The 110,349-nt window shown below is 33.8% G+C and overlaps 9 protein-coding genes and 1 non-coding gene across 21 annotated transcripts; 7 read left to right on the forward strand and 3 right to left on the reverse strand.

The window, feature by feature from the left end:
* Positions 1-20,653: 20,653 nt before the first annotated feature.
* LOC142641203 (ras-related protein Rab11C-like) lies at positions 20,654-22,922 on the forward strand. Its single transcript, XM_075815607.1, has 2 exons — positions 20,654-20,818; positions 22,412-22,922. The coding sequence occupies exons 1-2, from the start codon at positions 20,654-20,656 to the stop codon at positions 22,895-22,897; spliced, it is 651 nt and encodes a 216-aa protein (XP_075671722.1). The 3' UTR covers positions 22,898-22,922.
* Positions 22,923-35,206: 12,284 nt separating this feature from the next.
* On the forward strand, positions 35,207-39,612 carry LOC142641399 (protein NRT1/ PTR FAMILY 5.6-like). 2 transcript variants are annotated; one of them, XM_075815826.1, is made up of 4 exons: positions 35,207-35,473; positions 36,414-36,631; positions 37,349-37,893; positions 38,614-39,612. In XM_075815826.1, the coding sequence occupies exons 1-4, from the start codon at positions 35,326-35,328 to the stop codon at positions 39,497-39,499; spliced, it is 1,797 nt and encodes a 598-aa protein (XP_075671941.1). In that variant the 5' UTR covers positions 35,207-35,325; the 3' UTR covers positions 39,500-39,612. The 2 variants fall into 2 exon arrangements, with proteins under 2 accessions (XP_075671941.1, XP_075671942.1); XM_075815827.1 differs by having other exon boundaries at positions 35,216-35,473; positions 37,430-37,893.
* A 5,186-nt stretch (positions 39,613-44,798) lies between these two features.
* Positions 44,799-50,211, forward strand: LOC142640840 (uncharacterized). 5 transcript variants are annotated; one of them, XR_012845266.1, is made up of 8 exons: positions 44,799-45,207; positions 45,437-45,613; positions 45,746-45,895; positions 47,032-47,133; positions 47,219-47,289; positions 47,408-47,475; positions 47,946-48,434; positions 49,603-49,741. XR_012845266.1 is itself a non-coding variant. In XM_075815138.1 (7 exons), exons 1-7 carry the CDS (start codon positions 44,998-45,000, stop codon positions 47,996-47,998), a joined length of 831 nt encoding a protein of 276 aa, XP_075671253.1. In that variant the 5' UTR covers positions 44,799-44,997; the 3' UTR covers positions 47,999-50,211. The 5 variants fall into 5 exon arrangements, 2 of the variants coding, with proteins under 2 accessions (XP_075671253.1, XP_075671252.1); XR_012845268.1 differs by having other exon boundaries at positions 47,946-48,056; XR_012845267.1 differs by having other exon boundaries at positions 47,946-48,268; positions 49,603-49,739.
* An 897-nt stretch (positions 50,212-51,108) lies between these two features.
* Positions 51,109-52,116, forward strand: LOC142640773 (ylmG homolog protein 1-2, chloroplastic-like). Its single transcript, XM_075815028.1, has one exon. The coding sequence runs from the start codon at positions 51,182-51,184 to the stop codon at positions 51,860-51,862; it is 681 nt and encodes a 226-aa protein (XP_075671143.1). The 5' UTR covers positions 51,109-51,181; the 3' UTR covers positions 51,863-52,116.
* Positions 52,117-52,820: 704 nt separating this feature from the next.
* On the reverse strand, positions 52,821-58,558 carry LOC142640770 (protein DA1-related 2). 2 transcript variants are annotated; one of them, XM_075815024.1, is made up of 12 exons: positions 58,366-58,558; positions 58,021-58,160; positions 57,186-57,273; positions 56,931-57,048; positions 55,994-56,114; positions 55,700-55,783; positions 54,984-55,103; positions 54,628-54,840; positions 54,466-54,528; positions 54,272-54,387; positions 53,508-53,566; positions 52,821-53,424 (listed from the first exon to the last, which is right to left on the reverse strand). In XM_075815024.1, exons 1-12 carry the CDS (start codon positions 58,409-58,411, stop codon positions 53,102-53,104), a joined length of 1,491 nt encoding a protein of 496 aa, XP_075671139.1. In that variant the 5' UTR covers positions 58,412-58,558; the 3' UTR covers positions 52,821-53,101. The 2 variants fall into 2 exon arrangements, with proteins under 2 accessions (XP_075671139.1, XP_075671138.1); XM_075815023.1 differs by having other exon boundaries at positions 58,021-58,184.
* An 8,817-nt stretch (positions 58,559-67,375) lies between these two features.
* On the forward strand, positions 67,376-72,288 carry LOC142640772 (serine/threonine-protein phosphatase PP1 isozyme 4). Of its 2 annotated transcripts, none has more exons than XM_075815026.1 (4): positions 67,376-67,810; positions 69,314-69,873; positions 69,990-70,214; positions 71,894-72,288. In XM_075815026.1, the coding sequence occupies exons 1-3, from the start codon at positions 67,609-67,611 to the stop codon at positions 70,176-70,178; spliced, it is 951 nt and encodes a 316-aa protein (XP_075671141.1). In that variant the 5' UTR covers positions 67,376-67,608; the 3' UTR covers positions 70,179-70,214; positions 71,894-72,288. The 2 variants fall into 2 exon arrangements, with proteins under 2 accessions (XP_075671141.1, XP_075671140.1); XM_075815025.1 differs by having other exon boundaries at positions 71,415-71,915.
* Positions 70,653-70,799, forward strand: LOC142641831 (small nucleolar RNA snoR135). Its single transcript, XR_012845508.1, has one exon. It is a non-coding gene; the product is annotated as a small nucleolar RNA snoR135 (small nucleolar RNA).
* Positions 72,289-73,965: 1,677 nt separating the features above from the next.
* On the forward strand, positions 73,966-82,223 carry LOC142641042 (protein NEDD1). The gene is made up of 10 exons (XM_075815399.1): positions 73,966-74,254; positions 74,459-74,571; positions 76,223-76,483; positions 76,584-76,688; positions 77,311-77,376; positions 77,526-77,747; positions 79,010-79,588; positions 80,579-81,205; positions 81,493-81,669; positions 81,746-82,223. The coding sequence occupies exons 1-10, from the start codon at positions 74,098-74,100 to the stop codon at positions 81,851-81,853; spliced, it is 2,415 nt and encodes an 804-aa protein (XP_075671514.1). The 5' UTR covers positions 73,966-74,097; the 3' UTR covers positions 81,854-82,223.
* A 1,042-nt stretch (positions 82,224-83,265) lies between these two features.
* Positions 83,266-91,659, reverse strand: LOC142639118 (folylpolyglutamate synthase). The gene is made up of 16 exons (XM_075813221.1): positions 91,471-91,659; positions 91,225-91,355; positions 91,059-91,124; positions 90,476-90,585; positions 89,800-89,860; positions 88,552-88,635; positions 88,365-88,421; positions 88,177-88,237; positions 87,327-87,373; positions 87,140-87,217; positions 86,077-86,241; positions 85,689-85,982; positions 85,413-85,491; positions 84,969-85,121; positions 84,510-84,670; positions 83,266-83,608 (listed from the first exon to the last, which is right to left on the reverse strand). Exons 1-16 carry the CDS (start codon positions 91,478-91,480, stop codon positions 83,549-83,551), a joined length of 1,617 nt encoding a protein of 538 aa, XP_075669336.1. The 5' UTR covers positions 91,481-91,659; the 3' UTR covers positions 83,266-83,548.
* A 5,586-nt stretch (positions 91,660-97,245) lies between these two features.
* Positions 97,246-106,301, reverse strand: LOC142639120 (folylpolyglutamate synthase-like). Of its 5 annotated transcripts, none has more exons than XM_075813223.1 (16): positions 106,001-106,301; positions 105,765-105,877; positions 105,624-105,689; positions 105,383-105,492; positions 104,778-104,838; positions 103,462-103,545; positions 103,286-103,342; positions 102,413-102,473; positions 101,608-101,654; positions 101,420-101,497; positions 100,227-100,391; positions 99,864-100,136; positions 99,222-99,300; positions 98,754-98,906; positions 98,148-98,308; positions 97,246-97,532 (listed from the first exon to the last, which is right to left on the reverse strand). In XM_075813223.1, exons 1-16 carry the CDS (start codon positions 106,008-106,010, stop codon positions 97,473-97,475), a joined length of 1,578 nt encoding a protein of 525 aa, XP_075669338.1. In that variant the 5' UTR covers positions 106,011-106,301; the 3' UTR covers positions 97,246-97,472. The 5 variants fall into 5 exon arrangements, with proteins under 5 accessions (XP_075669338.1, XP_075669339.1, XP_075669337.1 ...); XM_075813224.1 differs by having other exon boundaries at positions 98,148-98,311; positions 104,778-104,857; positions 106,001-106,208; XM_075813222.1 differs by having other exon boundaries at positions 98,148-98,311; positions 106,001-106,155.
* Positions 106,302-110,349: the final 4,048 nt, after the last annotated feature.

A 110,349-nucleotide genomic window follows, 5' to 3' on the forward strand; every position in this document is an offset into this window, starting at 1 on the left:
TATTCCCTTTAAATAATAATAATAATAATAATAACTTTCTTAGAGCATACACATCTGGTTTATTAAAAAATTTAGCATTTAGCATATCAAAAAATTACTTTATCAATTTTAGCATACTACTTAACAATACACCTTACATCCATGCTCTATTATTGTACCACTTCAATTAAATATTCTTTCTTTAATTTTTATTACTTCTTTATTCATGGAAAAAGAGAATTGAATATAAAAAATAAGAAATAAAACAATTTCTTGTGTTTATCTTGTTGCTAGCAGTTTACTGTAGTGACAAGTTTTTTTTTTTTTTTTTTAAATAGCTATCACATAGGATTTTGATCATTTTTTGGTATTTGGGCATTCAAATCGGAGCCAGAAAATTTTATTGAGATCGGTGAATACATTTTTGTGTAATTTTTAGATTTGTTATCAAATATAAAAAGAAGATTCATGGAAAATTTCAAAAACTAAGGATGTCATGGCCCCCTTGGCACCCCTTACCTCCGCCTATGATTCAAATACTTAATTTGCTCTAAGTTCGCAAAACTTGACTATAATTTTTTTTTTTTTTTTTTTTAGCAAGAACGATAGAAACTGTCAATTTTTTTTTATTTGCATAGAAAAATGAAAATCTATCTATTGGCATAGGAAGGCTCCGCGAAAGAGCCATGAGAAAATTGTCCTGATAAATTAGAATTTAGCTTCGGTTGGGGTAGGACTCTTTGAATCTTTGTGTTTGAAATAGACTAGTGCGTGTGGACTGGACTGTGAAGCTTTATGGTAGCCGACGATCCAACACGGCGTTGAAAATTTGAAATCTCTTTCATTTGGCCCACCCGTTGAATAAACTTCAAAACAAGGAACGTGCACATAAGAAAAAATCAAAGTGAAACATGCCATGCAAATCACGGATTGATGGTATTAGCTGACAACATAGGAAGATTTTTTACCATTACAACAAAGGTTCCGGATAATGTATATGTGGGGGGTAAAAAGATCCTGATGGGAACATGGGCCTTTTGGGCCGTGTTAATGAGGGCCGACCAGACCCTGGGTTTGGAAGTTGTTAATACTATGGGTCGGCCATGCAAGGTCCGAGGATCCTTGAGGGTGAACTTACCTCTGATACACCAAGAACCGGGATTTCATGGTACAGGTTAGGGAATGACACGGTCAAGACCAATGGTTAAAAGGGGTGAACCCTTGAATGCCCCAGAGGCACCAGTGTTGAAGAAATGTCAAAGACAAAGGCTGCTACCTCCACATTAAAGACCCTGCACCTACCACCCTGGCCGCATTAATGGGGAGGTGACACTTGAACAGTGGAAGGGAAACTTCTAGTTACTGTTCAAAGGCACTAAGAAAAGAAATATCTATACTAAGGGGGGAGTTGGGGGTAACACGTGTATAAAGTATTAAGAAGAAGAGTATTTAAGGGAGGACCTAGAACAGAAATGAGGTGGAACTTTTTGTAACCTAAAAAGAAAAAAAGACAAAGAGAGAGAGATAATATAAGAATAGCTCTCGGCTTACGTCCGAGGAGGCCCAATTACAATATTCCTTGTTGTTTTCAATTACTTGCAATCTTTAGTTTGTCATTTAATCTTCACTCACTTCTAACCTGGGTTTCAAGCCCACTCTCTACAAATTTTTATTGTTTAAGGCTCATTGGGCCTGAGCCCATAACTGTTCTTGGGTCCAGGTGCAATTGTGCACTTACAGTATATATGTTTTTTTTTTTTTTAGAATTAATGTATATATGCATTAACTATCCATTTTCAAAAATTGTTTAAGAAAATTTGAAAAAGTTATTAAAAAATTAAGGGCGCGGTTAATATATGTTTTAAGGTATATATTAATAGTCAATTTTGACAATCGAAATCCTATTCTTCCCGTTTCCTCAATTATTATTGTCTCTCTTAAATTTAATTCTTTTTTTTCTTTGTTTCTTTTTTCATAACTTTTGACAATCAAAATCCTATTCTTCCTACTGTTTCCTCAATTATTATTATCTTTCTTAAATTTAATTCAAGCTCATGTGAACATAGGAAAAAAAAAGAAAGATGCAATCAGGTTAATTTGGAATAAATTCAAAAAAAAAAAAAGAGGTTAATTTGGAATAAAAATTATAATAGTCCTTTGCCTTTTTTTTTTTTTTTTCATTTTTCATTTTTCATAACTTTTGACAATCAAAATCCTATTCTTCCTCTTGTTTCCCAAACCAAAGTTATATGATTATTATTAATTTTTTATTAGATTGATACGAATATTTTGGTTGATCCATGGCATTTTTTTTTCCATTCACATAATAAAAAAAAAAATTTTAAAAAAAAGCTTAGATATCTACCAAATTGACTTGACGTTGACTCCTATAAGCAAACATAGTCACTTGCGTGATTCCATGGGATTCCTTTCATTAGTCATCCATATGATTTGTTTGACTATTATAAATGTAATGTTGTTATGCCAAAACGTTTCTTTCCTGTAAGTGTCCCACAGAGGCTATGTTGCATTATTTCGTGTCAAAAGTGGTTTCCATGTGTTGTGCTCACTGGCAATTGTCTTTGAATCTGGATTGAATGAGAAACCATTCTTGTACGTTCCACTATTTATGCTTGCCAGTGTTAAAAGAAGGGAGAATGTAATCCATCAGTCACGGAGATGAGACCTTTTTTTTTTTTTTTTTTTTTTAAAGATTTGCTGCAAATTAAGTTGCAGTAATTTTAGCAAAAATGCATACATACTAATGTCTTAAATAGACATCTGTTCAAATTTATATTTAAATGAAAACTTCCTCCTTAAGATTGAATTTTTAACCAAATAGTCACTTAACATAGGTGTATTTTGCAAAAGTTATTACAATTTAGTTTGCAACAAATTCTTGCTCTTTTTTTATTTTTCTCTATTTTTTTGGGGACAAATAGGAAACTCGCTTCTTTTTTTTTTAATAATTCAATAATTATAATAAGAGAATTTGAGTGTTGGAGGTCTTTGGAAATACAAGGAGTATTAGCTGGGCTGCAAATTCTTAATAGGAGACTTTAATTGAGATGTAAACCCACTTTAAAGGGCATGGAAAGAAAGATTTAGGTTTGACACTTTTGGCCTCTTTGGAAGTTTAGAGAGGGATGAGAGTAGAAGAGAATGGTTATCCTCCACCTAATTTTGATGTTTTTAAAATTAGTAAGGGGAAAGGGAGTAATTAGCCCTTCCTCTTGTTTGGATGTTTTAAAAATTAGGATGGAAAGGAGAAGAAATGATTTAAATAGACAAATTTACCCCTATTTGAAAATGGACTTGCAACATTGGTCTATGATTAATTTGTTAAATTAAATAATTATGACTATAGCATGTAATATTTTTTTTTCTGATGTAAATTAAATAATCAACATTGGTCTATGATTAAATATTTTTTCTGCTTTTTTGTTATACTAAAAAAAACCATCCTTAATTGATAATAATTAAAATAAGAAAAAAAATGTTTGGATGCTGAGGAAAAAAAATCATGAAAAAAGACAATATAAATATTAAATGCTTTTTTTAATTAAAAAAAAAAAAAGATTGGAGTAAGATCAGATTTTATTTTCCTACCCTTTCTCAGTAGCCTTGGCGCTCCCTTTTTCTTCTTCATTCTTCAATGCCATTTCTTTCTCAGTAGAAAGACATTCTCACACTCCTTTTCTCTTCTTTCCTTTCCTTTCAAAGAGAAAATGCAGAGAGTGTGAGAGAAACTAATTCAATTCTTTAAACAATACCTTTCCTTATATTCACGTCTTTGCCATTCAAAATTACTTGGTTTTCGGAGGTGGGTGACGTGCCGGAGATTTGAGATTTGAGAGTGTAAGCTTGTAAGGTTTGTTTAATTATCAATTCTTTAAATTTAGGATTTGTTTGGTTGCTGAGAAAATGGACTAGAAAAATTTTAAAAAGCCAATTTTTTTTGTGGTTTTTACAAAGTGTGAGAGAAAAAAAGGAACCCCTGGCAACTTGGAAATATTGAATTATATGTGTGGGGGTAAAATGGTTAAAACACGCATTTGGACCTTGGGCCTGATTTGGTGGTGTGAGCCTGTCCGAGCAGAGCCTATGAGGCCCACAAGCCAACTCTTGCTAGAAAGGTTGATGAGGTTGTCCAAGGAGAGGCATCTTCTCGGCCAAGTCAAGTGAAGATCGTATGACACGTCATGGTGTTTGGGGAGAGAATTCTGTAAGGCTTGGTGGGTAAAGCTATTCCACAAAGTTATAGAGAGGAAGAGTGTATGAGAAATATCAAGGGAAAAGACTGTTACCACCGCATTAAAGACCCTGCACCTACCTCTCTGACCGCATTAATGGGGAAATGACCTCTAAACAGTAATATTTAGCCTTCTAGCTATTGTTTGAAGACTTCCAAAAGGGGTGGATGGGACAAGTATCTAATGGGGTAATTTGTGCGACACGTGGAATATGAAGGGAAGAAGAAGAGTGATATAAAGGAACAGAAAAGGCATTAGAGGGGGGGATCGCAAAGAAAAAAGGAAAGAGAAAGAGAGAAAGAAAGTACTGTACACCTCATCTTCAATTTTAATCTATTGTTTGAGGAAGGAAAGGCAATATAGGTCATCCTCGACTTATGTCTGAGGACAGTTTCTGTCATTTTTATCCATTGATTGTGTAGATAGTGGCGATCTAGCCCACCTATCTGTTGTCCAATATCCATAAAACCTAGGTTTCAAGCCCACGCTTTACAAATTTGATTGTATAAGACTTTTTGGGCCTAAACCCATCACGCAGTTGGGTCCGGGTACAAATTGTGCACTTACAATATGTTTTTTAGTTGCGTTGAGATTTTCGTAGAAACTCGAATTTTTCCTTTTATGTTTTCTCGTAGTCCATTTTCTCAGTAACCAAACAGCAGTTAGAGTTAGAAACTTGTATGGATCTCTATTCCTCGTCTATTTGTTTTTTTTTTTCCCTACTGAAAACTTTGGATTTCCATATTTCATGTGTGATAATTTGCTTGCTTGAATGGTTTCAGTTTTGAATTTCCTTCGAATGCATATAAGTTGGAGAAGATGAAGCAAAAGGCTGAGAGAGTTGAGGGAAATTTGAGACTAATGAGAGAAATATCGTGAATTTATTTTATATAATTGGTTTGTAATTTTGTTAATTTAGAAATGGTAAATTGGGGGAATTCATTTGGTCAATAATTTATCTACTCTACTCTCCTTCCAAATCTCTCCAATTTTAGGAAATTAAAAATGAGGGGTTAGAGGGAGTTGAAACCCCTCCAAACCCCTTTCCCTCCTTCCTTAAAAAACTTCCAAATAAGGTAATTGAATTACTCTCCCTCCCTTTACTCTACTTCCCCTCCTTTTTTAAACTTTCAAATAGGCCATTTGATATTGGAGTAAAAAGGTGAGAGGAAATAAAAAGTGAATTGATATTTCCTTTTTGACCGGAAAAAGGGTAACAAAATAAATTGACTAAGATTACTCTCTTATTTAGACCCACGGCCCACAGAATATTACCAGTACGTGTATAAAAGTGGGAAAAATATAATAGAAGCAATATGAGACAAATAAATCATATTTATCAATCGGAAAAGGATCTCCTCCTATTTCCTCATACTTTTAGCCAAATGTAAGATACATGGCTGTAAAAGAAAAGAAAATCACAGAAAGCTTGGAGAGAACTTTGGGAGAAAAGAAACTTGAAATTAATGATCAAGAAAATTGTTAAAGAATCAGTTACAAAATAATTAGCTTACAACTACTTATATACATGAAAAACAAAGACTCAAAAATGGCGCCTAAAATCCATAACTAACTCTCAAACTATCTACCAATGATACAATGGCATCTGACAAAATAAGTAACTAGCTCTCCACTAATTGAAACAGTGTGTTTAACTCTTTCTTTTCTTTTGCTTCTTTGCTGTTTTACACTTAAACTCTTTGTCACTGTTGTCATTCTTCTCCTTCACTGTTTGTCGTTTAACTGCCATGTCAGTTTCAACACTCCCCCTCAAGTCCAGTGTCTTAGACTCTGTGACTTGAACTGAACTAGCTTCCTTCAAAACTTTTGGTTGAAAAATATCTTTCAATCCCAACTTTCTTGACAACCTTGTAAAAGATGTTAAACCCAAAGCCTTAGTAAATATATCAGCTACCTGAGAATTAGTTGCTACATGAAAAGTCTTTATTTTCCCTTCCAACATTTTGTCCCTAACTAAATGACAATCAACTTCTATGTGTTTGGTTCGTTCATGAAAAACTGGGTTTGCAGCTATGTACAATCAATAATGCTGCTTGATTATCACAAAACAGCATTGCAGGCTTATGATGTTCAATCTTTAGATCTTTAAGTAGCTACATCACCCAAGTAATTTCACAAGCTAGCCATGGCCATGTACTCAACTTCTGTAGAAGACCAAGACACCACTCCTTGCTTCTTTGATCTCCACGATATCAAAGAATCCCCCAAATACACTGCATATCTTGTGAGAGACCTGCGAGTATTAGGGCATCCAGCCCCATATGCATCACAAAAGGACTTAATATGCAACTCTGTATTGCTAGGGAAGAAAATCCCTTTTTCCTGGTGAACCTTTGATAAATTGAAGAACCCTGTGTGCTGCCAACAAATGAGGTTCTTTAAGCAGTGACACAAATTGACTCAATCTATGCACAACATATGTTATATCAGGTCTTGTCAAAGTTAAGTATAACAATCTTCCAATAAGTCTTCTATACAACCTCGGTTCTACAAGAAGTTTACCTTCATACTTAGACAACCTTAAGTTTGTTCTATAGGACATTTCACAAGTTTGCAGCCAATAAAACCTGTATCTTTCAATATCTCAAAGGCATATTTCCTTTGGTTTAAACTAATGCTTGCATCAGTCCTTGCAACATCTAAACCCAAGAAGTGCCTTAATGAACCAAGGTCCTTTAAACCAAATTTGTCATCAAGCAACTTCTTCAAAGCAGTAACACAAGTGGGATTATTTCTTGTAAGCAATATATCATCAACATAAACTAAGAGAATAATGAAAGAAGCACCTTGTGAATGTGTGAATAAGGAATAGTCTGATTTGGACTTGAAAGCTTGAATATGTGCCGAGACATAAGAGCTATTTAGACCTCCAAATTAAAAATTACAGCTCGATTGATTTTACTATAACTTAATTAAGTGCGGAATAGAGTAAATGCAAGCAAACAAACTATAAAATTAAATGCCATATTCATCATATATCAACAATAAAATGAAAGCTAAAAGAGTAGGGAAGAAGGATGCAAACACAAGATAACACTGAGACGTATTATCAAAGAGAAAATCGAAGAACTCGGCGAAAAACCTTTTCACCGCCCTCCAAGCGGTAAATCGATCCACTAGAAAATAAGTTAGGATATACGAATAACAAGAGACCCTCCAAGCCTAACCTACCTAGTGCACCTAAACCCTCCAAGCTCCTACTCTAACAAGGCTTCTCTAAACCGTATCTTATCTAGCTTTCCGGATCCCACAATTCAGCCTGATTGCATCTGCCAACACTTGACCTCTTCCAATACTTCCCAGCAACACCAAAACCTCACTTAACACTCAAATTGGGTGTGGTAAGTGTTTAGGCTATTAACCTCTCAAGGATATAGATATGGAAAGGTAGGAGTTTGAGGAAAACCACAAATGATTGTGTAGATGATTGTGGGTATCACAATCTCTAACTCTCAAATGTGTATGCCAGGGTTTTCTCTCTGAAATCACACCTTACAATATGTGGGTAATGAGGGTATATATAGTGTAAGTGAAGATATGGTGTAGCAGATATGTCAAAATAGCAAAACATAACGTTTTGCGGGTATTTCACGGGAAGGCCTTACCCACGAATTACTCGCGAAAACTAGCTATCATGACTCTTAGCATTCCAGTCATGTGCTCTGCACGTGGCTCACTTCGCGGGAAGGCTTCTCGTGAAACTTCTCGCAAAATCCACTTGGTCTTCAATAAAAGCTTGAGTCTTCACACTCTCTCTCACACAACCCATACAATGAAATCTCACATGAAATACATGGTAAACATGATTGAACATAATTACAATCAAATTTGACATGGAATTAAAGCCCACTCAAAAATAGTTGTAAATAACAACTTTAAAATCTCTCCATTTGGCTATTCCGTGACAAAATCCCTAAAACAGACTCTAGATTTAAACTTGAGTTTGGGAACAGTGATAAAACTCACTCACACCTAATCTAAAAACTGTGAAGCACTTGCACGTATATATCTGTATCCTGAAACACTCGCATACAAACAAAACTTTCATTAAGCTTATGACAAGTTGAATACAAGGTAAGTATATGAACAAGTAAAATGCTATCAAGGAATTAAACAAGATATAAATTATGAAGCATAACTTAATCAAACATGAATAGTCATTAAAGAAAGACTACAATGAATATTTAACTAGTAAATGATCATCTGGACACGCAATGCAATTAAGAGTATTGCAAAAATCAATTGCATGTCCAACACACGACCAATGCAAAACACAAAAGGTATTTGCATTAAGGATACAAGATCCAACAATGGCACAAGTGTGTAGTACTAAAGATAATGTATGCATTAATCTAAAAGCACTTTAAAAGCTACAAAACAAGGATACAAAAACAAAGTACTAATAATAAACTGAAATGTTAAACTAGAGTACTTTAAAGCTTTAAAAGAAAGCAATGCAAATGTCCAAGAGTTATAAAAACTATAAGGTAAATGAAAGTAGACTATTAAAACAAAAGTAAACTACTAAACCACCACCAAAATAAACCAATATCTATGATATGCTATGCTAAGCTCCACCTCAAATTGTGCATCTCCCTCTCAAACTTTCTCCCCCTTTTTAACCGGAATGGCCAAAGAGGCTAGAACTGCTCAGATTCTTATTCGAAGCCCTTTTGGTGCTACCGTTGCTCCTCTATCATCATATCATCAATTTGAGATGAGATTGCAGTGATCTGGCCTTCGATGTAGGTAAATTGAGTTGAGGTGTTCTGCACATGAGATTCTAGCATACCATACATCTACTCAACCCGTGCAATGAGATGATCAAGGCGATCGGGTCCCCGTGCTTGTGCTTGGGAGGATGGATGTGCAGAGCCCTCCAAAGTTGATGTGAACCTGTCAATCTCCTCCTCCATGTCCCCACCTTCTTCCTCAACATTGTCCCTTGGGATTTGAGAAATGCCAGTTTTTGGTTTGGTGATGTGGGTTTTGCTTCGGGTCACTATTTGAGCACCAATCGGATAGTCCCTTTGCACCATGGTAGGACCACTCAGAAATTTCAGCCTTGTTCTTGTTATAAGAGCCATGATTAGACTTGGAAATGGCTAGACTATTCTCGAATTCTTCTTGGTGTGCATTCAGACAATGAAGAAGTTAAAGGTTCGGATGATGAGGATGTGTGCCTCAATAAAGGTGAGAAGAACCATCAAAAAGTCTATGATGCTTTGTTAGAAGATTGTGGCAAAGTGTGAAGTAGAAGGACTTAAGGGAGAATTGATGGAAGCCTATTCTAAAATTAAGTTTCTTGAACTTGAAATCATTCAAGCAAATGTCAAGGTTAAGCGCATTTTCACCAAGAAACTTGACAGTGTGCTATCTTCACAAAAATCTTCACATGATAAGACCGGTTTAGGCCATATCAGTGAAGGAAGCTTTAGCAGCGAACCCAAAAAGGAAGTGAGGTTCGTATCAGCCAAGAATGTAGAGAAACTCAAAGAAGTGAAGCCTAAGATTGAGATCCCTGTTGTTGCAAAGACAACCATTGGTGCAAAGCCAAAGGATAAAGGGAAGTCATTACCCAAAAATCAAAGGGGACCTCAAGTGAAGCATTTTTGTCATCTTTGTGGCATGCTTGGAACAGGCCAAATTGTTTCAAGCTTCATGCACTCAAGAATGTTGTTTCTATGCGTGGCCAAGAAAGTTCAAGAAGAATACCAAAGGGAGCACAAGCTAAGGGAGAAAGTGAGGGACAACTCATTGGAGATGTTTGAAAGCTCGAATATGTGCTAAAACACAAGAGCTATTTAGACCCCCAAATTAAAAAATTACGGCTTGGTTGATTTTACTTTAACTTGAACTAAATACGGAATAGAGTAAATGCGAGCAAACAAATAATAAAACTACTCTAAGCTATATTCATTAGATATCAACACTAAAAGAGTAGGGAAGAAATATGCAAACACAAGATAACACTGAGACGTGTTGTCGAAGAGGAAACCAAAGAACTCGATAAAGAACCTCTCCACCACCCTCCAAGCAGTAAATCGATCCATTAGACAATAAGTTGGGATGCACGAATAGCAAGAGACCCTCCAAGCCTAATCTACTCAATGCACCTAAGCCCTCCAAGCTCTTACTCCAACAAGGCTTCTCGGAACCGGTCGTGTCTTGTCTAGCTTTCCGGATCTTACAATTCAGTCTGATTGCATCCGCCAACGCTTGGCTTTTGTCAATACTTCCCAGCAGCACCAAAACCTCACTTTACACTCAGATTGGGTGTGGTAAAAGTTTGGGCTATCAACCTCTCAAGGATATGGATATGGAGACGTAGGAATTTGAGGAAAACCACAAAAGGATTGTGTAGAGGATTGTGGGTATAACAATCTCTAACTCTCAAGTGTGTATGCTAGGGTTTTCTCTCAAAAAAGCACACCTTACAATATGTGGGTAATGTGGGTATATATAATGTGGGTGAAGATATGGTGTAGCAGATATGCCAAAATAGTAAAATGGAATGTTTCGCAGGAAAGCCTTACCCGCGAATTGCTCGCGAAAACCAGCTGTCATGACTTTTCACATTCCAATCATGTGCTCTACATGTGGCTCTCTTCACCAGAAGGCTTCTCGGGAAATCCTCTTGGTCTTTAATAAAAGCTTGAGTCTTTACATTCTCTCTCTCACACAACCTATATAATGAAATCTCACATAAAATACAGGGTAAATATGATTGAATTTAATTACAATCAAATTTGGCACGGAATTAAAGTCAACACAAAATAGTTGTAAATAACAACTTTACAGGACTGTACAAAACCCATCTACAAATGGTAGCTGGAAACTTCTCAAACCATTGTTTTGAAGCTTGCTTAAGACCATAGAGACTTTTATTCAACTTGCAAACCAAACCCTCACTCTTGCTGTGAAAACCAAGTGGTAAGGACATATACACATCCTCAATCAAGTCACCATGTAAGAATGCATTATTTATATCCATTTGGTGCAAATACTACCTTTTCACAGCAGCCAGAGAGAGAACAATCCTAACAGAAACTGATTTAACAATTGGGGAAAAGGTCTCTGAATAATCCAAACCATATTTTTGAGTGAAACCCTTAGCAACTAAATGAGCCTTATACCTCTCAATTGATCCATCAGGCAAATACTTGATCCTATAAACTCACTTGCAGCCTATAGCAATTTTAACAGGTGGCAAAAGAGTCAAAGTCCATGTGTTGTTCACCTTCAATGCTTCAATCTCTTTGTCCATAAGTGCCCTCCATTCAGGATATTGAATAGCCCAATGAAAGGAGGCAAGTTCTGAAAGAGTAGCACTAACAGCTAGGAAAAAAGACTTAAAAGTAGAACCCAAGTGAGAATAACTCAAAAAATCTAAAATGGTATATGGCAAACCAGATTGAGGTTTAGTACTGACAGACTTACAAGAATAATCAAATAGATAAGAGGGAGGAATGTGAGGTCGTGGATCTTCTTAATTGTGGTTGTATAGGTGGATCAATAGGGACAATAGCAGAATCAGGATCTGATATAGAAGCAACAGGATTAAGGCATCTAATGAAACTGGTAGAGAATCATTAGGATTAGGAGCATCTAATGAAACAAGCATAGGAGTGTCATTGGATGACATGGAATTAGAAGGAGCTTGAGAAGTGGAATAAGGTAAAAGAGAAATAAAGTCAATAGAACAAGGAACAATTGAAGTAACATGTGGAAAAACAAAATCATCTAAGTAAGAAGTGGAAGGATGAGAATCAGATGCATAAGGAAAAATGGATTTATAGAAAAACAATGTCCCTAGATATGAAAACAGAATTAGAATCAAGATCTAATACTTTGTAACCTTTAATGCCATGAGGATAGCCCAAGAACACACACTTCCTGGCCCTAGGTGCAAATTTATGCCTATGATTAGGTGAGGTGGAGATAAAACACAAGCAGTCAAAACTCCTAAGGTGTGTATAAGAAGGTGGAGTTTTAAAAAGCATTTCATAAGGGCTTTTGTTTCCTAGAGATTTGGAAGGAACCTTATTGATCAAGTGGACTACAGTGAGGATGCAGTCACCCAAAAAATACAAGGGAACCTTAGATTGAAATCTCAATGCCATAGCCACATTCAGAATATGTTGATGCTTCCTTTCAACAATGGCATTTTGTTGAGGAGTACCAACACAAGATAGTTGGTGCAAAATACCATTGGAGTGAAGGAGGTCTTTAAGGTAAAATATCGTACCATTATCACTTCTAATGGTCTTAATGTTGCTATTAAATTGAGTTTTAACCATAATAGCAAAACTTGGAAGTAAAACTTGAGTATCTGATTTAGGTTTGAGAAGATAAACCCAAGTGCCACTTGAAAAATCATCCATAATAGTCAAAAAGTACTTATAACCTTCAACAGTACAAGTAGCAAAAGGACCTCAAAGGTCACAGTGTATCAATTCAAAAGGGGTAGAAGATACATGATTGCTAATGGAAAAAGGAAGCCTTTTCTATTTAGAGAAATGACAAACATCACAATATGAAGCTTTATTAGAAACATCGATGTTTACAACATTTTTCAACAATTGAAGTTTAGAAAATGAAAGATGGCCTAATCTAGTATGCCATATATATGTGCTTGAAAGAGGATTGGTAGTAGCAGTAAGAACAGAAGAGCTGTGCTAAATAGAAGAGTCCAGCAAATACAAGCCATTGCTTTCTCTACCCTGACCAATCATGCTCCATTGAGCAAGGTCCTGAATAAAGCAGCAATGACCAAGAAAAATGAGACAACAAAATAGGTTCTTGGTAAGTTTACTAATTGAAATCGAGTTAAAACCAAAGGATGGAACACACAAAACATCAATTAAAACAAAAGTAGAAGAAATATGCACAGTGCCCACATGTGTGACTAAGGCTTGTTCCCCATTTGGCAAATAGACACAAGTATTAACAATTGAAGTAATAGAGGTAAGTTGAGTCACTGAATGAACCATATGATTAGTGGCTTCAGTATTTATAATCCAGGAATCAGATTTATAAATAATCCTATCTACTACTTGAGCAAAAAAAACTGAATGAGAAAAGTTAGGCAGAATCCAAAAGGGATTACCTAAGAAATTAGATGAACAAGAAGCTGAATTAGAAGTAGAAGGCAAGGATGATTGAAGTGTGACAGGTACAGATGTCTGAAGTGATGTAGGAATGGAATTAAGTGCCATGACAGATGCAACTTGACTAGTCTGAGTACCAATTCCTGATCCAGCACCTATATACCCTTTCAGAAAAGTGAGTAATTGCTCACATTGAGCCTGAGAGATGGGGCACCTGAGAAGATTGTGAACTTGGCTACAAGAAAGAACCACCAAAAAGACTGCTAGATGCATTTTGTACAACACCAAAAGGTGCACTTGCAGTAGCATTTTGAAAACCAGGTTGAACACCAAGTGGAGTATTAACCAAATTTTAAAACATACTGTCAAATTGGACTCTAAAACTCGGCAATCCACTGGGCTAAACATTGGAATTAGTATCAAACCCAAATTTTCCTAAAACTTGGTTAGCCATTGGCTTGTTACCCCCTTTAGGCTTGTATCCAGGAGGATAGCCATGGAACTTATAACACTTATCTGCTATATGCCCAGTAAAGCCACAGTAAGTACAAACAGGTCATTCCTTCTTTCCTTTCCCACCACCTTTGTTATGACCTTGATTTCCTCGAAAAGATCTATTTTTATTCACATACATTGCCACAACATCCAACTGTTGAACCATATTAACAGTATTTCCTATACTCATTCTTTTCTCTTCTTGCAAAATCAAAGAACACACTTTGCTAAGAGAAGGAAAAGGATCAATGAGCAAGATTTTGCCTAATGAGGTTTCCATAACTATCATTTAAGCCCATTAAGAAGCGAAATACATGTTCTTTATGATGTGCATCTAACTAAGATGACTTAGAACCACAAACACATGCACAAGTGCTAATTGTGAAAGTTTGATAATTGACAAATTCATCCCACAAAGTCTTGAATTTGGTAAAAGAGTAACTCACCGAGAGTGAACCTTGAACCAAGTGTGAAATCTCCTTTTGAAGCTCAAACAATCTTGGTGTATTTTCCTGAGACAGCTTATCTTTAAGATCAATCCACAAGTCTTTTGCAAAATTGATGTACATCACACTTGCCTTGAGGTCAGGACTAAGTGAAATGGTCAACAATGAAAGGATTGTAGTATTGCATCTACTCCAAGAATTGAACAAAGGTGAGGTTGGATCTAGCTCTAGAATTTAACCATTCACGAATCCAAACTTGTTTCTTGCACTCAAGGCCAAAAACACAGATTTTGCCCAACTCGTGTAATTCTCAAGACCAGTGAGAGGTTGGGATGTGAGAATTAAACCAAGATTCTTGTTTGCTGGTAAAAAGAAAGGATTATTAGCAAATTCATCTGCCATTACTGCACTTGTAGGTGGTACAGTTGAAGAAGAAGGCACGCTTGATGAATCGGAAGCCATGAAAACTAAGAAAAGATCTAATTCAAAAAGAAAACTTTGTTTGGGAGGAAGGAAAATGAAAGAAAATATGCTCTGATACCATGTAAAAGAACAGAAAATCACAGAAAGCTTGGAGAGAACTTCGGGAGAAAAGAAACTTGCATTTACTGATCAAGAAAATTGTTACAGAATCAGTTACAAAATAATTAGCTTAGAACTACTTATATACATGAAAAACAGAGATTCAAAAATGGCGCCTAAAATCCATAACTAACTCTCAAACTATCTACCAATGATACAATGACATCTAGCAGAATAAGTAATTAACTCTCCACCAATTCAAACGTTGCGTTTAACCCTTTCCTTTCTTTTGCTTCTTTGCCGTTTTACACTTAAACTCTTTGTCACTGTTGTCCAACTGCTCCTTCATTGTTTGTCGTTTAACTGCCATTTCAGTTTCAAAAAAAAATGTTACTAAAAATCCGTACAAATCAAACAAGACTTGCACCTGGACAAAAAGACCCTATGAAATTTTACTGTTCATAAGTGCAGAATTTAAGATAAAGAGAATTTAATATAAAGTAGACCAAGAGTAAGCTAACTCAAGGATAAAAACTACTTAAAGATGTGCAGAAAAGTAAATTTGAGGCTAAGTTAAACTAAATAAGACTTAATTGTGGAAAGTTAAAAACATTGGAAGGAAACTTACTTTTATTAATTCAACAATCCAATTAACTACCATCAAGACTACAACACTAGAAGGAAAATACAATGATAAGCAAGAAGAATTTGGGTATCCTTGGTGGTAAAGATCCCTTCTTCTAAAATAAAAACCTTATTTATGTCTGAGACTCGACAGGTATTAATATTTATAATCCATTAAAAATGTGCCATTTCTATTTCCTTTTAATGCCTTAGCCATTTTAAGAATAATCAAATAAATAATAGTAAATAAATAAGACAGGAAAATAGCAGGCAAAAGGTTTAAGCAAATTGAAAAAAAAGTTTCTATTTGGCTTATTGGGCCACTCAATTCAATAGGTCTGGATTTTGTTGCTAAAATTATACAGAAATGAAATGTTTGCTGGTTGTTTTATCTGTACATATGAGCACAAACTCATAGTTATATAGCACTGGGATAAGCTCTATTTGCAGCTGACAATAGGTTCATTGTGCAGCATAAGTTGGTGCTTTGGCATATTCTATCAGCTATGGCTAACATTAGTCAAAACCTAGTTGGAAGCTTACAATGCGGGTATCTCTACTTTCACGGCGGTCACATCAATATGATTGTCCCCCAAGTAATTGATCCACATCTTTAAATCAAGATGTTGATATGATTAAATCACTTTGAATGATCTCTTAACTTCACACATCTAGGGGTGTGCATGGCTCAGGTTAGATCGGGTTAAGAAAATTTTTTAATCTAACCCACCATGATGGGTTAAAAAAAATTCAACTCATTACATAAGTCCAATTCAACCCACATGGGTCGGATTGGGCTAGGTTGAACCCATGGGTTTGATAATTTTTTTTTATTACTATTATTATTAAATTGAGCAGAAAAAAAAAATATCACACCTGCCACCTAAGTTGATAAACAAAATATACATTAATATATGAACTAATATACATTAATATTGGCTTTTATATAGGATAGGAGGAAGAACTACTTATTTAAAATTTTTTATTAATTATATAATATATTTTAATATATATTAAATATATGGGTGAGTTGGGTCGGATTTGGCGAGTTTGAAATTTTATAACCCAAACCCAACCTGATCCGCTATCAGAAAAAATTTTGTAACCCAACCTAACCATCAAGCCCTAAAAACCAACCCAACCCAACGGATTGGGTTGGGTCAGGTCGGTTTTGGTGGGTCTGCAGGTTGGCTGCACACCACTACATTTACTGAATTAAGTATTTCAAGAATCAAGTAATTGAAGTCTGAATTCTTGAGAAAATTCTAGTTGACATGCTGTAAAATTGTGCATTTGTATAGGGTTTAGCTAAGTCTAATGCATTAATACATTGAACATATTGGGATGCGAATACCAATGCACTAAACACATTGAGATACGAATATTTATCCAAATTAGACATGTGTCCATGTTCCAACATGCCAATTACATTGATGTGCGGAACATAAACGGTCTATTTGCCTATACAAACATGTCAGTGTCACTGAAATGAGCAAGTAACATGTTTGATGCTTTTTGCAATTGTTCTGTCTGTGGTACATGGCCATCGAGCAACCACTCATGCAGATGAAACAGAGAGATAAGAACAATGCACTACTTGTACATAGAACACGGCTTAATTAATGGCCAATGCTCTCTCATCCGCAAGTGGTCCAAAAGAAGTGCTCTTCTCTTCTTCTTCTACTTCTCTTTTTTGTCAGATTTTGTATGACATGAACCTTCTGCCTTTTCTTCCCAAGTTTAGCACCGTAGGGCGGCAAAAAGGCCACTGGATAACAGAAGCTAGTCTAAAACTATCAACATTGTGAACCTTATTCCATTAAAAAAAAAAAAAAATTGTGAACCTAATCAAGTACAGGATCATAACTTGTAAACCTACCAAAATAAAATTTATTTCTCAAAAATTGATGTTTTCTTGTCTGAGAACACTATTCTATATATCTCTTTAAAAAGAGGGTATACAAACTAGTGTGTGGGTTTGTTATACCCTTAGTCAGGAAATTTTTTTCTTTTTTAATGTTTTTATTTTCAAATTCTTTTAGATATAAAAGAATATTATATAAGTGTGTTTTTTTATTTTGAATTTTTTTTAGATGTAAAGGAATATTATATAGGGTTTTTTTTTTTTTTTTTTCCCATCGAATCACATGTTATGCACTCTATGACTTGTAAGGCACAAGAATAGAATATGAAACACTTTTGTCAAATAAGAGATCTAAGTTTTAAACTCATCTACATCCATCAATTGGTATTTTAGTCTAATGATTATTATATATATTTTACTCTCTCTTCTTTTTCTTTTTTTGGTTGGAAGTGACATATACCACCTCAATGCTAAGTTTTCACATGTTACTTTTGATATTGCATATAAATAATTACCACGTAGGCAAGCTTGTTGGATATTATAATAATTTGTTTTAATGATCTGATGGTTGGCGGTTGTGAGATTTAAACTTAAATTTCTTTGTAGAAAACATTAAAAAATGCTAGTTGAGGCGCAAGATTCCTAATAATGTTATAATCACAATTACTTCATGTTCATCTACAACTTGTAATTACTTTTTTTGAGATAAAAGATAGAAACTTGTAATGACTAATAAGCTGCTGAACCACAAAACTTAAGAAAAAATTCAGCTACTGTGTATAACATGCTACAAGCCCAAAAAAAAATTGCCTATTTGGACGTGGCCAATTAGCTCATGATAACTTGGGCTGCAATGCTGGTTAAGTAAGACCTAACTTTTGTGGGATAACAGATAAATTTCAGGAAGGCTTGGCCGCTTGGGTCATATCCACTCCCCGTCAGGCCCACAATCTTGGCCCAAAAATGAGCTGATTAGGAGGGAAGGAAAGACCATTTAAATAAGATTCACTGGAACAGAAGAAAAAACAAAGAGAATTTTCTATTTTTTTGGATAAATATTAATAATTTTTATTTATTAAAATTTAGAAACATTTTTTTATTTAAAAATAAATAAATAAAAATGATAAACTTTAGAGATAAAAATAAATAAAAATGCTAAATTTTAGGGAATAAAATTATGAACGCGAAGGAAAAAAAAAATCTTAAATTTTAAGAGTTCTCTTTTTAAATTCAAAATGAAATTCGTTATTTGATATTTATGACTCTATTTTTAAAAGAAATTACCCTTCATTAATAAGGGTATTTTAAACTACATAAAAATCCAGTTCAAAGAAGTGAATCTTCTTATAAATAGTATAGATAAGTCAATTAAATTAAACTCATCCAAACACACTATTTTATTATTATTAAAAGTCCAAAATTAGAAAAGTTGGAGTAAGGACATATTCTAGAGCAATTCCACTGTATCTAATTGAAGGAATTTTGTGGATGACTTTATAGCTGAATTAACACATTTTCATGCTCAAAAAAAAATTGTAAGAATTTAGAAATATATAAAACGCACATGCAATATTGAGCTAAAATAATACAGTTTTGTAATAACAATTTTTTTTAATATCTAAAATAGAAATTATACTCTAGTCTAATCTAAATATATATGTGTATGAAACTCCTTCCATAATATAGTTATGTAACAACAGTTAATTGGGGGTGTTTTTTTAAACTATTTTCCATCATTCAATATTGAAAAAGAATACTCCAAAAAAAAAAAAGTTTTCTTTTAAATCAATTTGGAGGAATCCCTACTAAACCATTATGTGACAATTTATAAAATCAGTTTTGAGTAACTATAATGATGTGTTTTCTTACATAAGAATTTAAGATTATTTTTTTAATATTTAAGAATTTATAAAAATTTAATTGGTAGTTTGAAAAAATCTGGAGAATTACAATTTTTATGAACATCTCTCAATAGATAATTTTCAAGAATTGCGAAAATTCTAAATCCAACATTTTAGGTGAAAAATGCCAATGCTCACTTATCTTATTGTTGTGAGAATTACTAATGCGACTCATAAAATCAAATTAATTTTCACTTTTTTCTTCAAAAGTAATCTTATAACAAAAAATAGTTTTTTTTCCAGAAGAAAATAAATAAAATGTATTTTTGGTATTTAAAAAATTATATATAATTATCAAGTTATCCATTATTTAGTTACTTAACGAGAAAGTATAAGATCATCTTGTTTCTAACTTTTTCTATAAATAAATTATTAAAAAAATCATCTTAAATATCATATATCAAACTAACATCACTATTAGTTTCTTTAAGACTTTCTCTCATCTCTCTATGTGTGTGTTAAAATACTTAGTATTCTAAAAAAAAAAAAAAGTATAGTATTTATAAAAAATAGTATGTACCATGGATTTTTTTCATCTTTTAAATATAATGCTAATCAAAATATGAGAAAACTTAAATACAGTATATTTGTTGCTGTTCATTAGATTCTCCTCTTAAAACTCAAAATTTGTAATTTTGGTGAATTTAAACTCTGAAGATTTAACTCAAGATTTAAAATTCTCAACAGCCACCCAAGACTGAAGAGAGTACAACATATGTCCTATCTCTATTTATTTACAGATCATGTAACACATCTCTGCAAATATACTTTATAATTTATTATATTAATAATAAATAAATTTCACTCTGCCTCAAGATTGGAACCGAAACAGACTCAGGACTGAAAATTTTCGGAAATAAAAAACAAAATTTTATAGTATTTTTCAAACTAAGAATAACGTGTATTTCTTCTTAAAGTTTCCAACTTTCGCTCATTCTTTCCCACATGAATGCCGGTTTAAGTGCCTTTTCGTCCGTTATTCTGTTTATTCTCATTGGCTTTGAAAAAATGTCCTCTCTCTCTCTCTCTCTTCTTGTCCCCTCTCTCTCTCATCCCTTCCCCTAAACTTTCCTGCAAATTTTCAACAATTAGAAAGATTCCAATCTAATAATATTTCTCATAATAAGCCAGTTCACCATCTTTTTATGGTTAGTACTTCTTTCTCCTTGTCTTTTCTTTGACCACACGTTTGTTTCTCAAGAAAAAAAAAGACATTGAGGCAAACAATGCATATTGAAAAGAAGACACATTTTGCAATTTTCTTTTTCCTTCTTGTCATACAAGTTGATAGTTAAGGTTTTGTATTTGGTACTGAGATTGGTAATATGTACTTATGTACATTCTAAGACATCTGATAAAATTGGAACGATACAGAGAGATTGATAATGTGTCTAAATTGTTGGCTGGCAGGTTTGAAGAGGTGTAGAAAGTAGACCACATGGCATTCAAAGGGGATCATGCATATGATTATCTCTTCAAGATTGTTTTGATTGGTGACTCGGGTGTTGGGAAATCGAACATTCTTTCAAGGTTTACTCGAAACGAGTTCTGCTTGGAGTCTAAGTCCACCATTGGTGTTGAATTTGCAACTAGAACATTGCAGGTTGTTTTGGATTATAAATACATTTGAAATGTGATTTATAATTTTTTTTATTACCCGTCCTTATGGTGGTTATTGATAACTCAGTAGAATGGTCCTGTAATATTGTTGGTTTTGTCTGTATTTTTGTTTTTGGTGAATGATTCTCTGTTTATTTCTTGGTAGAGTATTATTCGTTTACATTTACTTTGTTGCGTCACTGGTAATCTAGGGTTACAACCTTTTATAGTATAGGTGTGTGGATCATAAAAGTGTGTAGGAATTTTTTTTCTCTCGATAAATTTACTCACGAGTCACAAATCCTAGCCAACCTTCAGAGTCACTTCCCACCCCATATACTTATGAGTAAGAAAGAGCCATTTGTCCAAAGACAACCAGCAACATTCTTGCTTTTTATTTATTCTAACTGGCATGTATGTTTTTGGTGTTTTATTGACATTTGCTCTTCTCCTAGTAATTGAAACTTCAAAATCTTCAGCATGTATGTGTCAGACATGTAGGGGAAACCCCTACATTTGTTGTCTCAATGTGTTGGGTGAAAAAAGAAAAAGAATCATTTTATTGTAGATATGTTTTTAAAGATTTTGATGATTGTTGTTTATTTTGATTACTCAAAATGAACATAAATATGTCTGTAAATAAAATTTACCTAAAGATGTTAATTAATTAATTGTCATATTCACGTGTATTAATTTTTCAAGAATGTTCATGTCATTATATCTCATATTGTGTTGTGTCCATGTCCATCCTTCTTAGCTTGAATGAATTATTGGAGATTGGCCATTTTACTACTGTGATGGCTGTAAAATATGTTTGAATGAATTATTAGATGTAGGAACACACACTAAAGTGTAATTCTCTGCTCTTCTTTTTCTTTTTTTTTTGGGTTTTGAAAAGTTGTATTGGTTTTTATCTGTGTCATGTTTGAACTGGATGAACTTAGTGTGATGTTGCCTTTCTCTTTTTCAGTTAAGAAACTGATGCCATGACATTGACTATATCTAAAGATTGAATGAACATATTTTTTGGTCACATAGATATGCACTCACATTTTAATAGAGAATTAGATATTTACAGCCTATAAGCTGTTGGAGAAACTTGATGTTGGATGTGCAGAAAAATGATGGGAATAAATATTCCTTTTCTTCTGAATGCATCAAATGCAGTAGGGTGTAATGTATATTTGCAATTATGCCTTATTTTCTCACTAGTTGTCTTGTGCCCAAACAAGAGCAATGGGAAACAGGAATTAGTTACTGCTTGAGGCTGTTTTCTACTCTCTCATTGAACTATGACTAGCTAGTTTCTTCTTCCTTTGCAGGAGTGTTGTGTGCATGTGTGTCTTTTCAATCTGCATTATTAGCTGTCTGTATGGGACCAAACTTTCAATATATCTTTTCAATCTGCATTATTAGCTGTCTGTATGGGACCAAACTTTCAAAATATCTTTTCAATCTGCACTAGTAGTTACTTCAAGAATACAAGCAGCCAACTCTAATTAGTATCAATAGCCGACCCCAAAATTTTGTGATTAAATTTGGTGGTTGTTGTTGTAGTAGTAGTCACTTCAAGTTTATAATGTTCAGTTTGATGCAGATAGAGGGGAAGACAATTAAGGCACAAATATGGGACACAGCGGGTCAAGAGAGGTACCGAGCCATCACCAGTGCTTACTACAGAGGTGCTGTAGGTGCACTATTAGTCTATGACATAACCAAGAGGCAGACCTTTGAGAATGTGCAGAGGTGGCTCCGCGAACTGAGGGAACATGCAGACTCCAACATTGTCATCATGCTGGCTGGGAATAAGGCTGATTTGAATCATCTCAGAGCTGTCTCAGCAGCAGATGCTCAAGTCTTGGCTGAGAACGAAAGTCTATCTTTCCTAGAGACTTCAGCATTGGAGGCATTGAACGTTGAGAAGGCATTTCAGACCATTTTGTTTGATATTTACCATGTAATTAGCAAGAAGGCACTGGCAGCCCAAGAGGCAGCTTCCTCCACTGGACTTCCTCAGGGTACTACTATAAATGTTTCAAATCTTTCTGGTAATTTAACCAAAGGAACTTGTTGCACTAATTAACATGATATTTCTTCATAAAGAGGAAAAGGAGAAGCGCATGCATAGACAATTTGCTTCTTTTGTAACAAGACGTGAGGTATACTTTCTGCCTTCTGTCATATATATATATATATATATATATATATATATATATATATATATATATATATATATATATATATATTCTCTAGAGGTCGTGTGAGAAGCAGATTTCTAGTTTGTAAGAACCATAGTTGAAGGTGAACTTGGAATGTCAGCAGTCTATTCTCAAGAGAGAGAAATGGGAAATTAGAGTCTCAGTATAGGCAGGGGATAGATGAAAGCATTGTAAGAGTAGTCTACTAGTTTCTCATTCTTTTGTTTATCAAAAAAAAAAGTTTCTCATTCTTTTAACCTTTTTTTTAATGATTATTTTGACATTGTATGCTGGTTCTTATTCTTAATAAATCTCTCTTCCCCTGATTCTTCCATATGAATTCTGGAAAAAGTGATATGGTACTTGAGAATGCAATATGTTGTGAATGTTTTACTGCCCATGAATTGTTAATGGAACTTTCAAGAATGTGTGATGAATGTGGATTCTAATTAGTTCAATCGGCAAAATCTCTTATTGTTGAATAATTGATCTAAATTCAAATCTCACTTACACCAAATAGAAACCATTAATGTCAAACTAGAGGTTTCAAATCCTTTCATACCAAAGTACAAACAAGAATTTGTTATGAATATGTATGGTCTCCTTTCAAGCTTAAAAAAATAACAAACTCACTAAACTTCCTAACCAATCAGATAAGGCAGCTGGATTACAAAGCATGTGCAAAGCACATGTTGAAATTAACCGAAGTAACTAAAATAACACATCATCTATGACAAGTAGCTTGAGACTATAATTCTGTCTAAAAGACTATATATAGCAGGAGTTGATGAAACGTAATTCTGTCTAAACAACTGTAATTCTTGGTCTCCTTGAGATATTGTAATGCAAATTTGCATTGAGATCTTGTGCAATAACCTACCTCAAATTCCCTTATAAAAAAATTTCAACTTTTTTTGAAGTTTTTAACTTATAACTTTTTTATCTTTGTTAATTTTAATTTTAATTTTTTTTTTAAATTCAATGTTTTAACTTTTAACTTCAACAATGAAAAGTATAGCACTTTTTTTTTTTAAAGAATACTAAGTATTTTGACAAACACACGAGAGGAGAGAAGGTTATAAAGAAACTGACAGTGTTATGTTACACTTAGACACAGGATCTCAATCCCAAATCTTTGTCTCAATCCCTATTTTTTTTTCTTTCTTAAATATGTTTCTCTCTAGGCGCTAGCAATGTTGAAGGACGAGGTAAAGTTCGGTGATTGGTCAGATTTTGAATTGTCAACAATGGTTCAGTTAGTTTAACACTTTGTCCCCATTTTATTCTGTTCACTTTTTTCTAATTGAATTACACTAATGTTTCCTCAAAATTACAATCCGATATCATCATCATTGGCCTGAGGTTAAAGTTTTCTGTCCAACATGGCCTCCATAGTCAATGTAAGGCAATGATCATGGAAAAAAAAAAAAGGAGCAACACATGTCCTTCCTTTTAAAACCCAACTTTCTTGGGCCCTTTTCTTCGTTTCCTTTTATTAATACCTCCATGCTTCTTGGGCCCTTATCTTCATTTCCTTTGTTGTGATCTCAGTTCAACGTGTAAGAGCATTCTTAGCAAAGGTGTCAAATGCTATAAATACTATAATTTAACATCAAATTTTAAAAAAGCACCATCCATCAAAGGTGTTAGATGTTATTAATTTTGACATGTAGCCCACTGTAGCAAGATGTAAAAAAAAAAAAAAATTGTTTGTTTAATGAAACACTGTAGCAACAATACATGTAATTATTGATTTAAATGAATATTTAAATGAAGTGATAAAATAATATAATCTTTGATATTAGGTGGATTATAATGTGAATTATTAAAATGAATAAAATAACTTTTTGAAATGCTAAATACTATAGCATTCTTGACGAGAATGCACTCATTCTCAACGAAACATTCAGAAAAATATAATAATATTACTACATCTACACTACACGAATGCCTTGTTGTAATAGCGCCAGTGTGTTTGATAGTTTTAAGGACACTTTTTTGAAATCTATGAGCATGTTAAAGTAACCCTTTTCAAAAAAGAAACGAACGAAACCCAAACGCATGGACTTCAATATGTTTTACTGGGAACGTATGAGAGTTGTGCTTATAAAAGGGTATTTCAGAAACTTTTCTTTAGGTTCCATGAGTAGCCTTACAAATATACTTAGAATGCAAGTCCATCAGAGACCAGTGTTCCTTCTCATTCAAACCACTATCTATATTAGAAACATTATGATGTTTATCACCAAAAGCTCCCATGTTCATTTAACTTAAAAAATTGCAACACACATTCTCTTTATAATTCAAGAGGTCCAAGTGAGCTTCTTTTTCATTCAATTGTATTCTCCAAGTGCTATCTTTCTCTCCTCTTTTGCATCGCTAATGTGACAGGAGACCAAAACCAGCCTAATTAAAGCTGTTGTCAACCATCTTTTCTTGTATGAATCCTCCTTGGACTTGACTTCTAGCATGAGCTTCCCATTTATTCTGGCAAAGAGAGAACAATATAGGTTGTTCTATATTTTGTTAATGCATGTCGCATGGGACTAAGATAAATTTCTTTCTGTTTTTCATTTTATTGTTATCATTTATACTACTTTATAACTAGATAATTTTTACATAAAAAGTTAACAAATAATCTAAGGGCATTAATTTAAAAAATATTTTTACAAAATTTTTATGACAAAAAAAAAACTATTAATTTTTTAATAGTTTTTATATTTCTCATAAAAGTGATGTAAAAAAAATTTTAAAATAATTTATTAACACTTGCCCTTAAAATATTATTTCTAAATATATCTATTTGGATGTTGACTAATATAGGCATTTTTTTTACCTTTATATAAATGCTTGATAGCGTAAATTACTAACAAATGAGAAAAGACGCTATTTCTCTTCTTCTTTTAATTTTCCTTCACTCACTAATCACTATGTTGTTTTATTGTCTAAGAGAGTACAACGATAATGGTCAATGGGCGGCCCATTAGCTTGAGACTACCGAAAAAAACCCTAGATGTAGCCACTAACTTATCAAAATCCAATGCTTGACACAACAACAAAAAGACCCCCAAGGCCCCAACAACTGTATGAAGTGTTACTAGCTTAAGATGCTTTTTTTAAGTGCTCCAAAAAAATTCAGCATACCTAATATTGTGAAGTACATCCACTTAAATTATTATATCAAAGTATGGCATGAAAATTGGGTGAAGCATCGATCCCCACCACCCGAATCACCACTAAATTCTGTGTGTCTGACGGTATAAAGTGTTATTAGATACTCTTTTTAGTGCTAAGAAATTCAACGCCTCCAAAGTTCTGAACTCAAGCATCCCCTTAAATTACCATATCATAATAATATATATATATATATATATATGTTGAAAAGATGAAGCAAACCAACCACTCGAGTCACCACTAAAGCTAGTCCTTAAAGAACAAGTGCAATTATAAATGGAAAAGTTTTCAGTCAAGGAAGAGAATAAAACCACCGCCACACTTATCCATTTGTTAGAGAACATAATAATCTTAAGAGGACGAATTTTTTCTTCTAGTTGTTTATAGAAGAATCTTAGTATAAACTCTTTTAAATACATATAGCCAGCTAACTTTGTGTGGTTCTTGCAAAGCTTTTGAACACCACTTTGAATATATGCCACCAATGTGCAATTTTAGGTATTCAGAGCCGAAGATATATCTATCAGTCTTATTAAAAAAGAGTTATATCTATCAACAAGTTTATATGCTCCTAGCTGGAGTTGAGTGAGTATCTTTGCTTAATAGAAATTGAGTTGACAAGATATTGGCTGGTCCTGAATTGTAGCTGTCGCTCTGATCTTTTTTTGGTCCATTCATCAATTACCATTTATGAATTGTAACTTGCGACACGAGATGGTGGAGTATCATCAGTACTGTAATCATCAATTCAAATAATCCTAATACCCGCATGAGAGGAAACATGGTACCGATAATGATTGCAGTTTGGGGGCCAAGTGGTAACTGGCAAGGCCTATGCTATGTTGTTTCTTTCTTGTGTTCTTAGCACTACTCTTCTTCTCTTTTTCCCTTCATACAGAACAATTGGACCCACAGAAAAAGGTTAGGGTCCAAAGAAGTTTTTTAAACATGTCATTATTGGAGCGTGTAGTTTATAATTTTAATATTTAAGTGTTTTATGTTTATAACTAATAAAGTATTTTGTTTTTGAATAAGAGCTTTAGGATTCAATGTCTACCTATACCAAAACTAATTAATTCTTTGGTCTGATGATAAAGAGCAATCATCAAAATAAAATATCTGAGATTCAATTTTCACCCACACTAAAACCAATTAGTATAATAATAAAAAGCTAATCATCAGAAATCGACGACATAAATTAAAATTATCTCAAAAAAAGGTAATTAATAAATATAAAAAGACAGCACATTTGAATTAAATAATTGTTAGCTTGTTACGTTTGGTCATTCAACCTTGAAGTCCTAAGTTCAAATTATTTAAAGTTTTAGAACATCAAGTTCAAATTTTATTACTTAAGAGTTCAGACCAATCTGGGTATAATCCTCAGGATGCATACCACAAAGTCCGGTTAATCATAGTTGCATTAATTACGTCCAACTACACAAAACTTATATGATCAATGAATAAATTTTATTCCATTGCACAAGTCACATAAGGGTCTAAAGACTCTAAACTAGATTTTTCAGGTAATATCTTCACCCTTATTGGAGACTAATACTTACTTCATAATTAAACCAATAATTGGGTCAAGAGCTTTATACTAGCACTGTCTAATATTTTCAATAAAGATATTAAGAATTTAAATTTTCCTAGTAACTATCGAATTAAAAAACAAACCCAGTTGAAAGTATCATAGGATATGGGAATCTGATCATGACCCACTATTCCTTAGAGTGAATTGATATATCAGGTTGGACAAATGTCAAATCTGAGGGCCACGTGATAAAAGACAGTGCTTTATCAAAACAAAAAAAAAATACAAAGATTTCACATCTTGCACTATTATCATTATCAAGAAAAAAAAGTAATATTTTATATACCAAAGTGTTACGAAAGGTATCAGTTCTCCATTTTGGTGTGGAAAATTAATGCATCGAATCTCTGAACAACATATTTTCTCTTTTCCTCAAACTAATTCATCTCAACTTCTCAATCATAACAATAATGAGGTAGCATTCTAAGCGGAAAATGGGCATTTATCCTTCATTTACAAACTATGAAACAAAATATTCATGTTTTAAAACTATTTAGCAAAATGCTCATATCTTTTTTAAGAAAAATGCGCATTTCTCTCTAATTTACAAATTATGTAGTAAAATACTCTTCTTTTGAAACTATTTAGCAAAATTCTTCTGTTTTTTTAACTCAATTTAAACAAAATCGAGTTCCGTGTAAAAGTCGATATACTCAAATTCAAGTTATATGTATATTTTTAAGTGGAACTTGACATTGTTAATGTTGAGTTCCACTTAAATTTTCAAAAAAATTTAAGTAGTAAAATATGCATAGAACTCAACATTGTTGATGTTGAACTCCATTTGTAACTCAATTTTGTTAAAATCGAGTTTCAAAAACATGAACATTTTGCTAAATAATTTCAAAACATGAGAATTTTACTATATAATTTGTAAATTAGTAAGAAACCCATTTTCCCAGCACTCCTATCACACAAAAAAGTATTACATTAGATTCGACATCCTGTAAAGTGTGGGAAGAACATAGATACTATTTTTTTTTTTTATTATCAACATAGGAACTATATTTATATATATATATATATATATATATATATATATACTACTTATAAAATGTGAGTATACTGCAAATTTTAATATCCCTAAGTTTTTATTCCCAAAGAAGCGCGGCCTGTAGTTCTTTACTTTCAACTTTTATTTCAAAAAAATGCCAAGAGTTTTGTAATTTAATTGACACTTCTTTATGCGCAAAGTTGTTGGGTTAAGATAGCTTAACCTCGGTTAATTAATTCGATTACCCAAGTTGATTAATTAGGTTCAATTGCATGCAAATCGTGAAGGCACTAACAAATCACCAAAAACAATAAGTGCAGCAGAAAATAAATTAGACACAGTGATTTGTTGACAAATGAGAAAAATCTCGCAAGGCAAAAACTCCACCGAGTGGTTTTAAGATCACCACTCCCAAAAATTCACTAATCAACAATCAAACAGTTACAAGTATAACGAATCTTACCAACTACCCTATCCTATCCTGAAATACCAACCTACAGTTGAACCTTCACTCCAATACCCAATTGGACTTGATCTTATCGTAGCCTTCTTTCCCTTTGATGCACAAATCTCTAATTTGTAACTAACCATTTGCACAGATCCAAGTACGTGACTAACTCCAGGAACTTGAACAAACGTTGTTGACTGCAAAGTTCTTCACTTCATTAACAATGAAAATCATGAAGCACTTAGTTACAAAACTCTATAGCGTACAAACGCAGTAGCTTCACACAGAGAAAATAAGTCTCTTGGTCTCTGTATCCATGTGTGACAGCTCTTAAAATAAGTCTTATATATGTCTAGAGTTGTGAGAAGAGAAACCCTAAACAAATACAAAAGCATAGGCCGAATTTCAGATTTGAAAACTCTGAAATCGTAATTCTTGATAGATCGAACTGCTGTCGAGCTATCTATTAAGCTTCATATTAAGTCTCAATAGCAGGCATTTGTCGAGCTATCTGTCGAAACTTAATGAACAGCTTTTCTTCACTTATTTCTTGGACCAATTTTCATATCTTTAATACTTGACTTGAACAATATGTTTCTTGAAGTACTAAACTCATCTTAAATCTACCTAATTATAAGTAAAGTGCATTTTGTTAAAGGATTAGTCAATTACAATAAAACATGACCCTAACAAAAGTGTTTGGGGTTTAATGAAAGAAATTGTTCGACTTTTGAGATTAACAACATATTGAAACTATCTCAAAAAATATTCCAAAGAAGTGACCCGTGGTTCTTTACATCCAACCTTATTCTTAAATCATCTTTTTGCAGTATTCACGATTGATAGTACGGTGAATATTAGGATGCGCAAGTTGCAGTTAAACTGTTTCCTCTAAAATAATTTCAGCTTATCCCAAAAATATTCCCACTAAAATTATCAAGGCAAGATTCCAAATTATTAGGAAAATAATGCCAAAACAAAAAACAATTAAAACAAAAAAAAAAAAAAAAACCTTCAACTTAAAAGAAAAACTCAAAAACCACAAACCAACTCTGACCAAATCTATTATTTTAAACTCAGTTTGATAGGCCAAAAACGTATTAACTCCTTGTGATGGATTAATTGATTAATTAGCCAAGTTCAATTAATTAACCAGTTTAACATACAAAGCACATGGTAGCACAAACAAATCACCAAATAAACTAAGTATGCAACGGAAAATAAATAACACGGTGATTTGTTTACGAATGGAGAAAACCTACACCGCAAAAACCGAACCGGGTGAATTTAAGGTCACCACTTCCGAAACTCCACTATTATCACAACAAGCAGTTACAAGTAAAGGAATCTCAAGTACCTTACCAACCTACAGTTGAACCCTTACCCCAATATCCAATTGGACTTGTTCTGTAGTGACAATTTCTCCTTTCAATGCACGGCTCCCAAGTAGGTGACTAATCAAATTCGCAGATCCCAGTACGCGACTTCAATCACCAACTAGAGAAGATTGTTGGCTGCAAAATTCTTCAATTCATCCACACGATGAAAATCAAGAAGATGCTTGGTTACAAAACCCTACGGTGTAAAGACACAGCAACTTCTTCACAAAAGAGATGAACTCGGGCAAGAATTTCGTCTCAAGTTACAATTTGCATGAACAAGGATTTCTCAATGCTTATGCAACTTGCCACACTTCGACGACCCTTAGAATAATCCTTTTATATGTCTAGGGTTAGGAGAAAAGTAGGCCTAAAGACACATCCACGGATTTGAATTAAAACAGAACTAGGAATTTGTTTTTCTTAAATCTCGACAACTACAAGTGTCGAGGTGCTGTCGAGCAACTGTTGAGCCTTGAGGCTAGAACAACTTCTTAAAGCTCGATAGATGCAACTGTCGAGCTTTAATGAAGAGCACTTCTCAACTTGTTTCTTGGACAAACTTGCATGGTTTTAACACTTGATCTTGAAACATTGTTTCTTGAAGCATTAACCTCACCCTAAATCTACCTAATTACAAGTAAAGTGCGTTTTGACAAAGAATTAGCCAATTACATAAATAATAAATGACATATGTTCTACACAAGTGAAACACATATGTCCTAACAATCTCCCCCTTTGGCAATCCGTAACAAAACCACAACAAACAAATGAACATATGAGAGAAGTCATAAATCATTCAACTCATACTCACTTGTTGAATACAATAAAATCTATCCTAACACAAACTCTTGAAAAACTTTGCAAGAAGAGAGTTCATGGCATGGAAGACTTTGGCAGCCTGTATTTCTGAAACACTTTAAGTAAAACTCATCAAGGCATCTTAATGTGAGACAGAAATAATAAATTGCATACAAATAAAGAAATATGTGTATAAAGATAGAAAATGAACAACACATGTAGAGGTAGGTGAAGAAAACATATATCATATATATATATATATAACAAAAATAAGCACAATGTATGTAATAATGGTCATAAGGCCTAGGTACAAGAAAAAAATGTATCTAAAGTAGAAAAAAGAAAATAGCGCCTTTTCCTTTCTCACCTTTTTCTTTTCTCTTTCAACGCTCCACACGTTGTTTTAATGGAAGACCAAAGTCACCAAACTGCCTCATCACTTTTCTTTGTTGGAGTCACTGCCAAATATGATAATTTTCACTCTTGTTCACGTGGTATATTGTAATTGGTATTTGTAAAAGTGACATCAAAAAGATGAATCCATCTTAAAATTGTAATCACAATTTATCTACCATTATAAAATAATTGTAAAAATTGTTACGTGCCTAATAAGTTACATTACTAAAAAGAAAAGGAATATAATTCTCTGTCTTTGGCTCTTTGCCACTAATATTAACTCAATTTGTAATTCTAGGCACTCCACAAAAAGATGTTATTCTATGTTCCGGGTGTATGTGTCATCTTTCTCACAATAGGTGGGCCACCTACTATGAGAGAGATGGCATTTACACCTATAACGAGATATAATTTTCCCCAGTGTGGGCTGGACTAGGTGTGGTGCACCTCAACTACATGATCAAATCCCACAAGGACATGTTTTCCTTGGCTTAAAATTCATGATCAAAATCTTGTGTGATTAAAACCTCAAGGAGTACTTTCTTTTTTTCCTTTTCTTTTTCTTTTTGGATGGAATCAAAGGAGTACATTCAAACCAAGCCATTTTGCTCTTAAAGAGATGTAAGCTGGTAGGAGAGGATGATTGGCTTCAAGTGAAATGGAGAATGTCCATTTTAAGGCTATGATTTAAAGTTGAAAAAAATATATGGTCCAGATTTTACCACCTTATTAACTCTAGTTTAGTTTAACTATAGCTAAATTTTATATGAGGTGGCGTAATTTAAACCCTTAAAATTTTTAACTTTAAATCATGACCAAATTCAAGCTTCAAGAGTGGTTATAAATGAACCAAGTTTCAAATACACAGTTTGAACTTAACTCAATAAAAAGCATTCATGTTTGTTTGTTTATAAACAAGCTAAACTTAAGCATTCAAGCAAAATAAATTATTCATGAACAAGCTCATAAATAATAGGACTTGATAAAAAATAAAAAATAAAAACAAGTTGAGGATAGGCTTGTTTATGGGCTTATTAAGCCTTAATTAATTGCTAATTGGGGTTACTCGTTCATACCAAATGAGCTTGATAATAAGCTTAATATGGGCTTAATAATGTACTTGGGTTAGATTTCAAGCTCGAAAGCTTGATATAGAGTTAAAGGTTGAGCTTGAGCTTGGCTTGACTAATGAATCAAGTAGAACCAAGTCGAGCTCAAACTTTTTTTCTTAGATCTTTTGCAAGCTGAGCTTGAACATTGTTAGTAGACTTGGTTTGAGCTAGAGCCGAACTTGAACGTTTTACTTTCGTCGTCAAGCCAAGCTTGAACATTCACTACTCAACAAAACTCGACTCATTTACTGCCCTTGTTTCAAGCAATACCATTTGTTGTTTAGAGTCAATACTCAATAGGGTAAAATATTCAGGTCTTTCCATTTTACTCAAAGCTTCATCATCTTCCTAATTGTAGCATAGTTCCACGCTAGCTATTAATAACTGGCAACATGAATAAAATTCAAACTATACGTGCCAGTTGGAAAATGAAGTTCAGTCAGCATCCATTTCATGCGTTGTTTCCCCCTATTTTACCTGGAGATGTGGAGGGGTGGATGCCATAGAAGAAGGGTATGGATGCTATGGGAAATTTCACGCCAAATTTTGTGACAAGGGTCCGCACAAATATGCACAAATTCTTTGTTAAGGGTTTCCTAAGTTTTGGTGGGAGAGAATGGAGGATGCAGATGATTTGGGAAAAATAATAAAAAAGAAATTAATGAAGAAATAACATTTTAATGAAATAAAGTATTGAATAAATAATTGAATATGGGTATTTTGAAAAGTGGTTAGCTTAAAATACAAAATGTAATTTCTTATTATATAATAAAGAGTAAAATTTGGCTAAACCAATATGAATGCTCCACGGTTGATGGTTTTGACCGCACTATTAAATATGTCGTGTCCATTTCAAATTTTCAACTAATATAATCAACTATCCCAACATCAATATGATACAAATACGACTCACTAACCCATTTCTAAGACCAGGGTGTCATAAATCCTCAAATTTTTTTTTTTTTGAACTTTTAAACCTGATTGTTTAATGATATTCATTAGTCATTCACAGAAGAAAAAAAAAAAAAAAACACTTTATCCTTATAAAATGGCCTTCTGGCCTGAGGCAAATCATCCTCATTTGTGGCTTGTGGATCTTGAATATGTAAATTTTGTTAATGTTTTCTTAATAATTTTTTATTTGGATTAGCTTGAAAAATTCATTATTAAATCATCATGAAAAATATCAAGATGACCATATATTAAAATCTATCTATTATCTATCTATAAATTTTTTAGATATTTTAAACTTTTTTTACTTTACAATTATGTATAAAACTTGTTTATGGATTTGTTAATAAATACTATTTGATGAACTCAAAATTTGGTGTACATATTAAAAACAAAGAGAGCATATAATCTAACAATAAGCTTTTTGAAATATAAAATCAAATTAAAACTTAATAAGTAATATAACATTAATAAAGTTTTATACCATGTGTAACTTGACTTAAATTCCTGACCCATATTATATATTTATTATTTACACAAGGATTAAAAAAATCAATAGGTTATAAAATTAGCTAAAAGGTTTTTTTTTTTAACTGCAATCAATAAAATATTATCTTCTTTTAGACAACATGTAAGGAAAGGGATTTAAACTAAGTTCTCCCTTTAAAGAAACCAGAAAATGTCATTGAGGCATAAGACTCTTGAGAAATAAGATTTGAACTTATTTCTTCCTTTTAAGAAACTTGACAATGTTATTGAGCTATAACACTCTTGACTAAATATTATATTATTTTTTAAATTACACTATTTGAATATAATAAGAGATAGGCATACATATTACAGTATTGTTTTTTAATAATAATAAAAAAATTATATATATATATAACACAGTTCAATATGCTTTCTAAAACCAACAATAAATTATATTTTTCTTCTTCATGTGTAAGCGTACGTATAATTGAAGTCAATTCTACAAAAATTATAACACATAAGTAGTATATTTCAAATAAAATTATAGTGTACTTATTCATAGTGAAAAATGGGTTTTGCCCTTATTTTTTAAAATATTTAATATAATATTTCTGTTTTGAAACTATTAAGTACCGTATTTTTGTTTCAAAATTCAATTTTAAAAAAATCGAATTATAAGTAAAACTCAATATTAGCAATGTCAAATTCTATACATATTTTGTCACTTAATTTTTTCCCTAATTCATACCATTGTTAGTTTTATTGATAGTGGCATCATGTTAAACTAAGACATAAATTATTTTCATCAATGCCTCATTAAACAAAGTAAAGAATCCTCCAACTATATATAAAGGCAGCAAGCACACTTCTCATCAATGACACTCTCTTTCCTGTAGATTCTTCCTCTACAGCTAGTCTGTCGTATCTCTATTAATTTGACTCTTATTAGTTAGCTAGTGTCTGTGTCTCACATATTATCTTTCATTAGCAAAGATGGAGACAGAAATGGAGAAGCAAAGGAGAGATGGACAAGGAGAAAACAACGAAGAGAAATGGGTTCATGATCTATCTGTGGATCATAATGGACGAGTTCCTCTTCGTGCTTCAACTGGTGTATGGAAGGCAGCCTTCTTTATCATCAGTAAGTATATGCATGTGTATTTGATGCATATATACCTAGCTTTATATATATAAAAGTGATGCATATGTACTTAGCTAAAATTACTAATCAGAGTCTCCATGATTCTCCAATTTCAGCTTGGTTCTTTACTTGCAAATATATGATCATCATCAGTTCATAGCTAGGATTTTCCGAATTATGATTTTTTTTTCTTAATTTTTTCAAAGTTTGGGCATAATAAATTTCTGGGTTAAATTGCAATGTCAGACTGGGAGTTAGTAGCTTACCTAACTATCTTGGGACTTGGGAGTTACTATCAGTCAAGGTACTGCAATTATTGAGGCTAGCTACTACGCCATTAGTCTGCACTGTGCAATGAAAAATGGTTCACACACTCCCATGCATCAATACATATGAGATCAATCCCAGAATAATAGTGATTAATTACTGATATATAAAAAATAAAAATAAAAAGTTTTTCTCTTCCTTTTTTTTTAAATAAATAAATAATTAATTATATTGAATTCCGCCTTCCTTATTTGCGGTATGGTCAGAATCTTAGCAAGACATGAAACATATGCGTGGTCAGATGCTCACGGCATCAAGTAATACTGAAAGAATTGTTAACAGAAAATTCACTGAAACAAGTTGCAAAGCAAAAATTACTGATATAATAGAAGTTTAAGAACCAAAAAAGGAAAACAAAGAAATAATTCGTTTTGTTTTCTCTTTCCTATTCCAAAGCAGCCATGGGCTAGCTAGACACAAAGTCAAAGCTATATGTTGTTACTTTATAAGCATGGAGGGTCGTTAGTCGTTACTCTTGACCATATGTGCTCCCAAAGTGTAGGCTTTATATGTTCGTTAAAATTTGTATACTTCTTGCACTTTTTGCTGTTCTACACTTGTTCATGTTATTAATTAATGATGTCAAACATGATGTCTCTTATATTTGGTGTAGCAATTGAGTTCAGTGAGAGATTGACCTACTTTGGTTTAGCAACAAATCTGATCTCATACCTCACCAAATTGATGCATCAAGACCTCAAAACAGCTGCCAAGAATGTAAACTACTGGACAGGAGTAACAACATTGATGCCTCTACTTGGAGGGTTCCTGGCAGATGCCTACACTGGCAGATTCAACATGGTCATGTTTTCGTCCCTCATATATCTAATGGTAAAAATACCACATTCCTTTTTTCTCGAAATCTAAATTACACCATCTAAGTGACTATTCTTATTCTAGTCCTAATAATTTTTTATTTATTTTTGTCCTTCATGTCAAGTTGTCAAGTTGGTCCTTTTGCCCATTACTATCTAAGGAAATTGTTGTTAAGTCCAATAAAAACATGTAGTATCACATATATATTTTTCATTTATTGTTCAAATATGTGAAGAGTAATTACACAGTTTCATAAACAACAATGGGGATTTGGATCTAGGGTAGTGCACTGAGTGCAATTACCCCCCACTCCCTCTTACTCTCATGTAAATTTTTATCATTCTCATTTTTTTACTTTAATTGTTTAACATTTTTTTCAATTTTTTTATTCAATGGTTGAGATTGAAAGTTTTTTTTTTTCAACTGTTAATCTCAATCATCCATTGCTATTGTATCAAATGCAATACTCTAGATATTGCACCTTATCTCAATCCAACAATGGATAAAAAAAAATGAATTTAGTTGAAGTTTAATGACTAAAATGATGACATAAAATAAAATAAAATAAAAACGTTTAGAAACAAAAATGATAATTTATTCAAACTTATAGGATGTAATTTAAATTTTAACCTTATCTTTTTAACTAAAAAAGTAATTTATTTTCACTAGTCATAATCAAGGCACTGGAGCTATTGAAGACGTGTATTTAAAATTTGTAATTGCAAAAACTAGGGTTTGAGCCTCTTGACAATGTCTCAATTCATTCCAAGTCTAAAGCCATGCAATAAAATGATGTGTCTCCGGCCTAGGAAGATTCATGAGGTGGTATTTTTTCTTGCCTTGTATTGTATCTCTGTTGGAACCGGAGGAATCAAGCCATGTCTAGAAAGCTTTGGAGCGGATCAATTCGATGATGATCACTCAGGAGAAAGGAAGAAGAAGATGTCTTACTTTAACTGGTGGAACTTCGCACTTTGTTGTGGGCTAGTGCTTGGTGTAACAATAATTGCTTATGTTGAAGACAATGTGGACTGGGGTGTTGCTATTCTTATTCTCGCTATCGCCATGGCCATAACAATAGTAACCTTCTATTTGGGAAAGCCTTGGTACAGATACAGATTATCAAAAGGGAGCACTTTAACACCCTTGTTGCAGGTCTTGGTTGCAGCTATAAGAAAGAGAAATTTACCAGCTCCATCAAATCCTGCTCTATTGTATGAAGTTCCCATTACATACAAGTCTCAAGGAAGGCTTCTATGTCATACTAGTAGTCTCAGGTAAGATAAGCTTGCGGTACTATTTTATATCACCATGTTAAAACATTATTTTTTGAGGAAAAACTTAATTAGGACACAGGTGTGGTAACTTGGTTCCAAATTAAATTCGACCATGTAGCCTGTAGCCTGAAAGGGTAATTGTACAATGTTATGATATTCTAGAGCTCTTTGGGTAACTTCATTATAGAGTTCCTAAAATTTTATCCATCTATTTTAAAATTAGTATATTAGATTTTACTATCTTCAGTAATTTAAATAAATTCCAAAATGGTGATAGTCAATATGTTTTAAATGTTGATAATGTGGCAAAATTGAATTCATTCATTTTAAAATAAATAAATAAAATTTCATGAATTCTATGATGGAGAAACACAAGAATTTTAAAATTCCAATTATACACATGGAATGGCTTTGCTGCATTGGCGAAAAAATCACATGAATGAATTTAATTAAGAAACATATATATAGCACATATGTATTTGTACATAAGTTTTGTCCTTAGTTCATGTAGCACCTATAATTAAAGGACTTTAATAAGCCTTCCACATAGAAAAGACACATTACTCTGCTTGAAATCAATACAATTAGTAGTTGAAATCTTATTAAATCATAACAAATGTTGTAAGTTCATGTACTACTAAGATATATATGTACACGTGCATGTCTATTGATTCTAAACATTGTTTTTTTATGAGGATTCTAAACAATTTTGTTTGATAGGTTTCTCGACCAGGCAGCGATAATTGAAGAGAAGGACAATATATCAATTGAGCAGAACCCCTGGAGACTAGCAACTGTGACTAAGGTAGAGGAGACAAAGCTTCTTTTGAACATGATCCCCATATGGCTAACATCATTAACATTTGGAATATGCATCGCACAAGGCCCAACATTCTTCGTTAAACAAGCCGCTACATTGAACCTAAAGGTTACTGACAACTTCAAGATCCCACCAGCCTCCATCATTGCTCTTGGAGCTGCTGGAATGTTAGTCTCTGTCACCATCTATGAGAAAATTCTTGTTCCAACGTTAAGGAAAGTTAGAGGCAATGAAAGAGGCATTAATATCCTACAGAGAATTGGTATTGGCATGGCATTATCAGTTTTAGCAATGTCTGTTGCTGCCTTAGTTGAAATGAAGAGGCTAAGAGCTGTTGATAATGAATTAATTCGAAGAGGAAAAACTGGCCCTTTATCTCTGAGTGCTTTCTGGCTAGCTCCACAAACTATAATTCTTGGCATTGGAGACGGGTTTGCATTGGTCGGGTTGCAAGAGTATTTCTATGACCAAGTTCCAGACTCAATGAGAAGCTTAGGAATTGCTTTCTATCTTAGTGTGATTGGTGCTGGGAGCTTCTTAAGTAGCTTTCTGATTACTGTTGTGGATCATGTCACTGAAAAGGATGGGAAAAGTTGGTTTGCAAAGGATGTGAACTCGTGCCGTTTGGATAATTTCTATTGGTTATTGGCAGCAATGAGTGGGTTGAATTTTTGTATTTATGTGGTTTTGGCTATGAAGTATACTTACAAAAATGTGCAGCGAAGGCTGATTGTGACTGATGGTAGTGACTCATATAAGGGTGATGGGGTAGAGTTGTTGGCTTGAAATGTGATGGAAAATTGTGAAAAATGCATCTGAAGTTGCTTGCTTGTTAAAATACTTGTGTTAATATTGAACATAGTTTTTTTTTGCTGCGTATTAAGTTTTCCTTCAGAAAAGTTTCAGTTTCATTGAAGTTTTTTCACGTTAATTTATATTATTCTTTCATTATAAGAAATTAAGAATTGGTTAACGTATGCGGATAAGTTGGTGTGGAAACATTCAAGCTTAGGGGATTATAGGGTTAATCAGGCTTGTTCTTTAATCCAACAAGACCAATTTGAGTATGTCAATGAAGGGCTAAACAACATTGGGACTTCTGAAGGTGTTTGGAAACTAATATGGAGGTGAAACTGCCTATTAGGATTCTTATCTTCATTTGGAAAATTATGCATGACAGTATGCCTGTTTTTGCTACCCTCAACAGAAGAGGAATTCTAACCTCTACTAGATGTTTGCTTTGTGATGCAGATGAGGAGTCTAGCACTCATCTATTAATGAAATGTTCCTTTACTAGATGTGGCATGGTTTGAACCTTGGTATTAGAACTACTGATATGAACTGCTTCTCTTTAAGGCAATGGCTTTTGAGCTACATCACTACAAACTCTGTCACAGGTCAATCCAAGATGGAGTTGTTGCAAGCACTGTTCACTATCCTCTGGACGTTATGGAACCATAGAAATATTGTTCTCCACAAAGGGCAGGTGCCTAATCCACTTGAGGTAGTTCTAACTTCTCAAAATCTTATTTGCAGATACAGAGAGGCTTTCCACCAGAATCAGATCCATAAGGAAAGCAAGAAATCTAAGCCTAGAACACCTGTTCTCAATCAAGATTGGCAAACTCTTATCAAGGTGGCAGCTTTCAAAAACAGGAGGACTAGAAGATGTGGCTATGCATTTGAAGCAAGGATCATGGAGGGTACACTGTTATTCAGAGGAGGAGTTAGCAGTGGAAGACAAACAAAGCACCTTGCAATTCAGGATGCTCTGGTGGAAGCTTTGAACAAGGCAATCGAGCTGGATCTTCATAAAGTAGACATTATCAGCACTGATAAAAACCTGGTAGACATGTGCAACAACCTTAGAAGGCCTACATGGCAAGACCAAGCCTTAATAACAGATCTCCACGACTTTCACCAGTAGGGCATGATCACTCAATTTTTGTTTGTAACTAGAGTAGTGATAGCTCAAGTTTTATATATAGATGCTAATGCAGCCAGCTTCCCAGTGCACTGTATACAACACTCAATGCCTTACATAGACTAACTTTGTTTGTAGTACTTTCTTCTAACTTTTGTTAATGTTTAATGTTTGATCCTTTTATAAAAAAAATTAAAAAAAAAAAACTAGGACAATAAATAAGTCGTGTTTTGTTTAGTATTAAATTTTTAAACTTATAAGCTCAACAATAAATGTAACATGTTAAGCTTGAATTTGAACCAAGCTTACAAAACAATATTTGAGTTTAAGCTGGTCAAAAAGACCAAAAGCTTGAGTTCGGCTTAACTTGATTTGATTCGTAAGTCAAGCTGAGCTCAAGCTCAAACTTAATATCAAGTTTTTGAACTCAAGATCCAACATTCATATTAAGCATATTATCAACCCCTTTAGTTTGAACAAGTAGTCACAACTCTCAATTAATTAAAAGCCTGAGAAGAGATAAGGTTATTTTTCAAGCTCATATCAAACTTATTATGAAACCCATAAACCAACCTAATTAAGCTAGGCTTGTTTTTTATCCAACCCGATTGTTCAAGAGCTTTTTTTTTTTTTTTTATAAAGATTGTTCAAGAGCTTGTTCATGAACAATTGTTTTAACTTTGGCTTGGTTTGTTTATTAAAGAAGTCTAAAATCAAGAATCAAACTTAACTTGTTTATAAACAAACAAATATGAATGAACTTTTTATCGAGCCAAATCTGAGGTATTTATGAACAATTTGGCTCATTTATAATCCTAGTGTTGGGTTAAGATAGCTTGATCCAGTTAATTAATTCAATTACCTAAGTTGATTAATTAAGTCAAATTACATGCAAATCGTGGAGGCACCAGCAAATCACCAATTAATATGCAATTGAAAATAAATTGATACGATAATTTGTTGACAAATGGGAAAAACATCTCACTAGAAAAAAATGCAACTGGGTAAATTTAAGGTCACCACTCTTAAGAATCCACTAATCAATAATCAAACAACTACAACTACGAGGAATCTTACCACTACCCTAGCTTATCCCAAAATACCAACCTATAGTTGAACCTTCGCTTTAATACCCAATTAAACTTGATATTGTAGTAGCCTTATTTCCTTTGTTGTACAAATCTCCAATCTGTGACTAACTCCTTTATATGGATCCTAGTACGTAACTAACTCCACAGCAACCCTTTGTTTGTTGTAGTTGATTTGCAATAACTTCATATAGAAACACCAATAAGATTTTTAATGTTGGTGCTAGAGATTTTGCTTGGTTATAAAACCCAAAGGCAACCCAAAGGCGTACAAGAAATGCAGCAAAAAACTTTCTTTTGTAGAAGGACGCTAGAGCTTCAAAAAGAAAACCTTACGAAACTTTCAAGGGTCGGGGTTTTCTTACTCCACCTTCTTATTTAAATTGGAGTTTAATGAGCCTTTTAAATAGGCTCTCCTATTTCAATTATTTTTACACAAACTTTGAGTTTTCCTAATCTTATAAGGATTATGCATACTCATAAAACAAATAGCCTTTAGGAATCAAAACGTTGTAGGCTATATCAGACACGTAAGCTCGATAGATTAAGATGTACGGAGACAAGCTTTAATAAATCTCAATAGATCGACAAGTATCGAGGAGGTATCGGGACTTGTTGATTCAGTTTTTTTGAGCAGATCTTGAGTAATCTTCATGTCTTCAATGTAACCACTTGTAATGATCATTTTGAACCTACTTAGATTTACCCAAATACAAATAAAATGCGTTTTATCATAAGATATGTCAATTACATAAAAATATGAACCTAACACCTAGAATTAAGAAATAATTTAATTGATCTCATTGTATTAAGAAAAAACAAAAGCAAATAAATGAATATTTTTTTAACGAACTCATGTATAACTTTCCAATTAAATATAATATATAAAAGGGAAATGTTAGCGAGTACCGTATGTGTTAAGGATTAGTTATTATGAGGTCTAACTAATAAAAAAATGGCATAAATTGATAAGAGATGGTAAAAATACAGTTGAAATAATAAGTGGAATACAAAAACCTTTTAATAGCTCTACACCCTATAAAACAATTTCTTAATAACCAGTAACAAGACCCTATAAAAAAAATTTAATAAAACCTTTATTAGAACATTAGCATTTGTGGTGCCAAATTGTCAAATTGCTATTTTTTACAACTAATATAATAAAAATGATGTTGCATCAATGGAGTTATTGCTAAAATTTATGGCACTTGATATTAAACAAATGGTAAAATAAAGTATTAAAATAAATAAAATAATTTTTTAAATTACTAAAAAGTTAAAAAAAAAATATCTCCCTCAACGTGGATGCTATAAAGGAACTTCACCAATGTCTTCACTTCAGTCCCTCCTTACATATTTCCAAAAATATACACCACGTGTCAATCTTAAAGTGGAAAATGCAATAACCGCCTTTTAACACCAACTTTTTTTTTGTAATTTTATATTAATTTATTTTTATAGTCTTTTAATTTTTAAATTTTTTTTTTTTTAAGGAAGATAGAGAAATTTATAGGTTTTAAATGTTAATAACCCCAACGTCAATCTTTGCACAATTGCACATCTGTCAACACGCCAACTTGGACGAATATTCGCATCCAAACTAATCAGATATTCGGCAAACGGGTATTTATTGGCTGGAACTGATTCTATTTTATCACATTGACAACACTCGCGAGAATTGAGATGCTGTAAGCACGAGTTCTAGACATCAGACCAAAAAGTGATTCAATGCATTTGACAGTAAGGGTGGGTTTGGCCAGATTAAAAAGTTAGTATATTTTTATCATTATTTATTAGTTTTATTGTACTTTTTAGTATTATTTATAAGTTTTATTGTACTATTTTAGCTAATTTTTATATTTATTTATAGTATATTTAACAAAAAAAATTTAGTTTCAACAAAATAAGTGGATTCTAACTAAACAGATTTTAAATATGGACTTTTGTACTTTGAAATTTTGTTTAAATTTGTAATAAATCACCTGGCAGGCATCGAATTCTGCTTATCAAAAAGAAATTCGTTAATATCATAATTTAATAATAAAAATTATCCACAAGGAGAACTTTGATATAAAAATGGGCATATAGTGAGCACTTTGTCAAAATTGATCACCTTGCTCTCTACTAATTAGAAAAATAATAAGCTTCCCAAAATTTAACAAATTAGTGATTTCAAAATTCAATTCGTGGATTATGATTTTATATAAAATTATTAGATCAAATTCATTATGATTTTAAGAAAATCATAATGCATTTACTATAATAATTCTATTATGATATTCTTAAAATCTTATCCATATGTCTCTTAAATAAATGGATTAAACTTTATCACATTATCAACATTTAAACAAATGGTAACTATCATTTAATTTCAAAATGTTTATTATGTACATAATTATTATAAAATTGACTTAATGTAAATTTTTTTAATTTACTTTGATGGTCTAAAGAGAAAAATACTTAGGTACTTATAGAGTATAGCGATATGATACTCTTTTCTCTTATATTTATGGTGGACTTTATCATGAATTTAATGAGTAGACCCCATAATAAATGTGAGAAAAGTGAATATTCTGAAAGTACCTAAGAATTAATCGTCTAAACAATGCTAATATATATAATCAATCATTAATGTTATCCTTGCATAATTTTTTTTTTTTTTGAGAAACTATACTGTAAGCCGGGCTGGGCTTTTATCCTTGCATAAATAAATAAATCTTGAAGGTGGATAATTTCAAAATTTTCAGGAAAAAAATCCACCACAACATGTACAAAGAGACTAATTATTTAAATATCTATTTAAATTATTGATTCAATAAGAATATTAAATCATTCATTTTAATATTTAAGATTTGAATAACTTGATGTGATGAAAGGTAGAAAACCATGCTAAATCAGCCTAGAAAGTAGAACTGCCCGTACAGAAGCAAAAATAACCAAGGGGTCGGCAAACCCTGGGGCAAAACGCATTCCCACACAAGCTAAGCCCACTCCAAACGACGTCATTCTAAAAACAACGAAAACGACGTCGGATCCTTTCGCTTTCCCAATTCTCCCTGCCCGTTCAAATTAAGCAGAGAGAGGCTCAGACAGCTAAAAAGAAAGAACTAACTCAAAAAGAAAGTACCGTGCGCACTAAGCAGAAGACCCGAAAAGCACAACACAGAAACAAAGTCAGATAAAGAAGAGAGGAATCAAGTTGAAATTTCTTAAATTCCAAGGGCACACTCTGAGTTTATAGAGAGAGAGAGAGAGAGAGAGAGAGAGAGAAAATGCAAACTGAAGCGAGAGTAGGAGTGGTGGTAGAAGGAGGAGGAGGAGCACAGAGAGGTATGAATTCGAGCCACATCGATGGCGGAGCGAGGAAACTCGCTCACCAATCGCAGATCGGAACTTTGTCGCAGCTTCTCGCCGGAGGCGTCGCCGGCGCTCTCAGTAAAACCTGTACTGCACCGCTCGCTCGCCTTACTATACTCTTCCAGGTTCGCCCCTCGCTTTTCTTCGTTTTCACTGTTCGATTATTTCATAATCAGAAATTTAGGTTCTGAAATTGTATTGGTTAGGAAATGATGTGTAAATAATGAAATTTTGAATTACTTATTTTTGGTTTTAAGAATAAATTTCTGATTATGCTCATTGAAGTGGTTATGGTTTATTTGACTTTTTTCTTTTTCTTTTTCTTTTTTTTGAAATCGAAATTGAATTGTTTAGGTGCAAGGTATGCATTCTGATTTTGCAACGATGGAAAAACCTAGCATATGGCGCGAGGCGTCGCGGATTGTTGGTGAAGAAGGAGTTAGAGCTTTTTGGAAAGGGAATCTGGTTACAATTGCTCACCGTCTGCCTTACTCTTCTGTCAATTTTTATGCATATGAGCACTATAAAAAGGTTGGCAGAAATGTCTTTTTATTATATATGTGTAAATATCATTGTATGAAGTTAATTACTCGAGGAATTTGCTTTTAGATAGTCGTTGTTAGCTTGTACTACATTGATTAGACTGTATTTAATGCCATACAGTTACTAAAGATGATTCCGGGACTGGAAAACCATAGAGATAACATCGGTACAGATCTTTGTGTGCATTTTGTAGCCGGTGGTTCAGCTGGAATAACAGCTGCTTCGGCTACATATCCATTGGATCTTGTAAGGACACGCCTTGCAGCTCAGGTAAAGATCGTTTCGCTCAAAGGCAAAGTTGCGTTTTCTTTTACCAGTGCCAATCTTTTGCATTTGTTAGGTTTTTTAAGCATTGATTGAAACAGTTTTATTGTTTTTTTGTAATTCCTGGTGTAGTTGCTGTTGCAATCGTCGTTGTCTTTTTTTCTTTTCTTTTTTTGACATTTTAAGTTAATGTTTAGGTAGCTTACATTCAGCCAAAAAAAAAAAAGAGTTGCTTACAGTGTGTATCGCTTTTCATTTTTATTATGATTTTTTGAGGTTAAATACATTATGAGTAGGATCAGTACTCATTTTACTTTTCCATATTTCTGAAAATGTTTAGGTAGATGTATACATATTTTCCAATAATAATATGAGTTTTGTTCGGCCATTACACACAATTCATATATTATATAAATCTTCTCTACAATTGCTTTGAAGTTTTCATATTGTAATTTGAAACTATTAATTTAAATGACCCCTTCGCACAAGCCATTAGTTTCCAATTTTCACATCGTATGCCTCCTTGCTAGGTATTGATTAACCTTACTGAGAATGGGCTTCAGCACTTTTGGAGAGGCCATGTGAGATTAGGTTGTGTTATTTACTTAGATAGCAGTGATATGAATCATTTGAAGCTTTATCAATGGACCTTAAGTGACGGTCTTACAGCCCAAGCCTTGATTTGGCATGTATTGGGAGATGTGGGGCCAATATGGGACATTTTCGTCGAGTTTCCATAGGAATCAGTACTCCTAACCCCATCCCCTATATATAAGCTGTTGTTGAAGGCCATATACTTTTTCCCTTATTAGATAGTTTTAAGTTGGAGTTACGTATATAAATTTTGATATTGACGTATGACGTATCTATTCTTGAAATCCAAGTATAATAAAGAAAAAGGAGTCAAGAAATGTTTGCGCAACTTTTTTCCCTTACTAGAAAGTCTTGATTAGCAGTTTTTTAGTCTGATTTTCACTTTTGATATCTGCATATTTATCCTTCAAATCCAAGTATGATCAGAAAAAGGGAGTCAAGAAATGTTTTCCCAATATCTAGTTTCAAAATTTCATTTGTAGTTATGACTTGTTATTTTGCCTGTTCAATTTTCTTCCCTATTTACTCAATCAGTTGGAACTTTGCAGACAAATGTGATATACTACAGAGGTATTTGGCATACTTTACAAACCATTACCAAGGAGGAGGGTGTTTTGGGCCTCTATAAGGGACTTGGAGCAACACTCTTGGTATGCTTGTGATGTTAATTGTAAAAATATCTGCGCTGAGCCCCTTTTTGGTATGTAGTTGATTGCTGTTCTGTTGTTAATGCAGGGCGTCGGGCCAAGTATAGCAATCAGTTTTTCAGTGTATGAAACATTGAGATCTTTCTGGAAGTTGCACAGGTATTCACATCATAAATTGATTCTGTAATTTTATCTTTCTGACATGACATCTTACAATTACTATTGCATGTATCCTGTTATTAGGCCTAATACCTAATATTCATTATCTTTACATCAGGCCCGATGATTCTACTATCCTTGTCAGTCTGAGTTGTGGAAGTCTTTCAGGAATTGCATCATCAACAGGTGAGTTGTCTTAGACCTGATATATCCAAGTTTCTCACAGGTTTTGAGAGAGATCCTAGTGTTTCTTGTTATTTATATGAGGGTGTTTTTTTTTTTTTCATGCAAACTAAGACCAATTTTGTTGTTGGTAATTTGGTATTTTGTCTGGTAAATGGCTTACTATCTGTGTGCTAGTTGCATATTTTCACTGAATAATTGCCCTTTAGATAATATTTTTCTATCCTCTGTTGGTAACAGAAACAAAAGACTTTGCTGTATATAACTGTGTCTTTTGCATTTCTGTGAATGTGCTTTGGTTTTATGATTCTTAATGTACTACTTTCAACTAAACTTTTTTATCAAATGTTAATTGGCAGCATTGTTTCAGTTAATGAGCTTTTGGTTAAACTATTTCATATGTTCAATTAGCGATTGTCAATATTTAATAAAAGAAATTAATACATGCGGCTGTGGCTATGCTTTTGATGCAGAGAAACAGGGTGCGGTGCAGCCTCTGCACCAAGTATTTAACCAGACTGACTGACCCCTAGAGCCTGAGACCAGACTGGAGTTGTTTTTTTATCTGGCATTTGAGAATTTTAGTAAGGAAGTCAACAAAAAACTACCAGTTTTTGTCATTCATCTAACTTTATCTTTTATATAAAGATATTTCTTGGATTAACTTCATTTTTCAACACTTCCTCAATAACCTGTCTCCCCAAGCTTTGCAGTTGGTTCCATTATGGGGTGGCACTACTCTCAGGTGAACCTATTTTTTCCTCAGTTATCAATGTGAGAGCCGTCCTCTTTTGAGGTATGCTTCTCAGTCAGGCTTCCTTTGCCAATTGCTTAATGGGTGTTGGTAGCCTTCAAGCCTCTCCAATACGTGTGAGGATTCCATTCATTTGTTTCTTTCAGAAAATGAAGCAAGCAATGACTTCAGCAGGATTTAAAAACAAAGCGGCTATGCAAATCCGCAAGTAAAATCCAAATTAAAACTCTTATCTATTTTTTTGGAAGCAAAAATCAGTTGCTTCTGATTGAGTAGATCTGTTGCATTTGTCAAAACCATTGCTATAGCAAATAAAGACAATCATTCGTAATTTTAATGCTCTTCAAATTCTCATAGCCTGTCCATAAATTGTGTCAAAAAAATTCAGCTTCATTGGTTTGCCTGGAAGTGTCTGAGGTGAGTTTATGGTTCTGCCTTCACTTACGACCTTATCCATGGTAGCAGTAGGCCTATTCCTGTTTAAGCCATACCGGATCTGGTTATTCTTTAAATACTAGTATCTATCTTCTGCAGATGTTACAAAGTGAAGTGTCATTATCTATGATCTCATCATCAAGTATCTAACCTAAATTTTTTTTATTGGTAAGTTTCACATGCACCCAGTAGGACTCGAACCCACGACCTTACCTTCCAACCAATTATTATGGGAGAAGGAAGTGCCAGTTGAACTATAATTCATTGGCAAGAATCTAACCTAAATTACTGTGCAAATTTGAAAATCATTCAGAGAGTTATATTATTTGTCTTTATGGTGCAACAATAGTTTGGTAGAGCTTCAAAGTTTCTTAAAGAGTGCCATCTTGTTTAGCAGCCCAACCATCAATTACTTTTCTCCAATGACCATAATTTGCTTCTTCCTTATAGGAAGCTGCTCATGAGTTCACATTTTTCCTGATCATACTAATTGTATCTGATAGATTTGTTACCACATTTTCCATTGGCATGGCATGCTGTTTATAGTAATTTGTATATTCCCGCAGTTGAGAATTGATTGTGTACCACCTTTGTATTTGAGTTTCCCCTTTCTTTAGTAATATTCTTTTGTAATATTAAAAAAAAAATTAATTGATTTGGATGCTACATGTACCTGAAACATGATAATTCATATGTGAGGTCTTTTAGATATTTGTTTACTTCATAATATGGCTCTGTGGAATTATAATAGTGGTTTCTCATTTATGAACCTTCATGTTTGATGAGCTTCAATATTTTGTTTGCGTTGAGAAAATGAGATTGTCAACCATGAGACCTAAAGAGGTTTCATGACCTTGATAAGTATAACATACAAATTTCAGTTCAATGAGTACCCGATTACACAAGAGTGTCTATTCATTTTTCTCCACCACAATATGCAGCTACATTTCCAATTGATCTTGTGAGGCGCCGTAAGCAATTGGAAGGGGCAGGTGGCCGAGCTCGTGTCTATACAACAGGCCTTTTTGGTATATTTAGGCAAATAATCCGGAATGAAGGCTTCTGTGGATTGTATAGGGGGATTCTGCCAGAATACTACAAGGTGGTGCCTGGTGTAGGTATTTGTTTTATGACTTACGAGACACTGAAGAAGCTGTTGACTGATACTACCACCAGTTTGTAGTTGGCTCATGTCATTGTTGGTAGTCTGATATGCAACTGAAATGATGGGATGGGCATTGTTATGTAAGCTCATTTCTTTACTTGGGTCTTCTCACGGTGGTTGAATTGTAAATGCTGTTTTGAGAATTAATTTTTGCATGTATAGATACAGAACAGTTAATTCTATACCTAAGTGTACTGACAACATGGTTTGTCTTCAGAATTGTCGTAGATATCATTCATTATTCATCTCTTACAAATAGTGAGCTACAATACAGTACTTCTTTTAATTCATGATTCCTTTGTAAACCTGAAATTGTAGTGTGATCTAATGTCAGAACAAATTGGGTTCAATAAGCTATATTCCATTGTTGGTGGTCTTCTTTTCAGAGCTGCAAATATTGTTTCTGCACTGCAAGGTCCATGGGCATCAGTTGCAGAGTCTTTTGACTCTCGAGTTATTTTTTATATGTCCTTTGTTTTTGTCTATATACCTGAATAATTTTTTATCTTTCTAATTGGCTAGTATTATTTGAGTTAAACCTCGTAAGTGAATACAAGGAAAATATGTTCTTCCTTAGGAAATGTCGCAGCATTCTCTTGTTAGATTATTACATAGGTGATTTAGTATAGCTGATACAAAAGATGGGACTCCAAGTAGTTCTCACTTCATGGTGGAGAGGTGACTCCCAAAAGGAAAAAAGTTTTTTTTTTTTTTTTTGTATCAATTATATCATGTTATCTACGTAACAATCCAATAAGTAAATATACTATGTGATAAATTGGTAGGATCAATTTTGACAGTACTATAAATTGAATCACCCATGGATTGTTACGTACTTACATGGGGCTTGTTACAAGAGCTATTGAGAGTCTCATCACTATGAAGTTCGAACTACAACAGGCCTAAATTCTCAAAGCCACAAGTTACTTGGTTGCCTGCCTGATCCTATCCTCATCTTTTCCTCTACATTATGTTTAGGAGTTTATAAAAGAATAGAATGAATCAATTAAATGAACAGGCTGTAAAGAAATGGTATGGAAATTATGTATGGGATAAACTACACAAGGATCCATGTCTCTTCGGTTGAAAGAAGATGACTCCAATTCAAGCGAGACAAACGTACCACTCGAGCCCAAAGTATACTGGAGTATTCTAATTGGGCTTTTTATATCTTCTTTTCTTTCCTTCGTTTTTTTAATTTTTGGCCCAGAAGATTGAGGCCTCGTTTGATTCACATACGCCGATTAGAACTAATTTATTACTACTAGTTAAGACTAGACAGTTCAGCCAGAGGAATCGGGAGATAATCATTCATACAAAAAATCTATACTTCTCTGAGAAACCAAAGAGGAAAAATGGCTCCTCTATCTCTAATCACCTCCCAATCCAACCGCCTCCTCCTCCGAACCGCTCTCCTCCTCCCACCACCAAACCTCACACCCAATATTCATACTCACTCCTCTCCCCTCTACCTTTCCCTAAACCAAAACCCCAAACCCTTCTCTCTTCGCCTCACCACCAAACGCAACCCAACCACCCTTGCTGTTCTCGCTTCTACTACTTCTTCTCCTTCTTCTACTATCCCAACCCCACAAATCTCTCACTCATCACCACTCACCAAAACTCTCACCACCATAGCATCCATAGCCTTACTTGTCCTCCCCAAAATCATTATGGGCCCACAAACTCACTTGGGCCTAGTAAGCTCAGTTGGGCCACTGTTCTTTGCGGCTCTAAAGGACAGGCCTTCTGGGTACCTGAACACGCCGCTCACGGTGGTGGCTGCTGGTTTGGCTAAGTGGCTCGATATCTATAGTGGGGTTTTGATGGTGAGGGTTTTACTGAGTTGGTTTCCCAACATTCCTTGGGACAGACAGCCTTTGTCGGCAATTCGAGACCTATGTGATCCTTATCTCAATCTGTTTCGGAACATTATTCCGCCAATCTTTGATACTTTGGATGTTAGTCCACTTTTGGCTTTTGCTGTATTGGGCACACTTGGCTCCATTCTCAATAGTAGCAGAGGAATGTATTGATAATTGCTTGGGTATGGAATCAATTCGGTGATTTCTTTTCTTTTCTTTTCTTTTCTTTTCTTGTTTTGGGTTTTGCATTTTGTTATGTCTCAAATGTCATGTAAGTCATATATAAATAGATGAATTTCGTTACTTAAAAAAAAAAAAAATAGATGAATTTTGAGAGGTTTAGAACTTGTGGTTTGATTATGTATGTGTATCATTATGTTTTTTGTTTTCTAATCTTGATAGCTAACATTGGCCTTAGTTTCTGATGTTTATGTGTGTTGGAAATATTAGCAATATGTAGGGCATTTTTAGAATTCTGTGGAGCTATTGCCTATTGGTAACAATCTTTTAGATATTGACTTTAATTTGTACCTAGAAGTTCTATGTTACTTAGAAAGATCGTTCTCTTAGCAGAGAGGGGAACGGGAGGTTAACAGAGGGTAAGCAAGTCATAAAAGTTTAGGATCAGTTCATAAAGTTTTATTTTGAACTTGAGCCAAGTTCGAGCTTACCACCAAGTTGTACATGATTAGTACATTAATCCTAAGGTGATTTTCGGATGGCGTGGTCTGAGGACCACCATTATCTTTAGGAAAACTGCAGTTAATTTGAGCACTTACCAAAGCAAGTAAGCAACCTTAGAAATCATATAGCCTACAGATGGCTCAGCGTCTCTATTTGCTTATTTACACGTGTAACTGAGGTTGTGACTCTCCATTTGCTAATTCAAAAGTTGTGAATGGCATTTAGGAACCTGTCTTTTTTTCTCCCAAAATATTTCCATTAACAAAGCAGACTTAGTACCAAAATTTTATTTTTATTGTTGGTTATGAATCTCCAATAGACTAGTTTGGGATTGACTATATATATCACCATTTTATTCTATCCATTTTTCCTATACTATTCCGAACCAAGGAAATGTTGAAGCAATAACCTGCAGACCCGTGAGTCCACGACATGGAAGTTTTCCAAAAAAGAGTGTATCAAGCAATGTTACTCAATCTTGCAGGCAATTGTGATGCACATTGTCTATAGAGTATTGAAATACAAGATTTACTCATTTACTTTTACAAGTAAAAAAGGCATATTATTAGACGAAGTCTTATTTTGGACGTATGTCCCCCCAATGAAAATTGAAGGGGGGGTGTTTTCCGAGCTTCTGTTATCAGCTCAACTCTTTTGAGGAGCAATCAGTGTCTTTAACGGGCATAGGGAAGGAGGAGATACAACCATTGAGAACATTTATTTTCATTACAATGGGAAATTTCCGGTTAGACGAATGTGGTCCAGAGTACTACGTAAACCATAGTTATTAACAGCAACCTGAGCAGCCCTATATCCTCCTCCATATGCTAGGGAAGCATCGTGGGCAATTTGGTGCAAGAAGAATTCACCCAGTTTATTCTCAACATCAGACTTTACACCTTTTTTTGATGATGATGACGATGATGATGATGAAGCTGCTGATGTAGATGGCCTGCTTTTATCAACTGGCATCACTTCTGTCTCAAGCCACATGTGTGAAAGCACCTGACAGATACCTTCCTCTACCTCAGGGTTAAGATTGTGGTAGCCTGCATAAATCAAAGGTGAATGAAGATCCAATTCTGTATATCCAGAAGATGATCCAATGAGGGGATTCAGAGGGGCATACTACCTTTAAGGCGTAACCAGCCATGCATCAACTCATGAGCAAGAATAGCACCTGTGAGTAATCTGTATTCAACAAGGATATCAAACATTAAGATTTGAATGTGTATGTGAAGAAATGGATATTGTTAGTGTTAATGTGTTTGTGAGCCTGATTTACATTGTTGGTTCACTTCTTGACAACCCTAGACTAGATGGTTGCTAACATTATTGCCAGTGAGGTCCTCGATTCAAATCTTGATTAATAATACTTATTCTGTTACATGTAAGGCTCTCCGTTGTTTTAGTTTTGTTGGGTCACATGAGGGTGGTGTTTAAGGTTTTATGATAGATGGTGTCAATTTAAGAAGTACATGAAAACTTTAATAGAGAAAAGATTTGAAACAGAGCCGCTTTGTCTCTGTCAACACATGGGCCTTGCAACTCTATGCTCTATGTAGTTAATTTCTTACATTTAACATTGATTATCCTCATATCACCATGTATATGAGATGCCACATTATTGTTCAATGGGACTTTATACACTGAATAGATGACAGGAGCTTTATGTTCAGAAAGTATAATATGGAGGCACTCACCCAAGATCGGTGCTACTCCACTCTAATGTCATGCCATAAGTAAATTATAATTGGAGACTGGATAAAAATTTAGAAAGAAAAACACAAAATGCAAGAAGAATTTAGAGAAATTTACCAACCCCCCACCAAAAAAAAAAAAAAAAAAAAAAAAAAAAAGAAAGAAGAAGAGGAGGAAATTGCCATTGACAATCACCTTGGAAGACCATATAGAACAAGAATGGCAGTAACTTCACATCTTCGAATCAGCTTTTGGGGTTGGGTTCTCATTCCTACCAGTCGGTGACCGCCAATTCTCGGCCTTTTTCTAATCTGAATAACATGTCAATACCCTCGTTAACTATTTTCAAATTTAAGAGTAAAACCACGTACAAATTTCTGATTACATACACTGGTGACAGTCTGCTCTTCAGAAAGGCATAAACCCCTTGTCTCAGGCATGTGATGAAGGCCCTGAAAAGAACCACTTCAGAATCAAAGAAATTCCATGAAATATATATATACACATAGACACACACATACACAAACATAGACCAAGAGTTCATTTATTACATTCTTCTCTCCAACAATGGCTTCATTAAGTGCTTGTCTTTCAACCAGAAGCATGGGAATTTGCTGATCTAGTCTCATGTTCATTCCTTCGTAAAAATCTCTTATGGAATGGTAAAGGGGTTGACAATCACCGGTATCCATGATAGCAGATTCCATGCACTCTAAGCATAAACTCCGTCCATCTTCCAAAGAATAGAATCTTGCATTCCAGGACTTCAAGAGGGCGGAAAAGAAAGGGAACAAAGAGCAGTTACATGCAGATCAGAAATTTAATACTCATTCTGTTTCGTCTTATAAAAACAAATGGAAATAATGTAATAATATAGAAAACTCTACTCCACTGCTTATATCATTACCTCTAAACGTTCACAACTACAGCACCGAGCTGTGTTATCATGCTCATGTGATGGACAATATTTTTGAGTCCAAAATGGATGGCACCTATACTCGATCAAACCAGCAGCATTTGTTGGGATCTGGAAATTTTTTATATAGCAAAAGTAAGAATGTAAATAACTTAAATGAAACAAGATTTAATATGTATCAATTAAATAGAATATGATTATTTTTTTTCAATCTGGCCTACAAGCTTATAAAAGAGATTGACTAGCATTCCTGTTTTCTCCAATATTACTCACAGGAATTGATATATTTGTGATGTATATGACACAGATTTTCATACGTTGCAGAGTCATTATGAAAAATTATTCATTTGCAAGATATAAAATTTCAAACATCTCAAGGGTTCTTTCTTTAAACTAAGTCCATTTTGTGTTGCAGTACTCAAATGAGATGTTGAATTTGAATGTGAAAATTTTATTTCAAATTTAGTCCGGATCCCTGAGAACAATTACAAATCCCTGTCAGCATGCCCCAGTCAGGTAGAGGCAACCCAATTCTAAAATTACACATACTAGTATGATGCCAAAAAAAAAATCTTTTTTTTTTTGACAAGATAGTATGATGCAAATTTATTAAAGAGTACTTTTACTTATTTGAAAACTAACATTATGGTTTAAAAATAACAACAACAAAAAATGGAGATCAATCCGTCATGGTTTACTTCTCTTACAAATTGGTGGCAAACTTCACATTTGGGATGGTTCAGCTCTTTGAAACAAGACTTGTGATAAGGGTCCCTTCCTGACAAAGAAAACTTGGATCAACGGAAAAAACCGTAAGAGCTAGATGAAGGAGAAGTGTCATCATCATTACTTGTATGGTTATTTCACATCCTTCTAAAAACTTAAAAATCAATTGATACAGTACAAGTCAAATATGGAAAGAAAATACTAATTAACAACAAGAAAAGGTCGGGAGAAGGAAAGAGCATATTGAACGTAGGAAGGCAAGGAGAACTGATTACCTCATGCTCAGTAATTGGGTAACCACAAGCACGACAGCAAAAGCAGTCTGGATGGAAAAATGTTCCCATGCATCCCAGATAATTGCCATAGCCTATGTCACGTTTGCAACCACCACATATCCTGCAAGTTATCCACAAAAGCACACTTGACCAATCAGATTCAAGATTGTTAAGTTATGACTTTCAGAGTAGCAATTGGATTTTGTATATTGCTATTTAAACCATTACATGAAATCAGACAAGTCCAGTAGCAATCTTTTGGAGATAAACGTCAATCTGGGGTTCAAGCAAACCATGTACAGCCTAGACTATAATTATCAAAACTCTCAATAAAGAACTAAATCTTGTAAGCAACAATAGTAAGTTATCTTCTGAAATTAGTCCAAGGAAAACAAGAAAAATAATAGTCAAATGAATTTAAACATCTGATAGATTGCTTATGAAACCACAGGTAAAATGGTGTGGTCTTACAGGATTATATATATATATATATATATATATATATGCTAATTCTCATTACTGACATCCATGCGAAAAGGAAAGAAAAAAAAAATCTAAACAGAGCAATATACTCATAAACTACAATAATTTGGAAGTTTACACTACTATATAAAGAAAAAAGCATTCATCAGGATCAATTGGAAGAACACTACCAAGTTATTGCTTACTAGTGACACATGTCAGTCAATCAGTTATGTATTTATACTTCTTATAAAAAGGGAAGAATCAGAGAACTTTTCAGGCCAGAAGACATTAATTTCTAAAAGTTGGCAAAAAAGTGGCCCATCTTGGCAAACAGCAGCCACTCACAAACTTCAACTATGAATAAGAAATCTTGGTTATTTTTGTAAACATGAATAAGATATCTAACCAGAAACCCCTGATGTTTGACATGCACACACTGCACATAGTTACAACTACGACTAAGAAATCTAACCTGCCAGATCTACTGGGATAATATGGTGTAGGGGCAAAGGGGGGATATGGATTTGGATTTAGGGCATCCCGAATTGCACTAGAAATCTCATCGTCATCATCTGTCCGCCATCTATATCCTGGGGAAAAAGAGAGCAAAGAATTAAAAACTTGACATTAAATCATGACTTTTTGTGTGTGTCCGTGCAAGTGCATGAGAGAGAGCATAAGTGTAATAGGGGAGCAACATTTGTGATCTTAAATATTAATAACAGACCATTTGATCTCTTGGAATCTTCTGCCAGGGAGAGTGCAATTGCACGTTCCAAGTCCTCTTTATCCTTTTGAGACCTAGCGCGATCATCCTGATCACATTAGAAGAATTAGTTTTAAAATATTTTAAAGAAAAAATTCCTTACTAACAAAAGCAGTGAAAATGTAAAATTTTAGTCATTATGATATGAATGAAATCAAGTCCTTTATTTGCTAAATGAACATCATCACTGAAAGAAATGTTTTTTTTTTTTTTTATAGGTATCACTGAAGGAAATGTTAGATATGAACCTATTGCGGTATTCGTGAGGGATTCTTTCACAAAGCAGAAACAATCATATCATACAGGGTTTAGTGAAAAAAGAAATGGCAGAGTCTATCAGACATTTTTTTCATTCCAAGTACCAGCTTGATTCTGGTTATACGTAAACATAACTCCACAATATGTGGACCAAAATTTTTAAACATAACTACGCTACTTTAACAAAAGTTCATCCACAAAACCATGGTCCTCTAATCCAATTATGGATCACCACACCATCCCCAATAGTAAAAATGAGAAAAAGTGCAACCATTTATTTTAGACAATTTGAAAAAGTGTAAAGCATTTTGAAGACTCGTATACTAACAATTATCAGTACTATAAAGATAATTTTCTCTTTACACATGCACCCAATAGTTTATGAGAGAAGGACGAGTCATTTGAGCTAAAACTCATTGCCAACCATACATACATTCAAGCGAATATCTAAGATTGACTAACATAACAATAGAGAAAAAAAAAAACAACAATGATAATGGAAATTAGCAAGACAAGGAAAGCATAATGTATTGTTTACCAAGGATCTAAACGGTGCACGCCAAGCCATGTTTTCCTCACCAACGAGCTGAGGATGATGGCTACTACCACTACCAGCACCACGATTGGACCCACTATTGAAAAGCTTACACAGCCATCTCATAAAGCGAGACTTTCTCTCTGCATACGAAGAACCAACGTCCCCTGCTTACACAAATTAATTTCAACCAAAACAAAAAACAAAAACCAACCACCACCACCTCCAACCATTAACAAATAAATCAATCAATCATAAAATATCTCTATTGAACAAAATTAAACAATTAAACAAGTCTCAGAGGCATTTCATCGAACACGTACAAGGCAAGCGTAGAGTGGAGCGTACCGTAAATACAAGGCTGAGATAAGTGGTTGATACCAGAAGGAGCCATGAGGATCGAACTCTATGTATAGAGTTTCTCGGGAAGGTGAAAGGAGAGGGAAATGGAAAGGACGAAGAAGAGGAAGAGAGAGAGAGAGAGAGAAAGTGACAGCTTGGAGAGAAAGGAAAAGAGGGGGGAGAGAATGTAATAGACATCGTTAATAGTGGATGGAAGATTGAAAAAGGAAAGGAGGGAATCTCTGAGAGAGAAAGGAAAGAGTTTTACAGGGGAAGAGAGATTCTTGGCTTGGAAAGGAATTGAAGGGAAAAACTAAAAAAGTAAGAGAGTAGAGAGAGATAGCTGAAAGTTTAGGAACTAGGGAATCTGCTGAGGCGGAGAAACAATAAAGTAACGGTGGAGGGCTTCGCAGAATCCAACTCTCTTTTCCGGGATTTTGAAAAAAGGAAATTCTCAAATTCTCAAATTCTTGAGAAAAAGTTTTATGCTGTGTGCAGTAGCGTACACACGCATGGGGTTTAAGCTTGAAGGTTTTTTCTCTTTTCTACGGTTGTTTCTCTTTTTTTTTTGGGAATATGATCGAGTTTTGCCGGGAAAAAGAAGGGACAAGAATTTTTTAAATTTTATTACACACACTTTATTGTAGGAAAATTGGAAATCATGTTTTCAGTTATAAATTATTATCACCAAAATAATGAAGGATAAGGAATAAGGATAACGAGTGGCAAGTGTTAATAAGGGAAAAAGTTTTTCTTTTTTTAGCTTATAAAAAAATGGAGGAAAAAAAAAATTAAAATGATATATTTTAGAAATTTTTTATAGTAAAAAAAATTAAATAAATATTTTTAGTCATTTCAAAACTTTTTTAAAACGATTTGTTAATAAGAGATGGGTGTCGTTAAGATAATTTGTTAATGAATTATTTAAAAAAAATTGACATCATTTTTATTGAAAATATAAAAACCTTTCAAACAAATTAATTATTATTTTTTCATAAAAATATCTCTTAAAAGGCTTTATGACATCTATTAATATTTTTATGAAAAATTGTGTTTTTAGTTGACGTGGCGTTTTGTAAATAACTGTCACCACTCCAACAAGTTTAATACATATGTTTCCGTTGAACTATTGAGGGACATAGCTACATAAATGCAAAATTTGCTTAATAGTATTTTTTTTTTAAGGGAAATTTTTAAGAGAATATCATGTGACTAAAGTTATTTAGTTATGTAAACTCTTTTTGAAACTCAAGTTTGACAAACTCGAGTTCCAACCCAAAATCGAGTTTATATAAACTCAAGTTTCAATTAACTATACAACATTAAACTGCCATGCAACCTAAACTAATTGAAACTCAATTTTATATAAACTTGATTTTAGGTTGGAACTTGAGTTCCAAAAAGAGTCTACATAACTAAATAATTTCAATCATATATATGATATTCTCCTAAAATTTTCCTTCAAAAGTACTATTGAGCAAATTTTGCCCTACATAAGTGCCATAGCCATGGCCTTTATTTTATAGTCAACCCCTTTACTATCTCGGCCATGGTTTCAAATGGCCATTGCCCTTCTCTAGAAGGGATAAAATATAGAAAATGGAAATACTCTAAAAATGATAATGAAATCACTCTCAAAGTTTTATTTATTTTTATATTTTACATTCCCATCAGATGAATAAGATTGTAAATAATTTTCTTTTTGGTTAAAACTGGCCAAATATAAGCATAAATTAAAAATTAATAAGTTTGTTACAAAACATATCAATCTTATCAAAGGCCAATAGACTTTCCACCATGAGCGGTGGTTTCATAGCACTCAATCCCATTTTAGCCAACACATTAGCAAATTAGCTGGCTTCACGGTATATGTGTTTTATTCCCTTGTTGGAGATATGTTCTAAATAAGTTGAGTCAAGCCAAATATCAAGATGTTCACGTTTAATTTATTGATTTGAAATTGAATTTATCTCGTTATCAATCATGTATCTACTCCATGATGATAAGAAGTTTTGTTGATTTTTTTATTTTTCTTTTGGAGAAAAGTTTTGTTGATTGAAATAACTAAAACCAATCAATCTATACTCAATTAACTAATTTAATGCACTTTTAAATAAGAAATTTATGTTTTTATTAGAATAATAGTTAATTGATTATATTTACCATTTCTTGTTATTTAAAATTTTTTTGTCACAAATAAAGATTTAAAAAGATATTATAGAGCAGGTGCTCTTGAGTGGTAATTTAACTGTTTCTCTTTTCAACGTTGCATGTATTAATAATTAACTATAAAAAGTTTCATCTCTAACGTTCACAAACATATCAAACTAAGCCTTTATTCAAGTTTGATTATGTAAACTATTCGAATTTCAAATTTGATTTTTTTTTTTTTTTTTTGAAGTGGAGGCATCAAAATTTGCGTTTAAACTTGGTTGATTTAGTTCATGAGGGAGTTCCAACGAACATCTTAACAAGTCCAGATCAATTTATATACAACATTTTATTTATTTTGGTTTCTTTTCTTTATGAGTAAACAAATAAAGAGAAAGTTTTGCTTTCGTAGGTACAAAATTTTGGATCAGATTTTGGACTATATACCTTAATAAAGAGATAGGCTTTTTTTTTTTTTTTTTTAAAGTGCTAGAGGTATATATGACCTAGTTCTGTTAAGAACTATACTATTAAATCTAGTGCTAGACTATATACGATGGTTAGTTGTGGTCCATAAAGAACTGATTCCGCCAATTTCCCTTGTTTCGAATAATGCTAGTTTTTTCTGCCCCCTGTATTTTCCAATTCCATTTTTTCCGCAAAAAAGGACGATAAACACTCTTTACTTCATTTTCAACGAAGACTCATTGCTAATTTTAGTGTCAATATCTTCTTTTCCAGATTTTCCACTTCCCAGCTGTGACATTCTTTAAGCAAAAACAAAATTCCCCTCTCCAGATACAGTTCAAAGACAGGATCTACTTTTTTATCACTTTATCCCTTATTAGAACTTTTAGAGAAAGTTTCCTATCAATTTATCATGAAAACATCGCATTTTTTTCGACCTTTGAATATTTTAAAAGTAACTTCAAGAGGTTGGTTAAGTGTTTTCTAAAGCGTCATGATATCCATAAAATTTTGGATTCGAAACTTCTTATCAGTATCTTGGGTCACTTCCTAAGATGTTCCTCCCTATAATAACTTAAAATATGTAAAACGGGGGACTATATACACTTGAGAAAATAGTCAAATAGTCAAAAAGCTCTGAATACTCTCGTTTGTAAAAGAGAAAAAAAAAATGCAAACTTTTGAGAGATAAAAAAATAATAAAAAAAAAAATGTAGATTTGAGAGGCTGAGGAAAATCACCTATGTTTCAATTTATACTTTTGGTAACTTTTACCAGCCTACAAAGTGTATAACCCATATGTCATCTTACAATTTTGTTCAGCGCTACAATTTCAACTTAGATTCTTCCACTATAGTATAGCTGCAAGTCCAACTCCAAGATAGGGATGAAAAAGTCCATCTCTTTACTTGGAACAATCTTTTTGTGGTCAATGTTCGTGTTTGCCCTCTAACTTAATACAGAAAAATAATTTCTTTCTCGATTGACACTGAAATTATCTTTAAGGAGTGCATAAGAACTGATGTTCTCTATTTTCAACTCGACCAAGGTAGAGAACTTTTTGATGCAATCAACCTTGAATAGCTATGACCTAGATCAGCATTTGAAGTGGTATCATCTCAAGGCTCCAGGGATAGCGATGAGATAAAGATTTGCAACATTCAATTCAAATATTTCCGAGCAAAAAAGTTTTGAAATATAGTATACATATAAATCCAGGTGCTAGTACACAAATACCATTTAGCTTCAAATTACAAAAATGGTAAAACTCAGCCAAAAAAAAAAAAAAGTGGTATTAAAAAAAGGCTTCAAAGTTCAAATTAACAATCTCTGCCAAGCAAGCTTACAACTTCACAGTATTTTCTACTTTCTACCATGAAGCTTGCAATTTAAAATTTTAAAGTAATAGAACTTATATGGTTGTCAGTAGCAAAGGAAATAAAGAGATGGTGTGATATTCAAGAAAAAATTACAACATTTTTGGTGGACCACCTACAAGTTACAACTAGAATTTTTTAAAAGGAAAGAATAAAGGCTTTTACAACCATATTACGTCCCTTTTGAAGTTGTATAATACTATCTAATTATCTATAATCACGTAGACCTACCTTTTTTTTGAACAAGTAAACCTGCCTTTTAGGTTGTCATAGTTTATGAAAACTTCCATGTAAATTAAAATATAAAAAAAGAAGAAGAAGAAGAAAAAGGAATTGAAAATTTGTAACTTTTTTTTTGGAATATGATAATCAAAAGGTTATTATAAATTAAATTGTGTCTAAATGCTTTATTGCCAAAGGTCTGATAGAAGTTCCTTGTGAGTTGTCCGATCTATTTCTTAAATCCAACTGATTCTTCGTAAAAGAACAATTCCAGTTTCCTACTTTTTAATGTTCTTTTGACAGGGAAACAAAGTCTCTGCAGATTTATTAGTTATAATATAAGGGCCTGTTTCAAGAAAATAAAGCAAGTCTACGTGATCTTTTGCCTGTTGTATGAGGCTTTTAATTTGATGTGCCCCCTTCTGTTATGTATGCCAGACGCTTTTGCTTCGTCTAAAAAGCCATAGTGAATGGAATGGCCACTTTAAAACATAGATTTAGAAGTGAACCCTTTTAAAACTTATGTCAATCTTGGTCCAACTTTGTTTCTCTAAAATGCACAAATAAATAAAGTGGTCCTATTTAGTTCAACTGATAAAATTTTTGATAGTTAAATAAAAAATTTGGGGTTCAATTTTTGTCTACACTAAAAACTGATTGATGTTTTTGTCTAATAACAAAGAGCACATTCATCAAAAGTGAACATCATAAGTTGAAACTCTAAAAAAAAAATTCGTAAATATAAATATAAAATCTTTTTGCCAAGCTTGAGTACTTAATTTTAATCATAAATTGGGTTTATAATATTTAGGGTCTGTTTGGATAGAACTTATTGCTGAAAATTGAAAATACTGTAGCAAAATATTTTTTTAAATGTGTGAATAGTGCGGTGGGACCAATTTTTAATATAAAAATTGCTGAATATTGAAAATTGTGGATCCCGTGAACAGTGCATAGATGCACTGTTCACAGTAAAAAGTCAACAAGTGCTGCTTTAAAATTTAAAAAAAAAACTACAAAACGCGCTGCTTGAAAACGTAGACGCGAAAACGCTGTATCCAAACTCTCTATTATTGATATGAACACGTTATATGTCCATTTAGAAACAACTTATTTAGTTGAAACTGAAAACATTTTGCTTAAAGTATTTTAAATAAAGCTAAAAATTAATTAAAATAGTATAGTGTGAACCATGAATAATACTAAAAAGTGAAATTAAACTCATAAATAATAGCAAAAATAAGCAGAACAATAGCAAATATAAACTAAATAGAAGAAGAAAAAAAAAAAAAAAAACTGCATTTTTCAGCCCATAGCCCAATGCCAAACGCAACTTTATATAAAGAAAAAAAAATGATTTATCACATTTTTTATTCAGCCTTTATAGAACAAATTCTTGACTCCCTATCTTCCCCACTTTTTAAAGTTTAAACCTCATAAGATCGATCGATTGAAGTTTCTTGGAAGTTGGACTATAGGATTTCTAAAAATTCATATAATTCTTCAAAATAAAATGTTTTCCAATTCCTACCTCTTTTGATTAGGTATCAAGCGCCGACGCTTCAGTTCACATTGCCTGCAATAAGCAAAGGTTGTTTTTAATTAATAATGCATAGTGTCATGATTGTGTGTGTGTTTTTAATTAATAAGCAAAGGTTGTCACACACAAGAAAATGGAGCCCTCTATATATGATCTTTCCATTAAGGAACAAAACGATTCATGCAGTTTTGTCTGGTTCTCTAATTCTTTTTCACTTTGCCTCGTAAAAGGCAAGGTTTTTCCAAGTGTCCTTATTTTGTTACGTATTCAACACGTTCTTCCCATTTGTCACGTACGTAACTAGTTAGCATCAATGCTAAATCCTCACATGCATGTTATTCCTTTAATTTGATTCTTACCATTTTGAGTGACAAAATTGAAGCACTGTACGTTATGAGCTGAACCATTGTGTCTGCGTTTGGTTATGTAAAATCCAGGGATTGATGTGAACCCTATACCTAATTGACAGCTGCCTAGCAAGAAATTAACTTTCTGTGCTTGTGAAGAAAGTGTCAGGAACAATTTTATTCCCAGCTTTAGATTTCCCAACTTTTTCTGAAGGAAGATGGCGATGTAGAAGTGGTCGCGGTAGATGCCATGTTTCTGCTAAAAGGCAAGGCCTCTGACTCAGCCACATGTAACAGAGAGCACCGTGCAGATACCTTCCTCTACTATTCATACTACGATAGAAGTGAACTAATTAGAAATGAACAAGAAAATAAATTATGACATTTGATTGTGTTGTAAGTCTTCTTCTTCTTTTTTTCTAATTAGAAGTGAACTAAGTTTTCAAGCTTCTTTTTTTCTTTTTTGCTTGTATTGTAAGTCATTTCTTTCTTTCTATTATGTCTAAGAAATAATGCTTCACATTCTTCTGGCCCCACAAAAAAAGGCTCCTTGGTGATCCAAAACACACACACAATCATATATATATTTAGGAGGCAATATTATTACCTACCTACAATTCTTAGCGAATCCATTCAAATTTAGTGCCACATGATATATCTATAAATCTATCTTGATAGTATAAAATTCATCATATTGCTGCCACTTTAACTAACAAAAATCTTATAATTACATTATGGTTCTTATACCATATCAATTGTCTAGCTTGAAAATAGACTATAATTAGTATATTATAGCCACCTTACCCTTTATTCTCTTATTTTACCCCTACATGGCTCCATCTCCCTCCATCCAAAAATACTTTTTAGTTTAAATGAATTGTGTTATGATCAAATGTGTCTTGTGTTAGTAAACCCGTTTCCAAACTTTGGTTAAGGTTGTGTTTAGCTCAATGTAAAATAATTTTCGAGTATAAAATATTTTCAGGTGAAAATATTTTTAAAAAAGTAAAACGTTTTTCAGGTGTTTGGTTGCATTCCAAAAAATGCTTTGGAAAATATTTTCTGGTGTTTAGTTGTGTTCTTGAAAATGCTCTAAAAAACATATTTTTATCAAATTTCTCATATTTTCTCAGGATCCAAACAAATATTATTATAGAAAATCTCAATATATAAACACAAAAAGAAACAAAAATCAAAACAAAAGAATCAAAATCACATGAGAGAGAGAGAGAGAGAGAGAGAGAGATCGGTTCATGGCTGACATGGTGGTGGCGGCAATAGTGGCAACATGGACACGGCAGGTTGATCTAAAGATGACGGCTCGATCTAGGCGTGGGTTGCCCACAGTGGTTCGATCTAGGTTCTCACAATGGTCTAATTAGCTCAGGGGTGGGTCATATTAGAAGTGTAATTTATTCTACACCTCAAGGGTTGATATTTTATAGTCAACGGAAATTTTTTTCCATTTGACTGAGTTTTCCGGCCAACCCAAACACTCATTATGGTGTAAAACATTTTTCATATTCTTTTTACACTTGAAATAAACACAGCCTAAATGTAAATGAGTTGTTAGTTGTTAGTGTCTAGAATAGTGGTTAAATACTTACATCGAAGACACAAGAAACAACTCAATAAATAGCTCACAAAAAAGAGGTTATGCTGCCTCAAGGCCCTCGATTCTAGGCTCATATGCAGGGTCAACAAATTGGGCTTAATTAAGGCTTCACTCAAGTCAATTGATTGAGATTCGAGATTTTTATTTTCTTGAGTTGCATCCCAAGATGACCAAGAGGCTTAGGGATCCATGTACTAAGGGTATATTTAAAGTCATATTAGGCCGTTATTAACATATGGAGAACACCATGTGAAGTGGAGATATTGTTATAATGACTATGTGCCTAGAGTTTTGTACCAAACATTATCTTCAAGTTCCATTAAAGATTAATGAGTGTTCCATAGAAGACGTTGCATCATGACTACTGTAATTAAGTTGTTGTGGTGAGTTAGACATGGATTGGGTATTCATGCCTCAAAGAGATCCGTAAGACAAAAGAATCCAATTGGGTTGCTGCAACATATGGTCACATGAGTAAGTCCTATTTTAGGTAGCAATACTAAGACCGGGTTATATTATTATGTTGTTGTATTTCCATTTTTGTCTTAATGGATTTTTTAGTTGGTGGAGAGCTTCAAACCACCTATTGAATTTTTTGTGTCAAGGTTTTTCATCGGATATCACTGTATTCAAATTTATTTTCCATTTGCACTTTTATATTGGTTGTATCAATCACATGCTAAAACTGGACATTTGCATAATTAGTATAATTAATTAACTTAAAATCAGCCGAGTGATATAAAATAAATCCAAATCAAAACCGATTAGGTTTTACTATTTGACTATTTCAATATACTTCAAGTAAAACTAGGCTAGTTCTAAAATTGAACAAACATAAGTTATAACTATGCTTGAGATTTTTTTTTTTTTTTGTCTTTCTTGGGTCTAGTTGGACTTTTGCTAGGGCTCCTACTCAAATTGGGTTGGTTTACTATTATTTGGGCCCATGTAATGAAATCTACGACCCCATCCCATGCCCATTTCCACAGGTCCACAGCTCGATATGACTAATTTGACCTCAAAAAGGAAATTTTGCTAGACAGAACAGCGCTGTCCGTGAAATCCCAAAATTTAAAAAATTCCCACAACACGACACCGTTTCATGACCGCTCCCCCTTTCAGTCCACAGATAATCAAATGAATTATACACCGCACCATATGACTTTAGCAGCCGTCTCTATCTTCAATGTTTTTGAGTTTGACACTTCTATCTCTCTCCCTCTCAAAAGCATAAATAAATTAATAAAAAATAGAATCTGTCATTCACTTCTTTCCCGAGAAAACAAAAGACTTTTTTTTTTTTTTTTTTTTAACTCACCAAAATAGACCACAACACAAAAATAAATACAGTCTCAAACACTGAGAGGGAGAGAGAAAAAAAAAAAAAAAAAGAAGAAAAAAGTATCAAGTACCAACCAAACCAAACCCAACCCAACCCAACCCAACCCACCCCACCCCCTCTCTAGGGTTTCCTGAAATCGTAGCCGTTCAAAGGGGGGAGGGGGGAGGGGGAGGATCTGAAAGAATCCAATGGCGGCGCAAGGTCAGGTAACGATGGACCTTGCCGTAGTGGATGATATAATCAGACGGCTGACAGAGGTCCGATCAGCGAGACCCGGCAAGCAAGTTCAGCTTTCGGAGAATGAGATCAAGCAGCTTTGTGGTGCTTCCAGAGACATATTTCTTCAACAGCCTAATCTTCTTGAACTCTCTGCCCCTATCAAGATTTGCGGTACTGTCTTCTTCTACTACTACTGTCACTTTGTTTTTTTTTTTTTTTTAAATTAAATTTTATAATGCAGTCGATTAACTTTTTGCTATTTACCGACATAAGTGGGACCCTTTGAAGCCTTTTTAAGCCGAGTTAAAATAACACTAGTAGAAGTAGTTAAAAAAGACATGTATGAATGATAGAAAATCTTGGTTGTTGTAGGTAAATTAGCTGATAGGCTCTTGGATTTTTTTTTTTTTTAGGAGTAAAGAAATATATATTGTTAGTGAATAATTTATTTTTATAGGTTTTTGCCAATAAGCTCTAGTTCAAGTGGTAGTTTTTTCATTCTTCCAGAAGAGGAAGAATGGGTGGAGGGTGAGATCGTGAGCTCAAAATCTACCAAGTGTGAGTAACTTACCGATAAGAAAAAAAAAGAGGATTTTGAATGGGTTTTTTTGGCTTGTGTTGTGTTGTGTTGTGTTGTCATATGGTTTGAATTGGCAATGATCACTTTTGTGTGTGTTGACTGTTGATACTTGATACTGCCTTGCAACATGAATATGTATCTTACCTTATGCTCAAGGTAGTGCCATGTAAGAAGTAGAGCTTTAACTGAAAAGCTCTTTTTGTGTTTTGAGTGTTTGGTGAACTTCAGTGAATAGTACTTTAAAGTTCTGGACTTATAAAGCATGAATACTGAATTGGGGGTTTTTTCCCTAAAACTCGCTAACACACAACTAGACGGGTTCATAGAATGTTTTTGTTCCTCAAGTGGTTAAAGTCTCTTTTCGATTCGTTGAAATGCAGGATGTGTACTTTCTGTCTTTGTAAAAAATGGTGGTTTGTCTGCTACTCTACTTTCTTGTAGGAGATTATGATTATTTCCATGAGCTGAACAACCTTGATAATCTAACATCTTAATAAATATGTTGGAACTTGGGTGATGATGGACCATGGACCTTTGTCTTGTTGGCATTTTTTGGGGTAGGCGGTGCAAGGGCTTCATAAGTCATTAGAGTCCACGTCTATTGACACCTCATCTAATGTGGCCATGTTTGTTGATGAGTTTCTGATGGAACTTTGGTGAATGGGCATCGATGCTTAGGTAGTAAGCCATTGTGAAAGAGATCCTTGTTATGTTGTGGTTGTCAACATTAGAAGGATTAGGGCAAGCTGATTCCTTTATGTATTTAAACCTATTCTTTTACTTGTCAAAAAAAAAAAAAAATCCCTATTTAGCTTTTAGTGAGTAGAGCAGGGTTTGGGCTATATTTGACATTTTTAACAAATCCAAGAGGACTAAGGGTTAATTTGGCGCATATCTTCTCCTTGTAAGATCAAGGTATAGGATGAAGTTGTGGGTTCAAAACCCACTAGGGTGCCATTTTAAAAAAAGGGACTAATCTGTTCTAGAGCTCATGCTCAAGAGGCAATTATGATTATTCATTTTAATGACATAGCTGTCCTAATTTTGTGGATTTGAATCGCCTGACCTTGTGAATTTCTTCTTTCTATTTTCAGGTGACATTCATGGACAATACAGTGATTTATTAAGGCTTTTTGAATACGGAGGTTTTCCTCCTAATGCAAATTATCTATTTTTAGGGGACTATGTGGATCGTGGCAAGCAGAGTTTGGAAACAATATGCCTCTTGCTTGCCTATAAGATTAAATATCCAGAGAATTTCTTTCTTCTAAGAGGAAATCATGAATGTGCTTCTATTAATCGGATATATGGGTTTTATGATGAATGTAAGCGGCGATTCAATGTGAGACTTTGGAAAGCCTTTACAGACTGTTTTAACTGCCTTCCTGTAGCAGCTCTTATAGATGACAAAATATTGTGCATGCATGGTGGCCTTTCACCTGATCTGACAAACTTGGATCAAATTAGAAATTTAAGTCGTCCAACTGCTGTTCCAGACACTGGGTTGCTGTGTGATTTGCTCTGGTCAGATCCTGGTAGAGATGTTAAAGGATGGGGAATGAATGACAGAGGAGTCTCATACACCTTTGGGCCTGATAAGGTGGCAGAGTTTTTAACAAAGCATGATTTGGACCTTGTTTGTCGTGCCCATCAGGTCACTGACTTTGCTCTTCTTCTTCTCCCCCCCCCCCCCCTCCTTTTTAAATAATAATTTTCCTCCTGTTCTACTCATTTTGGAGTTTGGATACCTGAATAATTATTTTGGTATAGGTTGTGGAGGATGGGTATGAATTCTTTGCTGACAGGCAACTTGTTACGATATTTTCCGCCCCCAACTACTGTGGTGAATTTGATAATGCTGGTGCAATGATGATTGTAGATGAAGATTTGATGTGCTCTTTCCAGATTCTTAAGCCAGCAGAGAAAAAAACAAAGTTCATGATGTCAAACAAAATGTGATGGTAGCTATATGACTGCCCCTTCATCTTAACCAAGGTCAGTCGATTTTTATTGCTTCCTTCCCTTATTTACTAATAATGATGTGAGTTGCACACCTCCAGGCATAGGAGCATGAGGATGTGTGGGCGTGTGTCTGAATTGTATAAATTTTATTTTACTATTGTTATCTTGTTATTTTTCATTCAGAAGAGTTGGAGTCTTTTTTTCTTTTTTGTGGGTGGTGCAGTTGGGGGAATCAAGTTGCTTGGTTAACTTACAAATACTTTAGCATCCATCTAAGGCCCTGAAAATATCAAACATTGGGTACATAGTTGTTATTAAGAGAAGTGTCTTTTCTCAGTTTGATTTCTTATAAAGAGAGATTTTGAGAAAACATAGTTATCAAATATTATTTCTTTCTTGTGTTATTGTTTTTGTTTCAATGTCTGTTTAATCTTAATTTGTACATAAATAAACACAAAGGTTTTGTTAGTTAAAGCAGGGATTGTGTGTATCGGCGTTGTGCTACAATAAGTGCACTATGTTTCCGAAAGAGTTCCCTGCAACATTGATCTGGGGAAGGTGGGCAGTTGTGTTTCATCTTAACCATTGATATTATCAACAATCATCTTCCCCACATTGTTTTTTATTCTTTCTACAGTATTTATAAAAAAAATTACTATTTCTTTCTTTTTTCTGTTCAATTTCAACCTTTTTTATTGCAACTTTAAATTATAGAAGGTACAAATGTTTTTATTTCTTTGTTTGAAAGTAAAATTGTTTGGATGGGGCAAGACAAGTTGGGTGGCTCATTTTTGCTTGGAATGCCACATAATGTACTTTGTTTATGCTGTACTCATTATTGAGAAAACAATTAGTGTGCAGGACAAATAACTTTCTTGAACTTGGAAATTAATCTTACCTGACCCATACCTTTAATGAGTTTTGATGAACCCTTAGATGATTGACAACACTGGTACAATCATTAGCATCAATAATCTCATCTTTGAGTCTAAACACATAGGGGAAAGAGCCATTTGATATGATTATGTGTACTGTTGGTACTGGTTATGGTCTCTGAGATGTTGATCTGCATTCTAAATACATTATACATGTGACTTGTTTCTTATTGCTTGTTGTCTCTCTGCATTTAGTAAAGGAAAGGTTCTACAGTCAAACATTCAATAATCACATCAGCTCTGTTTCTCAACTATTGCCTCTTCTCCTTCATTTATCTGTTTATTCATTTTCATGCAGAGGTCTTCCTCTTTTTTCATGGGGAATTGGCTGAAAATGAAGATTTTCAGCCTTGTACGTTCCCTCTAACTCAAGGAGATGCAAGTGCCATGTGTTATGCTATAACAAGTCGTTGGGGAGGAGGAAGTTAGGTCTTGGGACTAGTGTGGAGGGCACAAGGCAGAAAATTTTTATTTTGCTGGTTTACCTTTCTCATTACCTCATCATCTGTGACTGTGACACAATGTGTACATATATTTGATTGGGTAATTCATAGTTGTGCTTTCCATTGTGGGCAACTGAAATTGCCTCATTTACATTTCTCATGGGGTTTGTTGAACTATTTGTGAGCTGTTTTTCTCAAATATTTTAGGTTTTTTTTCTTGTTTAAAAATATTTTAGGCCTATTTTGATGTTGAAGAGGTAGTAATATGTGAGTGGTGGCTGTTTATTATTGTATTCCAAAGTTTGATTTTATATTTATGGATGTGGTCTTGTAGGCCATCTATGATTATTGCCGCTTGGATGTGAGTGCCACTTGGTTAATTTCTCTCATGACGGCATCTTGATTTTGCTGCAGCAGGAATGTTGTGATTCTTGTGAATCCACTGCCATTTTGGTCTGGCTGAGCATTGCCAAAGGCAGCTCCTATACACAATATTCTAGTGCTGTCAATCATCTAATTTCAAAGCAGCTTTTCTGCTTTGCTATGCTTCAACCAGATCAGCTATGACTGTCCAGGTCTAGCGAGTGTTATAGAGCTGGTATTTTTGTATTATGATCCGACATGAGTGACAGTATTGTTAGCTTAAAGCACATTTTGTCTTAGGGTTTGGGGTTATTTTTTAAGAATTGATGGTTAAATGAAATAAATGATCTCTATTACGACACTTCACTCATATAATATGATTTTATTTCTTTTAAATTTTTTTTTTTGTTGAAAATACTAAGTATTTTTAACACACGGGGTGTGGGGACAATGTTTTAAAGAAATCGACAATAGTGTATATCCAAAATGGTTTAATTTTTAGATACACAGCACAAACTTTAGACATTTTTTAACTCGCTCATTTTTCAATGTGGAATAATCCACAATTTTTTCTTTTGAGAATACTAAGTATTTTTAACACATATATACAGGGAGAGGGGATAAGGTCTTAAAGAAACTGTAATGTATATCCAAAAAGGTCAAACTTTTGGATACATAGTACAAGTTTTAGACTTTTTTTAACTCACACTCATTTTTCAATGTGGGATTAATTTACAGTTTTTTCTTTTGAAAATATTAAGTATTTTTAAGATACACACGGGGAGAATGGAGAAAGTCTTAAAGAAACTGACAGTGATGTATATCCAAAATAGTTTAACTTTTGGATACATAGTATATGCTTTAGGCTTTTTTTAACTCAAACTTATTTTTCAACGTGAAATTAACTCACAGTTTTTTCTTTTGAGAATACTAAGTATTTTTAACACACACATGGGGGAGAGAGAATCTTAAAGAAACTAACAGTTGTGTATATCAAAAAGGGCTTAACTCTTGAATAATTTGACTATTAACAAATAAGTGTTGGCCATTAAAACATGTTTTCCATAATATCAAGTACCATTAGATTTTTTTAATATTTTTTTTGTCAAATATCATTAGATTATAAATGAAAATGGACAACATTTGCAAGAAAATAAATTCAAATATAAAGCGTTAAAATAAAAAATTTTGTAATGTTATGAACCAAAATATTAATAATAAAAAATTCCTTCTCAAAAAAAAAATCCTTTGTAAAGGTTATCTATTAAGGAAAGTATTGGGCAAATGATGCCAAAAAGACATGACAAGACGTCTCTATTCAGAAGAGAATGGTCCAGGGCTATTGCTTAGAGAGGAAAAAACATAGAATAGTTCCCAATAATATCTATGATTTTTTTTACACTATTTATTTACCAATTTTCTTTCAGGAAGATTATATATTTTCAATAAAGTCACCTGTGTAATTTTAAAATTTAGTGGGAAAATATTATATTTCCAATTTTTTTAATGAAAACATTATTATTATCAATTTCAATTAACGAAATGAGATCCACAAAGATTAGATTTGGCAATGAATCCCATCATAGTTAAATACCAATTTCATAAATCCAATTCCAAAAAACACACTTTTTACTTTTTTTTTCGTAGATAGTAATTTTTACTAAAGTAGATTGAAAGGAAATGCATTTTAAGGCAAATATTATTAACACGCAAAAGTGGTAAATTAAAGCAAAATATCATTCTATTGTTTGCAACCGACTAGGGCCAAGTTTGTTGTGAACATTATGATTACAATTTCCCTTTTCAAAAAACTAAAAATAAAAAAAGAAGATAAAAGGAAAGCTGGGCTATTTGCCTATTTGGACATAAAGGCGCTCTCTCATTTTAAATTTTCGTCCCAACGGCCCAACCTCTCTCTCTTTCTCTCTCATGTAGGGTTTCTCAGGGAAAAACCAAATCCCAAAAAAATTGAAAAAATGTTTGAAAAAACGAAACGAAGGAAATTCCATTTCCATTGAATTTGAATTATATCATCAAAACAGAATGTGTTGATTTACTATTTCTATTGCAGAATTGATTTTCCTGGGAAAATTATAGAGTTAGGTGGTGCTTTATATTTTAGTAAAGTTCGCAGAGAAAGAGTAAAAGAGAGAAAAAGAAAAAAAAAAGGAAACGATGAATTTATCGGATCCAGCAATGGCGTTATTGGCGGCAAGCGGAGGAGACACTGTGAAGCTCTTCGATGTTTCGGTGAAGGCCGGCGATCCTTGCGCTTTAACCTACACTCCCTCTCCTGGTTGCTTAGTCAATTCAGTCAAGTGGAACCACACCAGTCAGTCTCTCTTTCTCTCTCTTTTGAAATTGCATTTCATCGATGTTTGATTTGTTAGGGTTTGTTTGGTGGCTGAGAAAATGGACGGAAGTGTTTTTTGAGTTTTGAGAATTTTTGTTTCTAGGTTACTAATAAGCGATGGTGGAGAGAAAATTAGAGCTGTGAGTTGTTTGATCCATTTTGGTGGTATGTGATTGTTTGCAGATTTGGTTGTGGCGAGTGCTGGAGATGATAAGAAGATCTCGTTGTGGCGTAAGAATGGGCAGAGCATGGGGACGATTCCGGTGGCCGGAGCCGATAGTGGAGACAACATTGAGGTAATTCTAGTGTTTTCGGTGAAGTAGTAGACTCTTGCAGTGTTAAAATGCTGAAGATATTATTAGGTTAAGAATTGCTGTTCCATTCAGTTTGATTTCTGCTTGGGATTGGGATATATAGGAATAGAACTAGTATTCAAATGCACATTGTGTGTATTAGGAGATATGTGTATGTGTATGCGTATATGTTTGTGTTTGAATAAGTTGAATTATGCTTGATAATAAAAAGTAATAGCTGTTCAATTGTCGATGTAAAAATTCTGAAGTAAAATACTGTAGATATTATTAGGTTAAGAATTAGAGGTCCATTCAGTTTGATTTGTGCTTGGGATATATAGGATTAGGATTCAAGTGCATGTGCAAGTAGATATGTGGATGTGTATATGTTTGTGTTTGAATAAGTTGAATTATGCCTGAGAATGAAATGTAGTAGCTGTTCAATTGTCAATGTAAATTTTATGACATAAGATAAATAATTAAGCTTTGAAAACCAGACATGAAGGATATTTTTTCAAGGAATAGTGTGGAGTGATTGGATACCTTGCATAGCGTTGGTGTTATTAAGGGTTCAAGGTTCATATAACCGATGAGGTCTCTTGGAACAGCAATCAAGAATGTTTTTATCTCCCATGTGTGTGTATTTTAAATGAGAATGTTAAGATGGTTAAATGGAGATACAGGGAAAGATAGGATTTGAAATGAGGAAATTTGCTTTAAAATAGGGAGGTCCCTATTGATGAAAAGATGAAAGAGAGTCACTTGAGATAGTCTGGTCATGTTCAGAGGATAGCAATTAGTGCACCACTGCGAAAGAGTGAGTTGATTAAAGTTAGGGGAGCAAAAAAAGGTAGAGGAAGACCTACAATAAGATGATTAGAAGTAGTAAAAAGGACATGTCAATTAAGAATAGAATAAATTTCAATTAAAATAACATAGAGTATGACTTAAGATAGAATAGAATGGCAGAAAAGAATGCATGTAGCCGACCCTGACTAGTATGTTAAAGATTTTAGCTAATGTCAACATTTTGGGACTAAGGCTTGGTTGTTGTTGTGATGTGTGTGCATACAAGGTCTAGAAGCTGAAAAATTAAATCCTCAACAAAACTTCTAAACATTTCATTCAGGAAATGAAACAAAAGGAATTTATAGAAACTCCATCAATCCTTTATTCAATTACCAAAAATGTAAGCAAATTATGTTATACTTGTGGGTGGGGATCTCCATGCTTTCAGGAATTAAAGTAGACACGTGGAGCTTTTGTATATGTAAGACTGCCGTGTATAATTTCTAGGATGAGTGATCCAACCTTGTAAGGGTTACAAGATGGGTTGATGGATGAATCAACTAATGTAGCACCTGGTGGAGAGAAGTTAGGGTGCTGAACTCTTGTATCATAATAGAAGATGATCTATTGATTGTGATCTGTGTGTGTTTATGTGTGTCTATGTGTATGTTTCCTTTTGTATTTGCTTGTATGTGGTGAAAATCTTTATTGATTTGCACCCATACAAGAATCATTCACTGTGGTGAGTCCTTGATGGTCATCATTGAAACTTAATCTGCACACCCAAGAGAATGAATTTTCTTGGTTTAGCTTTGTGGTTGTGGTTGATTATTATTATTAATTTAAAAATAAAATAATTTTACAGGAGTCTATAACTGCTATCAGCTTCAGCAATAAGGTATCCAGATACATATGTTCTGGTGGAAGTGGTCAAGTTGTAAGAATATGGGATTTGCAGAGGAAACGATGTATTAAATGGCTGAGAGGTCATACCAATACAATAACGGGTGCAATATACAACTGCAAGGATGAGCACTTGGCTTCTATAAGTCTTAGTGGGGATCTCATACTTCACAACCTTGCATCAGGTGCCAGGGCTGCTGAACTCAAGGATCCCAATGAACAGGTTCTTTGATTTGTTACATCTTGGTGCTGTTGTTCAGGTGTTTATGGTTTTGAGTTCTGGTTTTCAAGCTAATTGTTTGTGTTTGGGATTGTAAGATCAGGTATTGAGAGTGCTTGATTATTCCCGGATTAGCCGACACCTTTTGGTTACTGCTGGTGATGATGGGACCGTACATTTATGGGATACAACAGGTCGCAATCCAAAGGTTTGCAGTATGTTACTGATTCATGTTTAAAACAACAAAAACTCTGTATCACTGAGCAAGTTGTATGCTTCTTTAAAATTTTTAATTCAATAAACTGAATAAAGTCATAGTTATGCTGCTGCTTTGATTCCAGAAAATCCCTTTTTTAACTGTTATTGCACTGCATTTTCTGTGCCTTTTTTAGATGAATGGCATTATGGTTTGCTGTGCCACATATTTGCAGAGCAACATCCAGATATATAAAGAAATTACTAGCTTCCTTGGCAGATATTTTTAAACTATTGTTTCTAGCACTTAAAAACAAAACCTGTGGAGCCCACAGAAAAAAATAGGCTCACTGTTTTGAAAATTCATCTTAAAATCATGTCCCAGAAACAGTGTGCGGATGAGTTTTTCGAGAACCTTTTCTTAACGATGAGAAACAATCTGAACCAATCAGAAAAGAAAACAAAAGGTTGGAAGAGGTGAATGATTCCATCATCGTGGAATGATGTTGCTACGTCATTTAAAAGAGAGAATATTTTATAACTTTTTTCTTCTTTCCATTAGTTTTGTGATTAAATTTGGTTTGCAAATGATGCTGTAGCCATTAATTGGACCCTCTTTCTTTATCTTTTTGCAGGTTTCTTGGTTGAAGCAGCACTCGGCGCCAACAGCTGGTGTTAGCTTTTCACCGTCCAATGATAAGGTCTCATTTTTATGGCCCTGTTATGTTTATATATATATATATGAATGTAGTTTTGTTTTATGCCATGAAATTGTGAAGATTTTTTCAGGGTCAGAATATGTGTGTATATAGTTAAGCATTCTGCCATACCAAATTTTTTCTCATGACAGATAATTGCTAGTGTTGGTCTGGATAAAAAGTTATACACGTATGACTCAGGGTCTAGAAGGCCCTCATCTTGCATTCCCTATGAGGCGCCTTTCTCGTCATTGGCTTTTAGAGATGATGGCTGGACTCTTGCAGCTGGAACAAGTAATGGTCGGGTGGTGTTCTATGATGTCCGTGGAAAACCACAGCCCTTTGTAGTTCTCCATGCTTATAGTAGTTCAGAGGTACATTTCCTTTCCTCATTTATTGTGTCTTCATTTCTGGTTTTCACAAGTTGTCATGTTCTTGCAATTTTTTCTATATAAGAACATTATGTTGCTTTCTTCTGACAAGTTTCTTTTCTGTTCAGCGTAGCTTTTGTCCAACATTGGCTTAGTGTACTAAAGTTCTTCTTTTCTCTGTAACGCTGTTTTTAGGAAGTTTATATCTAGTCTTGTAAATGTTTGAAAAGTTTTTGCAAGGCCCTTCCAAGTTCCCAATCACCTATTGTGCCTGTCATTATCATGACAGAGTCAGGTGATAAACGGGAGATAAACGTCCAATAAACTGCTTCTATTAAAGAGGCATGATTCATGCACAATTACCATTTCAAGATTTTCCACCAATGTTATGTCATTTGTAGTTGTAAAGAAAATAAATAGAACTCATGATTTTGATAATTTAAAAGATTGAAATTGAAACTTTATGGTAAATTATACTGCTTAATTGAGTTACATTTTCATCTCATACGGCTCCTTTAGAGCCATAAATACATCATGGGACTGTACCATTTTTCAGCTTCACAACTCCCTTAGCTTTGCTTTGTAAATTTTGTGTTCATCATCATGAAAATGAATTGTTTTTAATTTCAATATATAAGGACCAAGTCTGTATTATTTATTTTGATTTGTAGGAGTGATTGTGTTCTTACTTTTAGACCATGGTGATGCTTTACACCTTTTATCTTCACATTCATAGTTGATCTCCTAAAGCTCAATGCATACAAATAATTTGTTTAAATCATTAAATGTCAGAAATGGAGATCCAGCATGCTGCTCTATTTTAAATCCAATTGAACAATACCTTCAGTCCTGACATTGGTAGTTCATGAATTACAATAGACTGCCTTTTTATATTCATAAATTTATTTGATGCCGTGCTTAGGCTTTTGGGAGGTAGGGAATGGTGCACATCCTACTTATGCTGTACTTCATAATCATAAGTAGATGTCTAATGCCTTTTAATTCAAAGTAAACTAATTGGAAGCTAATGTTAGGTAAAACTATTATAGTTTATGATAGGAATGCATTTCCCAGGAAAATTGTATCCTGGTCGGTGGCCATTCAAGAGTTTTGCCTCTAAGAAACAAGAAAAGGGGTGTTTTCCTTTTTAAATAGTTCACATCAATGACATAGTATTATTCAGTTCAGAGATTTGTGCTTCATAAACCTTAAATGTTCCTAATCTTCATTTATAGTTTATACTAATCATTTCAAGTGTTTTTCAGGCTGTTACAAGTTTATGCTGGCAGAGATCAAAACCTGTTATCGTAAATGAAAGTAATTGCACTACTGAGACTGCTCTTGTAGGAAATGCTGTTGAAGACTCAATTCTTATGCCTGACCCACTTCCTTCTGTGACTTCATCGAGCCTTTCTCTATCTACAGTAGTATCCAGTTCTCGAAATTTGGGCCGATTGGGTGCCTCCATGGAAGCATCTTCACTTATAGCAACCAGCAGTGCATTTGCATCTAGCACACTCCATACGTCTACTGCAGAGGAAACACCACATCGAAGCCATTTAAGGGCAGGTGGTACATTGGCAAGATTACAAGCTCCTCGTTCTAGTTATAACTTCAAGGATGATATGGAAGTGTTTTCCCCTCTTGTGGATGTTCAGCCAATAACACCCTCACTTGACAAGTTGTGGGATGACCATGAAGGAACCAAGAAGGATCATCTACTTGTAGATAAGAGGCCTCCATCACTGTTGTTTCCTTCATCCACCAGGAGATTCCCTATTGCAGATGATAGTGGCAATGACCATCCAATATTTGATTGGAAATCCAGCTCAACTTCCAAACAGGTCTGATAGTCCTTTTAGCTTAGTTCCATTGGATGACAGCACTGCACGAACACCTATAGAAAAACTGGCACTTCCTCCATCCCATAATAATGGGCTGGAGGGTGATGTCATGGGTTCAAGACCCCCCATTAGGTCTGTAGCTTACTAATAAAAATCCTCCGCACTGCACAAGATAATAAAAATATATTGAACTTTTGAATTTCAATGTAGAGTTTGAAGTATGAATCTCGACGTGCATGCTCATGCCCTTTAATTTTATGCTGTCTCAGCGCTTGTCATCACAAACTTGTGTGAAGTAAAGAAATTATTTTTGTTAAAAAAAGCTTTAGGCTTTGGACTGTGAATTAAATTCACTAATATCACTTTGTTCAGTTGTCTCTTATTTTGCAATGCCCTAAAACTTAAAAGCCTTTCAGAGGAGAGTTGTAAGATTTAGTCTGCATTTTTAAGTAACTGGTTTTGGTTTCTACTTTCTTGCTTTTGAGTGAACAGTTGAAATTCCTATAAGTATGATTTTTGGACAATAATCTCATTTGACAAATGTTGAACCATGAAACTGTAAAGTGATACTTAATTAAATATAGAGGCTATCTATTTTTTCTTTTCATTTCCAGGATTTTTCATATATTGTTTTGCTGAGTTTTATTTCCCCAATAAACTTGTTTTGTTATAGGTATTGCCGTATTGCCTCAATAAACTTGTGTTATGAGCACATCCTGTTTTTTGAGTGGTTCCAAATTATATGCACTGTTGATTTGAATTCTGTTATAGACTTTATTGTTTTTGTCTCTTTTTGTATGTTGTGATTAGAGCTTGTAATCTTTTAGGATTATTTTGTGTATACATCCTGTGTGCATTGAGTATCTCCTCTTTCTCAATCAAATTTGGTTACTTATGAAAAAAATGAAGGACCTTGGTCTGTGCAAATCCTCTCTGCATCTGTAAATTGAATATTCTTAATGGTGATTTTTCTTTTATCACTTTGTGCAGGATGACACCCGATCTTCCTTTACAATTTTGGGTTCAACTCCTAGTCCATCTTCAAAAAGTGAAGACTCCTCTATCACTCCTCCAGAAGCTTGGGGTGGTGAGAGATTGTCTGATAAATATACTCACCTACGTCAACCAGTTCCTTTGCCATCTCGTTTTGGGACCTTGGCCTCTGGTGGCCAGTCATCAGGAGGGTCAATGTTTAGTGGATTACAAGATCTTTCCTCATCAACAAGTCAGACGAGTATTAGCTCCTTGACAAACTCAAACTTTGGTTATGCAAATTTTCGCGCCAAAGATGTCTCTTCAAATCAGGAGACATCATTTGGATTTCCAGAACACTTAACCTCTAGTTCTACATCTCTGTCCCTTGGTACAAAAGGCATCACCGGACAGACTAACCTTGATTTGCCAGGGCCAGCATCTTCGACCCTGCCTCGAAGATTTTCTACTTACGCAGAGAGAATAAGCACAGCATCTTCCTTCAGTGATGGCACATCTCTTTCAGTAGGTTCTCCAAAATTGAAGAAAACAGGAGCTGAAACCAGGGAAGAACTTTTGAATAACTTGTTGGCAAAATCCGATACAGTGGCTGCTTTGGAACCAGGAATTCTTCCATCAATGAATGTATGAATTTCATATGCATTAGATTAATGTTTGTTTATGCTTTTATAGAAGAGTGCAAGCATCGACTGATTGTCTATATGCTTTTGTTTTCCTAATATCTTCACCATTGTGCTTTGCATAAAGAAACTGTGACCAGTGGGTCTCAGTTGATATGGGTGGTGTTGATTGTGTGCTGTCATTAAAAGTGCAAAATGGTGCTGACAAACATCACAAACATTTACGGAAGTAGTTTTGTTTCGGCTTTTATTAGATTATGGTGGTTCATTGATTTGCAATTTGTGTGATAGGGAGTAATCTCACAGCCCCAAAAGGCCCAGCAACCAGACGCACAGCAGGGATCCTCCTTTACACTTCAGCTTTTTCAACGCACTCTTGATGAAACTCTTGATTCCTTTCAGAAATCCATACACGAAGATATGAGGAACCTTCATATCGAAATTCTAAGACAATTCCATATGCAGGAGGTAAACATGGTATTAACTTCGTTGTTTCCTTTGCTTTTGTTCTTTCCTCAAATTAATTTCTGGAATTATTGGGCAGATGGAAATGTCAAGCGTAATGAGCTCAATTTTGGAAAACCAAGCAGAATTAATGAAAGAAGTTAAATCACTCCGGAAAGAAAACCAGCAGCTCCGGCAATTGCTGTAAGCATGGGCGAAGATCGCATTATTTGTGGTTTTTATTTACCCTTAATTCTTTTGGAAGTATTTGGGGTCTGTCTGTTGTTTATCTCCATAATTCACACTCCAGTTGTGGCCTTTTGTTTTAGTGGTGTACTAGGATTGCTATTCTTAGCAATAGTAGTGAAGTGGAGTTGTGGCCTCAGTAAAAAAGAAAAAGGAAGTGGAAAAAAAAAATCAAAAGAAAATAGGGAAAATTTGCTTGCATTTTTGGGCTAGGGTTTCTGAAAATGTACAGAGATGTATATTTAAGCTAATGAATAGAAGCACTTGAATGGCTTCTATCAAGATTATGTGATATTAGTCTTAGTTGGTATGAAGATTTTTGTTCTTTTTTAGTGGAAGATATGAAAGCTTTGAATAGAAATAGTGAGCTCTCATTTGGTTCTGTCAAATTTGATTGTTGAATTAAATCAAACTCTTAATATAATCGAGCCTCTTAATTAAAATCACATTTTGATTGGTGTTCGAACAAATTTTAAGTAGATGGTGTTGGCTGTTGCAAGTTAAAAAATAAATGAAGCTACTCATTTGCTTATTGTGTCTATACTCTGCCTAACATGATTTAGCTCAAAAGGAAATATGATTCTCCTAGAGAAAGAGGGGTGATATCAGGAAAAGAAATTGGTAGTTGCTTCAGAATGTGAGGCTTTGTTTCCAGTTTCCACGAGTAGCTTATACACACAAAAAATGATCATTCGGAAATTTTTATTTCTTCATTTAACTGTTGGCTGATATTGCAAAGTGGCAAGTTGGCAACTAGTGCCCTTATTTTGAAAATTGAGGCATTGAAGGTATGTGCCTCACTTTATAATAATCCTTCCCTTCAGTTCCGTCTATGATTGAAGCCTGTTTTTAAATGTCCTACTGACCCCAATTTTGACAAAATGCTGTTCTTTGGAGGAGTTCCCAGCTGTGCAGGTGTGAATAGAGGAGGTTCTAGTGGGATCAAAATGCATTGTTACCCCTTACGTAAACTTTACAAATAGTATCTGAACCATCTAAAAGTTGCTATTAAAAGGCAAATTTGATCCCGTAAATTTTCACTATTGTTATCCCGTTTACGAGCGAATTTATTTTTAAGAACGCCGGAAATAAGCTAAATTTCTTTTTAATCTGCCACAAACAGATGGATGAAATGCCCCCTAATCTATTACCAGATGGATGAGGCATGCTTATTTCTTCCCTTTTTTTCTTTTTCTTTTTTTCTTTTTTTTTACTTTTTATTAATACTGGATGAGTTACCTCTAGCAATTTTAATTTGGACGAGGTTCGTAGAATTCTACAGACCCAATATCTGGAATTTCCATTTTCTCTAGCACAGCGTAATCAGCTGATTTTCTGGAGGTAGTGAAAGAACGTGTGCATTGCTCTCGTAAGTTTCTTTATTTTTTAAAAAGGAAAATTTACTTTATTTTTTAAAACTACAAGATGTTTCCATTAGCTAGTAGCAACCAAAAGAGGAGGGGCATCATCTCTCATGCCCAAAGAATGCTGACATAAAGAGCTAGCAGTTCCAAGTTACAACAACACAGCATGCAGTAGAAGCACAGTAACAGGCACTAGAAATCACAGAGGCCATTAAAGTAAAGATGACCTGACTCTTCCGCCCACGCATCGTGAAATGCCAGAACATTTGCAGACTTCAAGTGGTGCCTGCTATTCACTTCTTGGCTAATTTCAGCACATCGCCCACAAGATGTATAGAACCAGTCACAAGGACCTGATGAATCAATTAAACGAAAATCAAAAGACAGTCAAACAAATGGAGTAAGATAATTCCAATTTACAAGGATGTTATATTACCATAACAAGTTGCAAACTCATGGATTTCCAATGATACACAAGTCAAGTGGCTATGGATAGAACAGCACACTTATGGTTTAATTCATTGATGTAAGCCATCGCAAGTGTAGCAAAGTGTAGAAATTACCCATCACAAGTGTAGCAACTAGCAAGTTGATGTAAGCCAGTCTTGAGATCAGATTACTAAGAGGCTCGATCATATTAAGAGTTTGATTTAATTCAACAATCAAATTTGACAGAACCAAATGAGAGCTCACTATTTCTATTCAAAGCTATCATATCTTCCACTAAAAAAGAATAAAAATCTTCATACCAACTAAGACTAATATCACATAATCTTGATAGAAATGTGGGGTTCCAAGTCTTAGAAATTACCCATCGCAATTGTAGCAACTAGCAAGTTGATGTAAGCCAGTCTTGAGATCAGATTACTAATGCTCTAGGTCAAGGACATAATTTAAATTGGGTAACCATGGTTTTCAACTGGGCACTGCATACATAGCCCATTCAAGTAACATTCTTAAAATTGCACAAGCACTATCAATAATTCAGTTAAAACTTTTTTTTTTTAATTTTTTTTTTAAATTAGTCAAATGGAGATAGCTGGAAATTTATATATATATATATCTATCAAGAATTGTCTGAAAAGTTATGTTTGGTGACAGGCTTATAGGAGCATAGAAAGCATTCCACAATTGATATGCATATGTATATTCCAGAATTGCAACAATAGAGAGGAACCAACTATGACCATGTGTGTCCAAACAGGTTATATAGTATTAAACATGCAGTTTTCTCCAACAAGAAAAAAGCACTACCTGAAAACGAATAGATTGGTTCTGTTGGACGTAGTCTCTGAGCCATTTAATAGCTATTGGGAGAGAAGAAAATACTGCACTGTTCGCACAATTTTTAACGCACAGTTCTGTATCATCTTTTACTTCTTCACAAACAGCGTCCATGCTCTGGGCATCAACTCCTATTAAAGCCAAACCAAGTTATTGAAGCTGTCTTTCATGTATGCTGGTATATACAATGTATTCAAAGACAAATAAAATTGGATAGAGATTGCCTCATATCTATAGATGTATTAAGTTTTGCAGAGCTTCATATTATGCAATCCAATAATAAATATTTCAATCCATTTCTAAAAATGAGTTAGTTCACCAAAAGTTAACATATTAATTCATTAAAAGACAAAAAAGAACCTTTAAAAAAAAAGGGAGCTATAAAACCTGTAATATAATAAGAATATGTACAATGTATTCGGTCGATACCTTTGTTACCCTGCACGAGGTTTTCCCATACTCTTTGAATAGTAAACTGCCATGACAAATCAACTTGAGAATCAGTGGATGATAAAGCATGGGATCCAACTTTATGATAAACTGATATATTTGGTACAAGAAGCGCCTTCTTGAAGTGGACACCTAAAATTTCAAGCAAATATTTGTTAATATTCCAAGATATCAAACAGATTTCTCTAAAAAAAAAAAATTCCTCGATATATCCCATCAACATTCAAGGAAATATTTTTCTTATTCTGGTTTTTGAGCATTCATTATTCGGCAGAAATTGCATGGTTCAAACTCTTATGTATTTACTTTACAATCACCTGGGTAAATGCCTTAGCACTTTATCCAAGTCATACTATTCCATTACTAGGTCATTATGTTCTACATATTGTTATATCTAAAGATGGTTCTTGATTGAGTACTCACCATGACTGGCACATGTTTTCAACAGGCGCGGAAGAAGTAGCTGAGGATCTCGCACTGACATACAATTAAACAAGAGTATCTGCATGCATTTCTCAACAACTTTAGCTCAACACCACCAAAACATATATTAGGTAGCAAATTTAAATCAACTACATAGCCAGTGCCTGGTGGCATTTTACCTCAACCTGATTTAAGTTCTACTTTTCCACATATGTTTTCCCAAGTGAATATTTAAATAATAGGGACTTGACAGGGTTCATTAGTTCTGTGATCTACCTGTGTAGAGTTCTTCCTGGATCTTCCCCCAGAGTCCCTCTGTATCAATTCGTTTGAAGTTCTAGCATCATCCTGTGGCTGATAGTTCAAGGTCTGTTGCTGGCTGTCTTCTTTAATGGCAAGAGAAAACCACCTTGCACATACTTCCATGCTTTCAGGACTATGGGCTCCATCCAAGTAGAACACCAGATCTCCTGAACGTTCAATGTCAATATGTCGATCAGGGACAATTTGAGCCCGTCCTTGCAAACTGGCTGTTGATAGCCCTTTGATGAATTGCTCTGGCAAAGAGCTCTGCCCCATGAAGATTTAAAAATAAATAAATAAAATAACAATTTGATATAACAATTTACAGGCTGAATATGAGAATTCTCATGTTAATTCTTACATTTTGTTGTAGATTGGTCACTTCAAGATGACCAGTTCTCTGAAGCCAAGTGGAGCATAGTACCACAGCGAGACCTGCATTTAGATATTGATGCTCACCTTCAAGCCCAAGTTTTGTACCATTTAGTAAGTTGGCATCTAGCGGTGGCACCACCTGAAGATGTACCTGTAAGTAGTGCAATATTCTCAGCTCGTTGAGGGATACAACCTTTTCTATCTTTCCCTTTTGGTAATAACTTGATTTATTGGGACCCATCAGGATGCAACCTAGTGGTTGGAGGCTTGGGATGAGCTGTAGTCTTAGACATCCTGAATTTGGTTCTCACTAGGAGTTCCCCTGGATTAACTGATGCAAGATTCTGGAGGGTGGGTTTGTGTAGCTGTGGATTTCTCCCCAGGGGTAGGTCCAAAGGGCCCTGCCTTGGTGAGGTTCCACGTCATCGAAAAATTTATTGGGGCAACCAAGACACTGGATTCATAAATGGTATAATGCACTTATTCACCTCATAAAGAATATCACACACATTGAGATGCTCTTGAATAAATGAATGTTGGGGCAGGTGGAAGGGATTTCTCTCAATAAAAGACAGCTCTCAAGTTCTGATCAACTGTTTATCAGTTACCAATTTTTGACAGTCCATAATAGATCTACTTTAAGAATATCAAGACTTCGACACAATATAAACCATGGCTGAGAAACAAAGAATCCCAACAAAAGTTTTAACAATTTTTCAGCAATGTCAGTACTTTATCTTCTTCTTCTTTTTTTGGTGGAATATACGTAGTAGGAAATGCCATTACTTCATCAAGCTTAGAAAAATTAAAAAGGAGAAAAAATGTTCAGAAAATTTGTTGCAACACTTCAACCCGATTGTTTGACAACTCATAAGAATCTCATTCATAGACCAATTTTACATTTTTTTTTTTAAAGACCCAATATATTTCATTAAACTTATGGCTTCACTAGTACATCAATCATTATAGTCTTGAGCCTAGTTCATAGTCATGCACATTCCAACTGTATGGGAAACAAAACTAACTGATGAAATAACTATGCAACTTACATCCAACTGAGAAGCCTTCTCTTCAAGTACACGCATTGCTTCATCAGGTTGAGAGACAGTAAAGGCTGGAACACCATGCTGCAAGAGGACAGACAAGTATAAAAAAGACTAATGGATGTGATTGAAAGTGTGTCACACACAAAAAGCAGCTCCATTAGGCACATGCTCTTCAAATACTAAAGAACACCTTGAAGATGCCAGCCTTCTCCCCAGCAATTTCTCCAATTGTATTTCCTGTGTAAGGTGCCCAGCATAGAAAATAAAGCACTTATGCATATTAGAGCTAAGAACTCTTGAAGCGCCAGTTTTAAGCGTACGTTTACAATTAGTTTTTGTACAACCATGAATCCTACCACAAACATATTATTAACTATGTTCTGCATAAGCACCTCAAAGACTAAAATAAAACATAAAAAATAAAAAGAGGGAAGAAGAAAACTCTGGCGCAAGACAAGTTTTGTCATTACTATGCCATTGTTTAAGTTTATCAGCCTCCAAGGGCCTACAAATTGACATTCTTGCCAGTACCATCCCTGCAAAATGTTATAGCTCACAGATTGCACACAGGGTTCTGACCCAAAAACTCATTCAAATAAAACTAAAATAAAACCTTACATAAACAAATAGCATCTTATTTTTGAAAGATATGCCAGAGTTTTTATGCGAACAATTACATTCACTAGTTGGGACCACAGTATATGTAACAATGAAGGAATATAATGGAGTATCAGTATATTTTGCCAATTACTACAAAGATATTAACCAGTACCGAAGGAAAATATATAAATATATTGCAAATCAACTAGCAGTGCACATATTGCAAATCACAGCTCAACACAAAAAAGTTAGCTTTCGTTGTTTTTTTTTTTTGTATATAAATTGTTACTCCAAAAAGTTAGCCTTGTGTAATAAATTTTTTCTTACTTATCAAATATATAGATATATAAATATATATACTCATACATTTACATTTGTTGCCACAGCTCCACATTAAATAGTACAAGCAATTACCTAGGTTACAGAATTAGAACACTAACCAAGAATCTCCATGTGGTCATAGCCAAGGGAAGATATACCACATACGATAGGTGCCTGAACCTGAAATGTTATAGCATCAATTCTCAGGTTATCCTTGATGTTAGCTTTAAAGCAAATGTCAACAAGTAACCATGTTCAAGGTGAATTTAATGCATAGACATCTTACTCAATCAACATTTCCACGTACCACATTTGTTGAGTCAAACCTTCCACCTAATCCAACCTCCAAGATAGCAACATCTACCTGCATAGATAATTACACTAAAGGGGATGTTTCTATTTCCAGTTCTCTAATAGTAACAAAGTCCATGAATCGGAAAATCCATGCATAAAAAGCACTGTACAGCGAAATTGGAAGATAATTCAAATCAAACCTGCTCCGCTGTAAATATCTTGAAGGCAAGTAAGGTAATAAAGCGGAAGAAAGTAGGCATTGGTACATCATCATTAGTATTTTCCTACATACCAACAAACAGAGAAGCCACCAGAATTAAGAATTTTAGGCAAACTTATCATACAAACAATGTTAAACAAACAAAATCACAAACATTTTTTGCTCAGTTATACAAAATTGCAACAAATAAATAAATAAATAAAATTAAGATACTCTTTTCTCCATCAGAACTTAAATTTGTGACAGTGACATGACAGCAAGGAATGGAAGCTGAGATTAAGCTCACAATGGAGAATACAAATCCTCTATCCCACTTTTTGTGATCTCCACTAATCACAACTTGCCATCAATTCTTTTACTTTCCTTATAAAATTACTAAATTGAAAAAAAAAAAATCAGACACATGGCATACCATAATTGATGGAGCATGAAGTGGAACTATTCCACAATGGATAGGTTCAGCCATCCTAAGGCAATATGTACGTATGTATGTACTTACACACACACACAAAAGTAAACCCAATCGCCAACCAAAACAGCCTATTCAGCTCACATTGGTCAGAGAACTGCTACTTCACTTAATTCAACAGACTTATTGGAGCAGGCTTTACAAGTCTGCTTTTACTTTATCTCTATCTAGCCATGTACTACATCCTTCAATTGATTTTGACATCAAAATATCCACCAAAATTATATATCTGGTGCTTTGCAGTACCACTAATACTTATGACATTCCATGCCAACAATCTTCATTTTGTTTATGTTAGACACTTATACCAGCCTGCCACTTGGAATCATCTCACAGGATTTTATCTGCAATTATTCATTGATCTGCCACAAAAAGAAGCTGCAGGAGTGTCCAAATTGCATTGAGTAGCCAAACAATCATTAAGAAGCCAAAAATTATTATTTGTGATCTCTGATCGGCAGTTTGTATGTTTTATTAAATTCCAGCTTCAACAACATCTCACTGAAATAGACAGCTTGCATGATCAAGCATTTACTTATCGTATACAAGAATTTGAATTAGTGGTGCAGCTAAAATGACTGTGTAATGTTTCTTAGTTAAAAGAATATAGAGAGAAAATGAAAATCCTTAATTTATCACTAGCAAATATCCTGTATATTACTCCCGTCAGTAACTACTCAAATAATTTACAGTACACCATGTCCAAAGATAGAGATTAAGGTAGAATTAAATGGGGGGCGTATATGGGCACAAACATACCTTTAGTCTATCATAACACCACCAGAAATATGCTAAAAACTTCTCTTCACATATGTCCACACTGCGGCAGCCAACCAGAACAAGAAATATTAGCTAGGAGTAGACAACAAAAACTAGTATACTTAGGGTCTGTTTGGGAACAACTTATTTAGATGAAACTAAAAACTTTTTACTGAAAGTACCGTAGATAAAAATAAAAACTAGTTGAAATAGTATAGTAGGACCCACGAATAGTACCAAGAACTATAGTGGAACCTATAAATAGTAGTAAAAATAAGCTAAATAGTAAAATAAGCTGGCTTTATAATCTGTTCCCATATGCAGCCTTAGTGATTCAGGAGACACAAGGCTCTAGGACATCTAGGAGGTCCAAAATATGCAGAAGGAGAATGAAAGCAAAACAACTTGGAAGAACGCATGACTAAAGAACATGAATGAACCATCAGTTTTGTTTAAGATAAAACAAGGCATGGAATGAGTCCATTGTTTCATGAGAACCCGAAATCATATAATTTACTAATATAAACACACAGTTAAGATATTAGACAGGTAATAACAGTGCTTCAAACAGAAACCTGATTCTAAGAAAGAGAAGAAACCGAATTATCAAACTTCACCAGTTAACTTATGTATATAAGAGGTCACACATCTATTTAGGAATTTAAAAAAAACTCACCCATCCAAACGAAATCTTTCTCGAATATCAATGAGGTGAGGAGACGTGAAAAGCCCAGTGTGGAAGCCACAATTACGTAATATGGCTTCTGTGAAGGTGCACGTGGATCCCTTTCAAGCCCCAAAGAACAAAGATTAATCGGTGTGATAGCATATGCAAGCAAACTTGACTAGTAGAATTAATCTCTACATAAATTTCTGCTACAAATTCAGTTTAATCCATAAGCGTTAAGCAGGAGGTAAATGCAACAATAAATTAAAATAAATTAGGGTGTTGGCTATGAATTCTTAACAGACTAATCAGAATCGGCCACAAATATCAAAGAGATTCATTGCAATATTGGTGCCAAACCCTAATTTGATCTCTTTAAATATGAAAAGCTAGTACCTATTCTAAAACAATGCAAACTTCGTTCACACATTTCAAATTCGCAATGCGAAAGTAGCTAAAGGTTAATTATCACAATTCTCTAACCACAATAATTACTGAGAAACACACAGCAATAATGCTAAATCGAAATTAGAACAAAGAAAAAATATATATATATACAGAGAAATCAGAAAAACACACTTTGGTAGAGTACCTTTCCCTTAGTTCCAGCCACGTGAATAATCTTCAACTTTGAAATCGGCTCCTCCAAATCCAGAATCTACAAAATTTCATCCAATTATTACCAAAAATTAAGAACAGAACGAATTTGAAATTAAAAAAAAAAAATCGAAAAACCAAAAGAAGATTGAAGAAATTGCCTTAATGTAATCGAAGAGGAGGTCAAAGCGATCGCCCTTGATGCTGGGATCTGCACGACTGCGTTTCGTAATCAAAGAGGACAAAGCATCCAATACCTCTTCGTACGGAGTCACTGACGCTTTCTGAGAGCCTTTTGCCAAATAAAAAAAAAAAAAAAAAAAAGGCATGGATTTCAAATCCTCTTCTTATATAAAGCAATCTACTATGTGTGTGTATCAGATAGAGATAGAGAGTGTGGTCAATACCTTGGTCCATTGGTTTTATTAGCTAAAACCTGAATTCAACAGAGAGTGAGTGAGTTATGAGTTAAGAGCTGAATTCAACGTAGAGAGTGGGTTATATATAGAGTGAGCTGAAGATTCATATGAGAATGAGATTGGGTTCGGAGGGTCGAAAAGGCTTTCAAGGGAGTGAGTGAAATGAACATGTACAACGGCATTGGTTGGAAACTTGGACGTATTTGAAACACAACAGTAGTACGACGTCGTTTAAATTCCTCCCTTAATTTTTTTACACTTTTATCCCTTTCTTACCAACAGTAGTACGACGTCGTTTAAATTCCTTTGAAACTCAACTTTGGTATTTTTCTTTTGTTGTTATTAGGTCGGTGTTTTGCTTATTGAGTCTAGAATTTTTGACACTATAGACAAGCTTGGGCTTGCAATTTTTGCCTGATTATCGGGCCCAATTATCATTCTAATATATTTTTAAATTTTGGTTTCTAGAGGTATAAATAGTACTAAAATATGTTCATTTAAATATCATTAAAAAAAAATCTTGATTAAATATTGTGGGATGTCTGAGGATCGTGGGGGTACCATACACAACACCACCTATAAGAGCGTGTCTGACTCTAGGACCCTATATAATTTTCTTCAAAAACGATGGTCACAAGTCCATTTAATTGTCATTTGGAATGGACCGGTTCACAACCAAAAATAAAAGAGAGTTAAGGTCATGTTTGGTAGCAATTTTTTACCTCAATTTTCTGTTTTCAAGAATAGTTTTCTATTTTCAAGAACAAAAAACTTGTTTGGTTACTCACAAAAAGCAGGAAACAAAAACTATTTTTACTGCTCTGTTTGTTTCAACAATGATATTTTCTAAAAAAATGAGTCATTTTTCAATAAGCATTTTCTATAAAACTATCTCATTTTTCAAACTTTAAATGAATTGAAAAACAACCTCCTAACTTCCCTTACTTAGCTTGCTGTGAGATAAAGTTGTTTACAAAAAAAATTTAATGGAGAACAATCTCTAAAAATAAGTCATACTTTTTATGTTGACCAAATATAGTATTTTTTTTTTACTCATTTTTTTTAATGTTATCAAGCACTAAAAAAATATGAAAAACTATTTTTACATAAGGCTTTCCGTTAAAACAAACACCTTACATCTTAAATTAGGAAGGAAATAGAAAACAGCCAAAGTTCCTTTATTTAGCTTGTTGTGAGATAAAGTTGTTTTCAAAAAAAATTTAATGGAGAACAATCTCTAAAAATAAGTTATACTTTTTATGTTGATCAAATATAATTTTTTTTTACTCATTTTTTTTTTTATGTTATCAAGCACTAAAAAATATGAAAAACTATTTTTACATAAAACTTTCCGTTAAAACAAACACCTTACCTCTCAAATTAGGAAGGAAATAGAAAACAGCCAAAGGGAAATTTCCAATTTTCTGTTTTTTAAGGCTTAAAAAAACACGAAGGAAACATCTCTATTGCTCTTTTAATGAAATGGGGCAGTAATTCGAATTGTGACGTGATACCAAAAATGTATTTTTATCTAAAATATTTTTTCTCCTTATGTGTACCTAATATAATTCTTCCCTCTCTTTCCCATGCACAAATCTCATTTATGCGCCTCCATTCCCTCACAAATCACAATCCTATTAATATTTGATTTTTTTATTGCAATTTTAACTTCACGATCAAACACAACAATATATCTATTACTTATAAGGAAAAAGTTTCTCTACAATCTAAATTGGAGGAACTCTCTCCAAACTATGATGTGTCAACATCAAAAATTGACACCTGTCCAATTCAACTAAGGCTGAAATTCAAAAATTAACTCTGGTTAACTCACTTTTCCATATCTTTTTTTATTTAAAAAAAAAAATTATTTCTCACCATCATCACTTGGTAAACGCTCAGTCCTCTCTCTCTCTCTCTCTCCTTCAACGTAAATCCTTCTCCATCTCTCTCATTTGTTCAGCCACCACACCCAACAACCAATAGCCACCTCACCCGATAGCCAACAACCACCACGCAACCAATAGCTTTAATACCCAAAACTCAACCACTACCAACAGCCACCACAAACCATCACAGCACAGCCATAGCCACCATCACCAGCGACACCCACAACCTCTGCAAATCGGGACCCCCACCACCCAAAACCAAATCACAAACTCAACAAACCACCAATCAAACCCACAAGCACCACAACTCACAAACCCACATTAGAAATCAGAGACCCAAAAAGAGCATATTGTTTTTGACATTTTTCACCCAAAATCAAATCACAAAACCTAGCCAAACCTGTCGAAACCCAGCCACACTCGCCGAACCATCGCAACCCAGACCCACGAACCACAAACTCGACCTCATCTTCTTCACTGGTTTCGCCGAACCACTATCCACACCGGTTGCTGGAGTCAAACCATAGCTCAGTGAGAGAGGGAGATGGAGAGAGACCGAAGTCAGATTCTAGCTCTGTGAGAAAAAGGGAGACGGAGAGGAAGAGAGGCGGAGAGAAAAGATAGAGAGAGTGAGAGATATTAGAAAGAAAGAAAGAGAAACAGAAAATAATATAAAAACATAGCACTTTGCTATAGTGAGCTGCCATGTTTAGCATTATTATAGTTAAGGATGAGAAGGGATTTACGTTGAAGGAGAGAGAGAGAGAGGTCTGAGCGTTTACAGGTGATGATGGTGAGAAATAATTTTTTTTTTAAATAAAAAAAAGATATGGAAAAGTGAGTTAACCAAAGTTAATTCTTGATTTTCAGCCTTAGTTGAGTTGAACAGGTGTCAATTTTTGGTATTGACACATCATAGTTTGGTGAGCGTTCCTCCAATTTAGATGGTAGAGAAACTTTTTCCTTCTAAATAATAGATATATTGTTGTGTTTGATCGTGAAGTTAAAATTGCAATAAAAAAATCAAATATTAATAGAATTGTGATTTGTGAGGGAATGGAGGCGCATAAATGAGATTTGTGTATGGGAAAGAGAGGGAAGAATTATATTAGGTACACGTAAGGAGAAAAAATATATTAGATAAAAATACATTTTTGGTATCACGTCACAGTTCGAACTGCTGCCCCATTTCATTAAAAGAGCAATAAAGACGTTTCCTCCGTGTTTTTTTAAGCCTTAAAAAACAGAAAATTGGAAACTGCCCTTTGGCTGTTTTCTATTTCCTTTCTAATTTGAGAGGTAAGGTGTTTGTTTTATCCTAGCGAAACAAAAGTGGTGCTATTGCTATCTGTTAATTTCAGGTTAATACAAATAGTTTCTTTTGAATAAAAAAATCTCCTTCATTTTGGTCTTAGTCTCTCCCACTTAAACTACTTTTTAAGTTTTATACAATCACCTCTTCTACGCTACCATATTATGGCAGACCATTTTTTTTTTTTTTGGGATAGATATGGCAGACCATTGATTTGAAACATATACACTAATATAAATACTAAATAAGATTAAGAATAGGAGTGAATAATGAATAAACAAAGATTAGTATTCTATTGCGGACCATTGATTTGAAACAAATCAACAATTACGCTTCTCAAAAAAAAAAATCAAATATTAAATAAGATTAAAGATCAGAATGAGTAGATAAAGAGTAGTGCTACAAATATTAAAAAATTTACTATATTAAACTTAGATATGCCAACATTCATAGAAAGATAATTCAAATATTCAATTATAAAGTAATTAAAGTCTACAAATCATATTCAATGCCACATCAGTGTATACTTGTAGTACTTTTAATATTTTTCATAGATAATTGTTGCAAATATTTACCAAAAAAAAAATTGAACTTTTTTAAAAAGTAGTTACCAAATAAAATTTTCTGTTTTTGTTTTTGGAAATTGTTTTTCCTTTTCAACTAACCAAACATGTTTTTCACTTTGAAAACATTAACGCTCTGTTTGTTTCAACAATGATGTTTTCTAGAAAATGAGTTATTTTCTAAAAAACATTTTCTATAAAACTATCTCATTTTCCAATGTTTGGTAACAACTTTAAATGAGTTGAAAAACAACTTCCTAACTTCCCTTATTTAGCTTGCTGTGAAATAGAGTTGTTTTCCAAAAAAATTTAATGGAAAACAATCTCTAAAAATAAACCATACTTTTTATGTTGACTAAAGATAGTTTTCCTTCGACTCATCTTTTTTTAAGCTACCAAACACTGGAAAACAAGGAAAACTATCTTTACACAAATTTTTCCATTGAAACAAACGGAGCGTAAATATTTGTTTTTTCCTTTTTTTTAAAAACAGGTTTTTAAAATAGAAAACAAAAACAGTTACCAAACATTACCTTAAATTTTTTAGTGAAAAGAGAAATTATAATTTCTTATCTATTAGAAGGGAATTTCTAAATATGTTTGGGCATTTTTAGAATTTCATAACTCTTGGAAAGGAAATTCAAGCATGTATTAAGCTGTTTTGGAATTTGTTAATTGTCAAAGAGAAATTTTGGGAGCATGTACCACCAAAATGGGAGGTGGGAAAATTTTGGAAACAATGAGAACCTTTTTCCCATGTTATTAGAGAGGGTTTTAGAAACATGTTAAGAAAATTTGTGGAATTTTGTAACTGTTTAAAGAAAAATGCAAATTGATTTTTTTAGCCAAGAGACCTTCTTGATGAAAGATTTTTGTTTTGGGGCTTGATCTTTTGATCATGAGGACTTTATTAATGAAAATTTTTTAGTTTGAACTTGGATTTTCTACTATGGCAAGATTTTGGAAGGCAAAAATCCTACCCAAGTTGGTATGTACATGCAGAATTTTTCTTGACATGCATGTGGAATTCTTTTCATTCTTTTCCTTAAGGATGAATGCTAAGCACATGCAGAACAATTTTTTATTTTCTTGTGACATCCTATAGATGATTGAGTCGTGTTCCTTGAAAGATTCAACCCATGAACATGCAGGAATTTTTTTGGACACATGTAGGATTATTTTTCTGGAAAGATATTTTTGATCTACAATTTTTCTGGAGAGATATATGTCATACACATGAGGAATTTGAATATAATTATCATAACATACATGATACAACTAAGGCCGATGAATTTTTAGGCCACCTCTGTGTTTTGCTTGGGCTTGCAATTTTTGCCTGATTTTCAAGCCCAAGTATCACTCTAATATATATAGAGTACTGTATTAATTTGGTTTATATAGAGTTACTACGCAAAAAAAATATGTTCATTTAGATTTAGATTCTAAGTAAAACTCACCATTAGTTTGGATAGAACAACCCAACACCAATCAAATCTTGAATAAATATCTTTAAACAGAATCTAAGTATTTGTAGCTTATTGTCGAATTTGAGTTCTGATTGGTGTACCAATAGCTTAGCCTCTCTTTTGGGCTGGAATACAAATTTTCACTAGAATTGTGGCTAGGCATCAATTATTATAGTCAAGCCAATTTGTGCCGTAAACATGTGAAATTGTGGGTTCAAGATGCACCAAATATCTTTGTAACTTATTAATTAAGAATTTTTGGAGTAACTTTCAATAGCACGGCCTATTTAATCAGTTAATTTTTTGGAGGGATTGAAACATGTCCCTTATAAGTTAACTATACTTTATTCTTTAAAAAAAAATACAGAAGTTTCCATTGGAAACAGAAAAATATAGGCATCATAAAACGGAGACATTATATGATCTCTCATGCCCAAAGAACACCGACATTAATAATTAGCAGTTTTAACAATATATCAAGCAGCAATGACACATCAACAGTCACTAAATATCAGAGAGAACTCACTAGAAAGTTTTTTTTTTTTTTAATTTATGAAAAGCCTAGTAACTTTATTAAGATGAAGATAAATTCAATATCCTCTTCACATCATTAAACACCAGCATATGTAACTATAGGACCATTTTTTTTTCCCTTGGAGTGAGTACAACCATGGGGCTTCAATTGACCACAATATATGTGCTTGTGTGTGTGTGTGTGTGTGTGTGTGTGTGTGTATGGGACTTCAAGAGGCCCTGCAGCTCATTTCTTTATGAATTTCAAAATGTCGCCCATAAGATGTAAAGAACCAGTTACAAGGACCTGATGAATCAATTTAAACAATATTAGAAGACAGGTAATTGGATGGAGTGAGATCATTCTTTACAAAGATGCTATACGAACATAAAGAACAAAATGCAGAGACAAGCAAGGAACTCGTAGATGAAACAGAACAGCATTACAACAGTCATACTTTTACTCATTTAAAGGTGGGCTTGCAAGTTTTAGCAATTTACTCAATGCAGGTGTTGCAAATTGATGCAAGTTGGTCCCATGATTAAATTAATCAGGTTGTAGGTCGAGTAAATAATTAAATTTGTCTAATCATGGTTTTCAACTGGGCATTGAATACACTGCCCATTCAAGTAACCTTTTAAATTTCACAAGCACTCAAAAAAATTTTGTCAAACTCGTTGGTATCAGGTTGCAGGAAATATATATATTTCCAATTTTGCAAGTATAATTTGAAAAGTTGTTTGGTGTACAAGCTCTTACCAGCATAAATAGCAATCTGCACTAGTTATACATATGACCCATCCATAACTGTGACAATAGTAAGGAACTGACTTCGACCATGTTTTCAAATGAGGAAAAATGTGTGTCAACAGGTAATACAACATCGGATATGCAATATTCTCCAACAAGATAAGGTATTACCTGAAAACGAATAGATTGATTTTGTTTTGCACTGTCCCTAAGCCATTTGATAGCTAAAGGGAGAGAAGAAAACACCATACTATTCTCACAACTTTTAGTGCTCAGTTCTAAATCATCTTTTACTTCTTCACAAACACCATCTGTGCTTTTGGCATCTCCTCCTACTAAGTCAAAAACAAAGCAAACTAAGCAAATGAAGATGTCTTAATTATGCTCTATGTATGATATACACATGCCAAAATGGGCAAGGAACTTCATCCCCAAAAAATCTAACTGTAATTCTCAAAATAAGCTGGGAGTTGTTAACCAAGTCTACCAGATAGAAGATGATAGAGGGCATGTGTGAAAGTGTGTGTGTGGGAAAAAACAATAAAAATAAATAGTGATTGCCTCACATCAAAGACATGCAGCAAGTTTTTGAGAACTTCATATTAGGCAATCCAATAATGACAACTTCCATACATTGCTGAGGATGAGTTAATCCAAACATTTGAGGTGATATATTAATTGATTAATTTTTCTTTAAAAAAAAAAGTAACTTGAAAGAAAGTGCTGAGGCTACACGATCAGTAATATAAGAATATTTAATATGTATTAAGTCAATACCTTTGTTACCCTGCATGAGGCTCTCCCATTCTCTTTGAAGAGTGAACTGCCATGATAATTCAACTTGAGAATCAGTGGGTGGCAAAGCATGGGAACCAAACTTAAAAAATGCCGTCATATTTGGTACAAAGAGTGCCTTCTTGAAACGGACACCTAAAATTTCAACCAAATATTCATTATTACCAGGAATATCAAAATGAAATTGTATTACAATAAAAAAATTCTTGATAAATCAAATTGACATCTAAAGAAAATTTTTATTTTCAGCACATTTATCCTTGTTTGTGGTTTCCGAGCATTCAATATTCTGCAGAAATTGGATCGTTCTGATCATTATTGTTCACTTTAAGATCACCTGGGAATATTTTACAGCTGATTTTACATCCATGCACTTTAACCCTTGATCATTATGTTCTATAATAATCTTATATCTACAGATGGTTCTAAGCTTCTTGCTCTAGTACTCACCATGACTAGCACATGTTTTTATTAGGCGCAGAAGAAGCAGCTGAGGATCTCGCACTGACATACAATTAAACAAGAGTATCTGCAAGTATATGTCAACACGTTTAGCTATACACCTTACTTTCAGGGAGGCAAGGAAAAAGGAAGTTTACGTCAACATTAATTAGAAGGAATAAGGCAACAGAGCATCAAAGGTCAAAACATTGACAAATTTATTACTCTTAGCTTAAAATAAAAAGGACAAATATAGAAAAAATATTACTAATCTTCTATAGACATTTGATTCTACCATGGAATTGCTTATCTGGGCTTGATTTCTGGAAATTAAATTCAAATTCAAACACATACTGAGAATTGGAAATGAGGCTCCTGTCCAAGCAACCAAATACAGTACAATTGCTTTTCAAGTGCAAAAAATCAATTCTGAAATTTAGACACTCAATAAGTACTAATGTTTGGAAAACCACACCGCTCAAAGAACCAAAAAAGTGAGAGGTTCAGGGGGTAGAGGTCAACCACCTGCTTAGCTGGATTTTGAACTCAACCTGATTTTAAGTTCTACTCTCCCACCTTCTTTTTTTTTTTTTTTTTTTTTGAGTACCAAATAATAGGGACTCAAAAGGGTTTAGAGGTTCAGTGCTTTACTTGTATAGAGTTCTTTCTGGATCTTTCATCAGGGGGCATCTGTACCAGTTCATGTGAAGCTCTAAAATTATCCCGTGGCTGGCTGTCTTCTTTAATGGCAATAGAAAACCATCTTGCACATATTTCCATGCTTTCAGAAGTATGGGCTCCATCCAAGTAGAACACTAGATCTCCAGGGCACTCAATGTCAATATGTTGGTCAGAGACTATTTGAGCCCGCCCTTGCAAATTGGCTGTTGTTAGACCTTTGATGAACGACTCTGGCAAAGAGCTCTATTCCATGAATTTTAAAAAATAAGAATGTATCAATTGGTATAACAAATCATGGCATAAAGGAGAGCTCTTATTATGTGCAGAACTTACAGTTTGTTCCAGGTTAGTGATTTCAAGATGGCCAGTCCTATGAAGCCAAGTATAGCACAGTGCAACTGCAAGGCCCGCATTTTGATACTGATGCTCACCTTCAAGCCCAAGTTTTAGACCATTCAGCAAGTTAGCATCCAATGGTGGAACCACTTCAAGATGTACCTGTAATCAACTTGATTTTTTTCATAACATAAAGATATAGCCTTTTATGTTCTTCCTGTTTGACACAGTACAGGTTAAATAACCTGCTTATTAAGGCAACAAAAACAGCTAGATTTGAATTGGTATAATGCACTTCAACTTGTTAAGACTCCTACGAGACATTGAAGATGTTCTTTGAACAATGGTCAGATAACCTGATATGTTGGGACGAAGCCCGGCCTTTTTAGATGGGCTTGGGCTTGCAATTTCTGGCTGATTTTCAGGCCCAACCATCATTCTAATATATATTTAAATTTGGTTTGTAGAGTTACAGATAGTGCTAAACTATGTTAATTTAAACTAATTAAAATCACCATCATTTTGGATAGAACAATCAAACACAAGTCAAATCCTAATTGAATTTCTTTAAACAAATTATAATTAAATTAGGCATGTTCTTTCTATAAATTTTCTAATTTGAATTTTTATTTATTAATACTTACAAATATCTATCATATATCTTCTTCTTCTTCTTCTTTTATAACTATCCTAAGCATTGCACGGGTTAGCAACCTAGAGAAATTAATAAGGCCAGACTAAGGCTAGGTGAACTGAAAAGCCCATCCTAGATGGAAGTAACAAAGACCCCACCAATAGCCCTAATCATTCTCAACTTCTAATCAGCCACACACACACACTCTCTCTCTCTCTCTCATGGTTTTAAAAGGGTGAGTACTTAATTTTATTTGGTACTGGATGTGACAGACAGAGGTGATGTGCAGTCATGACCAGGCCAATTAAGTATTGAAGTATTGCAGCCATAGAGTTAGTATCGGATTTGAGTTCTGATTGGCTTACCAACATCTCGGGTTACAATCAATTGTCATGTCTTTTGGTTGGAATGCAAGGGAATTTCACTCGTGTTTTATGTTCCAAAAACAAATACCCATAATTTTCATTATTATTGTGGCTAATCAATTGTTATAGTCAAGCCAGGTTCAGAGTCTTGCATATTCCAAATAATATGGGAAGAGAACTATGCAACTTACACCCAATTGAGAAGCCTTTTCTTGAAGAACACTCATTGCTTCATCAGGTTGAGACACAGTAAAAGCTGGAACCCCATGCTGCACCCAGAAAGGATAGACAAGTATAAAAAAGACCAGTAAAAGTGACTGAAATTGTGTTACAATTCCCATTGGCATTTGCTTTAAGGAATTGTGGTTCAACAGAAAACCTTGAAGATGCCAGCCTTGTCCCCAGCAATTTGTCCAAGAGTATGTCCTGGTTAAAGAATCCAACAAAGAGAAGGAATCACTTATTCATATTAGACTGAATTACTCTTGAAGCACCGTAGTAGTTGACTATGATCTAAGAATTTTACCTATATAAATTTACAAATAATTTTTGTACAATCGTGACATATATAACAAGCATTTATTTGTTAAATTTTGACATAATCACCGATAAGGCCTAATCCATAAAATTCAGGTGCAAAATCTTTTTCATCATTTACCATGCCATTGTTCAAGGTAAACAGCCTTTAAAGGCATTAGTTTGACATGCTTCCCAGTATCCTATTCTCACAAAACATGACAGCACATACAAATGCAGACACAAGGTTCTGGGCCTCTGGCCATTAAAGTCATTGGAAGAAAAGTTAATAAAATCTTATACAAACAGATCATGTGTCATGTTTAAGGATATTTGTCATAGTTTTTACACCATGTCAAAGCAACCCTCACTAGCTGGACCACAGTAAATATACCACTGAAGGAGCATGATAGAGAATCAGCAAATTTATATAAATCTACATATTTCACAAATTGCTACATGAACATAAACGAGAAATGCAGCAAAAGGTCAAATTGTTTCCTAAATTTCAACTAGTAGTGCACGTATTGCACATTAAAAGTCAATACAAAATGATAGCTCTATCTTAGAAAACTATATAAATATATCAGCTCACTCACTTTCATTTACAATAGCTATGCATCAATTATTTACATGAATTACCGAGGTTATGGAATTAGAACACTAACCAAGAATCTCCACGTGATCATACCCAAGGGAACATATACCACACACAATAGGTGCCTGAACCTGAAATGTTAGAGCATTAATACTCAGGTTATTCCTGGGCATCAGCTTTATAGAAAACTAATACTAAGCCCAATGCAAAGGATTAATAAAAATTATATGTAACCTAAATAAAATCTTTCAATAATCTAATAAAAATTGAACAATGTAATAAATAACAATAATAAAAAGAACAATAAGTACTTTAGGTTATATAGTGAAAGCATCTCATGTAATACCAAGTTGTTATCAAAACCAAAAATTACAATAGATTATTAGAATAATTTAAAATAAAAAAACGGAAATCCATTTAAATATCTTTAAATTTTGGTACTTGACAGATTTCGAACTGCAGCTACCCCATTCCTCACCGTACTTCGCAGCTACTACACGCACCCACAAACATGTTTATTCCATCCCAAATATCCAAAACCATTTTCCCAAAATAACTTGGATAAAGGTTTCTAACTTTTATTTTTAATACAAAAATTATAGTATTATTCAAATAATTTAAAAATAAATAATGAAACTTTTTTCAAATTCTAGAAAGTAGAAACTGTTGGTAATAGAATTTTAATTGTAGAAGTGTTTTTAAACACCAAAGGCTCTTTTGTTGATTGGGATAAAAAGTATGTAAAATAAAGAGGCAAAAGGATTGTCATGTGGCATTAGGAGGGGAAAATAATAATAATAATAACAATAATAGAAGGAGATGGCATCCATTTGGCACAACCCCAGCTTGTAAGACACAACTTTTCTTGTATAGAATATGATGTCAACATTAGACCATGAACAAGCTGAATTTAATCAATAGATACCACAACAATTACACGTACCAAATTTGTTGAATCTAATCTTCCACCTATCCCAACCTCCAAGATAACAACATCTACCTGAAAAGAAAATTATATTTAAGAGGATGTTTCTGATTCCACTTCTTTAATAGCAACAAAGTTCATGAACAGGAAAGATCTATGTGGGGAAAAGCCTGTGCAGAAAAGTTGGATCAAACCTGCTCTGCTGTAAAAATCTTGAGTGCAAGTAAGGTAAAGAAGCAGAACAAAAAGGGCATTGGTAAATCCTCATTCGTATTTTCCTACACACAAACAAATATATAAACCATCAGGATTATTTCATTATGCTAGCTCATTTTTCAAAAACAAAAATAAAAAATATCCTTTACTCAGAGATCAACAATGATATTTAAGCAAATAACATAGTTAACTTAAAATCAGAGTTAAGCTACTACTTCCCTCCTTCAAAACAGAAATTTATAACAACGGTATGAGAACATGGAGTGGGTGAGGTTACTCTCACAATGGGTAGGTTCAACACATTTGGCCCTAATGCATGTAATATATGTACATGCATACATTCTTACATGTATATATAGGTACATATACATATATACATATCAGTACATGATATGTAGTGATATTTCTCATATAAATAATTATAGTGACAGTCAATCTGGTTTCAAGTTGATAAGAACAGATAACCTAAGCAAACCCAACAGGCACTCAAAACTAACTATTCTTTTCAAGTTGGTTACAGATTCTAATTAATTAAACAAGACCTTAACTCCTTGACTCCAATTGCTTGAATCAGGCTTCACAGGTCCCCCCTTCTACCATTAAACTCTATTTAGCCCTACACTACACTCTAAAATTTCATTTTAACACCAAGAGAACCCCCAGAGTCATATATATCACTCTGGAGTATACGGTTGGTTTACTAGTGCTATTATTATATGAACAGAGTGCACTAAAAAAAAAAGAGTTATGATATTCTATTCCTGTAACTTGTTTTGTATATGTTAGAAACTTATATGCATATCCCACATTGAATCATCTCAAAGCATTTTCTCATTACTCTGCCACAAAAACACTGCTGCAAGAATTTTTTAATTGCATGGCTAAACCAAAAGGTCATATTAACAAACCAAAATTTAATGATTTTTAATTTATGGCTGGCCAGTTAGTGTTCTTATAAATTTCAGCAGCATCAACATCTGCTGAGATAGACTATTTGCATGACTCCATGATTTTGTGCCGCAAAAAAATCTCTAAATTTATAAAATCATTTATCAAATGCTTCCTTGCATATTTAAGAATTTCGATGATTAAGTCCTGCCACTATTATTATTCTGTATATATTTCTACTCAAAAGAATCGGGAAAAGAAAGAGAATGAACATCTTTAATTTTAGATACATCACTGCCAAAGATCCACTCCATCTACACGTAGGTATTACCCAAATTACATGTCCAAAAGCTATCAGAATTCAGGGAAGAATTAAAAATAAAATAAAATATGGGCACAAGCATACCTTTAGTATATCATAACACCACCAGAAATGTGCTGAAAATTTCTCTTCACAGATGTCTACACTGAAGCGGCCAACCAGAACTGATTATTAACCATAGCACCTATAGTTATGATGCAAATGATTTTACAAAATTGAAAATGAGAAAAGACACAAGGAGAAGAAAAACAAAAAAAAAAAGTAATTTTTGTATTGGTAAATCACATACGCACCCAATGACTTTTAACTTAAGGCTCAATGCCAAGAGATCACAATAATCAGGAAGAACAAATAACAGAAGTAAGTGCACTTGGCGCTTCAGAAGACAAAACGCGCTAGGATTTGCCCAAAAGATTTGCTGAAGGCATGAAAGTGTAACAATAGAGCAGAACCTATGACTAAGGAACAGAAAAGGATGAATCATTTTTTTATTTTTTATTTAAGTTTAAACTTTAAACAGTTCATTGGATTTCTTTTCGCCAAAATAACAGGAAATCATGTAATACACAAAGCAAAGAGAAACCAATGCTGTGTTCTATTAAGAGAATAAGAAATCAAAACACCAAACACCATCCGTTTTACTTATAGTAAAAACTAAAAAACACCTGTTTATGGATTAAAAATCTCACCCATCTACACGAAACCTTTCTCGGACATCAATGAGGTGTGGAGACGTGAAAAGTCCAGTGCGGAAGCCGCAATTACGCAATATTGATTCTACAAAAGTGCATGTGGATCCCTTTTCAAGCCCCAAATAAAAAGATCAATTAGTGTCTTACTACATATACAAACAAGTTTATTGAGTGTACATTTATTCTTCACATAAATTTCTGTTAAAAATTAGTACTGATTCTTCACATAATTTAGTACCTTCCCTTTGGTGCCAGCTACGTGGATAATCTTCATCTTTGAAATAGGCTCCTCCAAGTCCAGAATCTACAATAAAGTCATAACATATACAATTTGGACCAGGAAAAAAAAAATGTCATATTTGCCAAATTCAGAAATTACCTTAATATAATCGAAGACGAACTCGAAGCGAGAACACTTGCTGCCCTTATCAGCAGGACTACGCAGCGTAATAAAAGAGGACAAGACATCCAAAGCCTTTTCATGAGAACTCACTGAACATCAACAGCCACATACAAAAAAAAGAAGAAGTAATGGGTATGTTTTTCATATATTAACACACACACATAATTTATTCAGATAAAAGACACAGAGAGACGATGGCAACTGGAAATTACCTTCCTCCATTGTGGCTCGACTATAAGACGAATTCAACGGAGAGCGTTAACGGGTTATATATAGAGTGAGACGGAGCTGAGTTTTGATGGGATTGGGTTTTGGAATTTTGGAGGGAGTGGAGAAGCAAAAGTCGTTGGAATTGCGTTCGATCTTCTGTTAGCGTGAACATTAATTAGAGTCTAGTATTCTTGTGGATACTGATATGATCGAAATTGATTGATTCTATAAAATAAAAAAATTAAAAATTAAAAATAACAAAAACTATTGCCGGGAGGACTTATTGCCCAATCAGGTCAGCCCTTCTTGGTTCAACAACCAAAATTAACATATTATTAATTTCTGTTTGTTGTCGCATATAAAGAAAAAAAAAATTATTAGTACAGTAATATTAAAAAAACCAAAATAATAATTTGATATTATCAATATTAGTGGAGTATTAAAAATGTTAAAATAATAAACTGGTACATATAGGCAGCCGCCTCTAGTGTCATGAATAAGTGACCATGTTACTAATACCATGTTATGTAGTCCACATTTACATAAAAATTGTCATCCCCAACTATATTTTGAGCTCGCTGGTTCCAAAATCGGTAGTATTGTGCGTGTTTTGTACGCCAATCAACACCAAATTTTCCTGTCAACTTTACACAATACGCGGATTTATCAAAATTGTCAGTAGGCTACTTTGGACATCTTTGCAACAATTCAAATTGTCGCATGACTCTCTCTGAATGGCAATACTCAACAATTTGGAAGCATAGCAATGACGTTATTGTAAGCCATATATGTTTTTCTGCAAGACACCATGGATGCAAATAATCATCGTACGGTGTCCAAACAACTTGCGATTCCAATTACAATAACTATGTTATAATCGATCAAGACAATAATATAATTAGTAAATTAACCATTGATGCATTGTGACAACATATATTACCTGATCATTATTATGTGTGTTGTGATTAGAACGGTACGCATGTAGAACATGCGTTGATGTGTGAGTAAACGTTCTCCTGGTATCCCACCTATACACAATTAATGATTGCCACTGATTTTAGGGTATGGAAGTATCAAGGATAAACACTACAGTATACAATATTGTATAGAAATAGAAAGTAAATATTATACTTGCAACCGTATGAGTCGTCACCATTTAAATTTATTGGAATTTGGGTCAGATATGGAAGATGCTCCCACGCCCATAATTGTAATATGAAAATAGGACTTGCAACCTCCGTGTTTTTTTTAATAGCAGCAGTACACAACTCTTTATAAAAGAAAGCAAGTGTGACACTACCCCAGCTATATTCCCCAGCTACACCAAAGTCCTCTAATAGCTTGAGAAAGTACCAACGCAATTTATTTTGGCTCTTATTTCCAAATAGTAAAGCCAAAACCTAGAACAAGTATGCCCTAGCATACTGTTGGGTTGTTACAGCATTGACACTCTCTGGTAGGTTTGAGAATGCATTCCTTACCCATGTTATTTTAAGGCCAGCATATGCCAATGCATTTTCGGGTGGTGTCACTCCAAGTAAATTCTGACAAACTGGTCCCCATTCCAAATTAGTGGGCCCGCACACTGCATTGCCATCAATAGGCAATCCTGTAATGATTGCTATATCCTATAGAGTGATCGACATTTCACAATTAGGTAGGTGAAATGTATGGGTTTCAGATCGCCACCACTCCACCAAAGAAGTGATAAAACTCTAGTCAATATCTATGTGGGTAACACGGTACAGTTTACATTGATGCAAATATGGGGTGATACGCTCGCCTAACTGTGTGGGGAGGGGGGGTGCAAACGGTTGGGGTCGCACCCGTAAGGTGGAAACCTGAATTCTTTTAAAAAATGTATAATGTTATATTGCTAATGTTGAAATTATTTTCATGTAAATTGAATAATTGTAGATATTATTAGGATATTAATAAATTTTGATCTCGCAACGTACATTGTCTTCCATTGCATTATTAGAGATGTGATATTGTTGTTGGGTTAGCAGAGAATGATCGAATGACCCAGGCTCCATTTCTAATATATCCTACATTAAATGCTACAATGAGTTAAACCATATCTGAAGATGCGTTTTCACAGTATCTTTAATATATAAACACTAAGATTAAAAAATTACAATATCTGAAGGTACATTTTTTACAAACCATCTATATAAAAAATTACAAACTAAGCAAATAATTTCCAATTAAATTAGGTGGCTGAGAAGCTTACTACAATTGCGATACGAAGTGAAGGAATGTAGGAATTATAGAATGATACTTGCAAGAAAAGAAAGAAAGAATTTAAAAAAAAAAACATAATCAGATAATCATAAATATTTTCTAAAAACAAAAGAACAATAATAAAAAATAATAACATTAATATAACCATATATAAAGCATATAATTAATTTTTACACCAACTAAACTTTAAAGAAAAAGAAACACAAATGTATGATTTATTGTACTAAATAAAAATAAAAATAATACACATACATATCTTTATTATAAACCAACAAACATATTATGCAATATATTTTTTCCAAGTAATAGATGTAATAATTGATAATAACAAAGTAAAATTGATTATAAAAATATCACAATGATTTTATTACAATTTTTGTGGTCATATACTAATAATAACAATAAATAATATTAAATAATTTCAAAATTAACAAAACACATATGTAAATTTAATTAGAGAGTTGAGATGCTTACCACAATTGTGATACCAACTAAAAGAGTGAGAATTATAGAGTGATACTTGCAAGAAAAAAAACACAATTAGATAATAAAAAATAAATACAAAATAACAACAATACTAAAAATGTTTGTAGTTCTAACCATAAAAATTCATTAATCTAAAATTTGAATAAAAACAACAACAACAACAATAATTATAATCGCTGAAGCAAAAAGTAAAAAAACATACATTAATCCAAAACTTACAATCCTTAATTGTGCACGCTGAAGCAAAACTGAAAAATAACTAAACAATCAGAAGAGATGCAAAGTAGAAGTGTAAGTTTGTGAGGAGACTTCAGGAAGGACACTTGCCTTTTATTAGAAAAGATGCAAAGTAGAAGTGTAAGTTTGTGAGGAAACTTCAGGAATTACACTTGCCTTTTATTAGAAAGAGGTGAAATAAAAAGACAAAACAATCACTTGTCACGGGAAGGCTATAAAAAGTAAAAAATCTCTAAGATGGTTTTATTGGGGAGGTCATAAAAAGTAAAAAGAATCTCTAAAGATGGTTTTATTGGGAAGGATGAATGAAATCTTTTTAGGCAAAAAATAAGAATAGGAGAAAGAGGTGAATTGATTGATTGATTGACTCCTCACAAATAATTTTACAATATGAAATGAAAGAACATGACATATACACAAACCAGGTCAAGAAAACTACTGAAAGATAAGAATATGTTTACTATATATATTTTTTATTTGGACAATATTTTCGCAACAAATTATAAGTGGCAAGTTGTTACTAGTTGTTATTGTTGGGGCAAAAAAATATCTTAGCATTAGGTTCAAATTTGAACTAGCAACAACTAACTACCTATGATTTGTTGTAAAAATATTGTAAAAAAAAAAATGTTGTGGACATACTTTTTTTTTCCTTCTATTTCGGCAATGCCACAGCAAAGAATCTCTACAAAAATCTGAGGTTTTTTTTTTTTTTTCTTCTATTTACAGTACACATCAATCATTTTTTTCTTCTATAACTTTCTTTCATGTACTTTTTAGAATCTATATACTTTTTTAGAATCTATGTACTTTTTTAGAATAAGAATCAAGCACTCAGTGTACTTGAATTTGTTTCAAACGGTATCTTAGTTTTCCCCCTCTATTTCAGCAATGTCATTGCCACAATTGGTTTTCCTTTTTTTTATTACTTTTTTTCCCCCATTTTTGGCAATGGCATTGCCACAATTTTTTTTTCTTTTTCTTTTTCCCCCTATTTCAGCAATACCATTGCCATAATTCTTTTTTTTTTCCTCTTCATTTTCGGCAATACCATTGCCACAAATTTTTTTTCCTTTTCCCCCTATTTCGGCAATACCATTTACAATTCTTTAAAAAAAAAAAAAAAAAACTTATTCCCTCCATTTTTGGCAATACCATTGTCACAATTTTTTTAAAAAACTTTTTCCCTCCATTTTTGGCAATGGAATTGTCACAAAACAATTTTTTTTTTTGTTGCTTCGGGCACTCGCGCACTTTGGACTCACTCACTCAGGCAGGGGCTGGGGCAGAAGGCATTTTGGTAATGCCATTACCGAAATTCAAAAATTTCTCTCTCCTACTTTTTATTTTTCTCTCTCATACTTTTGTTAGAATTTCGGCAACG

The sequence above is a fragment of the Castanea sativa genome, chromosome 6 (genome assembly GCF_040712315.1).
Source record: "Castanea sativa cultivar Marrone di Chiusa Pesio chromosome 6, ASM4071231v1".
Classification (NCBI taxonomy): domain Eukaryota; kingdom Viridiplantae; phylum Streptophyta; class Magnoliopsida; order Fagales; family Fagaceae; genus Castanea; species Castanea sativa.

Excerpts from the sequence above, each read along its gene's own strand:
- LOC142641203 (XM_075815607.1), top strand. The coding sequence starts at position 20,654 with ATGGCATTCAAAGGGGATCATGCATATGATTATCTCTTCAAGATTGTT. Across the intron at positions 20,819-22,411 it reads TTGCAACTAGAACATTGCAG|ATAGAGGGGAAGACAATTAA; the intron begins GTTGTTTTGGAT and ends AGTTTGATGCAG.
- LOC142641399 (XM_075815826.1), top strand. The coding sequence starts at position 35,326 with ATGGAGACAGAAATGGAGAAGCAAAGGAGAGATGGACAAGGAGAAAAC. Across the intron at positions 35,474-36,413 it reads GGCAGCCTTCTTTATCATCA|CAATTGAGTTCAGTGAGAGA; the intron begins GTAAGTATATGC and ends TATTTGGTGTAG. Across the intron at positions 37,894-38,613 it reads TGTCATACTAGTAGTCTCAG|GTTTCTCGACCAGGCAGCGA; the intron begins GTAAGATAAGCT and ends TTTGTTTGATAG.
- LOC142640840 (XM_075815137.1), top strand. The coding sequence starts at position 44,998 with ATGCAAACTGAAGCGAGAGTAGGAGTGGTGGTAGAAGGAGGAGGAGGA. Across the intron at positions 45,208-45,436 it reads GCCTTACTATACTCTTCCAG|GTGCAAGGTATGCATTCTGA; the intron begins GTTCGCCCCTCG and ends TGAATTGTTTAG. Across the intron at positions 45,614-45,745 it reads CATATGAGCACTATAAAAAG|TTACTAAAGATGATTCCGGG; the intron begins GTTGGCAGAAAT and ends AATGCCATACAG.
- LOC142640773 (XM_075815028.1), top strand. The coding sequence starts at position 51,182 with ATGGCTCCTCTATCTCTAATCACCTCCCAATCCAACCGCCTCCTCCTC.
- LOC142640770 (XM_075815023.1), bottom strand. The coding sequence starts at position 58,411 with ATGGCTCCTTCTGGTATCAACCACTTATCTCAGCCTTGTATTTACG. Across the intron at positions 56,115-56,930 it reads TATCCCAGTAGATCTGGCAG|GATATGTGGTGGTTGCAAAC; the intron begins GTTAGATTTCTT and ends GATAACTTGCAG. Across the intron at positions 55,784-55,993 it reads ACCCAATTACTGAGCATGAG|TTTTCTTTGTCAGGAAGGGA; the intron begins GTAATCAGTTCT and ends CGTTGATCCAAG.
- LOC142640772 (XM_075815026.1), top strand. The coding sequence starts at position 67,609 with ATGGCGGCGCAAGGTCAGGTAACGATGGACCTTGCCGTAGTGGATGAT. Across the intron at positions 67,811-69,313 it reads TGCCCCTATCAAGATTTGCG|GTGACATTCATGGACAATAC; the intron begins GTACTGTCTTCT and ends TTCTATTTTCAG. Across the intron at positions 69,874-69,989 it reads TTGTTTGTCGTGCCCATCAG|GTTGTGGAGGATGGGTATGA; the intron begins GTCACTGACTTT and ends ATTTTGGTATAG.
- LOC142641042 (XM_075815399.1), top strand. The coding sequence starts at position 74,098 with ATGAATTTATCGGATCCAGCAATGGCGTTATTGGCGGCAAGCGGAGGA. Across the intron at positions 74,255-74,458 it reads AGTCAAGTGGAACCACACCA|ATTTGGTTGTGGCGAGTGCT; the intron begins GTCAGTCTCTCT and ends GATTGTTTGCAG. Across the intron at positions 74,572-76,222 it reads ATAGTGGAGACAACATTGAG|GAGTCTATAACTGCTATCAG; the intron begins GTAATTCTAGTG and ends ATAATTTTACAG.
- LOC142639118 (XM_075813221.1), bottom strand. Across the intron at positions 90,586-91,058 it reads TGGCTGGAACTAAGGGAAAG|GGATCCACGTGCACCTTCAC; the intron begins GTACTCTACCAA and ends GGGGCTTGAAAG. Across the intron at positions 89,861-90,475 it reads GAAAGATTTCGTTTGGATGG|TGTGGACATATGTGAAGAGA; the intron begins GTGAGTTTTTTT and ends TGGCTGCCGCAG.
- LOC142639120 (XM_075813222.1), bottom strand. Across the intron at positions 103,343-103,461 it reads AGATTTTTACAGCAGAGCAG|GTAGATGTTGTTATCTTGGA; the intron begins GTTTGATCCAAC and ends TTTTCTTTTCAG. Across the intron at positions 99,301-99,863 it reads CCAGAAAGAACTCTATACAA|ATACTCTTGTTTAATTGTAT; the intron begins GTAAAGCACTGA and ends ATATACTTGCAG.